Consider the following 144,179-nt stretch of genomic DNA (forward strand, 5'->3'; position numbering starts at 1 on the left):
TATTAATACAAGAGAGAAATAATCATTTCTCTCACTCTTTATCTCTTTTGTCCCAAGAATCCCTAGCATCATATGATGAGGGCAATATACAGAAAGAGTTCTAAATTTTGGATTGGGAGGACCTGACTTCAAATCATGGTACCTTTCTAATATGGACTAGCTATGGCACCACTGACAAGTCACTTAGCCTCTCTGTGCCTCAGTTTCCTTACCTGTAAAATGGGTATTAAAAATAGCATCTACTCCACAGTGCTGTTGTGAGAGGATCAAATGAGATGGAATACGTGAAATGCTTTGCATAATGTAAATGTCAGTTCTCATGATATAAGTGACATCTCCCAAATTTAGAGTTTTTCTGTCAGACTCATCTTCCAGGGGTGGAATGAGATCACCAGTAACAGGGCACTCTCTTACTTGAGTCCCTAAGACTAAGTGACAATGAGTTGGGGCTATTTTTTCAATAAACTGTTTACACTTCAGGGGAACCATAGCATAGCCTTATTTGTACCTCTTCCTAGCTCTTTCTTTCTATCTTGAAAATGTGTTTTTGGGCAGTGTTAAGTGATACTCCCTCCTTCTTTCCCTGTCCCCACTCCCACCACCATGGCTTGAACAAACTACTGTGCTGTTGGCAACTCTGGGCAAGAGAATTGGGCAGAGCCCACCTGCACCCTGTCCCCACCCACTGAACTAAAGGCCAGCATTCTGTCCTCTGCCAGCCAGACAATGAAACCCATTCCCTCTGTAACATTTCAGGGTTGGCAGGGGCTCTAATATTAGCCAATGGGCACATAGTCACCCGCTGGCTCTCTTCCCTATGCTATTCCATCTGCTAGGTCAGGGGCATTATAGAAAGAAAACCGCTAACTTACTACAAAGGTCATCTGGTTCTTGGTGGCTGGGTATAGGAAACAGTAGGAAGAAGATTGCTATTATTGTGGGTGAGAAGAAAAGGAAAACCCTCCTCCCTCAATCTCCTACTCTAGCTCTGAATTTCTTGAAAACAAGGTACACCAACTTCCTGGGTCCTCCTGCAGATTCAAGAAAGAAGGAGGAGAGGGAGAAGAAAGTAAAGAGAATATGTAAAGCACTTACTATGGGCCAGGCACTGTGTTAAATAAGGGGATACAAATACAAGGAAGCAAACCTATCCCTGCCCTCCAGGTGTTTACATTCAGCTACATTCTAGCTCACGAGTGGGAAACCTGTGGCCTTGAGGCCACATGTGACTTTCTAGATCCTTGGGTCCTGCCTTTTGACTGAGTTCAAGTTTTACAGACAACTCCTTTTATTAAGGGGATTTGTTCGGTGAAGTTTGGTTTCAGTCAAAGGGCCGCACTTGAGGATCTAGAGGGCCACCTGTGGCCTCGAGGCCACAGGTTCCCCACCGCAGGTTCTGCCTCTCATTGTAAAACCCTTTCCCTTGACTACCACTCCCCGAACTCTCATCCCTGTCTGGCTCAGCCCATCCCTCCTTAGACAAACCATTTCATAGCATCCTCAGGAGCTTATTCTTCTCTTTTCCTTCTCTATGGTCAAAAAGCTCCCCTTTTACCTAGGTCTCTTCATTATAATACTCCTGATTTCTGATGCTCATGGAAACCCCTGCAAGATCTTGTATTCCTGGGAACCCTGTCCTCTTTAGGTTCCTCCTTACATGTCTCCTGACTGGATCATACAGAAAGAACAAAAGAGTTTAAGAGTAGACATTTGCAACTGGAAGGGGTCCTAGAAGTCATCTAATCCAATCTCCTTTATTTGGAAGAAACTAAGGCCCAAGATTATTAAGTGACTTGCCCAAGGTCACACAAGAAGAAAAGTAGCAAAGATGAAATTTGAACCCAAGTCTTCTGATTTTTCAAATCCAGAAGCCTGGAGTCAACCCAACTTTTGTTCCCCACTGTGACTTCCAGACTCTTCCTCTGTCACCATCACTCTGAAACCTCTCCTCTGAGGTTCACTCCAAGATATCTAGATCCTTGTCAGTGTTATCATCTGCCAGTCCTTGAGTTTCTCTTTCTTCTCTCCAATAGAGTTTGGTATCAGACTCCCACTTATTTTTCTCCCATCCTTATCCCTGCCCTTTTAATTAGGAAATATATCTCTATCTAAATCTATCTATCTATAGAGATCTATGTATACATATAGATATATATGTATAATATATATTTTATATACTTATGTCTGTCTGTCTATTTATCTATCTATCTATCTATCTACTTTCAGGTATCTTGGCCTCCTAGTTCATTAAACTCCTCAACTTCCATCACCTATAATTTCACTATCCCAGCCTAGCCACCCACAAGGAAGGCTTAGATCCCCCCATCACTTTCTACTTTGAATAACTTGGTTCCTTTTTGGCTCATGGCCCATTAGCTTCCACCATCTACCTCCTCCGCTCATACTTCTATAATACCAAATGCTACTAGACATTGAACTCCATCAATTCATGCTACTCTGCTGACTTGGCCCATTACAAATGTATGTCGGATGATTTCACATGAGCCTTCACTGCTGCACAACAATCAATTCTTACATTATTCCATGATCAACTTTCACGCTCCCAGCAGCAGCTAATCCAAACCTTCCCCTCTCTCTTGAAGTGCCCAATGTCACATCTTCCACCCTCTTTCTCAAGAAAATCATAAGAATGAGAAATCATGAGAAAATCAAAGTTATCCATAATAAGTTCCCTTATTGGTTTTACTCAACATTTCAAATCCATAAACACTTTCGTCCTTTTCCTCCTTTGCTTAAGTTATGCACAAAGAGATAGCCCTTCTCTTAGATAAGGTCAACCTTTCTACTTATTTCCTTGATTCCATTTCCTTTGACCTCTCCCAGGAAGTTGACCAATTAGCTATTTCCTTCCCCTCTTTCATCTTCAGTCACTCCCTATTTACTGGCTCCTGATGCCTCCAAATATGTACAGTGCTTCTCTATCCTTAACAAACTTTTACTTGAACTTACCATTTCCTCATGCTATGTTCACATATCTTTTCTTCCTTTTATTGCCTTACCCATCATTTTTGCCCGTTGACATCCTACACAGTCTTTGAGACCCATCTGATAAGTTGAAGCAGAAGTTATCAAGGCACACACATTAGTCAGCAGGACATAGGTAGACAAAGTGATATATATGTCAAGTTCAGGTCAGGCAATGGCCAGAAGGCTGGAAAAACAGATAGCAAAATTAGATGACAATTAGGTATGGCAAGTGAATATACTTGGAACCATTAAGCATTTATTAGGCGCTTACTACATGCAAGGCACTACACTGGGTGTTGGGGATGAAAAGAAAAACAAGACATTTCTCATGCTCAGGACCTTAAATGCTACTGAACAGCTCTATTAGGGAGTAATTGTCTGATGGAGGTTGCTGGCTGACGGCTGGCTTTTATCCTCAAAGACCATTAGTTAGATGAGATTCTTAGGTGATACTGCTCACCCAATTATGGCAGGACTTTCCACAATGGGTGGTTGTTTTTTTAGGTTTTTGAGACTGAATATAAAGAAATAAGTTTTTCCCGCTTTTGTTCTTGTATCAGAATAATACATTACATGATATCAGAAGTTTCTCCTCTCTAATACACATTTTTGTTGTTTGGTGTTTTTCATTTGCGTCCAACTCTTTGAGACCCCTTTTGGGGGTTTTCATGGCAAAGGTACTGGAATGGTTTGTCATTTCCTTCTCCAGCTCATTTTACAGATGAGGAAACTGAAGCAAACAGGGTTAAGTGACTTGTCCAGGGTCACACAGCTAGTGAGTATTTGAACTCAGGAAGAGGAGTCTTCCTGACTCTAGGGCCAGCACTCTATGCATTATGCCATCTAGTTGTCCCCCTGATACACATACATATCCACTATTGAGGTAGTCCTGACTCAGATTAGTACACTGTAAATTGAGATTCAATATCAGGACGAAATAAGGCATGTGTAGTTCACTCAACAGTAGTCAACAAAAATACTCTAACATTTATCTTGGGTAGATTCTATTCCCCGCCTCTCACCCCCACATCACCCTTATCTCCACATGGAAACATATCTGGTCAGCAACAGAGGATAAGGTGAAAGGTCTTGGGACACTTGCCATGTCTGAAGAGCCCAAATCAACACGGGTTGGCAGTTCAAGATCCATGACTCTATGATTCCCGTGGTTCATATATTCTTACCGAAGGTAGGAGAGAAGACTATAATACAACATATATGAGATTTGAATTCAAACATATATCATTTGCATAATGAATTTTCCTTATGTTGAAGTAAAGTTTAGCTATGCTTGTGACCAAAAAATATAGAATGAAATAGAGTGGACAGGATGAAACAGTGGAGGATTATCAGAAAAAAGAGTAGGGGGAAAAAACCCAGACCTGGGTGTCTTTGATGGAGACACAGTCTCCCTTTTATTCCTGGGTAGTGATAACTTGGATTAAGAACTTAACCTAAAATCCATCCAACGAAAAGTCGAAGACTGTTGTGCTGTGATTATTCTAGGGCAAGTAGTCTCTATAGTGCCCATCACGCCAAAATGCAAGTTTGAACCCGAGCAAAATTTATCTATTACATATTTTTAACTGGAATTTCTGCAAGTTCAAACACAACTCACCTTTCCCCCTAGTTTGTGGATGATGGAAATTTATGATTCCCATCTCTCAGCTCTCAGCTCTCCACTTCCCCCCATGTTGATCCCAACAACCCATAATTCCATGTTGTTTTATTTGTCTGAGGTTCAAATCTTCAACCTCACAACTGGAGAGAAAGGATATGTTTTCCTTTATGGAGTGTGGTCTGGCACTTAGGGCTTGGCTTGGAGACCAATAAGTCCTGTGGGTTCTGAACTGTGGTCAGCTACTTAATTCTAAAACCTTATTTTAGTCAAGAGCTTTACCCTCTTCTACCACCATGAGTTGTTCCCACCCCCCCCCCATTTTTCAGTGCTGCCAGGAAAAAGGAAAGCGTAAGAATTGTACACTTGTCCATTTCCCTGATGCTCATCCTCTTTGTACTCCAGGGAGAGGGAGAGAGGTCTTTGTTCCACTTCTCATCTAGTTTTTTTTACTTCCTGAGGATTCTGATGAAATTAAAATCAGCTGAAACCTTTGCAAACAGTACAGATTCATTCTTCCTGGGACTTATGGTTGATCAATTAATTAAGCAAGCATCTATTATGTACTACTATGCTAAGTGCTAGGGATTCAAAGACTGAAATGAAATAGTCCTTGCCTTCAAGAAGTATGCATTCTGCTGGGAGACATACACATGTACACAAAATAAGTATAGCACTAGGAAAACTGAGGTAAGAGTAAGCATTCTCACCTTGGGAGAGGACAGTGAAATCAGAGAACACTTCAGAGGAGGTGATATCTGAGCAGAATGAATTCACCTTGAAGAAAGAAAAGGAGCCTAAATAGTAGAGATATGTTAAAAAAAAAATTCTCCTTCCTGAGCTATTTTGTGTTTATTTGTTTTATATTTATTCTGCATTTACTTACATGGAATGTCCTAAAACTCTCAGTGCATTTTCAATTTATTAAAGAGCTATTTAAACTATTAAAGATTAAAATTGCACTAAGACTAATCACTAAGTGTATTTACTTCTTTTCTGTTAGAATGTGAAGTTCTTGCAAGTAGGAATGTTTCGTTCATTGTATTTGTATCCCCAGTGCCTAATTATAGAATGTGTTCCAGGCAGGGAAAAATGGTTTATGTGAATGAACTCACGCTGACTTTGGAAAATGACTAATTGTCCACTTTATATGGAACATAAAACTCATGAAGGGAAGGGGTAGAAATCAGGCTGAAAGGTAGGTTAGAGTCAGGTGGTTAGGCTAAGGAATTGGCATTTTATCTTATATGCAATGTTAAATAGTGAAAGATTTTTAAGCAAACAAGTGACATGGTCATACCAATGCCTTACAAAGATTTTTTTGATAGTTGTATGAAGGATGGAGTCGGGGAGAGACTGGAAACAGGGAGGCCAATTAAGGGGATATTACAGAGGACCTGACAAGATATGATGAGGACCTCAACCTGGAAAGTGGTTCTAAGAAAGTAGGGGACAGACCTTAGAAAATGACCTCAGTCCAAATCATCCCCTTAAATCTTCCCAACTCTGCCAACACAGGATGCATTAACTGGATTAAAAAAATATACTGCCATCAAAGCATGCTATTTTCACTTTTTTTTCTTTCTCATAGTTTTTCCCCTTTGTTCTGATTCTTCTTTCACAACATGACTAATGGGGAAATGTGTTTAATATGGGGAGCAGAGGAGGGGAGGGAGGGAGAAAAAATTTGGAACAGAATCTTATAAAATCAAATGCTGAAAACTATCTTTACACGTAATTGGAAAAAAAATTAAATGCTATTAAGTGGGGAAAATATGGCCAACATGGAAATATGTTTGGATGATTTCACATGTATATGTGCTATCATATTTTTTACCTTCACAATGGGTGGGGGAGGGGTAGGAGAGGGGAAGAGAATTCAGAATTCAAATAAAAAAATGAATGCTAAAAAATAAATTTTATAAACTAAGTACTCAAAAAAAGAAAGAAATATATTGCCAAGAATCTGGGAAGAGTCTTAACTTAGGGGGATTAAACTCTCAGTTAAAGCATTATTAAGATATTACAATTGGCTTCCTCTCACCCATATTTCACTTAGAGGGACTAATATCCTTAGTTATATACTCTGTTAAAGACCAGAAAAAATAAACACTCAGTTTTTTTCCCCCAGACCTGGTCATTCTCTGATAAGCTTTCTCAGAACTGGCCACAGATGATCCTTCTCCTGTCTGTCACTCACATCCCCTTTTTCATAATCTTCCAGGGGCCTTTCATACTAGAAACTTCCATTTCCCATGCCACAATCCCAGTTGGCACCTCCCTGCCCAAGGTATTAGGAATGGGAAACAAATCAGACTTGCTTGAACAAGACCCCACCACTCCTTAAAATACCTGTCTCTCTTCAGTCTCCCCAAGCTCCCCAATGCACAGAGAAATAACAGGAGTAGCAAGAGTTTGTTGCCAGGATATGCCAAATCCTGGAGGCAACTGCTTATGAGATGCCCTCCTTCAGCTTTGGCCTGAAGGCCACCATTCCCGTGGCTCTCTGGATACAGTCCTGGGAGCGTCTCTGTCCGGCTTTGGAAGTATTAGCTGCTGCCTTGGTTTGATGGGTCAATTCTGACCTCATCTCCTTTTCTCATAATCCCTACTGTTGCTTCATGTGCCCATGTTAAACCATGTGACATATTCCCTTAAATATACTAATTTAGAAGTCTATCATTCTCAGCAAACAACTACTTGGAATAGTAGATAGAGAACCAAAATCTTGGAATTAGGAAGATTTGACTTCAAGTGCTGACTGACACATTTTGCCTATTTGACTCACAACTCTAAGACTATAAATTGTGGAAAAGTTGCTGATCCATTTTGTAGAGGGAGCACCTTGCCAGGAGCTACCCACATTGATGAAATTCCAGGTCTGATTAAAAAAAAAAGTTTCTGGTATTACTTGGCTCAGCTAATTCTTCAGAGGCGTCTTTTAAATCTATGGCCCATCTCACACTCAAATAAGGAGTTTATTACTTCTATAACATCAACTTCCCTCCCCTTTGTTTAGAGATACTGTTGCTATATCTTTAAGACACTTTGGGAATCTTGAACAGAAGCACTTTAATGGTAATTGAGGAGTCTGGTAGCTTATGCTTAAAACGTTGTTGTCGTGGCTGAAGACAGACTGTATGAGCTACAGGGAGAAAAAGAATGAAGGGAACTTCTTTACTGAGAGAACTGTTTTAACATTTTTCTTGTGAAGAAATTTTATTATAAAGGGAATTTTTGAAATATTGGCTGCTTTCCTGAAAATGCTGAATGGTGGGACTGGATTTCTGAAGAATTGTAGCAAAGTCATGGGTTAAAATGACAAGAGGTGATCTTTCTCATAGAAAATGATTATTTGTGCCTTTTAAAAAATTATTTGTTATACGGGGCAGCTAGGTAGCACAGTGGATAGAGCACTGGCCCTGGATTCAGGAGGACCTGAGTTCAAATTCTGCCTTAGACACATAACACTTAATAGCTGTGTGACCCTGGGCAAGTCACTTAACCCCGTTGCCTAGTCAAAAGAAGAAAAGAAAAAAAACAAAAAAAATATTTGTTATACTGTTAACAAATCATACAGCCAGTAGCTTTGTTTAGCTTAAGTCCAAGAAATTAGGGGTATGTGCATATTTATTTATTATATTATATTATATCATATTATATTATTTATATTATATTATATTATATTATTATATTATATTATATTATATTATATTATATTATATTATATTATATTATATTATATTATATTATATTATATTATATTATATTATATTATTGTACATTATATTATATTATATTATATTATATTATATTATATTATATTATATTATTATATTATATTATATTATATTATATTATATTATATTATATTATTTATATTATATTATTGTATATTATTGTATATTATATTATTGTATATTATTGTATATTATACTATATTATATTATTGTGTATTATACTATATTATACTATATTATATTATTGTATATTATAGTATGGTATAGCATAGTATATTATAGTATAGTATAGCATATTATAGTATAGTATAGTATATTTTATTTTATTATATCACATCTTAGCATGTTTATATGATATGATATATTATACAGAGAAACGTAACCTCTTATAGGAAAATAATCTTCTCTAGTTAATTAAATATTATTTAACATATTAGATTAATTAAATTAATGCATCAATAGATATATAAATTTCATGTGCTAATATCATATATTATAATGTAATAATATATAATAAAGGATAGTATGTAAATAATAAATTTAATGTAATAAGTAATTAGGTGGCATCGTGGATAGAGTACTAAGCCTGGAGTCAAGAAAACCTAAGTTCATATTTGGCCTCATCCACTTACACTTGACTCTGGGCAAATCACTTAACCTCTGTAAGCCTCAGTTTCCACAACTATAAAATGGACATAACAATAGCACCTATTTCCTAGAGTTGTTGTGAGGATCAATGAGATCCTCACAATGAGATCTGTAAAGTACTTAGCCTGGTGCCTAGTACTTAGAAGGTATTGAATAAATGTCCATTTCCTGCCTTCCTTTAAGTCAGACCTACACAACTTGGCAGTAGGTAGGGGCCAAAATTAAAATAGGCTAAACTTCATGCTGCAGATAGGTTTCTAGAGGCTCACTTTCCAAGTAAAAGTATAATTAATGATTAAACTATTTTGCACATAAACTATATTTTTAAAAAAAGGAAATTTCAATTAACAGTAATTAATTACACTTATTACTTAAGATTTTTATTTATCATGAAATCACATTAATGTTAAAAAAAATTACTTTGCTGAGTGGGACGTAATCCAGAAACTGCAATCAGCAAACACTTCTTTATGTAAAGTCACCTTTATAAAAGACTTCCCAGCAGCAGCAATTTCTTTAGAAATCTGAAAAATAACCTTAGTAGCTGCCTCATTCTCTGAGTTACTTTCTTGAAAAACTGTTGTCCCCCACTGAGATTTTTCAACAATTTGGATGTTTAATTTGTTTTTCATTGGTGTCCAATTTGCTTGAGTCAGAATGTTTTGATTCAAAATAGTGACGAAGACTGCATTCCTTCAGAATGGCTATTACTTTTTTACAAACAAGGAAGAATCTTTTAATTAATTAACTAATTTTTAGTTTTCAACACTAGCTTTTATAAGATTTTGAGTTCTAAATTTTTCCCCTCTTTCCCCTCCCCCCTTCCTAAGATAGCATGCAATCTGATATAGGCTATACATGTACAATCATCCTAAACATATTTCCACACTAATCATGTTGTAAAAAAAGATTCAGAACAAAAGGGAAAAACCATGAAAAAGAAAAAACAAAAAACAACAAAAGAAAGAGAAAATAGTATGCTTCGATCTGCATTCAGACTCCATAATTCTTTTTCTGAATATGGATAGTATGTTTTCATCATGAGTCTTTTGGAATTGTCTTAGATCATTGCACTGCTCAGAAGACCTAAGTCTAAGAAAGTCTGGCATTGCATAATGTCGCTGTTACTGTGTACAGTGTTCTTCTGGTTCTGTTAACTTCACTCAGCATCAGTCCATACAAGTCTTTTCAGGTTTTTCTGAAGTCCACCTACTCACCATTTCTTATGGAACAATAGTGTTCTATTACATTCATATACCACAACTTGTTCAACCATTCCCCAACTGATGGGTATCCTCTCCCATTTTTCCAATTTTCCCACATCTTCTCCAACATTTATCATTTTCCTGTTTTGTCATGTTAGCCAAACTGATAGGTGTGATGTGGTACCTCAGAGTTGTTTTAATTTGTCTTTCTCTAATCAGTAGTGATTTTGAATTGGAACACTAATGCATTGTTGGTGGAGTTGTGAATTGATCCAACCATTTTGGAGAGCAATTTGGAACTATGCCCAAAGGACTATGAAAATGTGCATACACTTTGACCCAGCAATAGCACCTCTAGGGCTGTATCCCAAAGAGATCATAAAAATGGGAAAGGGACCCACGTGTACAAAAATATTTATAGCAGCTCTTTCTGTGGTGACAAAGAATTGGAAACTGAGAGGATGCCCATCAATTGGGGAATGGCTGAACAAGCTGTGGTATATGAATGTAATGGAATACTATTGTGCTATAAAAAATGGTGAGCAGGCAGACTTCAGAAAAACCTGGAAAGATTTGTATGGACTGATGCTGAATGAAGTGAGCAGAACGTGGAGAACATTGTACACAGTAACAGCCACCTTGTGCAATGACTAACTTTGATAGACTTAGCTTTTCTCAGAATTGCAAAGATCTAAGACATCTCCAAAAGTCTCATGATGGAAAATGCTATACACATCCAGAGAAAGAACTATGGAGTTCGGATGCAGATCAAAGCATACTATTTGCTCTTTTTTTTCCTTCTGTTTTGTTTTGTTTCTTCTTTCTTGTGGTTCCTCCTATTGGTTCTAATTTTTCTTTACAACATAACTAATGTGAAAAGATGTTAAATAAGAATGTATATATACAGCCTATATCAAAGTGCATGCCATCTTGGGGAGGGAAGTGGGGAAAGAGGGGGAGAAAATTTAAAACTCAAAAACTTATGGAAGTGATTGTTGAAAACCAAACATAAATTAATTATAAAAAATTGTGATTTAGAGCATTTTTTCATATGACTATAGATAACTTTAGTTTCTTCAGCCAAAAACTGCCTGCTCATATCCTTTGACCATTTATCAAATGGAGAATGATATGTATTCTTATAGATTTGACTCAGTTCTCCATATATTTTAGAAATGAGGCCTTTATCAGAGACATTGGCTGTAAAAAATGTTTTCCAGCTTTCTTCTTCCCCTCTAATCTTGTTTGCATTGGCTCTGTTTGTGCAAAAACTTTTTAATTTAATGTAACAAAATCATCCATTTTGCATTTCATAATGTTCTCTATCTCTTATTTGGTTATAAATGCTTCCCTTCTCCATAGATCTTACAGGTAAGCTATTCCTTGCTGTCCTGATTTGCTTATAGTTTCTTCACCCTTTATGTCTAAATTATGTACCCATTTTGACTTTATCTTGATATAGGGTGTAAGATGTTGGTCTATGCCTAGTTTCTGCCATACTGTTTTCCAGTTTTCCCAGCAGTTTTTGTCAAATAGTGAGTTCTTATCCCAGAAGTGGGGGTCTTTGGGTTTATCAAACATTAGATTACTATAGTCATTGACTATTGTGTCTTATGTACTTAACCTATTCAGTGATCCACCACTCTATTTCTTAGCCAGTACCAAGTAGTTTTGATGATTGCTGCTTTATAATACAATTTAAGATCTGGGATAGCTAGGCCACCTTCCCTTGCATTTCTTTTCATCAATTCCCTTGATATTCTGGACCTTTTATTCTTCTGGATGAATTTTGTTATTATTTTTCCTAGCTCTATAAAATAATTATTTTGGTAGTTTGATTGTTATGGCAAGGCCCAATATTTTGTCTCTCATGTAAGTAAACAAGTATGTATTTGTCCACTCCAGATTAAACACTCTATGTTCTGATTCAATCTTCCATTTCTTTTTATCACCCATTTTACAAAGTCACCCCAAAAAATTAAATGTTAGAACAAAAAAATCTCCACAGCAACTGTTCACATACAAAGAAATACTGAACTGAGCGTCTGACTTTGGAGAGAGCACCAGACACTCATGTAACTTGAAGGGCGGCTGCACAGCGAGGGAGAGGAAGAAGCCCTCAAGCTGTTACCGTTTATCGCGTAGTGGGCATCAGCTGCGTTGGTGCATGGCTGCACTCACTTTGTCCCTGTTCAACCCCAGTAAAGATGGAAAACACAAGGAAAAAATACGAGTCTTGCTCCTTTCAGACTAGAGACAGACAGAGGATGGTTGGTTGCTGTGGATCACACGACAAACTGGAGAAAGTATACAGTGGCAACCCACCCACCAAGTTACATGACAGGCACAATAATGACTAGTGGAAGGTGGGTTAAGTGGGGCACGGACATAGCACTTGGTGCATCTTTACTTTCTTTTATATCCTCTACATTTTTCATGGACTGTCTGAAATCCTTTGGTGGGCCAGAAGTGGCCTGCAGGCCATATGTCATGCAGGCCTGCTTTAAATGAATACATTCAATATCTTATATTTCATTTGATAAATTGAGGTGGGGCTTCAGAGCTGATTGATTAATGAGAGACAGTGAGAGGGACTACAGTTTTATCAATTAATTAGGAAATATCCAAGCATACTTCTGGAACACCTTAGACCTAGCAATAATGAAAACAATATGATACTAAGTATAGTAGGTAGTAGAAAGAGGGCTGATCACTCTTTTTAGGCTACATGTCAGTGTGACTGACTGACCCTAAACTTCTGTTATATTTATAATAAGCCATGGAATTTATTGAACCACTACTTTGTACATTTAGTATATTCTTTTTACTGTTTGGTACTTGTGTTGAATTAAATGTTGTTGCTTTCCTTTTGAATTAATTTTACATTCTCCTACTCCTCTTTAGTGATTTATATATTTAAATCTAAATATCACAGAATCTTAGTGTTGAAAGAAATCTTGGAAATTGTCTGGTCCAATACTTGCCTGAACAATAATGCCCACTACAACATCACCAATAGTCATCTCTACCCTTTGGTTCAGACCCTGTGGTGAGAGGGAATCTGTTACTCCTTGAGACAGCGCATTCCACTTTGGATTAGTTCTCGTAGTTAGTAAGGTAGTAAGATTTTTTTTCTATTAAGCTGCGCTATACCTCCCAGTGAGATGCTTCTCATTCCGCCCTCTGGGATGAGGGGGAACAAGTCTAAACCCTCTTTCACATATTGGTCCTTCAAATGCTTGAATATGGAGACCATGTTCCCCTTTAGTCTTCACTTCTCCATAGAGGCCATCTCCAGTAGTCCTGATCCACATCTGGCCACAGGACCCAGATGCCTCTGGAAGAGAAAGTGAGGCTGGTGACCTTGCACAGCCTTCCCTCACTTAAATCCAGTTCACTTGCAAGTCATGGCATCACCTCCCTGACGTCATGGTCCTCTTCAAGAACGAAGGACACACCATAACACTTCTCCAGGTGAAACATCTCCAGTTCCTTCCACTGATCCTCACCTGGCATGACCACCAGGCTCCTCACCACCTTGTTCACCCTCTGGTGTGGCACCCAAAATGTATTTGATGGCTTAGAATAAGTGTAACCAGCAATTTTTTTCTGTTCTGGCCAGAAACTCTGAGGGTCTTCCCCTCCCCGATGGTAAATTGGGCCAGCTTTTGTCTCAATTCTTACCTAGCCCTTAGTCACTGAATGGGTGTGGCCTCAGATAAACTGAGACCTGGGAAAGACCTTAATTTAGAAAGGCCAAGGTCACCCATTGCATCCTGCATCATCCCCGGTCATCTTGACCATTGTCTTACCACTGGACTTCCAATGACTTTGAAGGAGAGAGTGAGGCTGATGACTTTGCACAGCTCTGCCTCATTTAAATCCAATCCACATCAAGTGAATACATCTCACCCTCATGATGTTATAGATACTTTCTGAAAATGAAAAATGAACAACCCAAAACTGAACACAATGCTTTGATGCAATCTGTCCAGGGCAGACAACGGAGTGGTAACATCCTCTGTCCTGGATGTAATATTTTGAGTAGAACAGCCATGTGCTGGGAAATGTTTGACAACTGACTCTCCAAAAAAAGCAGGACACTTAAATTTCATATGAGTTAATAAAATTTTGTCTATCACTTTCTTAAGTCTAGACAATCGACAAAACAATAAAGCAAATTCAAATTTATAACATTTGCTGATTTTTGAGATGTAAAAATGTAAAAAATGTAAAAATCAGCTCTCTCAGGTGATCTGAGCTGGCTCCAATGCATCCCTGATCCTAAGATCACATTAGCTGATTTTTGGCTGCCACGTTACACTATGACTCCTCTTGAGTTTGTAGGCCCAAAGATCCCCAGATCTTTGTCAAACGAACCACTCTTACAGCCACACTTCAAACATCTTATACTTACGAACATCAGACTCAAACACTTATGTCTACTAAATTTCATCTTTTTTCAGCTTAGCAATGTTGAGATCTCTTCTGGATCCTGTCTGCTCTCCAACATGACTATTGTGGCATTCAGCATGATCTACCTATTTGTAGTATCTTTTAATGCAGGGCCTTTAGAGACTTGTACATGATCTTTGACTTACTGCTGATGCAAAAAACTTCTCATCTCCTATTGAACTTCTTGTTTTTACCATAGAATTGTTGGTTTCTATGGTAAGTCTAGGGCATCCCGTAAGTGGATCTTTTGCGTCACAGATTCCTACTTGGTAACCACAAAGTTGTTGCTTAATTTGCTTCAATGTTATTAAACTTTTCTTTAGGCACACTAACATCCTTGTTCAGTTGCTTTCAGTTTCCACTTTAATTTTGCTTACAGAATGAATTAATTTATTGTGAACCCTGGTGTGCTTCCACAATTCATACTGGCTTTTTTTCTTTTTTGTCCACAAAATGCTCTATTGAGGAGTACAGAGTGCAGAGTGAGGTCTGTCTTGACCATACAAGGGACACAGATGCCTTGTGATTGGATCTTTGCATCATTCTTTACTCCCACAAGACAGATGACAGGACTAAAATAATACTCCTTTGTACAGACTTTGCATTTCTAAACACCAAACACAAATAGCAACGCTTCTTTTAATGAACTCTGACATATGGATTTGCCATACATCTCTGACCAAGCACGGAGACGCAACACCTGTGCTGCTAAGGATAGGAGAATGTTTCCATTTTCCCTTTTATGGAAGAGCACATCAGACACTAGGCATCAAAGGCGTCTGGTCAAACTACGCCTTAGAGAAAATAGGGTATTCTTACTTCATCACCTTTCAAAATGGATTCATTATAAAATCAAATTTCCATGCCCAGTTCAAGGGCTTTCTGCCAGTTAGCTCCTCTCTTCCTGCTAAACTAGACAGGACTTTATGTCAGAGATATCACACTCTCCTGGTTCTCCTATTTCTCTAACAACACTTTCTTTGAGTCCTCTTCTTTCTGATTTCATTATGTGAGTGCTCCTGAAATGCCCTCTCTCTAAGTCCTTTCTGCTGTTCATCTCCTTTACTCTCACAGTTTCAACTACAATCTCTATATAAATAATTTAACAATCTGTAACTTCAGCCCTGACTTTCCTCCTGAGCTCCAGATCTACATCTCCAATTGCCCAACACACGTCTCTTACCTGGGTGATCTGCAGGCATCTCAAACTCAATATAACCAAAACTGGAGGAAGCTTTGGTGCCTTGATAAAAGTGCTACATTTGGATCCAGAGGAACTGGGTTCAAATCCTGGCTCTACCTCTTAATACCTACCTGACCTTGACCAATCACTTAACCTCTCTGGGCCACAGAGGTCCATGGCAACCTCAAAGATCCCTCCCATTTCTAAGTCTGTGATCCTATGTATTCATCTCTACCAAAAATTCATTTCTCCTGACTTCACTATTTTTGATGGTTGTAACTCCCAGTCTTAAATGCTTGAACTCTTGATATTATCTGCCCTCTAGAAAGTGTACCCAACAGATAAGCTTTCTAGTGCAGCTGTCTTTCCTGGAGACTACAAAAGCCCCTTAGCCATTGAGGAGGTAGCAATAGCAGCACGTGTAGGGGGCAGAGCCTGCCCAGACATTATCCAAAACAGCAGTGTTCCAAGTTCTTCTCTGACTTCTAGGGCAGATTAAATCTACACATCCTCTGTTGGTTAAATCCTGCCAAGAAAAAATGTCCCACCAAACTAACTTCTGTTGCTCTGATTTCCATATTCCAATCATGCAGTTTTAATGTCTTGGGTACCAGTGGCATGCCCGTGCTACCTCATCTGAACCTCAATCCCTCTTCCAATCAGTCCTCCTCTCCAAACACACTTCTACCCAATTACACTGTTCCTAGACCATTGCTCAATGTTATATAGCTCTAGTCTCTGTTAAAGCAGAGAATCACCTTCTCTAGGAGGCTTTTTCTGATCCCACCCCCTCTCTAGCTGCTAGTGCCTTTCTCCCAAGTTTATCTTGTGTTCACTTATTTTTAAATATATTTCATATGAGCAGTGTGGTGTAGTGGATACAGAACTGACCTCAGAGCCAGGAAGACCAGGGTTCAAATCCCACCTGTGAGATATATGGCTGGTTGACGTTGGGTAAGTCAGTTAACCACTCAGTATTCTAGGCAACTCTTTAAGAAAGAAAGTAGCCACCTATATTGGTAGAGTTGCCGCCTCTGGAATTTCACTGTATTGATAAAATACCCTATTGCTTATCAATATTTTGTAGGGAGCCATCTCCAGTCATCCTGATCTACATCTTACCACCGGACCCAGATAGCTCTGGAGGAAAGAGTAAGGCTAATGCTTTGCCCAGCCCTCTCTCACTTATATCTAATTCACTTGTAAGTCCTGACGTCATCTTCCTGATGTCATGGTACTGTCTGGGAACAAAGGACAAACAACAACAACAACAACAACATTTTGTGTATATTTGTGTATGTACATGCTGTCCCTCCTGATAGAATGCAGTCCCCTTGAGGGTAGGGATTTCTTCTTCTTTTTTCGTCTTTGTATCCAAGTGCTTGACTCAGAGGCTCATACTTAATAAAAATTGTCAATTGAGTCTCAGAAAACTTTCCTGCAACCTCAAATATTCCTAACAGCATTCCTTCTACCTCCTTATTAACCTGAACTTGTCTCTCCCTTGAGGATCTCTTATCCCTTCCAAATTTCTCCACTAAAGGTTCATAGTTCTCCTACTCCCCTTGAATTATGGGACCAGTGAAAAATTAGGCATTCTTAACATTACCCACTGCTTCTTTTGGACTATTTTGGACTATTCCTCTGCCACTCTCCCTTAATTATCTTTTCCACTTTTGATGAATCTGTTTTTACCATCCTCTCCTCATCTTCGATGATATCAGCTGATGACCTCCAGGGAATTCTCTTAAATTTTAAAATTATTTAGTATCCATTGGTCTTTCACTCTCTCTATCTTGTCCTCAGAGATAAGTGTTGTCCTCAATACCCTAGCTGACAGCTCTAACAACTTGAATACCCTGTGAGAAATATTTCTCTCTTGTATTAATAACTAATTATTGAATTAAAAATAAGATTTGTCCCCCCTTTCTACTTTCTCATGAGAAAAGCAAGCAGTATGGGAAATCTTTCTAAAACACTTGCCCAGCCAGGATGTCTGAGATCTAATCAAAGACATTCTAAGTTTGGGCTAATGAGTGCATTCCTGTTCATTGTGTTTGCTCAAACAGGTCTGGGAAAATGTCAGTCTTCCCTTTCATCAGACAGGTGATATGGAAATTGATAAGTCTCTTGGATCAAGACCTGGGTGATCCAAGTCACATACCCCAAGACCCTCATATTAATATAGCCCACCCTCTCATTGTAATATTCTGTCTCTCATTAATTGCTAACCATTCAGAGTCTATTGCCCCCCCTTGGGGAAAACCCACTCTTCCAAGGGTATATAAACTGTGAGCCAATGGTCTAAAAGAAGAGATATCCCTTTATTAATAAACATGTTGGCCTTATTAATAAAATGATTAAATTACCTAGAAACCATGTTTCTCAGACATTTAAATGCCACACCCATTTCCTTAAAATCTTCTCTCTTGGGTTAGCACCACTTATAAGATCCAGAACTTTGAAACTTCATTCTCTGACCACAACCTCCTATCTTTTAACTTTTTCCCATCTCTCATTTACAGTAAATATATCCTACTCTGTTGTTTACTTGTGTGATCTTGGACAAGTCATTTAACCTCTTGGGGCCTCAGTTTACTCATCTGTAAAATGACAGGATTCAATTAAATGGCTTCTTAGGTCTCTTCCATTTCTAAATCTATGGTCCTCTGATCATCCCACTCTTTGCCCTTATTATGATCTCAGGTACCTTGAATCACTTCAATTTTTCCAGCACATATCCCCAATTTTGACTTCATGTCCATAACCAGACTTGAGTTAGTACTTAAATGTTTAAATAGCTACCATTTAAGAATCTTTTTCCCCTCTGATCATCCATTCCACTCCTGAATTGCCAGTCCTCAACCCTGGGTAATGTCACCATTTGGTTTCTCTGTTCTGCTCCACAGCTACTGAACAGCCCTGAAGAAAATAATGAAACCAAATTGATTTTCACCCACTACAAATTGACAATTGTCTTCAGCTGAGCCCTTGCTGCTGCTTGATAATCCTTCTGTTCTACCTTTATTGACTCCCTGTCTCATTCCCTACAACAAACGGTTCCAAACCTTTTATTCTCACCTTAATGAGAGTGCCCTCACCCCCACCCTCCTATTCCATGTGCCTAACTCTGGATGGCCTAGCCTCCTACCTTCCTGAAAAGATTGAGCCTAATCAATGTGAGCTCCTTCAATTCCTCTCCTCCATCCTTTTTCTCTCTCCCATTCAACAAACATTTATTGATCTGGATGCTATGTACCAGACACAGTGCCACATGAGTGTACAAAAATTGAGAAAGACACAATTCAGCCTTTAAGGAGCTTCCAATCAAGTAAGGAGACTAAAACCAACCCAAAGATGACAAGAACACAAGCCTGGGTGTGATAAGTACCACAAGAGAGACACAAGGACGTTAGCCTTCAGGGAAGGCAGCAATTACAGCAGGCCTGGGGAGCAGGAAGGGAGAATACATGTTTTCATGAAGAAGGTGGCAGTTGATCTGAAGTTGATGGTGGCAGAAAAGGGAGCTCTCTAGTTGGAGAGAATTTGGACTAACTGGAGGGCAAGGCCCAGCCACCCACACCTGAGTTTCCTTACCTTCTCTGTTCTTCAAAACTTCCCAGCATCATTACCCATTTCTACTTCCTTTCTTCTAGTTACTAAAGCAAAGGTATCCTTCTCATTAAAGCTAGTCCCTCTACTTATGCCCTTGACTCTCTTACCATCCCAGAAGATTCTCTTCTGGCTCCAGCATTTTCAGTTTCTCCCTCTCCAGCAGATCCATCCCTTCTCCTTCCAGTCATAACCAACTCCCCTCTATCCTAAAAAAAATAGTCTTATTTACCCTTTTGCTCCCATCCAAGTACCATCCCATCTCTTTCCTCCTGGTATAAGCTAAACTTCTTAAGAATGTGTCTATAACTGAAATCTTCTTTAGGGCAGCTAGGTGGCACAGTGCCTTGGAGTCAGAAGGACCTGAGTTATAAATCAACCTGGAGAAGGAAACCATTCCAGTATCTTTGCCAAGAAAATCCCAAATAGGGTCATGGAGAGTTGGACATGACTGAGACAGCTCAGTAACAACAAATTGAAATCTTTACTCCTCAACACCTGCTCTCTCCTCAACTCCTTGCAACTGGCAGAAGTATAGCCCTGTCACTGTATTTAAATTTTTCTCAAAGGTCATCTGTCACCTTTTAGTCACCAAGTTCTTAGTCCTTATCTTCTTTGACTTCTCCATAGCTTGTGCCATTGTTCATCACCCTTTCCTAAAGGAGGCTCTCTCTTCATGTGGCTTCAGAGATGCTGCATTCTTATTTCCCCTGATACCTCCACAACTACTCCTTCACTGACTCTTCCAATCCTTGAATGTTCATGTTCTCCAGAGTCTATCTACAATCCTTTCCCTTCTCTCAGCATTCTCTCCTTTATCTATCTCATTCAAAACCCTAGCTAATATTGCCACCAATTCCCAAATTTCTATCAACAGCTGACCTCTTGAGTTCTAGACCAGCCCCTTCAACTGCCTATAGGATATCACCAACTGAGGGCCTCCAACTCAACATGTCCAAAACTGAGCTTATTATTATCTTTTCCCCTAACCTGACTCTCCCTCTGACTTCATTATTTTTGGCCATTCACCACGCTCAAAAGCTCAGGGTTCTGTTTGGTTCTTTGATCTTGGTGTTTTTATTACCTAATCAGGTATCAACCCCTATCAACTCTTACCTCCATGATGCCACCCTAGTATAGGCCCTCCCTACCACTTAACTAGACTGTTACAATAGCCTCCAAACTAACCACGACCTGTGAGCACCTCAAAATCAATTCTCTCTTCTCTCTCTCAAATACATCCTGTATAAAACTATCAAGACAATTTTTTTTAATGCATGAATCTGATCACCTCACTCCTTTGCTAAAAAAATCTTCAGTGACTATTGTTTACTGAGGAAAGTAAAAGAAAAGCCAAATGTATTTAGAGTCAGAAACCTGGCCTAGAATTCCAGCTTTGTTGATTCTTAACTGTGTGGAAAACTCATTCTCTCTTATCCTCAGTTTCCTACCTATTAAGTGGAGTAAAGGATACTCACAATACTTACAGAGTGTTATGAGGAAAGCACTCTGTAAACCTTTAAGCCCTGAAACCTATGTACATGTATGTGTATGTATATATACACATATACATATACATACACATATACATACACATATACATACACATATACATATACATATACATATACATATACATATACATATACATATACATACACATATACATACACATATACATACACATACACATATACATATACATATACATATACATATACATATACATATACACATACATATACATATACACATACATATACATATACATATACATATACATATACATATACATATACATATACATATACATATATACATACATATACATATATACATACACACACACACACACACACACATATATTTGCTTTCTGTGTTCCAATCAAACTGGTCTATTGTCTCTGCCCCACACATTTTCTGTCTCTCCTGTCTCCTACTCCCTCTTCTAGATATTCTCTTTCCTCTTCAACTCAAAGGGTATTTCCTCTATAGAGTCAGAGTCCTAACTAAGAATCCCATTGACTGGGGCACATTTAGTATTTTTTTTTTTGAGGGGAATAGTCAGGGTGTGGAGGGAGTAGTGCAGAAGTACCAGGAGAATGAAAGGCTCATCCCTCAGAAAGATGGCCAAGGACACTTTATCCCCAGGCCTCCTCCAAAAAAAAAAAATAGTTCCAGGAGGAGATAGAAGGGGAGGAAGCAGCAGATGGGAATGCATCAGTCTGGAAAGTCAAGACCTTGGAGAGGTGGGAAGGTAGAACCCTTGGAAAGCAGGGGCCTAGGGTCAGAGATGAAAGCTCAAGGGTGGTAGTGCTACATGGTACAAAGCTGGCAGATGGTAGGGAGGCTTGGGGACAGCAGGTCAGTGGACTCCCACATGGAAGCTGTATGCCTGTGAATATCAGAGCACTTTGTCAAAACCCTGGTTGCATCAACCTAATGATAGCTTGTATAAAGACTTTCTTCATTTTCCATGTAGATAATGACTTTCCCATGGGGTAGCAATAGAACATATTGTTTTGGAACTCTCTGATGTGTTTATTGTACAAGGTTGTGTATTACAGTTATTTCTGTCTGTACATTATTCCCTTCACTAGACTGTAATTTCTGTGAGGTCAAAAACCATGAATTTTTAAAATTTGTAACTCAAATTCAACATATCCTAAACAGAATTCCAAGTAAGACTCAACCCTTCACTCTTTCACCTTATGGACTGCCAAGAATTAGATTCAATATCCAATATCTCTTGCATCTTTTGCAATTATGCCCTTTTTTCTATTAATGCAGCTACCTTTCTAGTTCAGAGCCTCTCTCCTGAGGGATTGCAACATCCTCCTGGAACTCTCTCCTTCTAGTTTCTCTCCTCTCCAATCTCTCCTCCACCTAGTTGCCAAAAGTAATCTTCCTAAAGAATGTCTCCGAATATATTCCTCTGCTGCTCAAGAAGCATCTGTAACTCTACTGCTGCTAGGATAAAGCATAAATTACAAACTCCTCAGCCAGGTGGTTAACACCCTTAGAAATCTGTACCTAGCTTTCCTTTCCAGATGTACCAGGGAGGACCAGCCAATGTCTCACTCCTGTAAGCATGCACAAGGCTGCTTGATGAGCCTCTGTCTGGAAGTTCTAATGCTGTGGAGCAGAGGGTCTCTCCACCTAGAGCATACATAGGTATTCTCTATTTCCCATCTACTTACTGCATAATGACTCAAAGGCCTTTTGGTTTGATGCTGAGTCAGAACTTTAAGGGAATATAAACAAACACCCACAATAGAGATATTTATTATTTTTTTCCCTTCTTGTTGGTCATATGGCGGAAAGACAGCTCCCTGACCTCAAAGGATGGACCAGTATTTGTGAAGGAGCTAGAGCACACTCTTCTCCCTACAACCTTGGTCACTGGGGAGAGCAGCCTCAAATTTAAAGCAGTTGCTACAAAGTATCAACCTCATCAACTCTGTTTCTGAATCTGGCATGGACAATGGAGGAAGGCAATGTCTTGCTTGCAGAAAATGTCTCATTGGCTGTCAGAATGAAGTACTGATAGGCTGGGTCACGCAGGTAGATCCTCAGGCCTGTGCTGGCACACTGGGTTTGGCTGCAGGCAAAGTCTCCTATGGATTCTTGTCACTGGACCTCTAATTCTCTGCCCTTACCAAGTTCACAAGGCACTATATATCAAATGAAAGAAAGAGCAGGTGCCTCCTGTTCAAGGCTTGTCTACGAGCCATGCACACAACTGCCTCCCTGGTATGTATATGGGGGGAGTGTAGGTAAGAACCTGCTCTCTCTGGCCTTCAGAGCTCAGAAAGTTGTCTTTATGCTTTATGGGCATCAGGAGGGAAAAGCAGTGAATTTCTCCACTGGGATTCTTTTGTACGCACTCAGTTCATGCTCAGCAAACAACCAAAAAGCCTTTTCTTCATCATACAGTAATCAGATAGGAAACAGAGAATACCTGCATAAATTTTGAAGTGGAGAGCTGGGCCCCTTCAATCCACATTCTCATGAACTTCTTCAAACACCCACATAGGTCCCTTGTGTATGCTCTCAGGATTGAACTCTGATTGGCCAGTTTCTCTCACCTCTCCCTGTCATATAGACATTTCATATTATTTCCTTCCACGTCTTCTATCTTCTACCCAATCTGGTCTATTTGTAGGTCCCAATTCAGCATTCCTGTCTCCTAAGCCTTGCACAGGTCATACTCTTCATGTCTGAAATATGCTCCCTCCTTCTCACCTCCACTTCTTAGAATCCTCAGCTTCCTTCAGATATCAGTTCAAGGGGCATATCCTTCAGAATGTCTTTCCTGATTCTTTATGGTCTTCACCTCCACCCTCAGTTGCTAGTATTCTCTTCCTCTTAAAATTATTTTGTATTTATTTATTTATTATGGTTTTCATGTTATATAATCTAGTAGATTGCAAAAACCTGGAGGTAGAAGCCATCCTCTTCTTCAGTTTTGTGCTTTGTATTCCCAACATTTGATAGGTAGCCTTCCACTGTGGATAGAGCCCTAGCCTTGAAGTCAGAATGTCCTGGTTCAAGGCTCACCTTGACTGACTGTGTGACCCTGGGTAAGTAGTTTAACCTCTCAGTGCTCCTAGCCAATTCTTAAATAGGGTTTCTTAACCTGGAGTCCAATAATTTTTTTTTTAATTGATAACTGTATTTCAATAAAAAGGCTGCTAAGTGGTGCAGTAAATACAGTTCCGGGCCTGGAGTCAAGAAGACCTCAGTTCAAATCCCGACCTCAGACACTTACTAGCTATGTGATCCTGAGCAAGTCACTTAACCTTGTTCGCCTCAGCTTCCTCATGAGCTAGAAAAGGAAATGGTAAACCACTCTTTACCAAGAAAACTTCAAATGAGTTCACGAAGAATTTGACATTACTGAAAAGACCGAACAACAACTTCAATAAAATCAGTTTCCTTTATAATCCTATAGATTCTTTTCTGCATTTAAAAACTTTATTTAGAGGGGTCCATGGGCTTCACCAGATTGCCAAAGGGGTCTATGACACCAAAAAAGTTAAGAATCCATGCTCTGCAGAACCAGGGGAACACTGTATACAGTAACAGCAATATTATACGGTGATCAACTGTGAATGACTTGGCTAGTCTCAGCAATGCAATGATCCAAGACAGTTCTGAAGGACTTACAATGAAAAGGACTTACACTTCTCTGGAGAAAGAAGTGATGGAGTCTGAATGCTGATCAAAGTATATTTTTTCCTTTATTTTTCTTGTGGGTTTTTTTTTTGTCTGTGTTTTCTTTCACAACATAGCTAACATGGAAATATGTTTTGCATGACTGCACATGTATAACCTATATCAAATTGCTTGCCTTCTCAATGAGGGGGGAAGGGAAGAAGGGAGAAAATCTGGAACTTTAATTTTTAAAAAATTAATGTTAATTGTTTTTACATGTAACTGGGGGAAAATAAAATATTAAATAAAAAAAAAGAATCCTTGATCTAGGATAATAAATTTCAGAGAAGGTGCAGATCTACATTGGTTGAGGGAGTTTACCACTGGGATTTCTCTATTTCAGTGAAATCACAAGTTGGATAAAATCCTCACTACCTAGTACTGAACCTTGCACTGTCCCTAGCTGATTGTTGATTGTTGCTTGTTGATTTGACTTGAATTGTTGGGAACTCGACATGTTCTCCCTTTAGGGCCTAAGTTAAGGAAGTGTTTTAGCTAAATTTTCCACCTCTCCCAGTGCTTGGCATAGTTCTTCCTCCTTGTTAAACAGAATTGAAGCTGCCTGGTATGATGGCAAGAGCACTGAATTTCAAATTCTGGCTGTGACATCAGCTGTGTGACCTTGGGCAAATCACTTTATCCTTGTAAAATGAGTGAATCCAAGTAGATAGCCCCTAAGATTCCTTCTGTATCTACTTGTACATGGCTTTGTTGTCTCCCCCAGTAGAACTTAATCTTCTTGTGAGTAGGGATTGTTTCATTCATCATATTTTTATCCCCAGGACCTAGTCCAGAGCCTGGCTCATAGCAGATGCTAATAAACGTTTGTTTGTCATTCAATTCCTTCCAGTTCTAAATCCGATGAAGAGAACTTTCTTTATAGTTCATAGCTTGTGTTTCTCCTGATTTTTTCAGTTTGTCCACCCAAAAGGATGTATAGAACAGGGCTTAGTAAACTTTTTCCACTTGCAACCCCTTTTCGTGGTATTGTTCAGCTGGCATGGCATGGCATGGCCTGAGGGCATTCGTGCCGTGCAAAGTACAAATGCTTTGTGTTCAGATCCAAGGCTGCAGTGAAGTTGTGCAATGCAACATGGTCAAGAGTGGCCAGAAACACCTCGAATTGCGTTTGATTTTTAATTAATTTTTGGTCGTTGTACTTTCAGAAACCTTTTACTGTTGCCAAGTTTTTCATGACCCCTATGGGGTCGCAAACCACAGTTTAAGAAGTGCTGGTATAGAGCAAGTATTTTGGAATTGCCTCCGATGACTTTAGAAATAAATGTATGTCTCATTAATAACTTTGAGATTTTGCAAGGCTCTTTACATATAATCTCACATGATCTTCACAACAGCCCTATGAGGCAGGTGATATTATTATCCCTCTTTTACAGATGAGGAAACTGAGGCTGAGAGGTTAAGTGACTTGCTCAGTCACACTGATTGTATGGGTTTGAGGGCAGGATTTACACTCAAACCTTTAATCTCAAGTCTAGCATCTCTATTCACTACATCGTTTAGGTGCCTCATTCCGTCTAGCAACACCCATGAATATATAACTGAGAGGTGATAATATTCGAGTTCATATTACTTGGGCCTCAGCATTTTTGCAGTATCTTGGCTCCTATATAGTTGGATCTAACAACGATGGTTTATTCAGATAATTAGTTTCCAAACAGCCTAAGGAACTCATTTTTATCTTCCCTAGTGTGACTGGAGGGCTTGTTCTTTATGGACCTTCAGACAGTCAGGAGATTATCAGTCACCAGGATAAATGAATGATTTGTCTCAGTCATATTGGCAGGGCAGAGGGGAATTCCAAAGGCTTTTCAGTTTAGGGAAAGTGTTGTCATGTTTTCATTCTAGGGAAGGGTAAATGAGATTACTTAAATTGCCTTTCTTTGATGCCATTTTATTCATGCCTGTGGCTTTTTTTCTCCCCCAGGCCTCTCTTCCTAATAAAGTGTTTGAGAAGGCCTTGGGAGATCAGAGACCTAACAAAAATATTGTGAACGGAGAGGGTGTGATGAAATTTGACAGATCCCATTCCACGCTAATGTACTTTTTCTGGCTTTACCAACATTTTTCTGACAAGGGCCCAAGAAAACTGCATTTCAAGTTGTTCCTATGTACTTTTGTACCCATCTCAGTCTGCATGCTCTTTTTCTTCCTTATCATGACCACTGGTTCTTAAGTATATTGGCACTGCCCATAAATGCCAGTCTGGGACTCCAGGGGATATGGTCCTCATGTGACTTTGTGAAATAGTCACTCACATTCACATTTTTGGGTTAACAAATGCTTTATTTCTAATAACTTTGTAAAGTAGGCAGTACAAATATCATTACACCCATTTTACAGATGAGGAAATGGAGGTATAGGTATTCAGTGACTTGCCTGGGGTGGGGATAAGGGGAAGGAGTGTATATTTTACAGCTAGTAAGAGAATTCCATGGCAGTAAGGTTGGAAAAATGCTAGACTTGAAGCCAGACCAGGATTCCAATCCCAGCCATACCATTTAAGGCCTGTTCTGGGTTAGGCCTTCCTCAGGCCAGTCTACTGGTAGTTTAGGTTTGATGTTAGGGAAAAAATTAGACATTTATACATCATTCTGCAGTTAACAAAAGGAGCTATACTTAGCCACAGCAAGAGGAGGATATTCAACAAGGGTGGACAAATTACCAGTGAAATTCCACCCTGAGTTAACCCACCACTAAGCATCAGAAAGGGTGCCAGGAGCTTCTCCAAGCTGTTTGTACTTAGTTACTAGGCGGAGAAGCCAACAGCCTGAGTCTTTAGTGCCCCCCTGAGCCAACCAACACTCCGTGATGGTCTTCCCTACATTTTGAGGAAAAGTTAACCTAACTCACATGGGAGCAAGGGTTAGGCTATTTACTGCGCCCGTGATGCTACCTCTGTTCATAGGATCACAGATTTAAAGTAGGAAGAGACCACAGAGGTCCTCTATGGAGTCCAGTCTCATTTTATAGGAGAGGAAACTGAGACTCAGAGAGGTCAAGTGATTTACTCTGGGTCACACAGTAAGGGTGAGAAGTGGGGCTTGAATTCAAGTCTTCCCGACTTCATCTTCTTGTCCATCATTATCCATTATAACAAGTTATAATCTTGAGTGAATCAATTAACCTGTGCGGGCTTCACTTTATCATCTGTGAAAGAAGTCTTTGGACTAAATGGCTCCTAAGGCTTCTCCCTGCTCTAAATCTGTGAACTATAAATGGAAGAAATAGTACTTGAGCCTAGGTGTTCAGACTCTGAATTCAAACCCAGAGTTGCTTTCTGGTAACAGGTCAAGTCTGCGCTACGGCGACGAGGCTAGAGGACAGAACATTTGGAAGAAACCTGGGACTCGTTTAAAGACTCCTCTAAAGCACCAACTATTATCAGAAAATGTTGTAACCTCTCTGGCCATCTTTCAAGGGCAAGAATAAATGCACTGAACTATCCATTAAAGCCTAATGACTAGGCTGCTGTGCTTGGCTTGGGCTGTTACTGTTTTCTAGGCTGACACTTGCTTAGTTCTTTCTCTTCTTTACTCTCAGGCTAATAATTAGATTTAAATCCCTGACAGGACTTTAACCAGCACCCCAGGGGGTTCTTGATATCTTTACCATTGCTTGTAAAGATTTTTATTAGAAAAAAAAACCTTTTGAAAGCCTGGGTAAGTTATAGTTGGGAAAGGTTTTCTTCCCCCCTCTATGATCTTGTTAATGCTTTTGAAGAATACACACTCATGTTTTTCTTCCTCTTCACCTTTTGATATCAACCCTTATTCATCCCCATTAAAGAGTAAAGTACCTAGGAGGGAACTAGGAAAGGGAGACTAACAAATTTCTGTTGTCATCAGCACTTGTATCCCTGGAAGATTAGGTTGGATGGGATCCAGGAATACTGATTGCCTTGACGGGGGAATTTTTTTTTTTACCTCAAAGAATGGTTTTCCCAAACACATTCTCATTCACCCTCATTCACACAGCATAAGCATGGTGGTTGTTTAGTCATTTTCAGTCATGTCTGACTCTTCGAGATCCAATTTCGCGGTTTTCTTGGCAGAGAAACTGAAGTGTCTTGCCATTTCCTTCTCCAGCTCATTTTACAGATGAGGAAACTGAGGCAAATGGGGTTAAGTGACTTGCCCAGGGTCACACAGCTAGTTAAGTGTCTGAAACCAGATATGAACTCAGTAAGATGAATCTTCCTGACTCCAGGCCAATGCTCTATCCACTGCCCCAATGAGCTGCCCTAGCACCAAGCATGCTGGCCTGAACACAGTTCATTGGTTCTGTTAAAAATATCTGAGGCAAAACTGTGGAAAAAGTGGATATCTTGTTTTATAGGAATTACAACGGAGAGAAAACAAACAAAAAAACACACTTGGCTTTGCCATTTACTTACCTGTGTGACCTTGGCCAAGGATCTTTCAGCCTCAGTTTCCATATCTGTCAAATGGGGAGGGGTGGGTCTTTCTTAGTTTTAAATCTGTTTTCACATTAACAGTTTGGTATAGTGAAAGCTCCTTGAGGGCAGGGACTGTCTTTTGACCTGTTTTGTATCCCCAGAGCTTAGCCCAGTGCCTGGCACATAACAGGTGATTAATAAACATTTACTGACTATTACTGACTACAGCAGAGAGCACTGGATTTGGAGACAGAAGAACTGAGTTCAAATCCCAGCTCTGCCATTAATTACCTGTTCTATCTTGGACAAGTCTCTTGTCCATTCTGGGCCTCAGTTTCCCACATCTGTAAAATGAGGGAAAGTTGTTCTAGAAAGTCCCTAAGGTAGCTTCCAACTCCAAATTTATGATCAAACAAAAAGAAAATTTCCAGTTCCAGAGAGTCACTTTTCTTCCTCCCTTCTCTTCTGAACACTGTTTCCAGAGTGTCTAAGCCACATCACCCGCAGGGTTTGATTATCATATATTTGCTGCACAACTGCTAACGGAAGTCAGTGGTAGGATATGGGGTACGTGTTTATCACTCTGTGCGGTAGCTGGCTGTACTGAAACTGTTGAAAGGAGGAATTGTGTGTGAGAGAGAGAATGTGTGCTTTCTGGAAGCAAAGATAACTATCCCAGGTGGGGAGTGAACCAGCAATGCTGGCCTCATTAGCACATGCTACAACTCAGCTGTTTTGGACTGTCCCTATTGTTTTGAAGTAGGAAGCAGAATGCCTGCGGTAGCTGTATTAAGTCTAATCTGAATTTAGGCTAAGCCAAGAAATGTTTCCACAGAAAGGCAGGTTCCAGGCCTAAAGATGCTCCTAGAAAGCACCCTGTATGAAGTTGGGGGCAGTTGCTTTTAGATTAGAGGACGTGTTGTTCACACCGTTTAATTGACTGCATTGGGGTTTATAAACATGATAAAGTCAGGATTAGAAAAATGAGTCCGTTTTTTTCTCAGATCTGTTTAAGTACAGGTCTCTTAACGTGTCTCTGTGTGTGTGTGTGTGTGTGTGTGTGTGTGAGAGAGAGAGAGAGAGAGAGAGAGAGAGATGGACCTCTTTGGCATTCTGGGGAAGCCTATGGACTTCTCATCAGAATAATGTTGTTATGTAAGACTGGGCCTCCCTATCTCTTCCAAACCAGAACTGAAGGGGGCTTCTTGGGGCCTGTTCTCACTCTGAAATGCACAGGTGCTTTGACCCGGGCTAGCTCTTCCTCTCTCTAGGCAACCAAGTGGCTCTCCACTTGTGGAGGGTCATGATATTAACGTCAAACGTCGTGCAGACAGCACATGTACTTAGTTCTATTGGCTTAGCCAGCTCAGAGCTCCCAAGCTCAAGACATCCATCAGACTCAGACTTCCCAGTAGTAGGGATTATGGATGTGTGCCCCCACAGAATGTTTCCTTTTTAGTACACAAAATAAAATATACAGGATTACAAAGAAAATGAATTACATTGAAACAGTTATCAAAATAGTATAAGTTCCAAGAGCACAGACCCCCTTGAAATCTATTCATGAACTCTTGGGGTCCTTGGGTGCCAGGTTAAGCACTATTTAAGTGGAGGTTGAAAGAAAAATGTGGGATTTTAGCAGAACTTCTTCAGATAATTAAGGGATTATTCAAGTTTTCCTAAAATTCATCTTATAGCTCACTAATGTGTTGGGTTTATTTGTTACCACTAATTTGAGAATCCAACCTATTTTTCTTTTTTTTTTTGGTGAGGCAATGGGGTGCAGTGACTTGCCCAGGGTCACCAGCTAGTAAGTGTCAAACTTCTGAGGTCACATTTGAACTCAGGTCTTCCCAAATCCAGAGCTGGTGCTCTATCCACTGCACATCTAGCCACCCCCAACCTATTTTTTAAAAGACTATTTTAATCTTATCTACACTGCAACTTGAGGAATAGGTACAATCCACCTAAAAATATCATTAAAGAGGCCTGGGCATCTCCTGACCCAAAATTTTTCTTAAATTCAAACATCTAAAATATACATCACATAATTTTAACCAATCGTAAAAAGAATCAAACACATGGCAAGATTGCATTGAAAAAAAAGTTAATACCTCTTTAGGAAACCAAATACAGACACTCCCCCATGTTAAATACTTGACTTGTGAATATTCCATACTACATAGCTAGCCTGGGTTTGGTTGTTTAAGACAATGTGGTATAAAGGAAAGACAGGTGGACTAGGCATCAGGAGAACAAATCACAACCTCTCTGGACCTCTCTTAACCTCTAAAACAAAAAGATTGGGAGAGTTCATCTTTAAGACTCCCTTCAGTTTTAAAATTCTATGGGTTTGGTTTTTTTTTTTTGCTGTTGTGAGGTGGGGAGGAGATAAGATATAGTCCCTCACACCTTCCTTCCTTCCTTTCTTGATGAGAGAGGGACAACTCCTTGCACAATGAAAAGGCAAGGTGGACAACATTCAAATAGGTTAGTAGTTGCTAGTAACATTGTTCAATGATCAACTATGATAGACTTAGCTATTCTCAGTAATACAATGATCTAAGACAATTCCAAAAGACTCATGATGGAAAATGCTATCCATATACAGAAAAAGAACTACGGAGTCTGAATGCAGATTGAAGCACACTATTTTCACTTTTTTTGGTTTCTTTTTTTGTTTTTTTCTCTTTTGTTCTGTTTCTTCTTTCACGACATGACTAATGTGGAAATATGTTTAACATGATTGCACATGTATAACCTGCTTGCTATCTTGGGGAGGGGTGAGAGGGAGAAAAATTTGGAACTCAAAAATCTTATAACAATGCATGTTGAAAACTATCTTTACAAGTAATTGGAAAAAATAAAATACTATTTACAAAAGAAAAGTAGTTGCTAGTGATATTTTGATGTTAATCTTGCTTGAGGGCCCTTATTCATCATTCATACAATCATCATTTATTAGGATCATAATTTTGGAGTTAGATGGTAGGTCCTCAGGTATTATCTAATCCCACACTCCTTTATTTTACAGATTGGGAACATGAAGCCCAGAGGTGAAGTGACTTCCCTGGGTCACAAAGGTATTAAGAAACAGCTGGGCATGGTGCAATGGTGCTATGACAGAAGTTGAAGCTGGTGTATCTGTAAGAGATTGGGAGTTCTGAGCTGCATCAGTTTAAGTTTATGGTTTCTGCAATAACTTCGTCATTAATATGGTGAGCTACTAGGAGTGTGAACCACCAGGTTGCTTACGGAGAGTGAATCTCAAAGCAGTCCAGGTTGGACACAGCACAGGTCAAAGTTCTGAATGGAGCAGGACTGGGCCTGTGAGTAGCCCTTGTAATGGAGAAGAAAGGAAAAAAGGGAAAGGGAACAGGAAAGGGGAAAGGGAAGGATAGGACAACGTGGGTTTGAATTTAGGTCTTCTTACTCAGCTCTACTGTTCTTTCTTCTACACTTCATCCATTGTAGGTGTTGTTAGAAGATGTAGAGTTTTGATAAAACAAGATCTCTACCCACATGGAACTTGGTTTAACAGGGGAGTAAGATACACATAGATTACTCTAATGCAACACTATTCAGTGATAAGTACATTAGAAAGTTGCACAACAAAGAGCTCTGTGAGGTCCAAAAGGAAAAATTGTTACTGGTTCGGGTGATCAGGGAAAGGCTCTGTGGCAGATAGATTACTCTAATGCAACACTATTCAGTGATAAGTACATTAGAAAGTTGCACAACAAAGAGCTCTGTGAGGTCCAAAAGGAAAAATTGTTACTGGTTCGGGTGATCAGGGAAAGGCTCTGTGGCAGAAAGTGACATTCGAATTGGGCTTTAAAGAGTGGGAATACAACAGGCAAACAGATGCATGGAAGATTTCCTATACATAAAGGACAGGATAAGCAAAGGCCTAAAGGTAGAAGAGCATGGAGGATATTGATAAATTGAAGGTAGTTCATCTTTAATGCATAAGTATGCTGAGGGGGAGGTGAGGGCGGAATAAGGATGGAAAGGTAGAGTGGTACCTGACTGAGGACCTGGAAAGTTAGATAAATTAGACTGTGAGCTCCATGACAGCAGGGACTTGTCTTTTCTTTTTAATACCCTTGGCTCTTAGGGATGTGCCTAGAATGCAGTAATTGTGCTTAATAGATGCTAATCAACTGAATGACAAATGAACCTGAACTTTAGATGGACACAAAAAGGAGCCATTTTTGAACAGGACTAATACCACAAAACTCGAATTGCTTCAACTATACCACTTCTATGTGGAAACAAACTCATTCCTATCAACCCACTTTCAAATGTACTTTTCAAACACAACTATTTGTTACAATGAAGTTGGCTTTTTGCTGAAAATTTAGAAGCTTTAATAACTAGCATCAGGTTACACCTTGAGGTGGTAGGCCAGGCTTTTCCAACTCTGAGATGAACTTCCAGCTACTCTTTATCTTGCATGGTCCTAGTTATTTTTATACTGTCTCTTGAGTTAGAACGTAAGCTTCTTGAGGGCAGGGACTGTTTTTTGCCTTTCCTTGAATCTCTTGTGCTCAGCAAAGTGTCTGGCAGAGTAAGGACTCCCTAAGTGCTCATTGACTATCAAAAGTGGGATGGGAGAACCTACAGCTATGAATGACAAACAAGCCTTTTGAACATCAGAAAGAAAACTTCCAACAGAAGATCCTACGACGTTTTTGTATTATCCCACGTCTGTCCAGAATGCCTAACTCCATTACAGTGTAATAGCACTTTTAAAAAAACAGGCTACAATAAGGGCCAATCTGCAGGGTTTTGGACAGAAAGAGAGCCATCAGACTTCATGTTTCAGGCCACCAATCATTTCTGGACAAATGCTAAGGCAAAAGGACTTTTTTGTTTGTTTTATTACCTAACAAGCAGATCTAGGTAGCTCCTGAACTCAGACTAACTCAACTGAGTTAAGTTGGATCATTTTCAATAAGGCAATCATTGATTGCCTTTTGATGTTGCTGAAAGTGAGTATTCAAAAGCTGTTGCCTTTAAGCCAAACAGCAGCAAAATGAGAGCTTCGATTATTAAGCAACGTGTTCTAATCATTAAGATGCCTTTCACTTCTATTCACCAGATATAGTTTGGAATTAGTCTTGAAAAGCAATCCCAGGAGACGCAGCTTGGTGTAGTGGAGAGAAAGCCAACCTTGTGCTCAGGAACACCTGGGTCAACATGTAAGGCCTTTGCCTAATTAAGCAAGTTCCTTAATCTTAGCGCCCCCACCCCCAACACTCCCCTAAAACTATAGTTAGCAGAAGTTCTAATCTATATGAGTGGAAGGAGTTGACTCACCTGGGAGCTGACAAGACCAATGAAATCATAGGTCTGCCCCACTCCTCTCCCAAAAAGAAATGATCAAAATAAACTTCTAAGTTGGAAATCATTTTTTTCCTGGCAGGAAAATGACAGGCTCTAAATGTTTTGCTGAGCAATGGGCTGATTATAGCATGAGCCTTACTTAAAACAAAACCTAGAGGCCAGAGTCCTAAACCACTTTCTTCTGACACTCAATCCATTTCCAATTTTGCTTAAATCTGTGGTTGAGTAATTCGTGAAATCATGTCCTACATGATCAGTATTATCACAATCTATTATTTTCTGAAGCTGTCATACTTGATACCTTGAGTCTGAAAGGTGCTGCCCAAAAATCCAATGCATTCAAAGAGACCTGCGCCCCAGTGGGTGTTCTAATCGTGTTGAGTACAGTTCTGTGCTACACATAGCAACTTTCAGGGCAGGAGGTAGACCATTAAATGCTTTCTGAGCTCCATTAGAGGCACCCCTGCTGATAGTGGAAAAAGTCCTCAGACACATAAAATTAAATCACCTACTAGGTAAGGAAAGATAGTAGTTTCTCTCCAAATATTCTTCTGTTGAAATAATCTAAAAAAAATAAACATACAGTACCAGGAATATAGGAAGTACATGACTTAGCAAGCTAAAATCAAGATTAAGAAATCACTGCCTTAAACCTTCATGACGTCTCTGCTAATGGCCTATAGTCATTAGCAGTTTACCTCACTTTTCCTTTAAAATGGAGACAAGAATTGTTAGAACTGAACAGAATCTTAGAGGTCAGTTAGTCCAACCTCTGCCTCTTATTTGGGGGGGGGAGAACTAAAGCCCATGGAATTTAAAAGACTTAGCCAAGGACTGGAGCCCACACCTTCTGACTCCCAGTACAAGGTGTTCCAAAAGTTTAAAAAGCCAGCTTGGCATTAATAATTTAAAAATGGCCCTAAGACTTTTGGGACACCCTGGAGAGCATCCCTTCCAATGTGCCACAGGAACAGAAGAGTAATGAAACTAGTCTCAAGAACACTTTTTTCCCTCTCTTAGTAACTGGTTACTTGCCCCACCCCATGCCCATCTATTTTCCAGCTTATTTATGAGGGTGAGTCAATAACTAAGATGAATTTGATCTTCAAAATATTTTATTTTAGGAACATGATCAAAAACATTGCCATTTTTATAATGCAGCAAATATAAGCATCACACATTCAACTATAATGAGGTAATGTAGTTATACATACATTATGTTTATGAAAAATTGAGATTCACCTTCGCTATTAACTCTCCCTCATACATTTTGAAATGATATCTAGAATTACCTCCCCACTCCAATCACTGTCTCATTCTCAGCATTTAAACCTCTGAAAATTCACATCCCTTCAAATTACACGATTGTATTTTTGTAGTCTACTACAGCGGCAATATAGGCAGCTCACCAAAACAGCTTAAAATGTTTTATTAAGTATATATAATATTACAGGGTAATATTTACAAAGTTATGTTTTTTTTAAATAAAAAAATACCTTGGCAAAGATTGCAGATTTTCAAAGCTTCAAACAGTGATAAATCAATTTAATACATAAAAAAAAAAACTCTGACAGTAACAACACAGCTGTAAAACAACTTTGGTTTTTAAATCACTGTAAGAATGGCTACTAACAAATAGCACACCTTTAATTGCTACCCAGAAAAGCCCCCAGAAGGGCCTTTGTACATAGCAAAACTGAAGTTTTCTTCATTTAGAATGGTTAATGGATATTTACAACACGTGGGATCCAATTTTTGACAATGGCTTTTTATAAATGATGCTCCATTTAATTAAAAATAAAAATCTGCTTCTCATCCTCATCAACCACTACCACAAGACTTTAAGGTTCCATTGCTGTTGCCTTACAAGGGAAGTCCATTAAAGGTGATTTTCTTTTGAAAAGTCTTAATTTGTGAGGAAAAAAAACCATTTTAAATGAAGTCAGAGTATATAACCACTACAATCAAGAGCTCAGGCACATGCTCCCCCAAATAAGGTGGGTACTAACATTTTAGCATCAGGGAAACTTCCTGCTCACTGCTGTCCCCTTCCATAGATTAACTGGATTATACTCACTGGCATATGAGAACAGCCAAACTCAGGATCCATATAGGCTTGGGAGCAGTAGATGATTGCTATTTGTGATTTTTCCCCACAATATGCACATAAATACACAGCAGACATTTCAAAAACAACAACAAAAAAGCCCAAACACTGAACAAAACACAAATAAAAATCATACAGAGCTGCCTTACAAATATTTTATTTTTTTCTGGTTTTCACAAAGAGATGAACGAATGGGTATATATGTAGTATTTTTTTTTCATAGAGACCACAAAAACTACCATTGCCTAACTCTTTTTTTAGTTAGAAATGTGAAGAGATTTGGAAAGAATGACAGGGGGACTCTACCACTACTCTCTCAGACCTCAAGGGGACTATTTAAGTGCTTTGAAATTGGCCACTTACTAAATGAAGAGTCATTTATTTTCTTCACACTGAAAAGAAAGCGCCTACATTTTTTAAAAGTTCAAACATTTTGAAATTTTTTTTCAGATTTGACCTAGACTTTCAGGTTAAAAAAAAAATCACCTTTTAAGTTTTCCTTAACACAAAATCTGTCAAAAGAGAAAACTCTTATTCACCTTAATAAGAGTACTAGGGGAAAAAAACCTAATTATAGCCAACTCTTGATTACCAACCCAAATTACTATGTACTGTGTGCAAAGCACTGAACTAGGCACTGTGAGGAGAAAGGGAGAAAAAGAACGTGTATTCTCCTGAAATATCTAGTGGGAGAGATAGGACAAAAAACTAAACGTGTGTGTATGTGTGTGTGTAATTTGACATGCAGCAGCTCTGCCTGTACCTAAAAGGTATGTCCACTGAATTATTCGGATTTCACCAAAAGGAACTTTCTATTTAAAGGAAACTTCTTGAAAGAGAGGAATAATTTCCATATTTACTTTATGAATTTTCACATACTGGATTTACTTAAAACAAGGTACACCTATTAAAAAGTTGTATAGACATATTACACATATGTAAGTAAATGGGGATTTTGTTAGTAAGGTAAAGAAAAGGGAATATCAGGGTAAATAGTCTGATTGAAACCTGAACAGATCTGTGAATCTGAAGAAGAAAGGAGGTGTGGCGGGGGGGGGGGGGGGGGGAAGAGAAGGTACTTCATAGGTAAAGGCTTAAATGCTAGAGAGGTCAGAAAAAGGAGTGAAGGGATTGTACCCAAGGATATAGTAAATGGGTGTTCGAGTACAGGTTGGATACAGAAAAAAGAAAATGCCTGATAGGTAAAGAGAGTGGGAGAAACCATTAGGTGCTCTGAAGCTTTAAGGTAATTGAGAATGGGTTTCTATTAACAACAATTTGATCAAAATGATGACTGAGGAAGATGATTCCTGTTGAGGTATACCGGATCAAATCAATGGATTAAAAGCTAAAGATAGCCAAAAAGACTGCCTGGGAAGGTAAGTAAAACTTAGCTGGAGCCAGGTAGACTATAAGAGTTGAAAGAAACCTCAGAAATCATTTCACCTACACCCCACCCCATTTTAGAGATGAGTAAATTGAGGCCCAGGGAAGTCCCTTTCTTATAGTCACACAGTGGCAGGCTAAACCTGAGGTCTCTGGATTCCCAGGTTCAGTCCTCTTTCCACTATGTGACTCCTCTATGGGGTAATGTGCTTAACAAAAACAATAGATACATGGTAGGTGCTTAGCATATTTTAGTAGTTGAGATGTCATGTAGTTAAGAAATAACCATATGGGAATGGAGAGACAGGAGAGGGAATCTGGAAAATATTATGGCAGCAGGAATAAAAAAGACTAAGTGATGAATGCAACATGGGAACTAAAGAAGACGACAGAAGTTAGGGTTTTTGTTTTTGTTTTTTTAATTAAATACAGGAATATAAAAAAAAACCCTCCTCTGGCTGGTGGTTTCAATATCCTCTCCCCAGTCAAACCTTTTCCAGAGCTGCTAGCAAATCAGTTTGCAAGCATTTATTAAGCACCAGTGTGCTAAACACTTCCACGTGCTTTGTGAAAATGACTGATTCATTTAGTTTCCTCTTCATAATCTTCCCCCTGCAATTTTCTGATGGAGTTGCTTTGGTGGCAGTGAAAAGCCCCAAAGGCAGGCAGAAATAGGAAGTATATAAAAGTAAGGATACTTCCTGCATAACTGTCCCTGAATTATTGAGAGTTCACTATATATTTTAAAAAAAGGGGGGGGAACGACAATGGCAGTTCAGTGAGGAATTCAATGGAAAAATCCTCATACCTGGCTAATTTCTTAAAAAATAGAGATTTGGACTTTCGCAATTTCATCTGCTTTAACTTTTTCAATTTTGTCGGTATGGATTCCCCCTTTATCCTCCCAGGGGCAGAAGGGGAGAAGAAGAGCAGCAGGAACTGATGGACTTCCTGTAATCCAGCTCCTCTATTTATGCCAATATTTTGAATAACACCACAAATGGTGGGAAGGAAAAAAGACAAAGTATAAAAGAAAAATAGAGCTGGCTTTGTAAAAAGTGTCTTGATTTTTTGTGAGGCATCAAAAGGTCATTACACTTTGGTTTGCCAAGGACAAACCACTTGGTCCCAACATGAAATATGAAAATTAAGTTGAGTAGTATTGAACTAGCATACAAAAGAGGCACATGGGAACATTCGGTGGACTAAGAAATAACTATCATCAGTGCAACCACAAATATGACCGCTGTATTATACAAACTGGAAAAAATGGCTGGTACTTAAGGGTATTGATGAGCACAAAGCTGGACAACTGACTGTTTTTTAATAACCAAATTACCTTAATGACCAATTCTACCTAAGAAACACCATTGTTTTAAATCTACTAAAAGTAGAAAAATCAATAGTTGCCTTCACCCCAATTGTCCACATGAAACAAGCATGTGCCTGTCAATCAAACACATGGACATACATACATACATACACACACACTCACTCACAGACACATGAACAAGGTAAAAACGAGTGCTAATAATCTAAAAGTACAGGCAGTCACAGCTGCCATAATGCTAAACTTCAAACCAGAGTAGGAAGGGTTTTGTGGTGGTTTTTTTTTTAAGTTTTTAGTTTTAGAGAAGGGAGAGGGCTGAGGTGGGAATACAAGAGGATGGTGGCAATGAGTTCTTTTTCCATGCAACATAGATATAACAGTAGTTAAAAAAAAGGCCCTCTGGAGGAGCTGGCCTGATGGTGATGCACTATACTGTACTGCCATGCAGGGGATCAAAGCTCAAATCTCAATCTTGGTTTTTCATGCCCCAGACCAAAAATATGTGAAATAACACTGGATGATACCCTCAGTTTAGGGGAAGGGAATGCTGATGTTATTTTTGCCAAAAAATTAAGACTGGAAAGCAGTGCTCTGGGAACAAGACCCATCCTTTTCAGGAACTAGACTGGAGTATGTCACAGGACCTGGTTCAAGGAAGAAGAAAGACTCAACATCTTTTAAGACAGAAGCAATTAACAGGAGGACAAGACAGGATTTAAAAGGTTGTGGGGACAAAGAAAAACAAAAACCAAACATCAAGAAAATCACAAGGTTAAGCTGCAGGGCCTTAATTAACAACCAGAATCTAGAGACGTTTTTGACTATTACATTTCAAGTTTAGCAAAGATGCAAGAGTGGTAACCCCTCCAGAATGAAGGCCTCTATCCACATAGGTAAGCATATGACAGACACTAGGTGGCAACACAAGATGCAAGGTACTTTGACCTGACTCTAAAAGATCTATTTCTCTTGACCCAGAAGTAGCAGAGATATTCTGTGGCCCAATAAACACTGACCGCCAAATGTGCTCCCTGGAATGCTATCCTTCAAAGTTAGATGGAAACCATTGATTTTTATGTCTCATAGACTTCTTGGAGCAGTCACCAAATGGTACAGGGTCAATTTCACCTTTAACCAATTTTTTAAAACCCAGAAAATTACAGGAAATAAAGACATGGGGTTTCATAAAGGTATCATTCTTGAACGGTACAAACTCTTACCTTTGTCCCTACTGAACAATAAACCAAAATGATTCCCCCAAAACTAGTTCTCAAATGGGCAACACAATATACATCTTCATAAATTTTTAATTAACTAAATTACAGCTGTTTTGAATATAAACTTAACTGTAGCAATCATTTAAGGGTGGTGGTGGGTCTCCCCTCCCCCAGATGCAAACCAGTGAATTTCCTCCTTTTCTTCTCTTCAGATAGTGAATTCAGGCCATGGTATCCTGAGCACAAATATATTCCATTCGCATCTACTTATCCTCCAAATCAGAGTCCATCATTTCTTTTCAATTACTCTACAGAATTAAAGAGCAAACACACAGTTAGTATTCAAGTACATTTTCATTCGGCAAGTTGATATATCTATTTCAGATTATTTAAATAGCAATTCAAGAGTCTTTACAATCAGGCACTATATGGTACATGAGGACCAGCACTCTGCTCACTCAGCAGCAACCTGCAGCCCCATTAGTTTCAACAGCAGAAGAATTAATGATATATACAATTTAAGAACCACTGAGCCATCAATCAAGATTTGCGGAAGATTCGTGCTGAAATTTTCTAAAGTATCAAAAATTCTAATCAGCTTTAAACTTAACAGAAATTATGTCCAGAAGAAATACCTAATTGTCATCGATTCCATTCATTACATTTCTCTAAAACTATTGGCTAAAAAGGCAATAAATCATTAAACAAAAGATGAAAGGTAGTATTGAGGACTCAAAGTTCTCATACTTGTCCTCTAATGTCTTAGTGTCTTTCCAAAACAGTTAGAAAATAAGATATAACAGGAAAAAAGATATAGATCACCAGAATGTAGGTACAGGTAAACAAGTCACTCCACATTACCACATTCCACAGAAACCAGTTCTCTTTTAAATAGCTTTCTCTTTATTCTTAAATTACAACTAAGTAAAAATTAATGGAACCTTCTCCATTCTTCTCCAAACAAATTAACAAGTGAAGCATGTTTGTAAAAAAGGCTGTGACATAAACCAATACTAGTAAAGAATTTTTTGTGATCCCTACTGCACTCAATCATTTTCAAAAGGCTTCATCAACACATAATAGATTTTTGAAAAGCTATATGTTGACAATACCAGAGAGAAATTAGCTGAACAAGAATCCAGGCTCTCTTAATTCAGTGTTGCTTTTTGTTTCTGGGATGATAAAAGGACAAAAAAAAAGTGATAAAACTTTGCAAAGCACTTGGCATGCATGATCTATTTCAGCCTCTTAAACATGAGATAGGTCCTAGACTTATTACTATCTCCATTTTATGGATGAGGAAATTGAGGCAAAGAGGGTAGTAAATGTCAAAAGCAGGATTTCAAAAACCAGATCTGCCTGAATCCAAGCCCACCAACCCTTCTTTTAAATCACAGCCTTTAAAGCAACATAGGAAAGACCAATGATCTACAACATTAACAGAAGCTATCCACTCTATAATCTCATACTCTTTCATGCAAAACCAAGGAAACACTGTAAATATTTATCATGTAAATCTTTTAAAAATATGGAAAATCATAAACACATAGGGAAAAGATGAATCCACAGGACATTAATATTTCAGAATTTGTATTTTCAGAAAGGAAAAACCAATAACATGCTTATGAAAATTTAAATAATGAAAAGGTATACTTGTAAACAATCAAAAAGTATTTACTAAGGGCTTATTTTGTGCCAAGCACTGTGTCAAGTGGCTGGGGATATAAAAATAGTCTCTGCCCTTAAACAGCTCATGTTCTAACAGAAGCAAAGTTAGGAAGGGCTTTACCTGTCAAAGAGACAACTTTCTAGCTGAACCTGGAAGTAATAAGGAGTCACTAGAGTTCACTGAATAAGGAAGTGACATAGGCAGACCTATTACTTTACGAAAAGGTGTGGGAGGGAATTAAATATCATTATATTGGGGATCTTTTTAAAAAATTCTCCTTCAAAAATTTTGAACAAAGTCTGCATGAAAGCATAGAGATATTAAGTCCTCAAAGATGACACAAGGATAAAAGAGATTCTGTCAAGATAAAGATAGACTCTAGATCAGAGGTATCAAACCACCCAGACTGCATATGTAGCCCATAATACGTCTGAGTATAAGCCTGAACCAAATTAAACTGTAATTGGAAGAGATTTAATAAAATAGATACAAATACAATGAAACATGGATAATGTCAGTTACATGGTTTTTAAAGTCAATATGGGCTACAGGGATCCTTATGCATGGTTTGGTGGCCCCCATTTCTATGTGAGTCTGACACTACTTGTCCAGATAATTTGTCTTACAAAAACAAGCAATATTTTTGACAAGTCGAAGTTTGGGGTTTTTTTTGTTTTTTTGTTTTTTTTGTTTTTTTTTTGCAGGGGGTAAGATGATCTGAAACCATGACTCCACAGAAAGGATGGTTTACAGCTTAAAAGATTTTGGCATCTTCATGACATGACAGCATCCCTTTTTTCACAGCAGTATTATTAACATCAATGCAAAAATATTAGTTTTTTTTTAATCCATAGACTGAAATAAGTCTAAAGTTGCAATTGAATTTAGTACTCACCATCATTCATCATTCCTTTTGACTCTTTAAATGCTAAGAATTAGTAACAAGCCAAGCAAGCAGTTAGAAATTTTATACAATTAGCAATTAGGGCCAAATAAAAAATTAGAAATATCATGCCAACTATCTAAATTCTATAGAATCTAATTAATTTCTAGGGCTACTTTCAAAATACTGAAAAACGTCAACCAGGTATGGTTGGGTTCTTTGAATCCCATACTTACTCCCTCTTCCCTCTCCACACCCCATCCCAGAGGGTCAATCTAAAGAAGTTACAGTTTAAAACATAAGCCCAGGCCTGGTCTAAGTTTTAACAAAGCCAGAGATCTGGCCTTGCCCCATGATGTAATCTTAAGGTTTTGCCACTAAAATCCAGAACCTAGAAAGTTCACTTTGAACCACTGTGGCAACTAGGAAGCACGAAGGTTTTCTGCTGCTGAGGCAAGTACAGTAGTGACAGAAGACACTACGTTATCTCAGAGTTGAGAGCATCACAATAGCAACACTCTGAACTCTTAATGACTTAAGAAAAGAAAGGTCAAGAAGAACCTCAGTTTTCCACAAGGTATGGTGGAAGCACTCTCTCTACACTACTGAGCCAGTCCAAGTTTAGGAACTGGTTTTGGGGGGGAAAAAAAAAGAATAAGCTGTTATAAACACCTACCATTAAGGGGTTCCTCTACAGCTTTCTGGAAAATATTCAAAATAAATTTACACAAAATTTTATTTCATGCCCTTTCATACTTAGGCTACTTTAAGCTAATATTTCATAATACAATGGATTCTAATATCTAAGCAATGCAAGAAAATAAAGATTATAAGCTACTAATACTAACTCAAGTTCATTAACTTGAATAATAAGTACACTCTTATTACTTATTTCCTATGAAGAGTTATTCTTTCTGGGAAGCAAGTGATTTCTTATTTAAAAAAATTAAAGCCACAAATAACAATAATCAAGAGACCAACAAAAACAACAACAAAAGCAGTTAAAATGTTATTTCTGTAAAGAATGGGAATGAATAGAATCACCTCAAAAATCAGTCAAACTGAACCATGAAATGTGGAAGGAAAATTTGTTAAGTTTTATGAGCCAACAGGTAACAGTCATCCCTAAATCATACACTTTAAAAAAATGATTACTACAGATCACAGAATTAGAGCTGGGAAGGACTACTGAGGTCATCTGGTCCAACCCATTCACTTTATAAAAGAAAAAACAGAGGCCCCAAGAGGCTGAGTAACATTAGCTTAGCACCTAATTCCAATACCTTCAGGAATAAGGAGGTACACAAAAATGGACTTTTGTAGCTTTTCGGGCATATACATTTTAAATAGTTTGTCTTTTTTAGACAAACATTTAAGAACGTGTCTTTAACCTACTATCACCAGCAGGTCTTGACTTGGATCATTTCTGGTGAAGTGAAAATGGTCAAGCACTGACTAAATCTCTATTACAATGAGCTGAATGATATAGCTTTTTTTCCAAGCAATGTCTCTTGGGCCTAGCACTACTTTTGGAATACCTGACTCAAAGTTTTCCCTTTTATTTTCTCTCCCCAGATCATCTCTGTACTCTTGACCAGTATTCTTAGAATATCTAAGATGTGGTAAAATTTGATGCAGTGAGGTCAGGAAGAAAAAGTTATTGAAATGGAAAAGAGAAATAATTTACAAGATATAGTTTAAAAATTAGTTTTATAACCACATCTTTTAAATTTTATTTTTAAACAAATTTTATATTTAAATTTTATTTTAACACCAAAAAAAGAAATGCTGCAAATAGTTTACATAATAATGAAACATTGTTTTTTGAATGTTTGATAGACCTGGCTAGCCCTAGGCTGTTTTTTCCCTTTGTGAGTTTATTATGGCTTGATTAATCTATTCTTTTCCCTAAGGTTAGGTTATTTAAGTTCTTTTTTTTTTTGTTCTGGTAACTTAGATTGTTTCATATTTATGTAAATATTTATCCATTTACACTGTCAATTCTTTTGGCATATAATGAGGTAAAATATTTTCTAATAATTTCCTTCATCTCTTCTTTATTAGCTGTGAATTCTTTTTTTGATTTTTGATGCTAGTGATTTGTTTTTTCTTTTTTAATCAAACTAGCTAATAAGTTTATTTTTTTTGTTGAAAAAACTAATTTTATTAAATCAACTCAATTAAGGCATTTTTGCTTTCTATTTTATTAATTTCTTTGATTTTCAGAATTTCTATATTGATGGATAGGAATTTTCCCCTAAGGACTGTTTTGAACACCTCCTAATTTTTTTTTAACATAGTCTCATTGTTGTCATTTTCTTGAATGAAATTAACTATTGTTTCTATAATTTGTTCCTTGACCTATCATTTAGGATTAGTTTAGTCCTTAATTAAATTTTTTTGGGGGAGGGGAGGGCCCTAGGCAATGAGATTAAGTGAGTTGCCCAGGGTCACATAGCTAGTATGTGTCAAGTGTCTGAGGCTGGATTTGAACTCAGGTCCTCCTGACTCCAGGGTTGGTGCTCTATTCACTTCACCACCCAGCTACCCCTCTTCAATTAATTTTTAATTCTTCCTTCCGACTCTTTATTGAGTGTAATTATTGTTGCACTGTGGTCAGTAAAGGATGTATTTAATATTTCTACTTTTCCATACTTGTTTATGAAGTTATTATATATCAAAAAAAGGCCAATTTTTACAAAACTGCTGTAAGACAGTTGAAAGATATTCCATTCTATTCTCATTATGTCATGGCCCAATATCTACCATATGTAACTTTTCCAAAATTCTATTCTGTTCTTTAACTTCTTCCTTATTTATCTTTTTGTTAGGTTTGCCTGAAGCAAGTCACATGATACCTTCCTGTATTTCTGTCTCACTCCTTAGCTGCTCGGTCACCTGTTTGCCCCAAGCCCTACAGATGAAGGTTATTGGTATCCCTGGCTTGTTCTTGCCCTGGTGCCCACAGAAAAAGGCTCCTACTTTTCCTGGAACATTCTTGCCCTAGGCTCACAAAGTCCCTGACTGGCCCATGGTTTGCTCTCTTTCCTACCTTATCAAGGTCTAAGAAAAAAACTGAAATTATATTTCTGTTTCTACAATTGGTCATGGTAGGAACTGTATATTAGTCTTAGCTACTGTCACAAGTATACAGTTAACAAGCAATATTCGTAAAAGCAGACTTCCCAGTCTGGGTAAGAAATGCCAGTATGATTTTTAATGTCCATTCAATCCATTCCTTTGCTACTAAAACTACTAATACTATGTTCACGTACAGAATTGTGCCTACTCATTAAGAAATACAAAACTAGAAAACTGGGTAACATCAACTCCAATGGAGTGTCATCAACTTACTACCACTTGGTAAAACTCTCAGTAGAAAATAAAAGGCTCAATATACACCATTAGCGATTCCTTCATTCATCAGAAGCTTGTAACTCATTATCTAAATAGAAACTTACCCTAGATGGTGGTATAGTCTTCTGATTGGAAGCTGAAATCATTAAAATATCAAAAAAGAGAGGATCAGAATTTCACAAAAAAGCTTAAGACAAATGGTATTTGATTTTATTAAGTTCAAAACAGTTCAGTTCCAAAACTAAAGATGTCAGATACTACCCAAAAAAGCATTCTAGCCTTGTTCATCTATTAAAAATTGAATGCATCATTCAGCATTTGTATTGATGGGAGAAAGAAGTGACGAAATAATCTACCAAAATCACCTAAATACATGTAGTCTGTCACTTATACCAGTGGAGCTATTCAATGCATGCATACATAAGCGGTCATTTGCACCTCTCTCCTGTCTCTACACACACACACACACACACACACACACACACACACACACACACACACACTCCAATTTGGACAGTGTGTGGTGGGAAGGGAGAACAGAGTCTGTTCTTCTTCATCCTATATCCTTGAGTTTACTCCTTTAATTCTCTAGATCTACTTATAACCTCCCTACTCTTCCTTAGAGTGTTCCAGAATCCTAACAAACAAAAGAAAATACAATGAACTGGAAAATGATTTTTAAAATATTAACTATGCTAGGATGCCCTGAAAATCCCCCAAAGATGATGATTCAAAGAATTATTAGCCATTCCCAGCAGGTCCCATCCATGATAAATTTCTTTAGAGATTTCTCTTTTTAGTCTTTTGCTAAACTTTTCACTAGTTTAGAATCAACTAAGTCTAACTGGTTAAAGGAAGAGGAGAGACAGGTGTGAGTAGGACAGTGAAATGCAGAAAGGAAGGGGAGTTGAATGGAAAGAGAAAGAACAACTTTGACCTAAAACACCAAGAGAGGAGGAAGACACCAGAGTGGTTGAAGCCATTTCTAGAGCAAGCAGTCAGAATTGCAATCCTGAGAATAACTTGGCAGTAAACAGATTACTTATTATTATTATCACTACACTTTAAGTAATTCACAGTCAAATCAACTGGTAGTTAATTGAGAATAAACTATTGTAATTTTTGGACTGGAGTTGTTTCATTTCTGTAGAAATTTTGCTTCTAAGTATATTCCAAGAAAAAATTCACCCTGAGCGTGGTGGTCTGTTTTTTTTGGTTTATTTTTCTTACGGTAAGTAGTCTTTTGTCTTCCTCCTATACTTTGTACAGTTGACTTCTGTGTCAAAGCCATATGACAGCTCAGGAATGGAAACTACAGATACAGTTGTCTCCTGGGGAAGCTACCACGTGCAGAGCCCTTTCTTGAGAGTTGACACAGTTAAGACTACCTCAAGGGTATAGGTTAACTCATGTTGGGGAAATCTGACTTACTTGGAAAGCTGAACAAGGTTAAGAACTCTGTCTAAAAAGGGGAGGAGAGTAATGAGGTGGTAAGCTCAAATACTGTTTGTTTTCTTGTCAACAAATAAGAATTACAGAAATTTATGAGACATTTACACTTCCATGAAACCTTATGTTGACAGCACGTACTTCAGTCAAATCCTCCTCTTGCAGGGCCCATTCTCAACATGTGCACAATGCAATTTAGAAGCGAAATGAGGATTCTATCTGAAATTTTTGATGGGGGTACAAAATTTATTCTTAAACCACTGAGTTGCATTTCTTAGCAGGATTGTGTTTTTGTGTAGGCACAACACCTACTTTTTCCTCCAAAATGACATTTAAAGAGAGCATTTTCATTTGTGTTCCCATCTCCTAGGTATCTGATTCCTAATTATTTTTAGGGAGTTACTTGTAAGGCAATCTTGCTTGGGCACACTGAAGAAACACATCTACAAACAATAGTAACCACAAAAATATGAAATTTATGTGACACAACCATATGTTGACCAAATCACATCCCTGACTGAACAAATCTAAGTACATAAAAGCCAGATGTTATTAGATGTTGTTTCTACTTTAATCCCAATTAATAAGGTTATTGTAAGAAACGTGTTTGGTAAACCTCCGTGCTCTATGTAAATGAAAAAAATTATTAATCCTTCCTAATAGGTTGTATCAGAATTAAAAAGCCAAGGCCATAATATTGAGTATCAAGTTCTTCTTAACCATAAATTAAATCCTTATCCATACAGACAGAGCCATATTTCCAATGCATCTCTGTACAGTGACCCTAGAACTTCTCTTCTGCCCTTCAACAAACCTTACAATTTACTTCCTAGTTTCAAAATAATCAGTAAAACCTTTGCTTGGCTCTGCCAGTGTCCTCTCTTTCCTTCACAATCTAGAAGTGAATCTGATGATAAAGTGGCTTATATCAACGTAGATTTCCTTATATAAGAATCTGATTGTATTAGACAAGTAGAAGTGGCTTTTTTTTAAAAAGTAGGGACACTGTCCAAGTGATATATAGAAACCCTAAGAAAGAAGCAAGCCTTACCTCAGTGATTCTAATTAGCCCCCTTTAATCTTCTTTCTTATTCTATCCCATTAAGTTTTTATTCTCATCTCTGTCTCCTTTCGTCAATATCAAAACACCTCCCATTTTTAAAAAAATGCATTCAGTTAAAAAAATAAACTCCAGGAAGTGAATGACAAAACTCTATGATAATGTTACAATTAAGGCTACAAATATAAATACTTAATGAAGAAAAATGCACAATTTTAAATTCTCATAAGAACAATAACTCACCACACAGGAGACAGTACAGAGTTTGAGAATTAAGTAGTTTAATGCTTAGTAGGTAATATATGAACAAGGCTATTCTAAAGCAGAACATGGGTAACAGTGAGAAATGATGGAAACATTTAATTTTTGTTTCCGGATCACTACATTGAAATTTGCAACCTTAATGTTACATTATGTATATGAACAAGGAAGATACATAAAAGCTCAATTCTACAGCACTACCACCTAAACAGAAACTCCTCTGTACCTTTTCTCTTCTTGCTCTTCAATTGACCGAGGGTGTGCCTCTCAACTCTGGCATCAAACAAGTTTGTTTGAAAAGTTAATTTAATATACTTTCAATAATATGTAAGACTATATTCTTAACATATATTATAGTAAGTCCAAAATTGTGTAAAGTTTAAAAAATCACTCTAGGTGCTTGTCAGAAATTTGCAATCAGGAGAATGCAAGTTCCTTGAGGGCAGGGGTGTTTTGTTATAGTGTTTTTTGTCTTTGTGTTAACAGTGGCTTACACATGGTAATATATGTTAAATTGGTAATATGAAAAATTATGGCTTTTTTCCAAAGTTGAAATTTGTAATTGCCCAGATCCTGCTTTCTAGGTCACCTTATTCTCATTGTGGGCAAACAAAGAAACGTGGGGAAAAAGTTACTAAATTCACAATTATTGTAAGTGTCAGGTTAGCACTATAGCATACAAAACTATAGTAATAGAGGCTAAAGAAATGCTCTCCTCACTAATGGAAGTATTTCTGAGTCCAGTGGCAATTATCTTATAAGCCAGAGGTAACAAACTCATTGGCAGCTTGCAAAACTCCCCAGTGCTACCAGGAACAAGATTAAAATATAATTGGGAAATATTTAACAAAATAAACAAAAATAAAACACAACATAGATAATGTTAATCTGAGGTTTTCTAATATGCTGCTACAGGGATCTGTTTATAAACCAACGGCTATGACAGACAGAGATTAGAAGCATAAGGCCATCACCTTCTAGGGAGTAATAAAAGGGAGGAAGAGAAATATAACTGGTAACACACCACAGGGGAGGTTAGATAGGCTATCAGCGAAGAAAAGAAAAATGGCTCTTCCAGATAGAGACAGCTCATACTATTTGATCACAGCAGTATAGACATTCTAGGTTATGAAACTGTTCTCAAGTACATTTGCTAAATCATCAGTGTCACTTTTTAAGTTTCAAGAACCATATACATGATGATTATTCTCAATCCACATAAGATGGATTCATAAAAACAGAATCTGCATCAACCCTTTGTATATGTCTAAAACTACCAAAGAAGTTGATATTGCCTTGAGATTATTTGTCATACTTTTCAGAGAAAGAAAAGTTTAAAAAAACTTGAGAGTGAAAATGCTCACTGAAATTACAAATTAGATGAATCAGAGTAAAACTAGTTATACAGGGGTTTCCTTTAAATAGTGAGCTCTGTGTGTGTGTGTGTGTGTGTGTGTGTGTGTGTGTGTGAGAGAGAGAGAGAGAGAGAGAGAGAGAGAAAGAGAGAGAGAGAGATTTGTATGTCATTAATTATATGGGTGAAAACCCAGAATGGACAACATAGAAACTTAGTGGGATTCACTGACAGCTGCCAATTCAGAAAGGAAGGTAACATTTTGAAATGATATGTCACTTAAAAACTGACCTGGCTTACAAAAAAATTCATCTATATAACTTTAAATGAAATACAGCTACCGAATAAAGTGAATTTCGGTATACTAAAACAATCTAGATAGAAGTTGGTTTGGGGTTGTTATTATTGCTTTTTTTTTCAATCTGCTTTCAGCTATGGAAAAGATGTTGATCAAGCAAATAAGTAATGTAAACCAGATGAGGGGCAGAGGGGATGTTAAATCCATTTAAAAGAACAAATTCTTTCCAAATCCTCTTGAAAAGCTGTTACATGGAAAAGTAAATTTTTCTCCTTAGTTTGTGAGGGTATAACCAGGAGCAATTAATAGAGTGGAGGCAGTTTTTAGTTTAATATAAGGAAAAGCCTCTTAACAATTAGAACAATGTAAAAATGAATTTAGATTGTGATACCAGACATCTTCAAGCAGAGACCACATGATCAACTTTGATGATCTTATAAAGGAAAAGCTTATTTGGGTGAAGGCAAGTATGTCTGGCACATAGTAGGCACTTAATAATTGTTTACTGACTAGCTGACTGACTAGATGCCTCTGAGGTGCTGTTCTATAAGGCTCTACCATTTTATCACTTCGAAGTACCCATATATAACCTAAAAGTCATTTGCAGAAATCAGGTTTTCTACAAATTGGTAAATAAGATTTGGCTCAAGTGCCAAGTTTACAAGCAATAATTTAAAGACAAAACAATTTAAAACCCTACAAAGTTTTAATTCTAAAACATTTAAGGTGAAAAATAATAAGTATTTTAGAGCAGAATATAATTTCATATTTAAATTAATTTTAAAAGCTTTTAAAACATACTTTAGAATTCTTTTTAGAATTTTTAGAACTCACTTTTTAAAATGAATGAAAATAGATTTTGTTGTTAGTATTTTTAAAGGGTTTTAAAGTTTTGCATTATTTAAAGTATATATCATTCTCTGCGCATGAGAAGCCATCAGATCTACCAGTTCAAGGGTAGGTTGATCAGCAAATGGCTAGGATTCTGCAAGAATACTTTAACATACACACAAATTAATACTCTGATTCAAAATTATTCTTTTCTGTTCATTAAAACAGGTATTGAACCATCTCTAACTTGAATTTAACTAAGTGGACATTTCTTTAAAGGTAGACTATGATACAAGCTTCCTATTAACTCTGTCTCCTCTCTCTAAATGGTCTGAAATAACTGAACTAGGTTGCTGTGAAAAGCACTCCAACCCCAAAGAATTATTCTCTTTAAAACCTTATTTTTAAACTAAAAGCTTCTCATAATCCTTTCTACCCCTCAAATGAATAAATTAGGCAAAATTTTTAAATTCCATAATTCAAGTTTTCAGAATAAAGTGACAGAAAGCAAATTCTACTTACCTACAAATTTCATGTAAACTAGACCAAGCAATTCGGCAAGGGCAATGATACCCAAGCCTGAAATCATGAGAGGGCCCTGCATAGGGGAACACTCTGCCAAAAAATAAATATTATTTTGCGTTAGAAACTTACATGTAACAATTTCACCCATTCCATATAGATATATAATAAAAGTAATAGCAAGGTAGTACAGTGGATAGAGTGTTGGACTTGGAGTCAGGAAGATCTGAATTTAAAATCCTACATGACCCTGAATAAATCATTTACCCTCTCTCAGCCTCAGGTTTCTTAGATGTAAAAATGGAGGTGATAACACCTACCTTGAAAAATTTTGAGAATCAAATGAAATGATATAGATAAAGTGCTTTGCAAACCATAAAGTAGTATACAAATGCTAGCTGTTGTTACTATTATTGTTATTATTACTAGCAGAATGAACAGCACCTCATTCTATGACTATCCTCAGTTATCAAGAAAAAAGAATGACCTACTTGATCTTATTTAAGCGCAAATGCTAAAAACGCCATGAAAACTTGGTTAAATGTCAATTTTATCTTTGTTTTATAACTTTAAGAAAGTTATACACAGCTGAATATTATAACATAAGTGCCTGGGTTCCTGGAGTCAGTTATTTCAATAAAATCAGTTGCAATGATTAAATCCGTTATTTTAGATAGAAATTCAATATCAAATGTTCTTATTTCCCCTATGTGTAATAGACAAGTTTTTCAAGGCAACTTCATTCTTGTCCTTAAATTTAATAGGATCCATTAGAGGGATGTTCAGTAGAATTCAATACACCAAGATCTTAGCAATAAAGTAAGAAGATTTAGACTACTGTGCTAGAAAACATTATTATTCATTATTGGTGCAACATCCATCTTCAGCAATCATGGAAATAAGTACTTGCTTACTCTTGATATACCTATCTAAAAATAGGGCCTAGGCGGGGTGCTAAGTGCTTGACAAGGCAGGGGTAGGACTCTTGTTAAGTTTACTGTAACCACTTTCGACCTGTGAAGAAATTCCCAGAATAGGCACTGCACTTCTAACAATGGAAAATGTACCTGTTCTCATACACACATGGCATAACCATCAATTTTGAGGGAGAAGGTAACGCTTAAAGACCTCAAAGATGGCTCCAGCAGAAACAGGCTGACCTTAGAAAAGGCTGAGTAGAATCTGAGGAGGAATATTCAATTGATGTTTGAGCAACAGTTTCTCCACTTTCAGAAAATAAAGATACCAGTTCTGCATTTTCTCTCAGAACTGGAGCTTTGGACTCTGAGTTCATGAGACCTCATCGAAAACCTACCACTGAGACAGTGGATGATTTTAAAATTATGAATTTGAGTAATACTGGCATCTAATGAATTAGATTTAAGGGAACTCAGAAACGAAATTATCTACAATTGTCATTAGAGGTATCATAAAAGCCTAAGATTTTGAGAGATGACACAAACCATATCAGGGTCAGAAAAGAAGTGGGGACTAAAAGAAGATGGTCACATAAATAAAATGTTCATCGGGCTTTGCAATCCCTAAAAGTTTCACTGTTATAACATAAAACCAATCAAAGCAAGTCACGTGTTTGAGCTTCTCATCCTAGAGCTACATACAAATATCTCTGGGCCTTTAAGTCTGCAAAATGGATAGTCTTATTTTTTAAACTGATGTTGAATTACATCTCAGAAGACCATTATGAGGCATCTAAAATGGGTAACTTAAATGAGGAGCAGGTGAGCTCACTGATTACCCTGTTACAAATTCACTTTCAAAATTTGAGAGGACAATGCCATTTCATATACCTATGATTATTAGCCTCCAAGCTCCATGAGGGCAGCAACTATCATATAAAAACCTGTGTTGTACCTAGGATCCAACACAATGCTCTGCTTATAGAAGCCTCTATTAAAATACCTGTCAAACGAATGAACTGAGTAATGTGTTTTGTTTTGTCTATTCCCATTGGTCTGCTTTTTCATGCAAGAAGGAAAATTACTGGAGAATAAGGGGCACTTGAATTTTTATAAGCTGCATGACAGGCCTAGCTAACTATGATTGCTTAAGTGCTAAATAACAGGAATACTGCTAAATGTTATACAGACTTTAAAAGATGAAAAGAATCTGTGCTTGATGGATTTGTAATACTTATAAACTAGCATCCTAGGAATGGCATAAAAATGTGAGACAACATTGTTACAACACTCTTAGCTCCTTTAATGAAATGGTGAGAAAATGTTTTAAGAAAAAATACCTTGGCTAGATAACAAATGTCCCATTACACCAAGAAGAAAATAACACTGCTCCTATTTGGCTTCAACAGAAACCACTGTTGGTTTTTGTTTGTTTGTTTGTTTTAGCAGTCTTCCTAGGTAGGTACTAACTACAACTTTGTGCTCAAACCAATGATCAGGCAAGCCACTTACAGTAAATATTTTCATAGCAAAGGAGAAAGAAATTGTTCTAGTTGGGTGGAAATGAGTTTAAAAAAATTTTTTTTAAAAGCCCACTTAGGACAAGAGAAATTGTTTCAATGTTACAGCACTATTAGTGTAAATGAAATGAAATTTAACTATTCCATATATAAAAATGTGTTTCTTACTTGTGATGCACAGGCTTAGTCCAATTACAGCAAGTATGTAACCCAGTAACTGCAGAATCAATATACCAATGGCAAAGAGGGTCATCCCAAAAGCTGAAAAAAAAAATTATTACAAAGACTACTAAAGACAAACCTTAAAAGCTCTTATTTCTCTTTGGGTGTTTTAAGATCAAAGAACTGAATGCTAATTCTTTGGTTCCTTATTTTGGGAAACCACAGGCAAAAGTCATTAGAAAAATAATAGGAAGTTTACATTTCCTGCAGAAATCTAATAGTCTGTAGAAGTATTAAACCTAAGTACCAGTCCTCTGTTCTACATTCATTCCAAAGATTAACAATTTATTCCAACAGATAGGAGTCTAAGCCCAACATTTTTAAAAACATGTAATATCTTAAAGAATGACACTTTTATAATTTCCATGTATTTTATATATTTCTTTCCATATGGCTTCTTCATGCTCACACAAAACTGCTCTGGTGAAGAATTTCATTATGCAAATGTGTTCGTTCTTACAAACATTGCAATGTCTACCAAATTACCTGGTCACCTAATGAGGTTTTTGAACTCATAACAAATGAACCCCCCCATTCTCAAAATGCACTAGACTCCATTTATATGACCAAAAGACTAACAGATACCAGAAAGATTAGAATGTTTATTAATAAAAAATATCTTGGTAATTTATCACCAAGGGAAAATAAATCAGCTAAGATGACATTTTATTACAGTGTTTTCATGTAGCACATTTAAATAAAAAATGGAAACACTAAAGATTGATGTACATGCAGCCTATTCATCTCACTCCCCGTTAAATTATAAAGTTCAAAGTTTACTAATAAAAGACCAAAGGACATTTTCTGCTTTATTAATTAAAACACCATTTTGTAGAACTCTTTCTTTTAAATAATGCAAATAATGAAGAAAGAAGTAGGAAAGGGATTAGCTTAGCGTATCTATCACAACTTTTTTTTGAAAGGCCGTTAGAAATTGTGTGTTGACCACATTATTTTTATTTCTTATAAATCTAAGATGTAGAAATCCTTTGTAGAAAAGGTTTCACTTTGCTTTTTTCCTTTATGATGACAAAACTGTGATAAGAATAAAAAGAAACATCAAGCCATTACACAGCATGATTTCAAATCCACTGACTGACATCAAACATATATGAAAACAGTTCATGAAATAAAACTATCTTTTACAAAGTTCTGAATGCCTCCAAAACCTAAAGCAGCTTTAAAATTATATTATAGTTTAAAGCTTATAATGCCAAGAATAACTTGACAAATATTCGAAGTTATTTCTGTTTAAAATTTTAAAAAATTTCCAGCAAAGATGAAAAATAAACAAATAATTAATTAAATAAATGGCAGATGGGAGAATCCTATTATAAAAAGAAATTAATCCTTACCCGTCATAAATACACAATACTGGAGTAGCACTAATGTCACAGTAGGGATTACAATTAAACCAAGTCCAGAAGCATTCTTTACTGAATATTCACCTGTTAATAGCAAAAATAATTTTAATTTTTTGGTATATTAAATTAAACCTACATTAAAGATAAAACATTTTATAGCTTTTAAAAATATGTAATACTTTCTAAACTATTTTAGTGACTAGACCAGATATTATTATTCACATGTGAAGAAAGTTAGGAAACTTAAGTCTTGTAAAGTAGCAAGATCAGTAATTAAGCCTCAACCAAAAACCAATTCACTTCAGATTAAGCTCTTCTAAAACTGAACTCAACATCCTGCCTGCCCCTAAAACTGATTTTCTACTTCCAACCACTAAATTTCTACCTGTCACTTGAATTCTTCCATTACTCTTCTCTTAATTCTCTCTATCTCATTCATCCCTAAGTTCTGTCATGTCTTCATTCATAGTAGATTCAGTCTCTCATATTCACCCTTTCTTCAACATTCCCACTGTTACTATGCTAAATCCAAGTCCCTTATCACCTTATGCCTAGATGCCAATCTGTTCTCTAAAATTCCAATCTCTCCATCATTTAATCCAATCTGCATGCTGCTACAAGATTAATTTCTCCTAATATTTTCAAATATTCCTCAATTCAAGAGCCTGTGATTATTTCCTACTGCCCATCATGTCTCCAAAATTTTATGGCTAGTTTTCAAAGTTCTCCATGATTTATCCCCACACTAATACTTTCCAAACATGTAAAATGCTTCAGGTTTGTCTCTATGGCGAACATGTTCAGAATTTCACTTAAAAAACAAAACAAAACACACAATCATTGAACTTGATAGGACCTCCAAAATTGCCATTGCGACTAATCCACACACCAAAGGAATCCTTGATATAATATACTCACCAAGTGATCATTCAGCCTCCACCAGAAAACACCCCAGGAGGGAGAATGCACTACTCTCAAAGCAGCCCATTCCTCTTCTGGACTGCTCTGATTATAAGGAGATTTTCGTGACATCAAGCTGCCTGACAATTAAGTTACTGCCACTTTGCAACTTTCACCCATTGTCTTCAGGGGCCAAACAGAACAAATCTATCTTTCCTCCACACACAGCCCCTCAAATACTTGAAGGCAATTGTCATACTTGCCCTAAGCCTTCTATTTTCCAAGCTAAACATGACCAATTCCTTCTACCAATCTTCAAATACTCCAGCCTTTTTAAACCACTGCAACAGAACTGAACACAATGATCCAGAAGAGGCAGAGCACAACAGAACTGTGACCTTGTTATTCCTGGAAGTTATATACCTCTTAATGCGGCCCAAGATCATGGTAGATTTGGGGGGGGGGAGCTAACTTAAAAAAAAAGAAGACTCATACTGAATTTACAATCCACTAAAACCTCTTTAATGCAAAGCCTTCCCTTGAACTGTCAACTCCTATCAGTTACCATCCCATAACTCTTCCTGGACAGCTTTCTCTTTAACCAATATCTCATCACTGTCGTTAATCTCTTGAAATCTGGCTTCCACCACTCTACTAAAACTGCTTTCTCAAATGTCAATAATGACTTCCACGGACAAATCTGGAAAGTTTTCCAGTTTTCATCCTCCTTACCTCTTTACAGCACTGACATGACCGACTCAACCCCTTCCTTCTGCAGTTCTCTCTTCTCCCTTGGCTGACTGTGTTCCTTCTATGGCTCACTGCCCTCTTCCCAATGATTTAAGGTAGGTCTTCTCCAGGCCTCTCAGTCCTTGACCCCCTTCCTTCTTCTACACTTGATCCCTGGGCAATTTCATTTACTCTTACAGCTTCACCTATTATCTTCTGCAGAGGAGGCTCCCAAATCTCTACCCAGCCTGTCTTTTCCTTGACTTTCATGCAAGTTCTACAGATACTTCAAACTCAGTATGTCCCTAAACTGATCTTGCTGTCTTTCTCCAAAAACATGACCCTCTTTCAGACTTCCCTATTTTTGTCTGTGGCACCACCATTTACCCAGCCTCTTACTTTTGAAACGTTATGTTGTTAGTTTAGCTCTCCCGTGTTTTTGTATCCAGTTACCAACTATAGATTCTAGCTCTGAAATGTGGTCATCAGCATTCTCTTCCTCTCCATTTGCCACCACCCCAGTACAGTCTTATTGCCACCTGCCAGGACTATTGCAGCAACCTCCTCAACAAATCTTTCCACCTCTCCCCTTCCAAACCACTCTTCACACTTTTGTCAGGTTAATCGTTATTAAGAAATTTGGTCATGTTACTCTTTTGCTCAAAACCCTGGAATGGCTTCCTAATTATGATTAAGTAAAGTTCAAACTCAGCCTTGCATTGAACATCTGCTATAATCTGCCATCAGTCTATTTTTCAAGCATTATATTTCATAGTATTCCCCTCCACTCTTTACATTTCAGTAAAACTCAACTATACACCACTCCCCATCAAGTTCTGAATTTTCTATCACACAGCTACCTACCCATCCCTAGAATATCTTCCCATTGCCCTTTTACATGTTCAATTCTTACTAATATTTTGAATCTTAACTTATACCACCTTATCCATGGAAGCTTCTCTTGGATTCCCTATTTAGTATAGATGTTTTCACCTCCTATCAATAAACATTTATTAAGCACGATCTCTCATGGCCCTTTGCTTTCATCTCTGTGCATTTTTGTTTTATAAAACTCACATATGTCATGTACCTGCCTCTCTAAAACATAAGTTTTCAAGAAGCTTACAATTTAGATAAGAGAGAATCTTATCTAAACTTTTTATCCCCCCCCCAAATTACTAATATAGCATTCTGCTGGCAGTATGTATTTAGTGTTGGGTTAAAGAGATGTCACCTGCCCACTCCTTTGTTCAACGAGTTTTCCCTGACAAGAATAACTCCCTCCCTATCCAAATCTTATCCCCCCAGTTCTTCAAAGTTCAAATCAAGCCCCACCTTTCACCAGAAGCTACCGAACCACATCAGCTCCTACTGATTTCTCCCTTCTGCTAATCTTACAAAGATATCAGTTTATTTAGTCCTTTACAAGGAAACACAATACAATTCTGTGTGTATATATGATTAATAATTCTGTGCATACAAAATATATGCATTGTGTACATGTATATATGCATGGTAAACATGTGTGTACATGTGTGTAGTGTGTGCAGTGCAAGCACATATGCATACATAGAGATGATTTGTAAGTACACTTATGTGTACACATATCCATATAAATATACATGTGCATACATGTAAATAGGTAATACTTATATACCTATGTGTGTGTATATCCACATACATACCCCTGCCTTTTATTTATCTAAAACAAGGTTCTTATAATAAGAAAATAAGCAGGCAGTAGATCTTATCATATTTTCTCTTCCCACACAACACCCAGCATACTTCTGGGAATATAGTAGGTACTCAGTATTTATTGATAGACTAATTCAACTTAAAATTGAGCCTCATGTGGTCAGTATATTCCAGGGCCCAGAGGTACCTTAGGGGGTGCCACTTTATAACAACACACTGTACTGAATTAGTGCAATAAGGATAATTAGTTGTAACTATACTCTGTGATGCTGCTTTGTTACCTGGTGTTACTTGGTATAACTTACCTGGTACAAAAAGAACGGCCCCAACAATAACCACCACGGTAAGGACTATTCCAGCAATAAGTAATCCAACAGTTTTCTCACTGGTACAGTTGGATTTATATTTAAGCGCTTAAAAGAAAAAAAGAGAATTACTGCAACTCAACCACAACAAAGGAGCATTTTGCTTCCACAACTTCTTGTATCTAAATGCAATGACAGTAACTAACTGTCCAATTGAACTACAATGTCTTATCACTGTCAATAAAGCTATGCCACTTACTTGGGCAGCTTCATTCCCTCAGATTTTTAATTCAGATAGAAAATTATAGTTAAAAAGCTGACCCTTTGAGGCCACGAAGGATCTCTGATCTCTTTGGTCTGGCCATCCTGCCATACCTTCTAGGCTAGCTTATCCCATGAATCCTCCACAGAATTTGTGGGTGACTCCCAAACTAACAGAACTGACAATGAGTAAAAAGAATGGAACCATACAAATTCTAGAAAAGCAGGCTCACATCAAATTAAATGATCAAGTAAACCACAAATTTTTATAAAAAACAGGAGATAAAATGTACACAATTGGAGTTTTCATACTCAAAATTAAAGGAAACATTTTTTATTCCACATTCATTTCTATTCACTATTCATTCATTCCACATCACTTCTACAATAACAATACAAAACCTATGGAAAGACAAGTTAGCATCAGCTTTTTTCTGACTGGCTAAACTGTCAAGATAGCAAATGTTATGGATGATATTTTAAAAACTTAACTAAAGATTTACCTTTCTAATTATGTTTTGGTTTGGCTGTTACAATTACTTTATGAGAGGCAGCACAGCAGATGGAGGTTCACCCTGGAGTCCTGAACACCTAGGTTCAAGCCCTGCCTCTACTGTACTGGTAATTCTGGGTCAAGTGACCCCAGCTAATGGAGGACTGGACATTTTATTTTTTCAAACCTTTGTGAACTCTCAAAAACTTCCCAAAACAGGAATCATGTGTAAGAGGTAAAACAATCGCAATCATCTCCACAGCCCAAGATACCAAGAAGCCGGCAAGATTGGGACCTGATGCACTGAGAGCACAGACAGCTAGGATCACTCAGCAGCCCTGCCCCCACCCCCAACCTACCTCACTCACTTATGCTCCAGGATCCTCTTGGCATTCCCTTCCTGCTGCTTCCATCTCTGCCAGTACACCATTTCCCTATTCTCACCCAACCATTCTGTGGCAAAAATCAGCAGACACCAAATTTCTGTCCACCCCCTTGGGGAGGAAAAGGAGACCTACAAAAGTGGAAACTGTATACCCTGGGGCAGTAGAACACTGAAGCAGTGGTAAGTCAGAGAACCAAAGGACACAGGAAAATGGAGCAGGATGGCAGCATGTGGGGAAGGGGGAAAAGGAAAGAACTGCATGAGGCCTTAAGGAAAAGTGCCCGGAATCCAGCTAGGCCCAGTTTTGCAACCACAACCCCAGAACATACTTGGGAATGAAATTGGTGAAAATGAAATTTCCCAATGTGGGAGGAAGCTGACAAAGCTGCAACACTCAATCTCAACAGGATCTGCCATGAAAGGGGGATAGAGTCAGAAAGTATGCAACAAGGGAATGCAAGAGGGGGAAGGAATGACTAAAACTACCAAAGATTTTAGGAGGAAGAAATTCGGCTAAAAACTTAGAGCACAAGACAATCAGCAGGGAAAATTAAAACAGAAGGGAAAGTGACCACCAAGACATCTAAATGAGTTAAAACTTTCTAAATAAATACTGCAAGACAAAGGAAACTGAACCAGTACCTGATGGGACAAAGGACCCTGTGCATTCCCTACAGAATACACAGCAGAAATAATTCACTGAATAGGAAAATTTGAATCCACGGTGGTAAAGTTTTTCTACAGAAGCAAAAGAAAGAACAAGTGACTGGGAATAATAGCTACTAGAGCTAGCATTTATTTAACATTTTGAAGTTTGCAAAGTGCTGCACATTTATTATCATTTAATCCTCACAACAACCCTGTGTGGTAGATATTGTTATTATCCCCATTTTACAGATGAGGAAATGAGACTGAGAGAAGTCAGATTACTTGCCTGAGATCACATTGCTAGCAAGTGTCAGAGGACAGGATTTGAACTCAGTTCTTCCTGATTCCAAGTCTAGGACTCTTAGCTACTGTAACACCAATCTATCTAAATATAAATGTATTTAAGTGAATGATAATTGAGAATAAGAGAAGAAAAATACAAAAAAGTTAAAAAAACACATTATATCCACATAAACAAAACATACTGATCTCAAAGACAGGATGCATAGAGACAATTTAAGGATCATGTCTTCTTGAAGGATCTAAGTTTTTAAAAAATACTTGAACATCATAATGTAAGAAATAGTTACAAGAAAGCTGACAGAACTTCTAAAACAGAAAACAAAATGCCAATCAAAAGAATCACAGATTGTCTCCAGGCGAAAAACAAAAACAAAAAAACCTACGCTACAAACCCTAAGACCCATGGTGGTTAAATTTAACAATTCCAACAATAAACAAGAAATTCTGCAGATGACCAGGAGAAAAAGATCTTCAAATATAAAATAAAAGAAACTTGGATAACATGAGACTATTCTGCACGAAGGAGGCTACAGGATGATATATTCCCAAAAACAAAGGCTCAAGATGAAACCCAAAATGACATACTCTGAAACCTGAACCTAATCATCAATGAAAAAAGATGGACACTATTTAATATAGGAGAAGGGATGTGAAGTATTGTTAACAAAATAAAGACAAAAAGTAGCAGACCACTTGATTTACAACACAAACCTAAGTAGAGGTAAATACTACTAGGAAAAGTACAACTAATGAAATAAGTTAACCATCTTTAGAAATTTTATAAGAAGTGGGAAAAAACTAGAAAGACACCCAGTAACAATTGAACCCAAATGTCAACGACAACAAAATAAAAAGAGAGGTACCATTAAGAATTTTTTTCCTAAAAATACACAAGGGGATAACAATCAAACTGTAACTTAAATAGGAGCAATGTTGGTAGAGGAGAAGACGAGAATGCCTATGGACTAAACTTTACACCAACACCCTCAAAAAAAAAAATCAAAGTTCTTTTTTTGTTTGGTTTTGGTGGAAGTAATGGTTGTTGTTTGTTGTTGTTTTTCTTCTAGAAGAGGGCCAATGACATCAGGAAGGTGATGTTCTGACTTGCAAGTGAATTGGATTTAAGTGAGGAAGAGCTGTGCAAAGTCACCAGCCTCAGTCTCTCCTCCAGAGCCATCTGGAAGTAAACTACAGAATGGGAGGCTAAATAAAAGGAAAAAAGAGAGGAAGAAGATAGAAGAACATGCGTAATATTTCCCAAACTAACCGGGTCAATAGAAACAAAAGGAAAAGAATTCCTCTGAAGAAGGGCTATAGGTGAGTTGTCAAATGGAAGGAATGAAATGGAGAAATCTGAATTAGTGGTAAAAAGGGACTCCCCACTGAAAAAAACATTCCCATGGTGTGTAGCTGGGGAAAATGGGTAGGGAGATATTATATAATGGAAGACAGAGACCTTAAAATGCTTATAATCTGAAGGGATCTGGGACTCAGAGACCACAACCTCTGAGGGAGTATTATGCCTCCATGGACAGCACCCTACCGCAGGAAAAAGGGAATAAGACCAGACCTCACGGGGGCAACCTGAATCTAGAAGACCCACAGGTCATATGTGAAAGAAAACCACCACAGAGATAACAAGGGGTAGAAATGAACTGCATGATCAAGGATACAGGGAAACTTAAATTTCTACCATGAGGTAATACTTCAACTTTCTCTGTTTCCCACAAGAATTGATACTTCTAAGAATGAGGCACAACTGAAAAAAAGGGGAAAGGGGAAATGAGGCAATAACAGAGAAACTATTTAGAAGAGGGAACTCAAAATAGGTACTTGAGAAACTGAGAATAAGCAAGTATAAAGACTATGAATCAAAAAATAAAAACGAAGAATAGAAAGAGAAGAGCATTAATGAAGAAGATGTCAAAACAAAATTCTTTTTAGGAAAAGGTGCAAAACTAAAAAAAAAAAACCTAAACAACAAAAGAAGTTGAAAGGGAGAAGAGGGTGGAGCAGATTTTATTTAAATATTTAAATACCTAACAGAGATGTTTTAAAAAGAGGAAAAGAAAAAAAAGGATAAAAGGAAGAAAAATGAATCAATATGAATAAAATTATAAAACTAGGGAACAAGTGAGAAATAAAAGGAAGTAGGACTTGAGGGTGACAGGAAGAAGGTGACAGAAAGAGAGGTGACAGAAAGAGAACCTAAAGGAAGAGGGCTGCATCAGGTAGATTAAGCAAAAATAACTGTAAAAAGAAAGGAGAAGAGTTGGTCAAGGGATTTAGGAAGTGTTCTCTCTCTGCTCAAAATATTTTATAGCACTTTGGATTCTACCTTTGCCTCTATCACACTTTGGTCTTGGATACCAAGATCTTGTCATATCCTCTCTAGTCAACAAGACTCTAGAAAGGAGGAGCTATTGTTTTTCCATCATCTTTATCCTCCCAGTACTTAGTAGCATCTGGCACAAAGGTTGCACTTAATAAATGTTCCTTGAATTGAATGTGGAAAATTTTCATAGCCTTTCTCCTTACTGCTCTGCCTACACTCCCTTGGAACTTGTGTGGTTATTCCCAACAATTTTTTTTCCTTTTTTTTTTTTTGCCAGGAAAGATACCTCAAGAAGAAATCTCACAACTCCTGTTTTCCTAGGATTGCCAACATCATCTAGAGGGGAACTAAGTGGAAGGGACCCAAAAGCAAAGAAAATACAGGGAAGTATACAACATACTTCTAAAACAATTTTCTTTCTGAGTGTATTATGTAAACAGAGCCTATATAAATCAAAGCCTATCACTGATTCTCTTAACCTATGAATGAGCCATAAAACCTTTTTCAGACTTTAAAGATCAAACAAGGAAAAACATACTTAAGACTATTTCAAGTGTAAGTGGCCATTCTTAATGCAATAAAAATTTTTTAATTTATTTGAAATTCAGCTTCTCCCGACTTAGAAAAAATGTGGGGGGAAAGGAGGGGAGGAGAATAAGCATTTATCAAACACCTACTATGTGTCAGGCATGGTTATAAGCGCTTTAAAAATATTACCTTGTTAGGGGCAGCTAGGTGGTGGTGCAGTGGATAGAGCTCTGGCCTTGGAATCAGGAGGATCTGAGTTCAAATGTGACCTCAGACACATGACACTTGCTAGCTGTGTGGCCCTGGGCAAGTCATTTAACCCTGACTGCCTCACCACCCCCGGCCCCAAAAAATACAACCTTGTTTGATCTTTACAACAACCCTGCAAAGGTAGGTGCTATCCTTATCCCTATTTTACAGGTGAGGAAAGTGAAACATATAGAGGTTAAGTGATTTGGCAGGTCACACAACTAGGAAGTTTCTAAAGTTGGACTTGAACTCAGGTTTTCCTGATTCTAGCCCAGAGCTTTAACTACTGTGCCATCTAGCTGCCTCTAAAAAACTAATTCATGGACTATAATTCTCCATATAATAGTATCCAACATGTTGGTCAGTAGCTATAGTTACAGCTACGTTTCTAATACAAAATCTTTGCTTCTAAGACTAATTATCATATTCTTGCTCAAATCAAACAAAAATCTCTAACTTATACATCAGCATGATATGTCTGATGCTGTAACAATCTATCTCTGAAATACAAGTTCAAATTTTTTTTTTGTCAGTTCACCTCACAGAAATTTCCTTGGTCAACCTCGCACAAAATCGCTGTGCTTTTTTAAATATGTTCTATGGCAATTATGTGGTGTTCTATTAGCTAGCCTGTTCATAAATTCTGACAGTGTAGAAGGTGTAAAAAATGTAGTTTTGATAAGCAGTAAAACCCCTAGGGTCTTTTTATCTGTGATCTCTTCCTATGTTAGATAAGCGAACCTAACTGATAAAAAGTGGTGTAGGTGGCAAACTGTAACAAATGTAAGTAACCTCCAAACATCTAGGACTCAAGCAAAACTTAAGAGCTTGAACATAGAGCTTACGGATGAGACTGGCACACCAAACACTATCTAATTTGTTGGTGCTACATTCTATCTGCTTGATGGCAGAATCTATTTCTCAATTTTAAAAACTGCTGCTTTTAAAAGATGACTTCAGAGTCAAAGTGTAGAAAAATCAGTACATTAAAGTCATTTTAGAAAACAATAGCTATAACTTGTTTTGAATTTTATATTGCTCCAGTACTATTTTATTTGAGAAGACAAAAAACAGCCAACAAGCATTTGTTAAACATTTACTACGTACTAGGCACTATGCTGAATATTGGCAGTACAAAGAAAAGCAAAAACACTGTCCCTGCTATGCTGAACAAGCCTGACAATCAGATGGAAAAGACAATATACAAATCATTATGTATATACAAAATATCTATTGAATAGATGGAAAGAAATCACATAGGGGAATATACTGGGGGAGGGGACGGGAAGGAGGAAGAAAAAGGGAGTCTAGGAAATCGACTTAGGGTCTTGAAGGAAGCCAAGGGAAGCTAAGAGGCAAAGATGAGGGGGAGAGTTTTCTAGATACATAGGACAAAGAATACAATGCAACAAAGTTGGAAGATGGAGTGCTGTTTGAGAGGAAGAACAAGTAGGCCACTGTTAACAGATTTTTGAGAGCATGGAGGAAGAAGAGTCAAGTTATGAGAGGTGAAGAAGAACCATGGCTGCAAAGGGCTTTAAAGACCAAACAGGGTTTTAGATTTGATTCTAGAGTTAACAGAAAGGTATGGGAGTTTGCTGAGTAGGGAGTGTAACATGGCTGACTTGCACTGTACTTTAATGAAATAAATGTAAATAAAATAAATTTCATTTATATAAGTAAAATATAAATGAAATGTTACTTCACTTTATGACAACAATGCTTGGAAAGAAAGTGATATTATTACTCCCATTATTCGAAAGTGGCTTGCCCAGGTGAAGGAGGGTGAGGGGGGGAGACTTGAACTCAGGTCTTCCTGTCTCCAGGTCCAACACTCTATCAAGTGTACCACCCAGCTGCTTTGTTGGATCGTCTAATCCTGTCTCAGACATTTAATACTAAGTGACTTTTGGCAAGTCACCTCTCTCAACCTGTTTCTTCATCATAAAATGGAGAAAATAACACTTACTTCACAAGGTTGTGGTGAGGATCAAATGAGTTAACCTATGCCCATGCGCTTTGCAAACCTTAAAGAGGTATATAAGTGGTAACTATTAAATCTACCAGCTGCCTGCAAAGGAATGAAATAAGCAAATTATGGATTTCACCCTTTTGTCACTAAAGTTAATCACAAAGAGGGAGCGCTTTTCTAATTTCTTCATTAAAAGAAGGAGGCCTAGAAAACCCTTTCATGAATAACTTATTTCCAGAATCACATAGTTTGAGTTGGAAGGGACCTCAATGGATGTCCACTCTAATCTACATGAGACACGAATCTTCACCAGAACATGTTTAACAAGTCTCTGCTGTAAGACACCCAAAGGGGGAAGAACTCACCACTACTTGAGGCAGCCCATTCCACTGCTGTACAGCTGTAATTGTTAGTAAGTTTTTCCTAATGTCAAGTTTACATCTGACTCTATGCAATCTCAGAATAATGGAAAAGAAAAGTAATGAAAGACATTTAATGTCTGCCACTAAGGAGAGAGAAAAGGAGACACAAAGACTGACTCCTAGAAAAAGGACAATGATTTTTATTTGGATTTGGGAGAACGAAAGAGACACAAAGGAGACTTGAGAAGGGAAGGTGGAAGAATAAAATATCATTGCTTCAGATAAGTTCTTGTTAACTTCTGAATGTCTTAATCACTATCTGTTCATTCAAAAGTACACCTGAGGGCAGTTAGGTGGTGTAGTGGATAGAGCACTGGCCCTGGAGTCAGGAGGACCTGAGTTCAAATTCAGCCTCAGGCACATGATACTCACTAGCTGTGTGACCCTGGGCAAGTCACTTAACCCCAGTTGCCTGGCCAAAAATAAATAAATAAAAACAAAGAAGCAAAAGTTTACCTGGACCCACATTCATAGCATCATAGAGCTAGAGGTGGAAAGGATCTCATAGGTCATCTAATTTAACTCCCTAATTTTAGAGATGAGGAAACAGAGCAAAGGAAGGTTAAGTAACTTGCTCCAGGTCACACAGGTACTATCAGGAATGGGATTTAGGTCCTCTAACTTTAGTCACTGCTTTTTTTTCTCCTTCCACTATGCTGTTTCCCTACTTTGGATTACTTAAACAGTTAACAGTTACCATCCACCCACAACTTTCTGCTATATGTTATATAACCAGTGTATTTAAAAAAAAAACACACACAGAACAACACAAAAAAGCCCCAAACACTGTGACAGTACTGGGGAAACCCCATGGTCACAAACATATAAAACTGGGTGGAAAAAAACTGCAAGTTTTTCTCTGTCCAAACACAGGATCCAAGATTCTTCCACAGAAGTTATAATATTAAAAATAGCTATCAAATTCTATCATATTGATAGGAGATGACTCACTTCTACATTAACTGATATATTTGCCCTCAGTTTCTCTATCTATAAAAATGAGCAGGTAGGATTGGATAACCAATAAGATCTCCCCTAGCTCCAATATTTGATAATTCTAAAATGAGTATACTGTGGCTTCATAAGGATAGTAACTCAGACACTAGAATGACAAAATTCAGAAAAGGATCTGAATTCCATAAAAGCAATATGCTATTACAGAAAGAATTAGGAGTCCAAAGACCCTGCTTCTAGACTTCACTGTCACTAACATTTTAAGTGACCTTGAGTAAGTCACTTCCATTTCCCTAGGCCTCAGCTTCCTTAACGCTAAAGTGAAGGGGTTAGACCAAGCAACACCCCTCTAAGGTCCTTTCTGGCTGTACAATTTTATGATTTTATGACTGGATAATTGAAAGCAATGATCTAGCTAAGGAAAAAAAATAGATAGGTCAAACCTGAGGTTAGCAAATAGATTGGCAATAGTAATTACAATAATGATGATGTGGAGATGGTGTTCTTGGTAGATTATCAGCAGGGCATGCCCTGGGAGTACTCTCTTGGTTGTTGTGATGGATTTGCATTACTCCAGCCTTACGCTCTTACCTCCTTGCAACTGTTAAATGTTTGGGAGACAACAGGCAAAGTCTGGGATGAAAACTAGGGGATGACTCAAATCTAAGTGGTCAGCAGGGAGATCAAACATATGACCTTGGTCTAACACAGTTGTCTAAACAATTGAACTATGAAGACATAGCAATATTTACATGACTTCTTCAAAGTCTATATTTAGCAGGCTTAGAATCTAATGATGAACAGTAGTACATGCTAAAAAAAGGTAAGAAGTTAAAATAATTCAGTGTTTGAAAAGAATGCAAGGTGAGTTCAAGGGAAAACATACCTAGATGATTAGATGATCTTTAAGGTCCTTTCCATGACTAATGAATACACAGAGAAAGTTCTATGAACATGGTAAGGAGGAATTTAATTTGGTGACAAAACTTAAGGGGACATATTATTTTATTTTTATTTACTGATACTGATTTCTGATTTTAGAACTACCTTGTGATAGTTGAGAGAGAAGAGATGGTTAAGAAATATTCTGGTTTTCTGACTGATTACTTTTTTTGTATTATGCTTTTATACAGAATAAACTTAAATGAAATGGATGAATATTTATAAAAATACAAATACCAAGACTAGCAGAACAATAGAGAATTTAAATACCCCAATCACAGAAAAAGAAACTGAACAAGTCATAAATGAACTCCTAAAAGGTTTAAAAAACTACATGACCAGATGGTATTAGAAGTGAATTCTACCAATATTCAAAGAACAATTAATTCTAATATTGTACAAAGTGTTTTCAAAAACAGCAAAAGCCAAATTCCTTCTATGACACAAATATGGTCTTAATAACAAAACCAGGGAGAGTCAAAACATAAAAAGAAAATATATCAATAACCCCAGTTATCACTGAGGCAAACATTTTAAATATTAGCAATGAGGCTATAATAACATATCACAAAGATTATATAATATAACCAGATTAAATTTATGCCATAAATGCAGAGTTGGTTTAATATTGGAAAAATTACCAACATAACTGATCATATATTATGACAGGAACAACAAAAATCATTCTATCATATCAACAGATACAGATAAAACTTTCAAAAAATGTATTATATATTCATGTTAAAAGCAAAACTAGAAAACACAAAACTATAAAACTTTCAAAAAATGTATTATATATTCATGTTAAAAGCAAAACTAGAAAACAAAACTAAGTGGACCCTTTCTTAACAAAATAAATAGCACATATCTGAAACCAAGGGCCAGTATTACATGTAATGCCAACAAACTAGAGTCTTTTTCAGTATGATCAGGGGTGCAGCACACAGGGACGTCCACTGTCAAAATTATCTGATGTAGTGTTAGAAATGCCAGCTGGAACAGTAAAGGAAGAAAAAGAAATTAAAGTAATAAGCATAAAGAAGAAACCAAATTATTGCTTTTTGCAGATGGTGTGATGTATTCTTAGAAAATCTCATAGTCAACTAAGAATTGACACAATAACTTCAGCAAAGTTACATAATCCAAACAAAATCACATATAAAACATAGAAAAGGAAATTCCATTTAAAATAACCATAGACAAGTATAAAGTACTTCAGAGTGTACCTATCAAGATAAACATAAGAACTATGAATACAACTACAAAAATACTGTTTAAGGGAAATAAAGACATACTTAAATAACTGAAGAACATTAATTGCTCATGGGTAGGCCAAGTCAATATAATAAAAATGACAAAACCATCTAAATTAATTTACTTACTATGTGCCATATCAAGCTACCAAAGAATTACACTACAGAATTAGAAAAAAGAAGGAAATTTGCAAAAATAAAAGGTCAAGAATCTCAAGGAGAATGATAGGGGGGGAAAGCGGAAAAGAAGGAGGCCCAACAATACCAGATCCTAAGCTATACTGCAAAGCGGTAATCATCAAAACAATTTGGCACTGGTTAAAAAAACAGAAAAGTCAATCAGTTGAACAGATTAAGTGTATGGCATACTGAAGCAAAGGAATCTAACAGCCTAGTATCTGACAAACCCAATCCAGCTACTTAAGTAAGAATTCACTATTTGACAAAAACTATGGGGAAAACTGGGCAAGAATTTAGCAGGAACCTAGACCAACACCTCACACCATATGCCTCCAAATGGATACACGACCAATACATAAACCATATATATATATATATATATATATATATATATATATATATATATATATATATATATATATATATATATATATATATATATATATATATATATTTCATAAACAAATCAGAGAAACAGGGTAGAAATTACCTTTTAAATGTATGGATAGGGGAAGAGTTCATGATCAAACAAGGCACAGAGAGGCTCAAAGAAGACAAAACTGGACAATTCTAATTACAAAAAAATTAAAGTTTGTGCATAAACAAATCTGATGTAACTAAAATTAAAAGATAAGCAGTTTAATGGGAAAAAAAAGTAGCAAGTATCTCCGACAAGTCTCATTTCTAAGACATAAAAAGAATCTGTTCAAACGTGTAAGAATAAGAACCATTCCCCAATTAATAAATTTTCAAAGGACATGAACAAGCAAAGTTTTAATCAAAGAAATCCAAGCTATCTACAGCCATATGAAAAATGCTCCAAATCATTTAAAATTAGAAAAAATCAAATCAAAGCAACTTTGAGGTTCTATTTTACACATACAATATTGGCAAAATTGACAAAAAAGGAAAATGACATATTATAAGGACTGTGGGAATGTGCCTATTGGCACACTGATGCATTACTGGTAGAGTTATGATTTGGTCTAACTATTCTAAAAAGCAATTTGGAACTATTCCCAATAAGTTATTAAACTGTACATACCCTTTGAACCAAAAATACTACTATTAGAATCATAACCCAAGGAGAATAAAATAAAAAGGGACATGCCTTATGTGTACCAAAATATATGTTATCTCTTTTTTGTCATGTCAAAGAACTGGCAGTTAAACAGGTACCTGAGAGTTGGGGAGTTACTGAACAAAGTGTGATATATGAATGTCATAGAATTAACAGAATCTGAATTTATCTATGTTCTTGTGAATACTATTATATAGGAAATGAAAAAAAGAGACAGTTTCAGAAAAACCTGGGAACACTTGCATGTAATGATGCAGAGTGAAATGAGCAGAACCAGGAGAACAACTTATACTATCATATCAACATTGTAAAAATAAACAATTTTTAAAGGCCCTCAAGTGCTGAGGGATCCAAAGGAGGCTATATTTGGGCAGTAGACTAATCATAAAGGAAATTAAGAAATTAAAATTCAAGGACATTAGGCTAGGGGGAAAATACATTAGAAAAGTGCTGTGCTAAATCATCTTTTCCCCATTTTAAATAATTCTGAAGTTTAAAACGAGTTCTTCCATATTACAGTAGAATAGAAAGGTGAATATATGAAACTGAGAATCTTCATTTACATACTAAGTCTTAAAAAGCAAGTGTCACCCCTTCAGCTCCAACATCCTTAACAATATACTCGACAGCTCAAATGTTCTAGTCATCCCAACAAGGAGGGACTGGCTCGAATCAATAAAGGAAAATGCTCCAAAGCACCACATATTAAGAAGACAACTTTCCATCACGAAAAGGTGGGATACCTTTGGGTTCAGAATTGTAGTCCCCAACTGGTCATGTAGACAGGATTAAGGGAAGCAAATTTCTATGGATTAACTATGTCAAAAGTTTCATATCCACAAGTGATTTCTTCCTCTCTGAACTTGCAATAGGAGGCTATGTTATCTTTGGAGTTGAGCTGAAGAGTAGCCATGGAGACATGACTGGGAATATATGATCTGATCTGACATAACGCTTCAAGACACAAGTTTCTAAAGGACTTTCTTCTTATTTCTTTCTGCTAAGCAACAAGAGAACAATCCTCACGTTCTACACTGACATTTTCTTTTTTTTTTCCCTTCCATGTTACCATGAAAAAGTAGTTAAAGTCTGACCTCCCTCTCTCACGGCCATATTCTCACCTGGAGCTGAACCAAGGAGTGGAAGCTAGGTGTTAACAATCATATTCTCTCCTTTTTTTTTCTTTGCTAGGAACTGGAAACTGTGTGGTCTTGTGTTTAGGTACAGAACCTGGGCCTACAAGAAATAATCTAAGGCCACTCTCTTTCCAGGATAATTGTGTACCTTAAACTTTTGTGATTACTGTTAAAGAACCTATTTTTTAATGTAAAAAATCATTTTCAAATAGTCCACATAGTGATCAAAAGTTCCCATTAACTCTGCCTAAAGAAAAACTGTGTTTCTTTTGTTCAGTTCTCCTTTGCTAGGGGTCTATGTCCAAAGCCTAAAAATTCCATTTTTAGAGCCGTTATCCCTAATAGACTTGGAGTACAGAAGACTTAGCAACACGTGTAAAAGCCAAAGGGCACACAGTAAGCACTTAATAAATACTGGTTAACTTGTTGAAAAGGGATTTAAAATTGAAAAGAAAGGAGAGAAAACTACCTCTAGGGATGTTCAGATAAGAGATATACACCAAACCAAAGAGCACAGAGAAGAGCTACAATGAAAGAAGAATATATTAGTTAGACACCTAGAAGTAACAGAAAACAAAATCTAAGAAAGGAACCAAGAAAAACAAACAAACATAAAAACCCATCACCTCGAAGAGCTATAAAATGCACAAAGGAGGGAGCACAAGCAAGAAAGTGTAATACAAGGAGGCATATTTGACCTCATAATTATCACTGAGATCTAAGGATGAGTTTGTACCTCTGCATCTTCTAATTCATGGCTCCTGATTCTGACCTGTGGAGCCAAAGAGAATAAATCTAATCACTCCCCCATGACGTCCTTCAGATACTTGAAGGGTTATCATTGAATCAAAAATATAATAAGTAGATTTTATGCAGCATTTAGATAGTGAGGAAGTTAAAGATGAAAGAGGTTGTGACTTGCTCAGAGTCACAAATCACCCTGTAGAGGTGAGATTTGAAATAAGTTCTTAGGGGGCAGTGAGGTGGCGCAGTGGATAGAGCACCAGCCCTGAAGTTAGGAGGACCTGAGTTCAAATCCCACCTGAGACCAAACACTTGACACTTACTAGCTGTGTGACCCTAGGCAAGTCATTTAACCCCAACTGCCTTAAAAAAAAAAATAAGTTCTTTGTACTCCAAGTCCAGCACTCTGTCTACTCTGCCAAATGATTTAGAGGTGAAAGGGACCTCAGAGACCATTTAATCCAACCCCCATATCTTATAGATAAGAAATCCAAGGTCCAGAGAGGTGAAGTGATTTGCCTCCAGTCACAGACAAGAAGCATCAGGGGTGGCGTATGAACCCACTGGCCCACACTCTCTTGAATTTTCTCTTTTTTAGGCTAAACACCACCAACTTTTTCAATCCTCATGTGACATGGATTCAAGGCTCCTCGGCTCCTCACCACCCCAGATGCTCTCTTCTGGATGCTCTCCAACATGCCAAAATTCTCCCTAAACTATGATACTTTATGTCCTCTCTTAGTACAGCCTAAAATTGCATCAGCCTTTTTAGCTGCCACATCTCACTGCAGACTCAACCAGAGCTAAAAGTCGACTAAAAATCCCAGATCTTTTTCAAATAAGTTGCAGCCTAAGCACGTCTTCTCCATCTTGTACTTACAAAGTTGATTTTTTTGAACCCAAAAGTAAAACTGTCCATTTATTCCTACTGAACATCACTTATTAGATTCAGCCTGTCAATATCCTTTTGGATGCTATCATCCTGTACTAGTTTTCTACCCCAGCTCTAGGTCTTCTGTAAAGTAGACAGACATATCATTTGTGCCTTTATTCAAATGATTAATAAAAAATAAATAAAACAATGAACTGCATGGAGTCAAAGGCAAATTCCTGGGGTACTCCACTGAAGACAAATGCTCAAACTCTCTCTTTGCCAAAAGCAGAGCATCTGGTAATCTCCTAAACTGCCATAATAATAATTTAATCCTTCTAAAGACAGAAGAACCAACTAGGGAAAATTAGATTCTGGACCTGACTCTTCCTACAGGTAGAATCTGGCTGATGAGGTTAAAATGTTGCTGACCTGGGGAGAAATGACCATTCTACCTTGTACTTTGGGACAGAGATGAAAGCTGACTACAATCTAACATGCATTCTTGACTTTGGGAGAGGGGAATTCAGAGGGCTCAACTGAAAAGATAGTTAGGTTCTGATGGATCAATACGGTACAGGAGAATTCAGCCAACAATGGATGGGTACCTAAAGAATGAAATTTTGAAGACAGGAAGAGAAATAATTCTGATGAAAAGGAATAAATGTAATGCATAGAGAACTCACCAACCAACTTATATCTGAAAAAAAAATAGACATAAGCAGGGAACAGAAATGAGAGCAGGTCACTGAGAAACAATGCAAAAGCTTGGCAAGAAGAGTGTCAGGATGTTTACCATGAGCTGAGACCCATGAGCGCTGGTGAACAAAAGTAAAGATAACAGAAAGTGATTTTTTAAAAGCCATATTGGGGAAAATAGGAAGGTCAGAGAACGGACAGGACCATTATTTTGGATAAACAGGATAATAACCGACTTCAGAAAGAAGATAGCACTGCTTGATTCATTCTTTTTTTTTTTTTTTGCTTCGGAAAAGCAGATGGATTAGAACAGCTGTACACAGCAAAGATCAGTGCCAGAGATGACACAAGTGTAAGGGCACTGAGGAATCATTTTACAAGGTATCTGAAGGAAGCAAAGATACCAAAGATCTGAAATCTTTATTCATCTCAATGAGTGGCAACTTAATATCTAATAAGTGCAAATACATATAGCATATATTTTTTTAAATTGACCCTATCAATACTTCCAGACATGTCTGTATAAAAGACTTGTTACTACAACTTCAGAAATTCTCATTTCCATCACTAATATGTAAAAACTAAATTCACAGAATTATCTTAAAAAATAATCATGCAAGAATAGAGAAATTTTCCCTATACTCCAACAAAATTCAACAAAATATTCAACACATAAGATCTCACTAAGTGCAAGGCACCAGGACGGACACTAGAGATATAAAGACAAAAACAAAAACCATAAGGAAGCTAACATGCAGAATACCTACTTTACCCACAGTAAAAGTGACTAATAATAGTGCTAAATGTGATGCAACTAAAGGTCAGTACTCAGTACTAACGGTCATATGACTGAATTTAATCAAATAATGAAAGAAAATTAGTATTTTCCCCTGTGGCTGCTAAGGATACAGCAGAAACAAACAATATGTCACTAATCAATGACCTCTGATTTGGTCAGCATAGAAACTTCCCCTGGGGGAACTGCTTTCTCTAATACACACCAAACCTCACCTACAAATAACAGTCTTTAGAGTGTTGTCTGATGCTCACAGAAATTAAATGACTTTTCTTATTACACATCTTGCAAGTGTCAGAACTGGGACTTGAACCCAGGTGTTTCCTGCCTCCAAGCAAAGGTTCTATTCAGTATAGTACACTGCTTCTCAGCAGTGAGAACAAGCATTCCTAATATTGTATTTTCTGAAGGTTCATTTGTTTATGTTGGGAAGTTTAACTATGGGAAAATAGTTCATTAGACCCCAAAGTATAATTTTAGTATCAACATTATTGTGATCCAAGGACCTGCCATTAAAATTCATGGTGTCGTCTCTTTATCCTTAAAAAGATGGAGGAAAATACAGACCCTCACCCTTAGAACTTGAGAGTGAGCTAGGGAAGGAGTGGCCTACTGAAAAGATTAAGTAAAGCACAAACAATTGCATATAACTACAAAACATTTTTAAACATCATATCGGTACTGTTTTAGAACCACCTATCATTAGCAAAATGGTTTCATGGAATATTTATCTACCATTGTCTCAAAAGAACTAAGCAATTTTACTACTAAAATGTACATAAATTTTTAAAAAGTATTGACTTATTTTGGTACTTACTCACAATACCGAATTGACCCCAGGAAAGCAGTATAGCCAAAATTGGGAAGATAACGATGAGAATGTTTTCTTTTGGATAAAACCATGAAACTTTGAAGAAAAAAGAGAAACATACATTATTAAGTCTCATACTCAATTTAAGCACTTTTAATTAAATACAACCAAATTTTAGTGTGGTAAAGAAGAAATTACTGAAGACCCTTATTGTGAATATGCAAAACACGTAAGCTTAGAAAATTGTGGTATAGTTCATTTACAACTAGTTATGTAACTTTAGGTAGACTACTTAGTTTCACAGGATTATAGCTCAGGGTCTAATCTGTTTCCTTATCTATAAGACGATTTAAAAAGTCCCTCACAGCTCTAACATTCTGATTCTATAAAAATGTCTTAATTTCTAAAAACACATTTCAGTATACTTTTCATAATTTGTGCTTGAAGAATTATTAGCTCTCAATCATTTGCATTAAAGAAAAATAAACAAAGCCAGACAAGACAGGCATCTACGCTTGACTACGAAATACTTTTATCTTTGCTTTTGCATATTTTATTTATAAAAATGTTTTCATATTTGCTTTTACAGAGCCTTACAGATATGGCTAATGTTGCAATAAGTCAAAAGTAATCAAACTACAATATAAAAATATGACCCGGGAAGAGCTAGGGAACAAGACAGTTTCCTCTTCTTCCACTAAGCGTAACTCCTTCCTGCAACTCACTCCATGCTAGGAATAGATTAATCTATTGCAAAATTATGCTAGGAATATGGATATAGAGATTTTCTACAGCTAAAGTATATGGAGGGAGTAGGAACGTCAAAGTTGAAATGAAGCACATTAGGTATACGAATGAATATTTTCTTCCATCTTTCTAAATGAAGCACAAATCAAAAATGCAAATGGAGAAATATTTCAATACACTAGAAATAACTTGCATAGAATTTTTTAAGACACTAAAAATTAATTTGAATGGCATCTGGTAAACTCTATACTTCATTAAATCTGCCTATCACAAAATAAATTCCTCCAGCAGAAGAGCACAATAATAACCACAACAAAAACTGATTTTTACATGAGTTATGGTTTTATGGTAACATTATGTGTTATATCATTTGAGCTTCACAAGAGACGACAGAAGTGCTATCATCCCCATTTTATAAATGTAGACACTGAGGCTCAGAGAAGTTATATCTTGCCTATGGTCAAGCAGCTGGTAAAAGTCTGAGAAGGTATTCAAACCCAGGTCTTCCTATTCCACATCCATACTACTAACACTATCCATGATGTCCTCCCAAACTCTAATATTTCCACTTGGAAGCATCTGGTACTTTCCAACACCACCTCTAGAAAACACTAATACCTCACTGAAATTCACTCTGCTTCCTCTACTACCTCATTATCCTCCATTATCAACATGTGCCAGTAAAAATTCCAAACCTACAAGTGGAAAGTTAAACAAATAATCTCATGGCTTTTAAACAACATGATAAACCTTATCTTTTAACAGTAAGGTTACAAAATTAAACATCAGTGAAATGCTCATATTAATCACTAAATAGTAAATATGCTACCATTAGAAATTCCAATTCAGAAAGTGCTTGGTTACTTTTTTTTTGTTAAGCCGAAGAAGGTGCTCAATAAGTGTTTGTGATGTTGGTTATGAGTACTGTCCAATAACAGTTTAATGACTAAAAAGAAAATAATGTTGAAAAATTATCTGACCTTACGCCGAATACACTGAGAAAAATATTCTAGGGTACTAGAACTGTTTAATGCCTTTACTTTCTCCATTATTCCATTTTATATAACTGAGGTGAAAGCTTAACATTTTTTCCCCAGTTAAAGTTTTACCTGGAAAGAATAATAAGGAAATCTAGGAATTATGCTTCTATTTATATTTGTCTTCCCATAGGTAAACTGATTTTTAAAAGCCTCCTTGATTATTGCACTTAATAGAAATATTAACTATTCCAGGGTGTTAAATTAAGAATGAAAGTGATTTGTTATGCTCTAATACCTAGCGATATATTTTCACTGACTCGTAGACAAAACTGAGCTAGGAAGCAAAATAATAAAGCTTTGTCCCAAACTACTACTTTCAAAAAGATTATAAGTAATAAAATAAAAATGATAATTTTAACTTTTTGTATCTTGATGGGATAAGATACAGGACCAAAGTGGGTAAGGATTAGACCCAGGCAAATAGGAGGGAAAAGTCAGGGACTCAAGAACTCTGAGTTAGGGTCAGGGTCTCAATGGGGATGGGAAAGAAAAATGGTTCTAAACCTGAAAGATCCATTTGCAAAGTAAATAGGTAAAGAGATGGGGAAGGCTATCCCAGTTTAGAAACCCTGTCTTCTTTGATTATCTTGTCTATAATTAGTCAGCGGGTAAGCATTATTAAATGCCAAATATGCACTAGGTATTGTGCTAAGTTCTGGGGATATAAAGAAAGGAGAAAAAAAAAACCAACAGTCCTTGCTCTGAAACAGCTCACAGTCTAATGGTAGAAACAACATTCAAACAATTATGTACCAACAAGCTATAAACTATAAATGAAAGATATTGTCAGAGTAGGCACTAAAGAGAACTGAGAAAGCCTTCATGCAGAAGAGACTTTAGCTGAATCTTGAAGTGGAAGTCAAGAAGTGGAGATGAAGAAGATAGTTCTAGGCATGTGGACAGCATGTGAACCAGCCCTGGAGTCAGGAGGACCCGAGTTCAAATCCAGCCCCAGACATATAACACTTACTAGCTGTGTGACTCTGGGCAAGTGTCACTTAACCACAATTGCCTTGCCTAAAAAAAAAAAAATTCTTTGAGTTTTATTTTCTGAGAGAACATAGCATGCAAGGAAAAACAAAGAGGCCGGCTTCCCTAGATCAGAGAGTATTTAGGGGGAGGTAAGGTTTAAGAAGAGCCAGGTTATAAAAGGCTAACAGAAGATTTTATATTTTATCCTACAGGTTAGGGAGCCACTCAAGGTTACTGAGTAAGTGGGGAGACATGCTTAAGGAAGATCACTCTGACAGCTGAGTGGACAACTGACTGGAGAGGAGAAATATTTGATTCAGGGAAACCAATCAGCAGACTATTCTAATAGTCCAAGCATGAGGTGATAAGGGCCTAGACCAGGGTAGTATCAGTGACAAAGAAGAGAAGAGGTTTTATGTGAGAGATGTTATAAAGGTAGGATTGACAGCACTCCATTACTAATTGGATATGGTAGTTGGTAAGGTGAGAGAAAAAAGTTGAGGGTAACATCTAGCATGTGAACCTGGGTGATGGGAAGATGGTGGTGCCCTCCACAATAATAGGAAAGTAAGAAGAGGAGAAAGTTTGAGGCAGAAAGAAAATAAGTATGGTTTTGGTAATGTTGAGTTTAAGATGTCTCCAAGACAGCTAATGTCTTGTCCAACAGGCAACTGGGGATGCAAGATTGGAAATCAAATAAGAGTTCTGGGCTGGACAAACATCTTCATAGAGAACTGAATCTGTGGAAGCTGATGAGATCATCAAGCACAGTATCATACAGGGAAAAAAGACCCAAAACTGAGCTTTGCTGACACCCATAGTTAGTGAGCATGACCAAGATGACAATTCAGCAAAAGAAACTAAGAAGGATCAAGTCAGACAGGCAGGAGGAAAAACAGAAGAAAATAGTGTCACAAAAACTTAGGAGAAGGATGGTGACAGTGTCAAAGGATGCAGAGGGGTCAAGAAGAAGGAGGACTGAGAAAAGGTCATTATATTTGGCAAATAAGTGATCACTGGTGATTTTGCAGAGAGTAGTTTCAGTTAAATAATGAGGCTGGAAGCTAGACTGTACAAAGTTTTAAGAAGTGAATGAAAAGAAAGAAAGTGGAAGCACCAATTACAGACAGACTTTTCAAGGAGTTCAGCAACAAAAGGGAGGAGAGATATGGGACAATAGCTAGTGGGGAGAGGAAGGAGGAAATGTGGGCATGTGTGTAGTCAGTAGTGAAGTAGCCAGGGAAAGACTGAAGATTAGTGAGAGAAGGTATGACAGATGGTTCACTCTGATGGAGAAGACAGGATGAAAGGAATCATTTGTGCTTGTAGAGGGGATTGCTTTAGTAAGGAGAAGGGAAACCTTTTCATGTGAGATGGGTAAAGGAGGAGAGAGTGGCAGAAAGTATTTGAGTGATACGATGTGAGGAGGAAGGAAGAAGAGGGAGCACTTAGCAAACAGTCTTATTCTTTTCAGTGAAATATGACGCAAAGTACTCAGTTGAAAGGATGGGGAGATGAAGGGTGATGGGAAGGTTAAAGAAGGATAAAAAGATCTGGAAAAATCACTATGATGAGTGGGATATTGAACAATTAGGGAAGTTTAAACGTATTGCCATACTGCAGTGAGGGCCCAGTTGAGACTATGTAACAAATATTTGTAGTGAACCTAGTCAGCATGGTTTTGTGATTTTTCTCCAGCTTTCAACAGCATGAAGTAGGAGCAAAGGCACTGCAGGAATAATCCAAAGCTAAGGTTTGGCAAGGCAAGATCTTCAATAGGATAAAAAGCCAAGGGACATGAGAAAAGAGGGCAGAGCAGAGTTGAACTGGTTCACCAAGAAGCAAAGATGGGAAAAGGAAGAGAGTGTAGACAGTGTAGGTGTGATAATCCAGGAAAAAACTCAAGGCTGGAGTGACTGGAGGTCCCAGTGAAGATGAACTAGGTTTGGAGTTACCAGGCAGAAGGAGAGGTGGAATGGTGACAGATTATGATCAAATAAAAGCATTTCAGAGTTCATGAACATGGAAGTGGGACATTTGTGGGTGATAGTAAGATCATAGGTATAACCATCTCAGTGTATAGTTGCAGTGCGGTGGAAGAAAAAGACACAGGAAATTAGAACCTTAAGGAATTAGGAAGTTAGGGTATTTGAGGGAATATCATTATTTATGCTCAAGTCTGCTAATACCAGGGAAGGAGTTGGAGAGGTGAGAATAACTGTGAGCCAGGCACTGAACTCACTGAGAAAAGAAGGGGGGTGTCCTAGAGGTCCACAGGCAACAACTACCAGAATTTTTATGTGGGTGATAAATACTGATTGAGTGACCGTCAAAGGAGAAGAGGTTACTGAGTGACGGTGTTAGGAGTGCCTGGAAATTGCAGTGGGTAGCAAGAAGGATTCCCATTTACCTACTAGCACCAGTGAGTTGAAGGGTATGAGTATTTTCAGCGCTGGAAAGTGTAGCTAAAGAAGCTGTGTCCTCAGAAAGGAGCCAGGTCTCAGTGAGTATAAGGAGTGAGCAAGAAAGTAAACGGTTTAAGATGAAAGCTAGTTGGTGACCTATGGAGCAGGCATTCTAGAGAGCACAGTGAAAAGGGTGAGTTAACATCAGAATGGGGACGTTATTGAGGGGAGGGGCATGGTTTACTGGGGATAGGAATAAGGAGGGAATAAGTGAAGGATGGAGAACTGATTCTGAACAATGGCAGATAGGGGTTCAAAATCACTGGGAAGGGGAGGGTCTGACAAGGTAGGATTAAATTCATCACTGAAGAATACCTTTAAGCATGTAACAATCACTGTCCCTAAGGGTTCAACCTTGGAGTACAGTTGTCCCGGGTGATAGGCAGCTGCATGTAGCAGGAAAGGGGCCAAGGAGGGAGGTGTCCCAGAGATGTATGTAAGACTGGAGAGGGTATGTGTATGTTTTATACACACACACACACACACACACACACACACAGAGTTCCTCAACACAACATCTTTAAAGCAGCAAAGCAAAACCAGCCTGTGCAAGTGCTTTGGTCTGAATTTGAATATCACTGGAAACTAGAAAATGAACCAGGAAGTGAGGCAAGCGATAAAGGAAACATCTCTATGAATCAGTGTCAAACGAGCAAAGCAGAAAAAACATGATGCACAGAAAAATGGCTACCGCCTATAAGTGTATTTGTGTGTGCAGACAAGTGCAAGGTGCAACTAAGCCTAATGATGATAGTCAGGAGATAAGTCTTCAACCAGAGATGAATTCAGCCTCATTACTTTAGTTACAGCACCAGAATTTCAGAACTAGAAGAGACCTTAAGCCTATGAAATCTAAACCCCGGCTTTTAACTGTAAAGATGAGAAAACTGAGGTCCTGAGGCATGAAATACTTTGCACGAGGTCACACAGACAATTAGTGGAAAAGCTAAAACTAGAAGCCAGGTCTCACGGCTCCTAATCCAGTATTCATTTTTCTTAACTGTATTGCCTCTCTTTATAATCTACAAAAGTGCGCTCAGATATCTAAAATGAATCAATGACAGTAATAAACTGTGAAGTTTACTAAACAGCTATCCTTTTGTCTCATAAAAATTTTTAAGCTTGACCATGTAATAGCCACTTAAAAGGAAATTTATCCCACACACCCCACCCAAAACAAACCCTACTGCATCACATTTGTGTGAGAAATATAAAAAACCAATGCTGGGTCAAGATGGCGGAGTGAAAGCAGTGACCCCCCCAAACCCCTCCAAATACTTGTAAAAGATGGCGCTGGACAAATTCTAAAGCAGCAGAACCCACAAAAAGACAGCGCGAAACAAATTTCCAGCCCAAAACAACCTGGATGGTTGATTGCAAAGGTCTATTGCGCCAGGCTGGGAAAGGAACACAGTTCAGTGTGAGCTAGCAGGAAAAGACCAGGCCTCAGCAAACCTGGAGCAGGTCTCAGAGGACTGAACCACGGGCAGCTGTGGCAGTTTCCAGACTTCTCAACCCATGAACACCAAAGACAACTTAGACAGTCAGTAGGAAAAGTCTGTGACTGCAATGAGAGAGAAGCTCGATCTCAGCCCCACTCCTTGAGAGTGGCCCCAGGGCAGCAGGTGCTTCTGGAGCTTCTGGCCCACAGACTGAGGGGAAATCAAGTGGCTGATCAGAGGGGGATTGCAGGGATCTCTTTGCTGGTACTGAGGCAGGATTCTCTTGCTTTGCCCTGCTTGAATCTGGGTCACGGTTCTTCGTGCTGGTCCTAGGGCTAGGAGGAGTGCTAGCATGGTAGAGCTTGTAGTAGTGGTGCAGAGATAATCCTCCTCCCAGTTCCAAGGCACAAAAGAGTGCTTGTAGTCAGTAACAGACCACAGCACAGGCCAGGAAAGGAGTAAACACCTTGTCCCTTATTATACCACCTTGGAAGAACTGAAAATTTAGAGGTCCCTAGAAGTATCTCTGAAAACAGCTGCACAAAACCCTGAAGAGTGGGACAGTACATTCTCCACAGTAGAAGCAGACCCCTACCTTAACAAGGAGTTTATAACTCAAGTAATTGACTGGGACCATGAGCAAACCTCGCAAGAAGTGTCAGACCATAGAATCTTTCTTTGATGACAAAGAAGATCAAAACATACAATCAGAAGACAACAAAGTCAAAACGCCTACATCCCAAGCCTTCAAGAAATATACGAATCAGTCCCAGAGCATGGAAGAGCTCAAAGATTTTGAGAAGCAAGTAAGAGAAGTAGAGGAAAAACTGGGAAGAGAAATGAGAGTGATGCAAGAAAATCACGAAAAACAAGTCAAAAGCTTGCTAAAAGGAGACCCAAAAAAATACTGAAGAAAATAACACCTTAAAAAATAGACTAACCCAAATGGCAAAAGAGGTCCAAAAAGCCAATGAGGAGAAGAATACCTTCAAAAGCAAAACTGGTCAAATGGAAAAGCAAGTCCAAAAGCTTACTGAAGAAAATACTTCCTTAAAAATTAGAATGGAGCCATTGGAAGCTAGTGACTTTACGAGAAATCAAGACACTAAAACACGGGAAAAATAACCTGGAAAATAGATCCAGGAGAGATAATTTAAAAATTAATGGAGAAACATAAAAAAACCTTATTTATAAAGTACATGTTAAAATAATTTAATGTTAAAAACAAACACAAAGTTGAATAGTTACATATTTTAATATTAAGTTAAATGTATTAATTCTACACCTAATGAATTTTTAATTAGCAAATGCTTTAAATTTAGACGTTTCTTTTTTTGAAGTTCTTTCTTAAACTTTAAAAAGTGCTTAATGATGCTACATTAATACAACTGAAGCAGTTATTAAATTGTACAGAGATAATCATCATTATTGTCAATATCATCATTTATATAGCACCCCAAGATCTGCAGTGCTATACATACAGTATCTAATTTGATCCTCACAGCATATGTGGGAGGTGTTTTATTATTCCCATTTTGCAGATGAGGAAACCAAGGCTGAAGGAGGTTAAGTGACTTGTCTAGTGTTACAAAGTTAATGTTTGAGGCAGGATTTGAACTCAAATCTTTCTGATTTCAATTTCAACACTCTTACCCACTCTGTGCCACTTCGCTGCCTTACGAAGGGAGCAATAAAAGTTGTACTTAGACTTTGAGCTAGGGCTAGAAATACTTTGGCAGAACAAAACAAAAAGAATCCATAGACTGCCATACTTTTATTGGTAAGGACAACGTGCCACTGTAGACTGAGCACAGGACTTGAAGCCAGTAAGAATGTGTTCCACTCCAGTCCTTGGCACTGGTCAGTAACCTTAATTTCTGTATGTCTGTTTTGGGGGAGACAGGTATTACTGCGAAAAGAGCAGTATGAGAATGAAGGTTCATATCCTGCCTATAATGCTTACTACCGTGCAATTCTGAACAAGTCTCTTAAATGACCTGAGACTCAATTCTCTAATTTGAAAACTGAGAGGACTGGATAAGACGGCTGCTGAAGTTCCTGTAGCCCTAGGTCAATCATCAATGGTCTACTAAACCAGACAGCAGTTGTGAACTGCACTGCTAGATTCAATTCCCCAAGATGATAGTTGGAATCACAGACGATCTGCTGCTCTATCAGGGCAATGCCACGCTGTTCACTTTGGGTACAGCAAAGTCCATGACAAAATTTTTCATGATATCCTTGTGGATAAGATGGCCAAATATGGGTAAGCAGAGTTAATTAACAACTTACAACTATACCTAAAGAATATTGATTAGCACATAGATAAACAAATCCTGAGTACCAGGTTACCATGGCACTTATTTTTAACAATAATTATCTGATAGTATTACAAGAACACAAGGTACCAGCTTCAATATTAAACCATGAGCAACCAAATTCTTGTTAAATAGTTGAGGCATTAAACAGGAATCAACTCTTTCAGGTACAGAAGGAAGTATCCCATAGTCAGAGGTGATGTTTGGCTGCCCCTTAATCTTGCTTCTACAGAAGATGAGAAGTGATGCCATCCAATTTTGCCTACTCTGGGACCATTAAGTCTGGGTGAAAATTCCATTGGAGCAAAAGTTGTATCTGAGAGCCTGGATGAATTCTCACTACGTTATCATTTCACTGAGGCCCATTTCAAGTCACATCTTGTTCTATCTTCTATCTCTATCACATCTTGCACATCTTCATCTCTCTTCAAAAAACACTTTCCTCATCAAAAAAATCTACATACCTTTAAAATAGGTGCCACTTCCAACCATCCCTCATCCTCTAGACCTTTTAGTTGATCAGAACTGCTAGTTACTGTGTTTTGTACTTTGGAGAAAGAAGGGAAATCTACCCCAGGGAGAGGAAATTCCACTATGCTGACAGTTGTAGAACAGCCTAGCAGCCTCTTGCTCCTCCCAACAAATTTCTAGGGGATGGGAGGGGAAACGAGATCAAAATACTTTTGATCACTTGAACACATATTTAAGGGTAATTTACTGAATATATTTCACACCTAAAGTTTCAGTCAGCCACACAGATTTGAAGCAAATTTGTCAAGACCTACAGTGGATTGATGTCAACCTGGGGGCAGGTCTCTGATGTCCTGCTAGAGTTCTGCCCTTGGCCCTGTCTCTCTCTCTCTCTCTCTCTCTCTCTCTCTCTCTCACACACACACACACACACACACACACACACACACACACACAGAGTATCATATATATTGTATGTATGTATATATATAATGTATATATGCACATATGGTATCATTATACATATATATACACATTATACATATATACACATATAGTATACATATATAGTATATATAGTATACATGACATAATATAATATATATCAAATATGACATTAATTACATATAAAATGTATCAATACATGTCATGTAATATAATATATATCATTATATCATTATATATTATATATATACATATGTGTACATATATGTCATTCGTATACATACACACTTTTTAAATATTGGATTTTTATAACTAGAACAACACACTGAGTGTGGATTGAAAGAGATCTAGGTAGACTAGGAAAAATAGTATGAAACCAGCTAAACAAAACACAATATAAATAAATATAAAGTCATGTAGTCAGGTTCAAAAAATCATTTGTGTTTGTAAAGGACAACATGACTTGGCAGCATTTCACATGAAAATTCTTAAGGGATGAAGTGGAACATAAACACAATAAACCAAAATTTTCAGTTAAAGGCTTCCAAAACAGCTAACTCAAGAGTAGTCATATTATGCTTGAAGCATAACATCCATCTTTTTTAACAGTAGGAATTCAGTCATGCTGTATGTCTAAGTCATGGAATATCAGTCTCCAAAAAATTTAATGTGAAGGATTATCACAAGGCAATGGAGAGGTACATGGTGGATAGATATAATGTGCATCAGATCACCAATACAGAGACACACAGGAAAAGTGGCATCAAGGATGTTATCCTGAGAGATGGCTTTTTTTTTTTGTCATTGCCATTTGGTCCAAACATTGGTTTTTATCAGTGTAGGAACTCCAGATGTGGAAATTCCTTCCAACAACACAAACAGCAACCCATCTATACCTGATAGATCATCTTAGAGAGTGGCCTGGGGTTTTCAGAGGTTAAGAATCTTGACCATGGTTACACGGCTAGTTATCAGAGGCAGGACCTGAATCCTGACTCCAAGATTAGCCTTCCGGCCTCTATACCACACTTCCTTCTCCAGAGATACATGACAGAAGGAAAAGATAGATTGGTCAAACAGTGAGGTTTAAACAACAAATACCTTGCGTAAGTATTGGTATTCTTACAATTTCTTTAGAAAGAAAGGCCTTGAGCACATAGAGCAGACCTCCAAGGGAAGAATTATTTGAGGGCATGAGTAAGAGACAAACAAAGTAGGCAAATATGGAAGAGTTGTGATGTGCTTCACTGGAGGAAATGCCCAGAAAAATGCAATCACAGATCTCTCGAAGTACTTATAAAATGAGGTGAGGATCCCATAGTCTGTACTGGTCATGCTACATCTGGAATATTGTGTTTAATTAGATTACTTTATTTGCAGTAAATTTCTCTGATAAAGGCCTCATTTCTCAAATACAAAGAGAACAGAGCTAAATGTATTAAAACAGGAGCCATTCCCTGATTAATACATGGTCAAAGACTATTAACAGGCAATTTTCTGAGGAAGAAGCCAAAGCTATCAGTAGTTACACGAAAAAAATGATCTAAACCATTATTTTGTTGTTTTTCAGTTGTGTCCAACTCTTTGTAATCCTGTGAATTATAGCACGCCAATAGTGTCCATGGGTTTTTCTTGGCAAGGATTCTAGAGTGATTTGCCATGTCCTTCTACAATGGATTAAGGCAAACACAGGTTAAGTGACTTGTCCAGGGTCACACTAGCTAGTAAATGTCTGAGACCACATTTGAACTCAGATCTTCCTGACTCCAGGCTCATGACTCTATACACTACGCCACCTAGCTGCCTCCATTAATAATTAGAAAAAGTTAATTAAAACAATTCTCAGGTACCATCTCACACCCATCAGATTGGCTAAATGACAGAAAATGAAAGTGACAAATGCTGGAGCAGATTACAGGAAAATAGGTACTCTAATGCACTATGAGCTGTGAACTGGTCCAACTATTCTGGAGAATAATTTGGAACTATGCTCAAAGGGCTATAAAATTGTGTATATCCTTTGAACCAGAAATACTGCCTAATAGAGCTATAGCCCAAGGAGATCAAAGAAAAGGAAAGGGACATATACGTACAAAAATATTTATAGCAGCTCTTTTTTGTGGTGGCACAGAAGTAGAAACTGAAGGAATGCCCATAAATTGGAGAAAGCCTGGAAAGTTATGGTATATGGATTATATTGTAAAAAATGATGAGGGGATGGAATCAGAAAAACCTGGGAAACTTATATGAACTAATGCAAAGTGAAGTGAGAAGAATCAGGAGAACAAGGTACAAAATAACAGCAATACTGCAAAGCTAATCAAGTGTGAAAGACTTGGTAATTCTAATCAATAAAGTGATCCACCAAAACTCCAAAGGACTCATGATGCACAATGCTATCACCTTCAAAGAGAGAACTGATGGGCTAGAGTATAGCTTGATGTGTCTTTTTTTCTTTTTCTGAAACATGGCTAATGCAGAAAAGTGTTTTACATGACTTCAAACGTATGACGGGTATTGTATTTCTCACTTTCTCAATGGTTGAGGGAAAGGTGGAGAGAGGGTGGAGAATTTGGAATGGAAAAGAAAACAAAAGAGAAAAAGAGAAAGAAAAAGAATATTATAATTTATGAGGTACTTAACAAAACCACGGTGTTTCCAGGAGATGCTGACCAACATGGTGCAAAGTCTGGAATTCATTATATGAAGAATGACTGAATAAACTGATGATACCTAATTTCAAGAAAAAGACTTAAGAGAATGGCTAGCAAGTAGAAAATGAAAGAGATAGTCTATATACCACATTTCCAGAGGATAGAGCTAGGAATAATGGGTTAAAGTTATATATTGGCCAGTTTGGATGCAACATAAAGAAATACTTTCTGGCAATTTTATCTGTGCACCAGGCAGATAATACATACACAATGACAAAACTGTCATTCTGGGAAGGCTGTTAAGCTTTCAGACTCCTCAGAAAACGACAGTTAAAGCTTTACTGTCTAAGATTCCATTGTCATCTTGGCTACTGAAGCTGGTGTTACAAATGTAAACAGAAAGAACAATAAATCAAACTAAATGCTATTTAATTATACAGAGCAAGCTTGGCCCTGGAGAAGAGTTGAGAAAATGTACCTCCCCTCCATCTTTGCAGAGGTGGTGGACTATGTATGTGGAATACTGTACATATTGTTAAACAAAATCAAAGTATTAGTTGGTTTTATCAGACTGATTTTTTTCTTCTCTTTTAAAAAAATCTTCGGCATAGGGTTTTAATCACTGGGTAGGGCCAGGGGAAAGGTTATATTAGAAATAAAGGCAATGTAAATGAAATAAGACCAAAATTATATCTGTTCAATAAAGCAATGGGATACTTCATTAAGTAATGAGCTCCTCATTAAAGAAATTATTTCTTTAGAGGCTAGGTGAACATCTGTTAGGGAGGTAGAGCGGCACGGAAGGTTGAACTAAATGATGTCTAGGATTACTTCTAAGATTCTATAATTCTAGGTAGAGAAACAACCTAGAATGCATTAGGTACATTTTAAGGAGTTCTGAAAATGTCATTTTGAGACAGATTACTACTCAAAGTAAATGCTGAATCAGTAATTTTTTTTCTATTCCCAAGCTCATCTATTACATAAATAAACCATGTTCTACTTAAGATTCTTATTGTTATCCATCTTTTCTGCCCCTTCCCAGTTCGTCCCATAACCTCTAACCCTGGACTCTTATCTTTCAACAACCCTAGAATAGCAACCTGACAGGCATGACTAAAGCTGCTAATTCCAATCTAAAGGAAGAGTACCACTGTCACAATATTGGGGGAAATGCAAGGGGAAGCAGGTTGTCACTTTGTTTTACCAGCCTTGGTAGACTGATAAAGCTAAAGCAAGATTAGAGGTCACTAGCCCAACTCCCTCACTTCAGAGATGGGGAAAATAAGACCCACAGAGACTAAATGCCTTGCCCAATGTCATAATGACAATGATTAAAACTCAGGGTCACCAATTCTAGTGAAATTTTCCATCACACACTAGACAGCCAGCCTACACAGAAAGCTAGAATGTCTTCTGGGGAAACAGTGCAGAGGGGAGGCTGGGGACCTTAGTACCCTACTCCTATCCTCTGATAAGAACATCCTAATCCTTTTGAGAGATGTTAAACTCTACAAAACAATAGAATGGGAAAAACACCAGATCTCTTCAAGAAAATTAGAGACATCAAGGGAAAGTTTCATGCACAACTAGGCATGATAAAAGACAAAAATGATAGGGATTTAACAGAAGCAGAAGAGATTAAGAAGAAGTGCCAAGAATACACAAAAGAACTATACAAGAAAGATCTTAACATCACCAATAATCACGATGGTGTGGTTAATGACCCAGAGCCAGACATCTTAGAGAATGAAGTCAAGTGGGCCATTGCTAACAATAAGGCTAGAAGAGGTGATGGAATTCCAGAGGAGCTATTTAAAACCCTAAAAGATGATGCTAACTCTAAAACCCTAAAAAAGTGCTACACTCAATATGCCAGTAAATTTGGAAAACTGACCACTGTATTGGAAAAGATCAGTTTATTTCCCAATCCTAAAGTAGGGCATTTAAAGAAATGTTCAAATTACTGAACAATTGTGGTCATTTCACACGCCAGCAAAGTTATGTTTAAGATTCTACAAGCAAGCCTCCTACAACATGTGAACTGAGAACTACCAGAAGAGCAGGTTGGGTTTCAAAAAGGCAGAGGAACTTGAGACCAGATTGCCAGCATTCACTGGATTATCAAGAAAGTAATGGAGTTCCAGAAAAACATCTATTTCTGCTTCACTGACTACACTAAAGCCTTTGATTGGGTGGATCACAACAAAATGTGGCAAGTCCTCAAAGAGATGGGAGTAATTGAATCATCTTACTTATCTCCTAAGGAACCTGTATGTGGGCCAAGAAGCAACAACTAGACCTGAACACAGAACTGAATGGTTTAAGATTGGAAAAGGAGTACAATAATACATTGTCACCTTATTTAACTTACATGCAGAGTACAACATGTGAAAATGACAAGATGGAGGAATCAAAAGCTAGAATTAAGGTTGCTGGGAGAAATATCAACAATCTGAGATATACAGATGATACCACTTTGATGGCTGAAAGTTAAGAGGAATTAGGGAGCCACTTGATGAGGGTGAAAGAGAAAAGTATAAAAGCTGGCTTGAAGCTTAACATAAAAAAAAGAAACTAAGATGCTGGCAACTACTCACATCACTTCCTGGCAAACAGATGGAGAAGAAATGGAAGCATCAGATTTTATATTCTTAGGCTCAAAGATCAGGACAAATGTCAACTTTAGCCACGAAATTAAAAGATGCTTGCTCCTTGGGAGGAAAGCTATGGCAAATCTGGACAGTAGACTAAAAAGCAGAGACAACATCTTGCCGATAAAGGTCCATATAGTAAAAGTTATGATTTTTCCAGGAGCAATGTATGGCTTTGAGAGCTGGATTATAAAGAAAGGTGAGCACTGCAGAATCGATGCTTTCAAATACCGGTGTTGTATAAGACTTTTGAGAGTCCTTTGGACAGCAAGGAGGTCAGTCAATACAATAATTCAAAAGAAATTAACTTAGGCTAATCACTGGAAGGATAAATACTGAAGCTGAAGCTTAAATACTGTGGCCACATAATGAGGAGCTGGGACTCACTAGAAAAGACCCTGATATTGAGAAAGACTGAAGGCAAAAGGAAAAGGTGATGGCAGAGGATGAGATGGATAGAGAGTGTCATGGAAACAATGAACATGAACTAAGATATCAAGAGATAGTGGAGGATAGAATGGCCTGGCTATGTGGTCACAAGCAGTCAGACAAGACTGAACAACAGCAACAGAACTCCCCAACTCTAATCAGCAAGTTCTCCAAACGGCTGCTTGGCTGTTCATATCTAAGAACAGTTCAGTCAGTCTCCTATCTCTTCAATCAATCTTTCTGTCTCCCCTTCTCTCTCTTATACCAAATAGGTAGGGATTCCCAAGACTGTCATTCCTTTTCTCTCTCTCTCTCTCTCTCTGTCTTCTCTCTCTCTCTCTCTCTCAGCAATCTCTTCCACTTTATGACTGCAGCTATCACTTGAAATGTCTATCTCTAACTATGATCTCTTTTCAGAGCTCCACATCTTCATCTCCAGTTGCCTGTGGAGGAGTCCAAATGGATTTCTGTGTCCTCTACAATACATTTTTGGATAACCAAGCTTAGCACCAAAGAAGACATGACAAAATGTGATATCCCAGTACCTCCCTCCCTTTTTTAGAGGCAGAAGACTATGGTGTAGAACACTGACTTGGGTAATGTTTTGTTTAGTTTTTCTAAACTCCTTTTGTTTATTTCTTTCCTTTTTTCCTTCTTTCTTTTGTTGCAAGAGACAGTTCACCTGGAAAAGGCAAGGGATTTTTTTTTAAAATGATGGTTATATGAAAATAAAAACAACAAATATTTTTAAAGATAAAATTGCATTTTCAGAGACTGTTTCATGAGTCAGCATACCCCTATTTGTAGGAATCCACCCAGCCACTTCTTGGAATCACTCTTTTCCAGTGCTTTTATTTCCTATCTAGCCCAGATAAGACTTGTCCTCCCCACCAACACCAAGTGGGTACCACTTAATATAAGGTCTGCCTGTGAGTGACTATAATTCTGTAATTTACTTGACTAATAACTTGGTAAGATGACTGGCTTATCTGTAACAAAACTGCAAGTAGACACCCTTAATTAAGACCTCACTAAAAAATTCTGCAGAATTTGTGTAGGATGACTATGCTCTACAATGCTAGAAGGCTTTATACTGTTATACTAAAAGCTGATTGGTTCAAGACAGTTACTGATTCTTGCTAGAAAAAAACTTTATAAAAATCTGGTCCTTCAGCTAGCCATTCTGTCCCCTAAACTTGGAGAGTGGGGCTCCTAAGTATTATATAATAAGGTCAGAGAAAAAAGTCCAATAATGGTGACCAGACCAAGAAACACCATCTGTACCTCTTCCTAGAACTAGACCATCACTGTTACCAAGATCCAAGGGGCCAGAGGTGACAAAAAGGTGACACACATCCTGTTGGAGTATCCTTGCCAATAAACAGCCAATCTTGATCAAGCAAGTGGTGAGCCCAGATTCAAGCCTGAACCTAGCATAAAAGTATGACTTGATAAGCATAATTAGCACTTTGTGATCTGACTGGCTGGGATACACACCTCAATTTAAGATGTCCAAAGCTGACTTATCTTTCCAACAAAATCTGTCCTTTTCTTGATTTCCCTATTTACTATTAATTGAGAGAGATTCAGAGTTGCTGTAAGGAAAATTTCTCAAATAATGTCCAACAGTTGAACTGTCTTGGAAAGTAGTGGGTATCTCCTCTTGACCTCTCCAAACAAGGGCTGACTATCAAGTTGTGGGGAGTTTTCATCTTCATTTTCAGGTACAGGTCGAACTAGGTGGCCTCTGAAGTTCTCACCAATGCTGAGATGCTGTGACTCTGAGAAATGATTTTTGGCTCCAGATACCTATGCTCAAATCTCAGGGTCATCTCTGATTCCGCCCCATCCTCAAGGCCTGAATATAATCATACCAGTTCTGTAAAAGTCTCCAGCATCCATTTGTTCCTTTCCACTAATATTGTTGCTACCCTCATCTAACACCTTATGATAATTTTACCTGAAATCCTTGTAAGAATCTCCCGACTTCATCTCTCTTCCCACAATTCAACATTTATTAAGTACCTACTCTGTGGAAGGCATTTGTAGGCCTTATATCCCATCCTATTCAAAATTAATATTTCTCATGTATAAATCTCACCACACAGCTAAACTACTTAAAAACCTTCTATGACTGTCACCACCAACAACAATAAAACCAAATTTCTCAAGGACTTCTACAACCTGGCTCCAAACCACTTTTCCTTGGCATTTCTTTTCTTCTAACTAGATGTTCTAGCAAAATTATTCTTAGGACTATTCAAAGAATGTCACTTGCCTTTTGTACACTCCTATTGCCATGTTCTCTATACAACCTCCCTTAATTTCTTCTCCACTCCTGACCCTCAGCCAGAAGTCATGATCTCTCCTACCTCATTACTATAATACAGTATATCACTCTTATGTGTTCATATTCTATATTGAAGAATGTTATCTCAAAGTTTATCACAGACTTCTAGAAGGGACTCTCTTGAGAGAATATATCTTCTTTTCTTTGTGCATCCTTTGGGTCTGGCACGGTGTTTTGCATATAGTGGGCACTTGCATGTCAAAATGATTCCTGATCCTGTGGAGGAAGGCCTGTGTATCCCAATACCAAGACCTCACTCCAATTCAAGATATGTGTAAATATGACTACCACTACCTCTCTATTTCTGATAAATGGGGACTAGGTGTTAAGAAGAAAAAGTTATTATAAGTAAGAAGGGCAAAGAGTTGGCTTTGAAGGGTAGGGGCTGTGGAAGAGAGGTTTTATAAATTATTTCTGTGCCTAGGCATCAGTATAACTTGGCATAATAATTATCTACTACATCCTTAACTACTATCATCCCTCAGACTCTGATGGAAATAGCCCAGGATCCTAAATAAAGGCCCTGGGAATAACAATATCTCCCTCCAGCCCAACAGTGGAAGCCATCATTAATGAGAGAAATCATCATGGTAAAAGGGCACCCCTCCCTCCTCACCACCAACAACAATGGCTAACCAACTGCCACCAATAGGTAGATAAGAACAGGAACTCTGGGAGTAGGAGCACTACTCAGATCACAAGTTCTGCTTCTAGCCTAGCCTCATAGGCATTATCAGGGACAATACCTGTAGAGAAGGGGCCAGTCATCCCCACCAACTGTGGCACACAGGGCAGGCAAGCTGGTCTAGCTGAAGCCATAAGGGACCATGAGAGAGTCGAGAGGCAACATGTACTAGGCAATTCAAACTACTACCACCACTTTAACTACCACCTCCCTTCAGATCCTGATGGAGATGGCGCAGGACCATGGTTTCAAGAGCCTTGAGAACAGCAATGCTCCCAGTGCAGAAACTCAGCCATTATCCTGGAATAGAACCTCTGAAAAATGTAGCCTGACAACCGCAGGTGCTGCCACCACATCTACTGAAGCCCTAGGGAAACAAAAATTCTTTTCCCGCAAGTCTCTGACTCTGCCAAATGGTTCAATATAAGAAGTGACAGGATTTTATCAGTGGAAATGACATTTTTTAAAATATAAATTTATTTTAAGCTTTCAACATTTACTTCCACAAGTTTTTGAGTTCCAAATTCTCACCCCATCTCCCCCCTTCCCCCACCCCAAGATGGCATGCATTCTGAATATCCCTTCCCCTAGTCTGTCCTCTCTTCCATCTCCCTCCCCTTCTCTTATCCCCTTCCCCCTCTATTTTCCTGTTGGGCAGGACAGACTTCTGTACCCCATGGAAATGACATTAAAGAAGAGTCATTACCATCTGCTTTGCCATTGAACCCCCTAGAGCACGGGACATTTCTATCTGCCTTGCAGCTAAAAACTTCCATATGTGTTGTCTCACCTATTACAACATGATGTCTTTGAACACAGGGATTTTCTTAATTTTCTTTCTGTATCACCAGCATTTACACAGTGCTTTGCATATAAGTACTTAATAAACATTTCATTCATTCATTCACATTAATTTTATCCAGAATAGATGAGATATGGGTTTATCTGATTAAAAATTCTTATTACAAACGCTCAAATTATCAATTTCAAACAATGAGAACACAATAAAAACATACATCTCAAAAATTCCATTCAACATAATTCAGTTTGATGATTCAGAAAGCACCTTATACTCATAAAAAACAATTATTACATAGTTATGTATATATGTATGTAAACATATATGTACATATAGAAGGTAAATCTTTCATGAAAGAAAATAATATAAAAACAACTTTTTTAAAGCTACTTTAGATTTTTTTAGCTTTGAAATTTTCGTATTTTAGAGAAAAACAATTCACAGTACACGCTCCATTTAGTCACTACACTAACATAAATAATAAAAATAACTAAACATAATGCATTATATTTTCTACATTTCATTTTTTATATTTTTTATATTTATTGTCTCAGTTGGGAGAGGTGAAGAAGGACAGTGGATTACAGATAAAGTAGTCAAGAAAAAGTTTTTAAAAGATAGAAAAAGAAAGGAAGGGAAAAAGCATTTGAGTGTTTTTAAATGGATAGAAGAGAACAGAAAGAATAAGAGATAAGCAGTACAGCTTTGAAAGTTAGTTGTTAGATTTATTACATATTTTAAAAGAAAAACAAGCTACACGTATTAGATGTGTAATTTCATGTACAATTTCTATTTTTTGTTCTACTACATATATGGAAATGTCAATTTTTATTTGGCATTTACGTTTGGAATTTTTAAAAAATCTTAAAAAAAAAAACACCTCCCAAACAAAATACAATGTCAGGATATTCTCATACCTGGTTAAGTTAGCCAGATAATAAAGAAAGGAATGAGAAAGCATGAGGGCAGGGCCTTCTGCTTCTTTTTTTATCTGCACTTAGCATAGTGCCCTGTATGTAGTAGGTGCTTAATAAATGCTTGTTGAGTAAATGATTTAACTGCTAGAAAGTCACTAATCACAGCAGACCACTATAGGTACCATTAGCAGTGTGGCTATAGTCAGTCTCAGTTCTGGAAGTAGGACACATATCTTGGCTAACACTTGTAAGAGCTAGCATGCAGGCAGCATGAGTGGAGAGAAAGCAGAAAGAAAGGAAGTATATGGAGTGTTGACAAGGTTATCCGTCCCAACATTTGGTTCCTATGTTCAAATCCTACACTCCACTGAGGGTCCATACCCTTGGTACCACCTTTCCTCCATCAAAATGCAAAATTTGAAATAGTCAGGCAACTGGAAGTAGAATGTGGGTCCAAAGAGAACTATAATTTTGGGGTTTGTTTTTTTTTAGTAGTGACAAACAGAAGTAGGTAAAGTAGATGGACTTTTCTACCTTGATGAAGTAATTCTGACCAAAAAGTTTGAGGGTCATTTGTCCAAAGAACACAGTCTTCACAATTTAAATTTCATTTAAAAAGAACAAAAACCAAAACCAGTCAAGAGAAAAGTGTCAGTGTGAAATGCCTAACAGGAAATAAAGCAAGACTCCCAACTCTTAAAGCTGTAAAACATCACATCAACATATATTATTAATAGCCCTCTTTGATTTCAAGGAGTTTTCTTTCAGATTCATTTAATACTTGTCCTTATTCTACGAGGCTTGATTTGCTGCAACATGAATAAAGAAGAAGCTTTTACACAACTTACCCACATGATATCTTAGCTCCACTGTTGTTTCTCCTTCTCTGCTCGATTCTGTGACTTCACAAGTATAATTCCCAGGGACAGCATCACTCTTTTTCATTAGCAAAGAGGCATTTCCTTCTACTAACAGTGAAAGCGCAATTGTTGCACTTTTAAAATTATCACTGGCATTGGGCTTATTTTGATCTCCATCAAATGTAAAAATTTCTTTTCCTTTGTGTTTCCATTTTACATACATGACTTTGATGTTCTTTATCTCTAGATTATTAACAATGCAGGGAAGTATAACAGTTTCATTGCAAATAGTTTCTTCTACAAATCTGGTTGAATTAAATGTCAGCTGTGCAGAACCTAGAAAGGAAAAAAAGCAATCATTTTATTTAACTTCTAGAACTGCGCAGTGTATAATGCTGAATATGCTAGGAATGCTTATGATTAATGTTTTAATTGTTGACAAAACTAAGCAATGAGATAATGCAGTATGAGACAAGACAAGCATAAACCAATTATTTTTTTTGAACAGCAGCACACACTGTTGATATTTCAAAGCATCAGTTTTTCCATATTCTCTCCCAGTAACAGAAAGTCTACCAAATACATTTGTGGTGGGGTGGGGTGGGGTGGGGTGGGGTAGGAGTCACAGAAGAGAATCAACTATTGTGCTAGGTCATGAACATTTAGTATATGACTTTGAAAGCCATGGAGCAATGTGTGCTGATGCAGGCTGATGACACGTTAAGTGTCATGTCCTCACTATGAACAAATTCTGAACAGAAAAGCAGGCCAAGTATTATATTCAGCCTCAACTTCTATACACTTTCTCTAAATAGAACCTGCTAAACTGACACGAAGTTTATCTCTACCCTTATGCTACATTTCCAGGAAAGTGGCTGATCCTACTTTAATATACAAAATAAATCGGATGAATCACATCACATCTTTCCACTAGGTTGGAAAGTCCTAGAATGCTAACAAGAAAAACTGATTCTATGTGGCTGTTTTTCACACTGCTAAATACAGACTGCAGTAGACATTTTGCATGCAAAGGGTTATATACAACTGAATGGCATTTTCCACCCCCACACTTCACTGAAAACTGTTCAGCAAAGGATTTCCAAAATCACTGTTTTATAGGTATTCCTTCCTCCAAGACACAAATTAAAAAAACAAAAATTAGACCAAGAGCCATTCACTTTAATGTGTGAGATATATGGTATCCAAAATTCCATTCTGACAAATTGCCAATTGACTCCTTCCAATAGAAGATGGGAAGGAAAATAATAATCAGCCACTAGCTAGCCAAGTTATGCAACTATTGTGAACAGAGGTGGCAAGAGTCCGCCAAATTCCTCATGTTTTAAAAAGCCATTAGTCTAGTCCAATATTTCTCAAACCTTTGGGTTTCAGAACCCCTTTATACTATTAAAAATTATTGAAGACCTCAAAGAGAGAAGATTTAAGTGAGTAATGTTTACTGTATTAGAAATTAAAATGTCTTAGTATTATTATAACAATTCTGACCTCACAGATCCCCTGAAAGGATCTCTAAGAATCACAGGGGTCCTCAGATCACACTTTAAGAACCAACAGTCTAGATTATTTATAACAGATGAAGAATTATGTACCGTTAAGTGAAAAACAAAGCCTTAATGTAATTATTCACACTAATATAACACATTTTTCTTATAGCTCCCTTGGAAAAGAGTATCCCCATTTTACAGGTGAAAAAAAAACCAAGTTCCTGAGCAATTAAATGACTTGACTAAGGTTGCATAGCTAGTAGGCAGAACCTGAAGTTATGTCATCTGACTCAAAATCTGGTACTCTTTTTCTTGCTGAAAAAGTGGACCAGTTCTCAAGAGTATATAATTGTTTCATTGCTAGTATCATAGTAAGTACTTGCTGAATTGCTGGATCATAGATTTACAGCTGTAAATTACCTTAAAGGTAAACTTTTTTTTGGAGGGGGGTAGAGCTGGGGGGGGGGACCTGAGGAGAGGGAAGAGGAGGGAGAGGGAGAGACACACACTCTCTCTCTCTCTCTAGTTCTTGCCCAGGCTAGAAGGCAACAGGTACTACTGATCAGCACAGTCTGACCTGCTCCATTTCGCCCCTTCTTACACAGCCGGATGGCACCACCTCCCCCTTCCTGGGGGCTCATCATACTGCTGGCAGACTTAGTGTGGACACCCAATACGATTTTGTCCACTGCAACTCAACTCCCAAGCTCAACTGATCCTCAGCTGATCTTCAGTCTCCTGAGGCAGCAGGGATGTCAGGCCCGTGACACCATTTGTGGCTAACTTTTTCATTCTACAGATGAGGAAACTGAAGCCCAGACAGGTTAAATACTTTGAGAAAAAACACACAAGTAGTAACAGAGCAGGGAGCCAAACCTGAGTCCTCTGGCTCCAAATCCAGTAGTGTTTCCACTGCTATTTTCTGCTGCCCTTCTAGTGACCACAGATAGACATGAGCTAAATACTTGTTAGAGAAGCATAAAGGGACATGAGGCATAGATGATGGGACTGGCCCCTGCCACTGTAAGTAACTAACCACAATGATGCTAGACATAAAAGGAGGTACCGAAGGATGATTGAGGGAGCTGGCCACTACTTGTCTTTCACTTCAAGGTCTGTTCTCTTATGTTGTCTCATGCTCCCTGTTTAATTTTTCTTTCATAAGACTACTTATCCTATGTTCTTCTCTTATTTCTCCATTGCTAATGGTATCTGTGTGTTCAGATTTCTAAAGTCTAGATTGTCTCTGTATTTTTCTTAAACTTATATATTAAGTTGGATCTCTTGGTCTTAATACTCACTTTGGAATCATTTTTCTGGTTTTCTTATTAATTCAGAATTTTGTTTCCTAGTCAAGCATTTATAAAATTATAACAAGGACTGGGAATCTTAAGACTTAGGTTCTATCCTCAACTTTACCAACTGCTAGCAATTTGACCCTGGCCAAGTTATTTAACGTAAGCCTCAGTTTGCTCTCTATGAAAAAATAGGGAAAGGCCTGCCTTGAATTCCTCACAGGATATTGGGAAAACCAAGAGAGAATGCATATAGAAGCTGTGAATCTTAACAATGAATTACTTGAAGGGTCTTCTTTGACTTACAGGCCTAAGTTGTAGCTCTGGGGCTTTTGGCCCCATAAGTCTCCATGGTTCACGTCTTTCTTAGCTCTGAATTACCAGGTGTTCCTTCAAGCATATGTACATGCCTAAGGTCCTGGACCTCTACATCTACAGTCCTTCTTTAATTTCAGTTTTCCTGGCCTGGCTACTTCCCCTGAGCAACAGGGTTTGACAGAGAGGTTGCAATGGTTCATTCATTCAAAAAACACTTAAGTACCTACTATGTGACATAAGCATAAGGCTAGACACCAGGCATGAAACAATTACAAATCAGGCAGGTCCAGTACATGAGAAGACAAAAGAAAAAGAAAGTAACTAGGATACTGGAGAAATGAAGACCACAACTTGTCCCTCAAAAGTTTAACTTTCCTGATACATAAGTAAACAAGAAATGGTCTGCCAGCATCACAGAAATCTAGTGTTTTTCTCTTTAACTGATTTACAGGGGGTAAGAGAAAACTGTTTTAATTATATTGGATTATTTATTATAATCACATAATTTATTATAACTGAAGCAATTAAGCAGAACAAATGTCAATAAATTGAAAGCAAGACTGACCTGGGTAAATCATTTGGATAATCCACCCACTAATAACCTGAATCTCACTATTAACTTTTAGTTTCTGCCTTCTCTACTACCAAGCAATATGTCCTGAACACAGTAAGCACTTTATAAATTTGTTTGCTGAATTAATTTCATCAGTGCTCTAGCTGAGTTATTAAGTAGCCAAAGGACCTGATTTGGCTTTCCTGTCCTATGCCTTCTTTATTCCATTCCATCTTCAGATACAGAAGCATTAAAAGAGAAAAAAGACAGACATCATGGGGGGAAGAAGTCAAAGGAGACATGGATAATCACCAAATTATTTAACTAGTTTCTGCATATTCAAGATTTGGCAGCAGCAGTCAAAATCAGCATCACCTAATCAGGCAGAAGTATACAAGTGTAACTAACGATGTCAGAATGGCACAGGAGTATTCAGATGAGCTAGGAAACAATTGTTAGAGACAACTAATAAGCATATTGGGTCCCACGACCTCTGTGAAGGTCCAAGTATGCACCCTTGGAACTACTTAAACCTCTCCCTACCATTGCAAGCCTAAAATTTACCCTGGAGTGTCAAAGGAAGCTCAGTGAGTTAGGCTTACAGTTGACAGACTTTGTTTATAGTTTCCATTCCTTACTCCTTATCTTAAGATCAAATGTAGTAATATCTACAGAGTCATTACTATTATTATTGACAGAGATGATTGTTGGCTCTAGTCTCCTCAAACCTTATGGATTAAAATCCACTTGTCAGGAATCAACCAAAAAGGGCTTTTGGTAAGCCTTGATCAAGATGTCTTTCTCTACTACTCCTATCAAAGTCCTTAAATTAAAAACATCTCTGAGGAATTATATAACAAATGGACAAATCTTTACGGTTTGGAAATCCAAAGATGACTCAGCCATATTTAATTGCAATAGTACAAGTGCTCATGAAGGCCAGACTGCCACAGCACTGTAACTGAGTTAAATGTTTACTGTAAAAGTATGGGAGGGGTTCATAGAGGTTCCTGATTCCTACTCCACCCTAGTTCTCTCTCTGCCCTCTCCCCATCTTCTGACAATTTAATGAATGTGTCAGTGATACAGAACTCAAAATTCATATAGTCCCCTAATTAGTTCTGATGTGGAATAGATTCATGTAGTTGGAAAGATTTTCCAGAGAGGACTAGCCCTGTGCTGATAATGCCAGTAGTAGAACGTCACCTCCCACTTAAGAGAAACAGATGGAGAGCCAAAGGCAGATCAGAGATGAATTCTATGGTTTTTCCTAATAATTTTTAGCCACTATCTTCTTGGGAATCAGGATAAAGAGGCCTAGGATTGGCAGAGAGTGACATCTTCCATTTCCTTTTTGTTTTGAAAACTTAAGTGCTTCCTACTCATTCTTTAAAAAGCCTAACTTAAATGCCATCTTCTTCATGATGCATTTCCTCCCCTGCCGCTACCAGTAATTACTTTTGTTTTTTTTTTTTTTGGGGGGGGGCTCCAGGCAACTGGAGTTAAGTGACTTGCCCAGAGTCAAGTGTTATGTGTCTGAGGCTAGATTTGAACTCAGCTCCTCCTGACTCCAGGGCTGGTGCTCTATCCACTGCACCACCTAGCTACCCCCAGTAATTGCATCTTCAGACCACTACAGCACTTTGAATGCACATCTCATCCATCATGGATGATTCAGCATTATGATTAGTTGTATATGGGTCATAGCTTTTACTAGACTGTAAGCTCCATGAAGACAGGGCTCTTTTCTTAATCTAAACATCTCTTCACACAGGCTTCAATGAACACTTCACAATTTTAATTTGTTGAATAAATCTAATCAAAAGTTAAGATGTACACAAATAATCATAAGTTAGGATGTGATGAAGACATAGAAGATGCATCATCACCACCATCATCATTGCTAGTATTTACATAGTGTTTTAAGGTTTGCAAAGCATTTTGCAAGTATTATCTCATTTGATCCTCACAACAACTGTGGGAGGTAAGTGCTATTATTATAACCCATTTTACAGATGAGGAAACAGAAAGGATTTGAAGATTGGGATGGGAGGAATTATTTACAAAGGAGAGATGTTAAAGAAGGCTTCAAAGGAGAATAGAAAGCACATAAACAGGACTTAAGTGGCGATTTTCATTAATGTTTCTATCAGATCGTTAAGATGTCTGCTTTCTATAAAACAATTACGATGCAGTGGTAAAAGCATTACATTTATAAACAGAAGACCTGGATCAGAATCTCATCTCTTCTATTTACTCTATATGCGACCTTGGGCAAGTCATTTTCCAGCTATGGGTTTCAGTTTCTTCATCACCAAAATAAGGGAGTGTGACTATTAAAGTCCTTAACTCTAAATCCTGTGACCTTATGAACTTATAAATTGAAGTGGCACAATAACACAGCTGTAGAATGAAATAATTGTCAATATTTATCCAACATTCAAAACAAAAGTCCCAACATCTGTACCACTGTCTAAGTTTCTAGGCATTAATGACTTCAAATTATTCTCTGGCCCTCACTATGTCTTGCAATATGCTGAGTACACAGTAGGAACTCATTAAATGTTTGTTGACTGATGACTGAAATGGAAAAAAGAATGAGACACAATCCAACGCAGATTAAAACCTTGCTTTTCTTTCCTACTCCCACCATCCCCCCCCACCAAAAAAAAAAGATATCACTATATTCAAGAATGAACAATGGTCCCCTTTCCAAATAACTTTTGTGCTTGTCTAAAATTTCTGAGATTGCTGATGGAGTTCTAAGGCCTTAATAATACGTTTTGTTGCACTTTACAAAAATCCTCTTTTTTACACAGATCCTCACAACTCTATGAGTTAAGCAGTATCCCCATTTTACCAACAAGGAAATCGACGCTCAGGAAAGCTAAGTGACTTGTCCAAGGTCATATAGTTACTAAGTGAGATAGTAAGGACTTGAACCCAGGTCCCTTAATTCCATGTGCAATGCTTATTTCTCTACACCATTACTACCTTTCATTTCATCATGTTGCCAAGAAGCCAGAACGTTTCATTTTCTTTACTTCCCTAACACTAAAGCCCACTTAAAAGACGCAACATGAAATAATGGGTAGATTTTTTTTTGGAGTCAGGAATACCTGGGTTTAAGACTTGTCCCTAATCTAATTTACCTCCCAGTCCCTACCTAAGACTCTAAGTTGAGGAGAAGTTGCACATATGGACTTAGTAGAGGCAGTTTCATGAGCACAAGGTGTCCAAGGCAATGAAAACACAGACCTTAACCAAAACAAAATCCCACCTGCCATAAACCTATAAAAAAAATATCCAGGTCATGTTATTATAGGGAATAAATGCTTCTCTACATGAAATAAATTTTTTTTTACTCATTTTACAAGGTTATTAGGAGGCTCAAATTAGATAATATATATAAAGCACTTTGCCAACTTTAAAAGACTACTTACCAAGTCTAATTATAAACTTGTTCTCTGCAAAAATTAAATTGCTAAACCAGTCAGCTCTAACATTATTCTTGTTTCTAACAACACAGAAGAAATGTCTTCAATAACACATGAAGTGTTAAATATCCATTACATTACAATATGAAAAATGCTTACATCAATATTCCATGGATCTGTGATTTCATTGGTATGGGCATAGTCTTCACCAACACAGATCACCAATCCTCTAGATATAGTAAATGGTCTTAGAGAGTTACTATGGCTGAAAAATTCATCACCCTGAGGCCAAGCTCAGAATTAACTAGGCTGGTCCTCGGGAGACAGGTCTCATCATACTCAAAACCTTTCCATTAAGGTAGGTCTTGCCAGAGCCTATGCTCTACTGACACAGCTTTTGAAAACTTATAGTCAACTCCACATCACGATAAGACGTTACTGGAGGACAAGAGAAACGAAGTGAAAATAATATGGAAAATTTAGCTTTAGGTAATTTCAGAGGAAGGAAGATACTAAGAAGACTTAGAAAACACTTAGAACTATTATCACTAAAATAATTTATAATAAAGTCTTAGTACTGCAGTAGCAACGCTAACACTGAGGAACTAGAATTGATGTTTTGTTGTGTGAATGATTTTGAAAGTCTATAGATTACTTATCAATTTGAGGGGAAATATCCATCTCTCATAACCTGTCCTCTCAAATCTCCATTTCCAACTCAGTGGCAAAGATAAAACACCTGCCAAAACACAGTTGACAGCATGACTGAGTGTTCTAATGGCAAGCATGAACCATAATCCTTTAACACTACCTCCATACACTAGGCCATCCTCAGAAATATACTTTTAAGCAAGCATTTACTTTTTCAAAATGGCAACTCATGTTTAAAAATAATACATATTTCTTAGAGAAAAAAGCCATTTGTTTTGAACACACCAAATTACCATTTTGCCCAGGCAGTAAAATTTTTTGTCATATATAACCCCAATTTTAAAAGCTCACAACAAAGAAAACTCCCGAACATGCAGTTTATATACCTGTCATCAACTATTTGAGGTTTGTTGGGTTTATTTATCAATTTTGAATTAAATAAATGCTTGACAACAAGAGAAATGATGCCCTTTTAAAGGAAGTGCAATAGATCATGGGTAGGCACAGAAATAAGTAAGAATAAAAACACATTTGTTCAGAGAAAATAACTCATTATCAGATGGTGTATCTTGTAATGAAATGCCACAAGGTATAAAGCAGCTCTATTGTACTTAGATTGAAGGAATTTTTAAGATCAAAATATGCCTTGCTATGGAAGACACAGATATTGTAGAAAAGTTGCTACACTACAGGAAAAAAAAATACCTACCCATAAGAAATGAAACTGAAAGCAAGCATATCGAAGTGTTCAACATGGGATTTTACTCTGAATCAATGTATGTCCTATTATATATTTGAACCAAATTTTATAGGCGCATTGTCTACAAAAACTCAACTTAAAACTTTCCATGATAATTGTTGTCCCTCCTCCACATATTCTTATTAAACTACATAATAAATGCAAATACACACACACACACACACACACGAATGTGGCTAATTACAAATGAATCTTATCTATTCATTAAAGCAGGTCCACAAGGGCCTCTACCTGGGAGCTACTTTTACAGTACTTGTTTCTAACAACACGCTTGGAAGTACATTTTTAAAATGTTCTTTAATTCAACCCTTTACTAACTCAGACTAGACTTGACTGAATTAAGTTTGAATTAACAATTAGTCTGAAATGTTGATACTTTATATTACATCATAATCACTTTATTTTAAATGAAAATTCAAAAGCACCGTTTTTTGAAATTATACCAGTTTAGAATTACTATAGGTATGATGATTTTTAAAATCAGTATCTGTTGTGATATTTCTAAAATGAAGTATTTGGCTCTTAGGACTCTGGATAACTTAATTACTCCACACTGCAGGATGTTCATGAAAAAGAAAATGAAACATATCTAGTGGAATCTTACTAACAGTCTATAAAGTCATATACACATTATCAGGACTTGAAGGGCAGTACTCAGAGTCAAATTACTTTAGCTCTTCATAAATGAACTTCATTGTTCCTATGCTACTCAGAACAGAAACGTATTATTACAGTGAGTTTACAAAAAGCTTAACATAAAGAATTAAAGCAGACCCTGGATGTTAAACGTTCACAGGAACTATATAACCGAAGACATTTTCCAAAGCGTGGCAAATCCCCAAGCTCTGGGTCCAGAAAGTCTAAAAAACGGGCCGGTCTGGAACTGTATCCCCAACCCCACGCAACTGATTTTTTTTTTACTACTGGATATTGTTTCGTATTTGGAGCATATGATGTGGGTAGTTTATTATTAAAGAATTTTCCAAATAAAGTAATGTGGCTTGAGAGCTGAAGACGGTATTATAAAGTGGTTAATGGGGGGGGGGGTAATCTGGGCCTCTTCATACCTCAAAAAGGCAGCCAGGGAAAGGTTTCTCCCCTAAGGTTGGCCAGGGGAATGAAACTTGGCTGTGTCCTTTCTGTCCTCTCCCTACTAAGAGCTGGGCGAGGGGAAGCTCACAGCCCTGGTTAGAATGCGTACTCCTCCGGGAGAAAGGCCCATGTTTTTCTACTCTTCCCCCCAAATACATCTAAAGCAGAGACCTGGGCGGGGGGGAAGGGGAGAAGGGGAGAAGGGGAGAAGAGTGGAGGAGGGGGAGCGCAATTATCCCCGCCCCCATCTCATTTTTGGCGGGGGAGGTGTGGGAAACGAATGTTTTGACGTCTCCGGGGTGTCTGCATTTTGGAGGTGGAAGGGGGAGTGAAGACCTGCGTCTGCACTGGGAGCCGGGGGGTAGAATGGAAACGGGGTAAGGGGATCCCTCAGAAGACGTGGCGAAGCAGGGGGTGGGGAGGAGATGGTGGCTCCCACGTTCACATCTTGGATGTGAAAGTGAAGGGGACGAGTGTGTGTGTGTTTGTACAGGACACAGACGCCCGCCCGCCTCGCTGCCTCCTCCGGCCACGGCCACGGCCACCGCCAGCACAGGGCGGACACAGCCGCCGCCCAGCAGCCGCCCTCGGGGGCGCATTTCCCCAGGGGCCGCCGGCAAAAGGAGAGGGGGTCGGGGAGTGGGAGGACGCGGGGTCCCGGGGAGCCGGAGGGACACTTACCGCCGCACACGGTGCCAAGCAGCAGCGCTGCCACCAAGGGCCACATCTCCGCGCACAGCCGCGACCGCCGCAGCCTCCCCGGCGCCTCCCGCCTCTCCTACTGCTGCTCCTCCTCCTCCTCAGGTGTCTGGACAAACCCGCCGCCGCCCGTCCCCGGCAGGACCCGCGCCGCCCGCCGCCCCGCCGCCCTGCCTCCGCCGCCGGAGCTGCTGCCGCCGCGCGCGCGCCTTCCCTCTCCCTCTCCGCTTCCCTCCCGCAGTTGGAGCCCTCGCGGCGCGCACGCGCTGCCCCCCTCCCCCGCCCCCGCCCCCGCCCCCTTCCTCAGCCCGGCCGCGGCTGTCGCTGCTGACGCGGCGTACTCTGCTGCTCCCACCTCCTTCCCTCCCTGCTTCCTCTCCGCGGAGCCCCGCGCCGCCTCCTCGCGCCTTCCTTGGCCCCCGGGGGTACGGAGTGCGCGCGGCTGCTGCGGCGGCGAGGCCGGCTGGAGGATGCAGACGCAGCAGTTTGGGGGTCCGCTGAGCTGGCGGAGACGCTCGTGTTCCCACCTCCCGCCTCTCCCAACTCTGCCCCTAACCCCCTGAATGAAACAAACCGGCAAAAACCAAAGCAAAACAAAAATGTCACACCACCCTACTGCAACTGTAGTCTCTACACTTTCCACCCCCTTGGGGCATTGTGCGTATGTGTGTTCACATGGCTGCTTTTGCACTTGTGTCTTATTTTCCTTCAGCTTACGAAACCTTTTGCTCTCTTGCTTTTCTTCATCCGGTCTGCTAACCGTACCTCCCCCCCATTGTCTCGTGACTCCACCTATGCTCAAACACCCGACACCTCCCCTCCTACCCCACTCCACCCCTCGCTCTTTCCTCCTTCTGAGTCGTGCTTCCACAGCACCCGCTACATTCGCTGCCTGCGCTAGCTGTCCGTCCTTCCTCCTTATTTGTATTAAACCATCTGCTTCCTCACCTTGACCCTAGTCCCGTTATGGTTTCCCTCACTCTGGATTCTTCCTTTTCCCCTTTCTGCACCCTCGCACACAGGTCTTCTCCCAGATAACCCTTAGAACACATACTCGCTCTCTCCTTCCAGTCTCCCCTGTCCTTTTTCTTTTCTTTTCCCCTACAAGAAGCCTTTTACGATACCGCCTAATGCTGGTGCCTTCCCTCTGCTAATTATCTCCCATCTATCTTGTATATATCATGTTTGTACATAGTTATTTGCTTGTTGTCTGGCCTAGACTACTCTGCTCTGAGATCAGGAATTGTCTTTTACTTTTCTCTATAAGCAATTAATAAATGCATGTTGACTGACTGTCAGCCCTAGAATCCTCTCTCTATCTTCTGCCTTTCTTTTTTTGCTTTTCTTTATTCCATCCCTGACACTGTTCCCTTGGCTTTATCCACCTTTCCTAGACTGTTTCTTCAGCACCCTTATTTTTCTGAAGAGGGTCCATCAGGAAAGTTCTTTCCACTATGTTAACTGGATTTTTCCAATGTGATTAAAACTGACAGTGCAGTGGAGACTAAGCCTTGTCACAAACAAATGTGTTAGCAAAAGTATAGTGGAAACTCATTCCCTCAAGCACTGTTATTGAACATAGTTTATGACTGTGCTGTATTTGGGTTTAGCCATGATTGAAAAATGGGTTTAAATATGGCTCCAAGCCGCAATGTGAACAAGGTCTTTGAATGTGTCATTGAATCATATGGTACAAAATCAGTCATCCTAAAGCAAATACCCTTTAAAGGTACCTTTAAAGTTTATCCAAAAAATGATGAACTCTCTTCTCAGTGAAGCGAGGTTTGGTCGGTTATGATAATAGCATCCATATGATTTTGTTCACTAGCTTGATTATATTTCTCTTTCCCACCTGCTTATCAGAAAGAGACTAATGCCCCCTTTTGTTCACCTCTTTTCCCTCAACCTCGACTTCACCATGATAAAAAATCCACACTACAAAACTTATCATAGTAGCTACTGTCACTTCATTTACTGTTGGTACTCCTGATACTTTTTACTATACTATGAATGATTTAACAATTTATTATACATTATATTTGTAAGTCCATTTCATCACTGACTCCCCACCCTTGATACTATATTTTCTTTAAGGGCAGAGACAATATCATACAGAATCATACCTAGACTTTGGGAAGTGGTAGGGATGTGCCCTATCCCCCATCCCCAATCCCTACCAGTTTCAGATGAGAAAACTGGAGCCACAAAATATAGACTTGCTCATAGTCAAAGAGTTAGTGACAAAGCCAGGACTAGACGTCAAGGTCTTTTACTACCCTACTGCATTTCCACAGTAGCCTTCACAGGCTAGCACAGTTTTAGGGACATAGTAATGCTGAATAGACCATTATTGACAATTCTAATGCATTGAAAAGAATGTTGGATCCAAAGTCAGAGGTCCTTGATTTGAATCCTTGTTCTGCTGCTTAATGCCTATGGGACCCTGAGCTAATCTCATGTAAACTGGAGGAGAATGTGGAGAGTGAGTTGATAGCATCTGAGGTCCCTTCTAGCTGTAATTATATGATCCAAATGAAGACTGATTTCAATCAATCAGTACTCAATAAACATTTATTAAATGCCTTTAGCATTTTGCTAAGTGCTGGGATTACAAAAAAGGACAAAAAGTCCCTGATTTCAAGGAACTCATAAACTAATGATCTAGTTTCCTTTAAAGAGCAAAAAAGAATTAGTGTTCTTAATAGTCTGTTGGAAATCTCTCTCTCTCTCACACACACACACACACACACACACACATGCACACAATTAGTAAAACAGAGTGCCACTGATTCATCACTGTGCCCCCTTCCCCAACATACAGAGGCAGGTGTCACATGGGTTAAAATCAGCAAAGGGGGTTCCAAAAGACTTAGAGTGAGGTATTTGAGTCAACCACCAGGTGGCACTCTGATTGAACTTTCTTCACCAAGACAACTAGCATTTCGCCTTTTCTTTTGGGGGGGGGCGTTGAAAGGTAGGGGGATCATAGAGGGCTGAAAGTAACTTCTTTCTTACCCCTACAGTGTAGCTTCCCAAAATTGAGTCTAGTAATGATTATTAGTATTCATTAACATTAAAATGGTAATTGCTTTAATTATATTGGCTCAGCCCCCAGTCCTTGGAATAATTCTCTCAATTTCTTTTCCTTGTACCCAACAAATTCTGGCAAGCAACATATAAGCTACTGTAGTTTAATAATAGTGAAAGTAAAATTGACACACTTTCTTAAACCCATCCAGCCACTTCCCCCACCACTCCCTATTTGTTCTGTGCCAGGAATTTCCACACCCTTCTGGGATTTCCACACACTCCTAGGCCTTCATGGCTTATGGGGAAAGGGTAGGGTGGAGGCAGCTTTTCCCAAAAACAAAAAAGGGTGGAAGAGCAGAGCCCCAGGAAGATCCTAACATATTGCTGGGTAAAATTTTTGCAGTTCTGGGTTTCCAGCATGCTCTGGGCTATGGCTAATTAGCTTTTTTCTTGAGTCCAACTTACCCTGTCCTGGTCGCACCAGTGTCACTTCTCCTCCCTACCATTCTGTTGTCAGCTTGCCCTGTCCAGGAAGTATTGATAGTTCAGATAGTCCCAATAGGTGCAAATCACTTCCATCCTTTTTGTATAATGTTCTTTGGCAGATTGGGGATGGGAAAAATATATTAGCATGATTTCCAGGGCAGTTCTTTAAAGTAGAAATATTCCAGAATCCATTTTGCTATTTCCCTCTCTGAATTTTCAGAGGTCCTTGGGAGATCCAGAGAGACAGAAAGTAAGACAAAACTGCCCCAGTTACAAAAGTAATAGTGATAATGTGAATGGTAGCCATGACTCCAAAAAGCTACCAAGAAATTTCATTAATTCTATTCCAACTATAGTTTATTTGCATACAACAGAGTGTTCCAGAGACTTTTGTGTACCTCCTACATTGGATAACTCTACCAGTTGGTTGCCTTAAAAAAATCCTTTCCATAAGACCCACTCCAAAGTGGGAGTATGAAAGTCAAGAAGTGACCACGTGATAGAACTAATATCTACTGCTTTCTCCGCAACATAGATTAGGCACATCCTTCTTTCTTCCCACTTGTGACAAGACTTCTTTTGTTCCTACAAGGAGGCAGAGTAGTTCCAAGCAGGACCTGGTTGGCCTCTTTCCCTGATTCAGCTTTTTTTGTTTTTGCCTCACCCACAATATGGGTGGGCTCGAGCTCCTTCCCTTCCCTCTTTCAAGAGGAATTGGTTTTCTCTGAAATAAGACAAAGCTGTCACAGGGTATAACTTCTTGGTCACCTAAAGTGATAAAAAGTCTGAAGACCACATGAGTCACCACGCTTTTGCTACATTCTTCCCTGATGACTAGACTGATTTCCATTTGGACATGATGGTAGCCCATTCAGAGAAGTTAAGTACCATGATATCTTTGCTGCATATTCTTTCTTTGTTAGAGCAAAGTAAACTCCATTTTGTTTGATGACATACAAGTTCCTCATTTTATCCCAACATTGAACCTAAACTAAGAGAGTACTGATACTAGGCCTGCCTGCAATAGCCTTCAACCTTAAGAGGAAGAGATTGGGATTGAGAGCAATAAAGGGCCTTCTGGGTCATTCTGTGGTTAATTTGAATATATTAAATGGGGAGCAGGAGGGAGTACATCTGTTCTAATCCAGGCAATTGGCAATCCATCCTGTATTTCCATAATTTCCTCTGGAGCCCCATTGAGCTATGTTATTCCTGGTTCTAACAAAATAACAATATTGGGCAAATAGGTGGCACAGTGGATGGAGCTCCAGACTTGGAGTCAGAAAGACTTGAGTTCAAAATCTGACCTCAGATACTTCCTAGCCATGTGGCCCTGGGCAAATCACTTAACCCTATTTGCCTCAGTTTCCCCATCTACAAAATGAGCTGGAGAGGGAAATGGCAAACCACTCCAGTATCTTTGCCAAGAAAACCCCAAATAAGGTCATGAAGAGAGGGATACAACTGAACAATGACAAAAAATATTTTCCATTTGTAAGATACTTTAAAAAAACAATTTCTTCAAGGCTATTTCATCTATATCTGTGAATTTATCCTCACAACAACTAGGTAAGGGAGGCAAGGTAGTGGCAAATGAATCAGCAACAAAGCTATTTTGAGACTCAGGTTTGCAAAATGATTCCCAGCAACAGGCTCTTTCCATTTCTGTATATTGCCTCCGATTATACTGTCCCTGATCACTAAAACTTTGCCACATATTAGGAATGCCTGCCCCACTGTACTCATAGCTGTTTCTCATTATTCAAGTTGGTCTGAAAGTCTATCTTCCTTCAAAAGCCTTCCCAGTTTGATTAGATGAGAGTTGATGGCCTCTGGCTGAATAGTTTATCCCTACCCTCATATTCTACCCCAATAATAGAATCATTGCTGACCAACTCAAATTGCTTCTAGTCCTGATGTGTATTTGCAGTGAATATGTATTGCCTAGTCTACTTATGTATTCGGCTATTACTTTTATTTTGTCATATTTACATTCTTATTTGCCTGGTATTCTGTTTTCTTAGATTGTAAGAAGACTGGTTATGCTGTGGCCCAACAAAACTGTGCCTATATAATTCCCTTTGTGTAATACTTAATATAACACCATGCCCAATTAGGTGTCAATGGTTGAATTTTGATTATTGTTTTCATGAAAACTAAAATGAAAGACTCTCATAGTGGAGCAGAATCCCCCAAAAGTAACTCTACAACTATCAGAAGTTTGAGGGACCCTGTGAATGAACGGATGGATGAATGAAGGCATTTAAGTGTTTACTATGCACCAGGCACTATTCTAAATGCTGGAGATACAAATACAGAAATAAGACCTTCCCTCATCTTAAGAAGCTTACATTCTAAATGGGAAAGACAACACATATAGGAGAATAGTGACTAGGATTAGTCTGAGAAGTCCGTGAGCTGATAAGTAGAACAATAGGGCAGTTTGAAATGCACTTGCTAGAAGTAACAGAAGCATTGATTTGATTATAGTTCCTGGAGTAAGAGATAGAAGGCCAGCATGTGTGTTGGGGGGGGGGGTCACATATACCACATGTATGGATATCATATATGCTAGACTGCAGATGACTAGAGTGAAGAACCATAATCCTAGAATGGGTGTTGGAAAAAAGGAAGGAAGGAAGGAAAGAAAGAGGGAAGGAAGGAAGGAAGGAAGGAAGGAAGGAAGGAAGGAAGGAAGGAAGGAAGGAAGGAAGGAAGGAAGGAAAAGAAAAAAAAGAAACAGGGAGAGGAAAAGGGAAGAATGAAGAAAAGAGATATTTATTAAATGCCTAATATGTGCCAAGTATTATACTAAGTACTTTACAGATATTTCATTTGATCAACATAACAATCCTGGAAGGTAAGTGCTACTATTACCCCCATTTTTTAGTTGAGGAAACTTAGGCAATTAAGAGGCAGCTTGATGACACAAGGGCCTGGAATCAGGAAGACTTGTCTGAATGAGTTCAAATCTGGCTTCAGATATTTACTAGCTGTGTGATCCTGGGCAAGTCTCTTAACCCTGTTTGCCTCAGTTTCCCCATTTATAAAATGAGCTGGAAAAGAATATGGCGAACCACCTCCATTTCTTTGCCAAGAAAACCTCAGATGAGGTCACAAACAGTCAGAAACCACTAAAAGGATGGAACAACTTGTGCAATTAGAGGTTAAGTGACTTTCCAAGGGTCACATAGCTAGTAAATGTCTGAGGTAAGATTTGAATTCAAGTCTTCCTGACTCCAGTTCCAGCAATCTACCCTGTCTTTCTGCTATGTCATCTAGTTAAGTGACTTAGCTCTTCCAAAGCACAGTGTCTGGAAGTCTGGTTAGTGTGGCACAGTAAGGAAAAGATGAGCCTTGCAATCTGGAATGCCTGGGTTCAGGTCTTTTCTTCTATTATGCAACTAAGGGCAAGTCACTTAACCTCACAGTGCCTGTAAGTCGATTTTTAAGAGTATGTTAGAGAGGAGTCTGATCTGCTTTAGTGAAGGAAGTCTCAATACCAGAAGTTCCCTACCCAAGTGAAATTACAGCTCTGTTCCCCCAGAACTTCCCAATGTGTTCTAGGCTCAGTGGTCTTTTATTGACACAGCAGGTAAACCTGTTATAATTATGATCTTTTTAATTGTTTATATACAACTTTGATTACTGTTTTAAGATAAGAAGATAAGAATAATAATATAAGAAAAATAGGGAAAAAAAAGCCTTCTATTGGTTATCCTGGTAGCCATGAACACACACACACAGTAATGATATACATGTGCTATGATATTATATGCATACAGGTTTATATATAATATTAGATGCTCCTCGATCCGCTTCCTGCCAAGCACATTTTTAACCGTTCTGAAAAGTGAATCTGTGTGATGTGACATTGGACAAGTCACTTTACCTACCCCTTGTAGGTCTCAACATCTTCATCTGAAAAGTGAGGGGGTTGGCTGGATTAAGTGATTTCTAAAGTCCCTTATAGCTTTAATTTTTTATCATTTAATGAAGAACCCAGACTCCAGCCACTTGACTAGAGGATTAGGATGCCCGAGGGAATTTCCCCCCAAGCCTCTGCAGTATGAGAGCCTCTAGTTTCAAATTTTATTTAGCAATGAGTGACAGATAATGCTGCCTGGGATGAAGGATATGTCTGGGCTGTGATCAATGGAGAGATGGATTTGCGCAACAGAAATAAACAAAAAAGGAAGGCTTGGGTGAGAGAAGAGGTCTATCTACCCAGCTTAAGTCAAGGCTGAGTATGAGAACAGACAGTCTCAGAGGCAGACAGTTTGTGAGCCTGAGAATTTACATGGTCAATATTCTTCTATAGAGAAGTGAATTCTGATTTATATTGAGATCATAGAGATAGAGCTAGAAGAAGAAACCTCAGAGATCGACTAGCCCAACCTGTTCATCTTTCCAACAAGGAAACAGAGCCAGAAAAGTTGTGATTTACCAATGTCTCATAGCGTCTAAGTGTCAGATTAAAGATTCAAACCTAGGTCCATATACTCCAGATCTAGAACACTTTCTACCAATCACATGAACTGCCTCTGATTCCCTTCCCAAGTGTTAATGCAAACACAAGTCTTGGTGTGCAGCTGGGAATCTTAGCACCTAAGCCTAAGTTGCCTAAGTGCCAAGGTGGCATTATTTCCTGCTGCTTCTGGGGGCTGTTTATACAGGACACCCACATCCTGTGATGCTTTGCTAGAGAGCATCAGAAAAAAAAAGCTTTTCTTTTGGATAACAAGAAATTGCAGGAGGCCTATTTTCTGTAACAGCAAACAGTATGCGTGAGTCTCAGAGCGGCAGCTTGGTACCTGGCCTAACCCTCTGTTCTGTGGGAGAGAATAGTGCCAGCCAACATGGAATTTTTGTGTCACTTATGACTCTCACTGCTACCACTGTGCTTGGAGATGCTTCAGAATAATTTACAGTGTCATAGCCAAGCCCTTCAGGGCCCCAAAGATCTCCAAAAAGAGGCAACTTTCTATTTCAATGGAACAACTTTCCTCTTTGTTTTATTAATTTTTATAAATATATTATATATTATTAATAATAACATATTTACATAATGGCCTACCATTCCCATGAGCAGCACTAACTGTACGTAAGCACTAACTGGCACGTAAGCCCAAGAGCCCTGGAAATAGCAGAGCCCCCCCAGACCACATGCTCTGCTTCACACCCACACCCACACACTACCACCCCCATACACACAGATCACTACTACCATCACTACCCAAGCTACTATCCAGGACAGCAACTCTTATGGAGATGGGACCTAGTAACTGCCTCTGTAGGCACTGCAGCCCCCACCACCCCAGTGGCCGCAGGTGCTAAAGACTCAGAAAATAAGGTCTTTGCCTCTAAATTTGCCTCTAAATTTGTTAAAGTTTCAACATCAGAAACAGATTTGATTTTATTAATGGAAATGACAGCAAAAAGGAGGCATTACTACCTGTTTTGCCACGGTACTCTTAGGACAATAGTACCTTTTCATCTGACTCGGAGCTAAAACCTCCTATAGTGTGTCATCTCTTATTAGAAGTATCTTGAGAATATGCACTGACTTGTTTTAAAATCTGTACCCCTAGTGCTTAGCCTAAATGCTTAACAAATACTTTTTAAATCATTTAAATCATCACTTTAGAGTTTATAAGTGCTGTCTTCACAACAACTCTGACAGGTAAGTACAACAAATGAATGGAAGGTCAAACAAATTTAAGGGATCTGCCCATGCCTACACAGTGTCAGGGAGTCTAGGTGGCACAGTAGAAAGTGTTGAACCTGGAGTCAGGAAGACTCTTCTTCCTGAGTTCAAACCTGGCCTCAGACACTTACTACCTGTGTGACCCTGGCCAAGTCATGTAACCCTGTTGGCCTCACTTTCCTCATCTGTAAAATGAGCTGGAAAAGGAAATGGCAAGCCACCTCAATATCTTTGCCAAGAAAACCCCAAATGGGGTCACAAAGGGTCAGACACGAGTGAAAAGCAACTGACCAACAACACATGGTCAGGGCTGAATCTAGGTCTTTCCAGAGTGCTTTCCACTAACACTACCCTGCCTTTCATTTGTAGCAGATGACTCCTTTCGCTCTGGCCTTTAAAAATACTCTTGGATATCCATATTACTCAAACGCACATCTGGATAGCTTACATGGACAACTCCAAATGGGATGCTGACTCATGCATGGGAGTTGACGCATGGGGAGAGAGACATATTTCAAAAAACTATGCCGCTCCAGAAAAGAGGGACTTGGGGAGAAAAGTAACTTAGAGCTCGTTGGCAATTCACCAGGGTGTTCATCAGGCAAAGTGGGCTCACTGACTACAGCAGAGTACCTAATCCTCCTCCTCTCAGTCTGGCTGTCCTGCCTTAGTCACTAGACTCAGAAAAGCAGCCTTAGCTGCTTCTCCCACCCCAAGGAAGCAGCCACAGAGCTGCTAATTTCCTTTGCTCTCTGTTATGATTAAGAATTCGGGTTCAGTATGGTTGTCTCTCTTCAGTAAGGACGTTGCAGGTAAATCAGAAGCACCTTGTCTATTGCCATGAGAACTCTGGATCTGTGTGGGTGTCTCTAAAATTTACCTGATTCCAAGTGGTCCCCAAACTACTCTTAGAGACTGACTGGCTAGGGATTATTTTACATGCCCATTTGAATGGATAAAAACATGATTCACACTAGCCCTATTTCAATTTAACCTCGACTTCTCCTGGAGTAATAGTAGGGCCCAAACAGGATAATTCCTAACTCACCAATATTCAATTTACAAATGACCCAGGCAACTACACAATTATACAAGCAGTCTATACAACTCTTTGTTCCTGCTTCTTTCAGTTGGATTTCTCACCACTATTACTAATGGAGTTCTAGTAAAGTGGAAAAATGGATCTTTTAGGGAATCTGTGAGTATGGAAGTGGAGGAGGGGAACATATAAAGGGTAATAACTGCTACGGGCAGAGGAACCTAGAAACTCGATCTTGCCTGTGACTTGTTTCCTGACCAAACATTATCTTGTTCCACACTGAAATTTTTCTTACTTTTTTTTTTGTTACATTGCCTAACATTCTACCAATCAGAGACTTATCTGAGTGAATAAACTCCTTGGAAAAAGCAAAAACCTCTGGAAGAATTAAGGGGCTATTAGTCGGTCACACACTGTTATAAATTGTTCCCCTAAAACCTGGGTGAGCTTACACTACCCTGAAGTAATGGGAGTTTTGATTGGGGGATATAGCAAATTTAGTTGGAATGCTGCAGTGGAGGGCTTAATGGGGGTAAACAATGCCCCTAGGAAGAGGGAGAGTGCAAAAGATAAACAGCCTGTTTCAAAATCTTCTCTGGGTCAGATCCCCACCTCCACCTAGAACTCAGGTTATTGCTATATAGCCCACATTAATAAAAACCTTTAAAGTTTTCACAGCACTTTGCATAAATTATTTCTTGATCATCACAACAACCCTGGGAGACAGGTATATTACTATCCACATTTTACACATTAGGAAAATTAAGGCTCAGAGAGATTAAGTGACTCTCCTAGAATCACAGAGCTAGTATTTTAGGAGAGATTAAAACCCAGCACATCCTAACTTCAAGTACAGCACTTTCTCCACTAGGCTAGCTCAGCTCCATCATAAATTTAAAAGTTTTGTGATCTAGTTTGGAAGCCTGTATAAATTACAACATTGATTCCAAGAAAAAATGTTATTTCAAGTTGCAAAACAGCTGGCTAGCAAATGTAGATAGGGAGGGTAAGAAACTGTATTGGGAAACTCCCATGGTTGTCTCATCGACTGCAGATAATTTATTTATTTAGTCTCTGAGTTGTGATGTTATACCCTAAGTCATCATGTCAAATCAACAAGCATTCATTTTTTTAAAAAATAATGTTTTATTTTCCAATTACACATAAAAACAAATTTTAACTTTTGGTTGTTTTTTTTTTAAGTTTTGAGTTCCAAATTCTATTCCTCTCTTACCCCTTGCTGAGATGATAAACAATCTGATATAGGTTATAAATGTACAATCATGTAAAATATTTCCATATGAGTCATTTTCAATAAGAAGTTATTAAACACTACTATGTGCCAGTACTGTACTAAGATCTGGAGCCTTTGAAGGCTGATAAGCCATTTTCTCTATAGTAGAAAGCCAAAATGATTTTTGCTTTCGTTTTTGGCTTTTTTTTTCTCTTAAGTTTAAAGGAAATCTTTCTTAACACCTTCTTCCTCTTGTTGCACCACTCTCTTATTGCCCTTTTGGAATCTTATGTTTTTAACTAATCATTTTTAGTGAGTTTAGAGGTGGTATAAGGAACTAGTTGAATATAGTTTGTTGCTATCAAAATTTCATGCTTGAAATATGTTTTTAAATATGTTTTGAGATTCCACATATAGAGGGACCTTCTGATGAGCTAGGCTTCTTTGTCGAGAAACTAAATTAAATGAAAATTATGAGAATTCCCCTCTTTTTTTCTCCTTGGAAGTGTGACTGTACAAAAATTGAACATCAATTTTAGTAGTCTGAAAATTTTGGGGAACCTATGCTGTAATATTCTACATACAGGCCATATGCTAGCATAACCCAAAACAAATTGAATTATTCCAGTCTATGAAGGACTAAGGCATAGTGAATTGTTTTTGTTTTTGTTCTGTTTTCCTGAGCTAATCTTCCTTATTTCTGTGCCATGTTGAAGAATCTCCTTGAGACAAAACAAGGACCCTTGTCAATGATTTAGAGGCATGGATCCGTTCTAGAAGAATCACAAGAAGGAGCAATGGTTGAAATCAGTTGGCCTGGCCGATAACTTTGTTGTTTTCTGAATTGATCAGATGACTTTTCTATGACAGTACCTCGTTTACTTGGAAGATTCCAGCTATTTCCAAGAGAAAAACAAAATGTTTCAGGGCTCCCCAACAAGGAATGCTCATCTCCTTTGTCAGTGACAAGCAGAACGGTAGTTCAGCCTTCTTTCTCTTCTCCACACTCAGAACTGCCACACATTAAAATAACTCTGCCCTCCACAGTGACATTGGCAGTTAGACACTCACTGCCTTGTGATGATATGTACAACTCTGGGAGTCTGTGGCACACAGACCCTGAGTTTTGTCATTAGTTTCTTCAGTTAATTTTCTCTTCCTTTCATCTTCCTAGACTAGACTATGAACGCTTTTTATATTTGGCTTTTCTCCTCCACCCAAGAAGTAGCTTTGTGCCAGGGAGATCGGCATGCTATGTGATGAGCCTTCAAAGCACTGAGGGAATGAGTTGATAGTGGAATACATAAGATGGGAATGTTTATTGTAATCAGGTGGTTCACTTTCATGGAAGAAGAAATTTCCAAACCCAATGCCTCCCTTCCAGACATCTGCAAGCATGCATTCCTACCCTCACCCCTACTCTAGTTTTTTGGGTACAGAGCTGGCCTTACCCAGAGGCAGAGTAGGCAGATGCCTATGTATTGTGATTTCAGGGGCACAAGAAACTCCTCTTCTTCCCCTCATCCCCTCTACCACCCTCAATGGCCTAGATACAGTGCCTAGAAATTCCCCATTACTCATTTATTTTGCTGAATCATTGAAGGCTGCTGTTAAAATGCAGATGTTTTCTGAGAGGAGTAATACCCTTAAGTCCCTTTCCTCTTTGACTTCTTGCCATTTTTCTTCTGCTAATCTCACACTGGGTAATTTCCAGTATCTACCTGGTCTGCTTCTATTCCCCTAATAAGTAATTAGCCAAATGCTACTGGAAGAAAACAAGAAACTAGGATAAGTGGGTCCCCAAGTCATAATTAAGACTTTACCCTAGGGTATCAATATTTATGGGGTACAAAATTTTTAAATAATTATTGTTTAAAGATTTTTCAGATTAAAATATGATGCATATACATTTTGACAGCACTTTTATTCATTTTGTAATGTGGAAACTAGTTAGTAAGAATAAATAGTTTAACTAAGAAGCAGGCTTCCTTCCGGCCAGGGGCCAAATGCTAATTGAGTCTCTCCCAGAATAACAGGCTCCTCATAAGTGGCCTAGAGGTGTCCAGGGGTGTCTTTTATTGCACTTATATCAATCTATTCCTGTCTGCTATTCCACATAGTTGATTTAAAGAATCTTTCCATGATCGATGTCATGGGTGCCAAATTGCTGGTTATGACTTTCCTGGGTCCATTACAAAGTTATCTAATTTCAACTGAACTCCCTCTAATAATTTTTTTTTATTCCTCTCCTGTTGACTCTTACATGCCCTAGGGCATTCCTTATGATATCTGTCCCACACCTTCTCTTCTTTCAGCAAGCACCTAATTCTATCTCCTATACTTTCACTTTAAGCTGATGAATTGGCCTCCTCTTTCACAGTTAGCACTTTACTTAAAAAGTCAAACCTTAACCCCCTCCTCAGTGCTCCTAAACCAAACCTCTTTCCTCTTCATTGCCAAAATTCTTACAAGAAGTCACTCTTTGCTTTCACTTCATCCCTCTCACTTACTTCTTATCTCCTTGCAATTTGGCTTTCATCCTCACCACTGTACTGAAACTGTTATTCCCATGGTTGCTAATGACTTCCTTGTCACCAAATTCAACAGCCTCATTCTCCTTAGCCTTTCAGCAGCACCTGATACCAATAGCCATCTGCTCTTTCCTTAAAAAAAAAAAAGCATTTTTTATTTATTTTTAACATTCTTTTCTTTTTAAATTTAGGGTTCCAAATTCTCTCCCTCCCACCCTTCCCCCTCTCACTGAGAAGGCAAGCAATACGATACCAATTATACATATGAAACCACACAAAACATACATCTGCTCTTTCTTAATAAACTATCCTCTGTTGGTTCATTTTACTTGGTTTATTTTACCCTCTTCTTGCCCTTTAAATATGGGTGTTTCTCAAGGATCTAACCTCGATATTTTTCTCTTCTCTGCATATATTAATATCATCCACTCCCATAGCTTTAATAATCATCAAACTACTCAAATATATATTTTCCTTCCCTCTCTCTCCCTCAAGATCCAATTTCTCTTTTCTGACTACCTGGTGAATAATTCCTCCTAGAAGGTATTCAGACTTCTCACAGTCAACATACCCAGAACTAACCCACCATATTTCCTATCCCCACCCTCAATTCTATCTCCGTTTATTTCTTTATCCCTTTTGATGGCTTCACCATCCTACCAGGCCCCAAACCTCAATCTCTGAAGTACTCTCTCTTACATTACCCATCTGTTCAATGTATCTTAGTGGTTCCACAACTGTAATATCTATCTCTTGCATTCTCTCCTTTCCATGCCCTAATTATAACAGTTACCCCAATTGAGTCCTTTATCACAGCCTTTATCACAAATAACCCACAGCCTGGGTTATTTGTTATAACCTCCTCACCAGCCTTCTTGCCTTCAGTGTTTTGATTCTCTAATCCCCGGGTCTTACTGCTGGCCAAAGAAACTTACTAAAGCAATGTTCTAACTATGCACATTTTTGTTAAAGTCACTTCTAGTTTTTTGGTGTGTTATTCTTTCACTTACATTGTTGTGATTACTGTGTATATTGTTTTTTTAGGTCAGCTTACTTCATATGTATCAGTTCACATAGATCTTTCCATGATTCTCTGTATCCATCACGTATTTTATGTCTTATAGCACTGTAATATTCCATGTACATTCATGTACCACAATTTGCTTAGCCATTCCCCAGTTGACAGGTAATGGAAAAGCACCTTAACCAAGACTTGCTCTTGGTACTCTCTATACACACCCATGAATTACCTACCTCAATAACAGCTGACATCTGCATCACATTTTAGAGTTTCAAAATGCTTCACATAAATTATCTCCTTTGGTCCTCAGAACCCTGGAAAGTTGGTGCCATTATTATCCAAATCTGAAGCTCATAGAGGTTAAGAAAGTAACCCAGTATCAAGTAGTTAATAAGTATTAGAGGCAGGATTCTAACCCAGGTTTTCCTAACTCCAAGTTTAGCATTCTATCCACTATATCATACTGCCTCTTTGTAATCAGTATGTAATCCTTTCCACCCTCATATCATACAAACAGATGGATTTCATGTAGCTTATCCTATAGAATGTTAGACTACCATTAAAAATATCACCCCCATCAAATTCAGCCTCACACACTTTATACTTACTAGCTGTGTGACCTGGGCAAGTCACTTAACCCCGATTGCCTGCCCAAAATGAAAAGAAAAAGAAAAAAAAGAGAAAAATACCACCCCAAAGTTGAAAAAGATGCTATTTCTTCACATAATCACAGGGCAGAATGTGAGCTTTGGGTATGCAAAAACAGGTCACCCCCCCACACACACACCTTTGCTGAGTTAGCCAGTCAGGAGGCTTGTCTGTAATACAGGAGGCTTCTCTCCCAACACATAATCACTCAGCTCCCTCTCTCTGCTGCACAAGCTCCTACCTAGCCTCATCCCTTTATATTGGCCCCCAGGGCAGTTATTGTTGTTCAGTCGTGTCTAACTCTTTGTGACCCCATTTGGGGTTTTCCTGGCAAAGATACTTTGCCGTTTTCTTCTCCAGTTCATTTTACAGATGAGGAAGTGAGGTAAGCAGGGTTAAGTGACTTGCCCAGGGTCACACAGCTAATAAATGTCTGAGTCCAGATTTGAATACATAAGGATGACCCTTCCTGATTCCAAGCTCAGTGCTCTATCCACTCCACCACCTGGATGCCCCACGGCAGTTATAGTCTAAAGCTATAAACTACCACTGTAGCTGGGAAGGTGTCAGTGGGAAAATTCCATCCCCACCCTCTGCTTCCCAGGCAGAGGCCCTTGGGGGAAGGGCTTTGTGAATGGGGTCAAAGAGCAAGAGCCCTGCTTTCGCCTTTTCATTTTGGTGGAACAGACTGGATCACACCCGGATGAGCATTCATGGATTGGTCCTGACAGCATCATTGATCTCATTACATCATATTCCCCCTCAAAAACACCAGACTCCCCTCTTAGGGTCAAGGATGCCAGGATCCTTCTACTCATCCAGGTTTTCACAACCTTGGTGTCATCTTTGACACATCACCCCATATCCATGTATCTAGGCTGCTGACAAATCTTGCTGGTTCTTACCTCCATGCCTCTCACACCTGTCCCCTTTCCACTCACACAGCCACCACCCTGATTAAAGCCTTCATCTCCCTCTTTTCTGGACTACTGCAATTAGTCTCTCTGCCTTAAATCTTTTGCTACTCTAACCATCCACATAGCAACTAAGAGATTAATTTTTTTTTCTTTTTTTTAAAGGAAAGATCTATTACTTTCTCTTACTCAATAAACTTCCTACTGACTCTAGAATAAAATAGTATTTTACCCTTATCTCATTCCTTTAAAATTAATATTTTTATATAAATAATGTAATTGTTAATTCAGTAATACAAGTATATAATTTACAATGAGTAAATAATATACACATATAAATGAGTAAACAATAGGCACAGGATGCATGCTCTTTTTTTTTTTTACTGTTTGAAGTATATTGTCAAAAAAGTATAGAGTATTTTAGAGATCATCTAGACCATCCCCTTCATTTTACAGACCCAGAGAATCTGAATAAATACTATCTGGGTAGTATGTGATAGAGTTGGAATTTGAAACCAGGTCCTTCAATTCGAAAGTCGGCCTTTTTTCCACTACACCATAATGCCTCCCATATGTTGAGGAAGTGAGTTGGGGAAGCACTGAAGATGAACATTGCCTCCTTAACCATTTTGTCTAGTAGCAGATGCTAATGTGTGAATTCATAGGTCAGTTTTACTAGGGGTGCTTGATGCTCCCCATTATTTGCTAATTTAATGACACTCTTCATCATCTGCTATTGCCTCTGACCCTTCAGTATTGAATTTCTCAAGGAGAAAGGGATTGGACAAGAATAATTTCTAAGGTCCTTTCCATTTCAGATTTAATGTTCTATGTCACTGTGACTGTGAAAGAATAGCCATGCATGGGAACACACCAGTTATTTTGGCTTATGCTGTGATGTTTGGTAGGGAGACTTCTCTCAGAGCATTGATCTATCTTTCCCAAATGCAATTGGAAAGGAGCACTGAAAGGGAAGCCAGCTGCCAGCTGAACCTAGCAGGGAAACTTGGAGGAGTGGCATAGATAGTATGTGTGCCTGAAGGGCCTTTGAGGGCTAGAGGCAGATTCCTATGTATTTCAGTTTCCTAGAGGTTCCTCATTATAGAATGTTGTCAGGCTACTAGGTTTGGAATGCTCATCTCCTTTTTCAGTGAAAGCAAAACAATCTCTCAGCCTTCTCCTCTTCTCCTCAAAAATGCCTCATATTAAGTTAGCTCTGGCCTCTATAGTAATACACACAGTGTTACACTACCTTGTGATGTGTACAGCCCCAGGAGGCCTATGGCACACAGTTCACGATTTTTGCCATTAGATCCTTCAGGCAATTTTCTCTTCCTTCCCTTCCCACTGGGCTCTGAGTCCTTTATACGTCTGGCTTCCATCCTCCACCCAAGGACTGGCTCTGTGCCAGCAGGGTTGCATGCTGTGTGAAGAGCCATCAAAGCACCAGGGGGATGAATCGATAGTAATATACGTAAAACTTGAATGTTTATCATAAGCGGCAGATGGAGGCAGCAGAGTTGAGCTCACAGCACTGTGGGCTGTGAATGTTTCAGTCAAGTGTAAAGCATGCACCATCCAGACCCAGCTGATGCCAGTGCATCAAGCCAAGGAAGAATAAGAAGTGACCTTTACCCAGCAGGTGAAAATTTCCTCTGAGTCTTAAGCTATTCAAAGGTCTACTTTGTAGGAAAGAGGAAGGGTGGAGAGGGTGAGAGGCAGAAAACGGAGAATCAGACGTGTATTAGGAAGTTAGAGGGGCACAATGGAGACAGTCCAAATGAATTTGACTTCAGAGGACCTGAGTCTGAGTCTTCACTTTGCCACAACTTGTATGGTCTTGATAAGTCACAATCTCTCTAGGCCTCAGCCTGTGTAAAATGAGAAGGTTAGCCTAGATGATCTCTGAGTTATCTCCCAGCTTTACTTCCTGTGGCTTCTTTTCCCAACACTTTAACTCTCTTAAAACTTAGTGACTGAAGTGAGAATTGCGAAACCAGGGTTCGTGTCCTATCTCATATGCTAACTAGCTGTGTGGTGACTTGGCAAGTCATGTGAGCTTTCTTTGTCTCATTTTCTTCATCTGTAAAATGAGGGATTTGGACCATGTGTCCTTAAAGATCCCAACCAGCTCTTGATCTGATTCTATGGACTGAGTTAATTAAATTCTATCAGTTTAATAGCACATCTATCAAAGCTCTGGTTTTGCTTTAGTTATTCTATTCCTCAAGCACAAACTGAAGATTTCCAGGGGCAGAGCCCAGGTGGTAGAATAGAGAAGCACTCAGCTAAGCTCTCCAACATTCCCCTCCAAACAACTTTAAAATAACACCCCCAATCGAATTGGAGTGGCAGTGCAAACAAAAGGTCAGAGTGAGACATTCTTCCAGCCCAAGACACCTTAGGAGGTCAGAAAGAGAGATCTGTGACATAGGGGTGGAGGCTGGCCCAGAGTCCACATGGATGATGAACACTAATGATGGCATTAGGTGGTAGTGACAGAAGCATCAGCAGGTTCAGCAGCTCTCAAGCCAGAGACAACAAGGGGACCTGGCAACTGGTCAAAAATACTTTATAGGGGACCCCTGTGTTAGCACTGGACAGAGGACCAGACTGCTGTTTGGCAGCTCCATTGCCTAGTGCCACTTCTGGGTCAGAGTTCAAGGGCAGGGAAAAACATTTTCAGTCAAGAGGGAGTGGAGGTGCTAAAGGGCAGTATCACTTCCTGTCCAAGGGATCAGGGACCCTAAGGAGCAGTATCATTTCTGATCCCAAGGGTAGAGGGGCCCTGAGAAGCAGTTTCCATTGCAATCCCAAAGGATCAGGGGCCGTAGCTGGGGAAAGACCCTAGTGGAAACCAAGAGGGCGGTAACCACATCTCTCTCCAGATCACACTATGTGGGTAGCATTGAAACTTTCAAACCCCCAGACCTAACTCTGATAACCGCAGTACAAAAAAGCCTGAATCTTGAGACAGTGCCCCTCCCCTCCGCTCCCCTCCCTACACCAGGAACAGAGCCCAACATTAACATACAGTGCTAAATCAAGAAATAGGGTAGAAAAACAAGTAAACAACAACAACAACAACAAAAAGAACCTGATTGTAAGAAATTACTGTGGTAAGATCAAGACACAAACTCAGAAGAAGACAATGAAGTCAAAGCAGCTACAAGCAAAACCTCAAAGAAAAAAATGTGAATTGGACACAAGCCCGACAAAAATTCCTAGAAGAACTAAAAAATTATTTTCACTACTGTGCTATACGAAATCATGAGCAGGTCGACTTCAGAAAAACCTGGAAAGACTCATGTGAACTTATGCTGAGTGAAGTGAGCAGAGCCAGAAGAATATTGTGCACAGTGACAGCCACACTGTGCAATGACTGACTTTGATGGACTTAACTCTTCTCAGAAATGCAAGGATCTAAGACAACTCCAAAAGACTCACGATGGAAAAAGCTATCTGCATCCAGAGAAAGAACTTTGGAATCTGAATGCAGATGGAAGCATACTATTTGCTCTCCTTTTCTCTTGTTGTTTTGTTTTGATTCTTCTTTCTCATAGTTCCTCCCATTGGTTCTAATTCTTCTTTGCATCATGACGAAGGTGAAAATATGCTTAATATGAACATATAAGTACAGCCTATATCAGATTGCATGCTGTCTTGGGGAGGGAGTAAAAGAAAGAGGGGGAGAAAATTTGAAACTCAAAATTTTATGGAAGTGAATGTTGAAAACTAAAAATAATAAATAAATTGTTTAATAAAAATTATTTTCAAAATCAAATAGGAGTGGTAGAGGAAAAATTAGATAAAGAAAGGAAGGAAATTATGGAGACAATTGTCATTTGTCCTTCATTCTTGAAGAGGACCATGACATCGGGAAGGTGATGCCATGACTTGCAAATGAATTGGATTTAAGTGAGGAAAGGCTATGCAAAGTCACCAGCCTCACTTTCTCCTCCAAAGCCATCTGGGTCCAGGATGACTGGAGATGGCCCCAGATGCAGTGGGAGAACTTGGCCTTTTTAAGCTAAGGTCTTTCCCAGATTGCCACCTTGGTAAAAGAGGCACACTAAAAAAAAAAAAGAAAAAAGACAGAAAAAGACAGAAAGAAAGAAGGAAAGAAAGGAAGGAAGAAAGAAAAAAGAAAGAAAAACATCATTTCAAAAAACAGCATTGGCCAAATGGAAAAAAGAAAATAATTGAAGAAAATAATTCCTTAAAAATTAGAATTGGAGAACAGCTAGGTGGCATAGTGGATAGAGCACTGGCCCTGGAGTCAGGAGGACCTGAGTTCAAATCTGGTCTCAGACACTTGACACTTACTAGCTGTGTGACCCTGAGCAAGTCACTTAACCCCAATTGTCTCACAAAAAAACAATAATAATTTTTTAAAAAGAAAAAAATATAGAATTGGGCATGCAGAATTTAATGACTCCATGAGACATCAAGAAATAATAAAACAAAGTCAAAAGAATGAAAAAAAATAGAAGAAAATGCAAAATATCTCGTTGGAACAACAACTGACCTGGAAAATAAATTGAGGAGAGATAATTTAAGAATTATTAGATTATCTGAAAGCTATGGTCAAAGAAAGAGCCTAGACATTATATTTCAAGAAACTATCAAGGAAAAACGCCTGCTATTCTAGAATCAGAGGATAAAAGAGAAATTGAAAAATTCCACTAATTACCACCTGAAAGAGATCCCAAAATGAAAAGTCCTAGAAACATTATGGCAAATTCCAAAGCTTCCAAATTGCAACGATAAAATACTTCAAGCACCAAAGAAGAAACGTTTAAATACCAAGGAGCCATAGCCAGGATCACACAAGATTTAGCAGCTACCACACAAAAGGAGCAGAAGGCTTAGAATATCATGTTCTAGAAGGCAAAAGAGCTAGGATTACAACCAAGAATAACCTACCCAGGAAAACAGAGTATAATCCTTCAAATATTCAATGAATATTTAATGAAATAAAGGACTTTCTAGCATTTCTGATGAACAGACCAGAGCTGAATAGAATGTTTGACTTTAAAATACAAGACTCAAGAGAAACATAAAAGGTAAACATCAAAGAGAAATCATAAGGGACTAAAGGTTAAACTGCTTACCTTTCTATATCGGAAGATGATACATGTACCTTCTAAGAACTTTATCATTATTAGAAGTTAGAAATATTCTACATAGAAAGAGGATGTAGGAGTGAATTGATTATGTTGGAATGATGTAAAAAATGAATAAATGAGAAAGAGGAATGCCCTGGGAAAAGAAGGAAGGGAGAGGAAGAATGGGGGAAATTATCTCATGTGAAAGAAGTGCAGAAGAAAGAACTTTTACAGTGAAGAGGAAAATGTTGGGAGTGGGTTGGGCAACACTTGAACTTCACTCACATTTAATTGGTTCCAAAAGGGAAAATATATACATACTCTGTTGGAAATAGAAACTTATCTCATCCAATAGGGAAGTAGGAGGTGAAGGGAATAACAGAAAAGGTGGCATTGTAATAGATATAGGGAGAATCGATGGGAGAATAGATAAAAGAAGGCAGTGGTCACAAGCAAAACAGACTTTAGAGGAAGGACAGGATAGAAGGAGAGAAGGATTAACAAGAAAATAGGATGGAGGGAAATGAACAGTTAGTAATCATAACTGTGAATGTGAATGAGATGAACTCACCCATAAAAGAGAAGTGGATAGCAGAATGGATCAGAAACCAAAATCCGGCAATATGTTGTTGGCAAGAAACACACTTGAAACATAGAGACACACACAAAGTTAAAATGAGGGGCTGGAGCAGAATCTATTGTGCTTCAGCTGGTGTAAAAAAGGACAGAGGTAGCAATCATTATCTCAGACAAAGCAAAAGTAAAAATAGATCTAATTAAAAGGGATAAGTAGGGAAACTACACTTTGCTCAAAGGACCCACAGACAATGACGTTCATATCAATACTAAACACGTAAGCACCAAATGGCACAGCAACCAAATTCTTAAAGGAAAAGTTAAATGAATTAGAGGAAGAAATAGTAAATTATACTGGTAGGGGACCTCAACTTTCTCCTTCCAAAGCTAATAAATGGTACCATAAAATAAGTAAAAAAGAAGTCAGGAGATGACTAAATTCTTGGGAAAATTAGATATGATAGACCTTTGGAGGAAGCTGAATGAGAACAGGAAGGAGTATATCTTTTTTTCTCAGCTGTACATGGCACCTTCACAAAAATTGACCATGCATTAGAGCATAAAAACCTCACAACCAAATATAGAAAAGCAGTGACCCTGGGAAAGTCACTTAACCTCAATTGCCTCACATAAAAAGAAAAAAACATAGAAAAGCAGAAATACTAAGTGCACTCTTTTCAGACCATAATGAAATAAAAATTCCATTTAATAAAAGTTATTGGAAACATAAATTAAAAGTGAATTGGAAACTACATAAGCTAATCCTAAAGAATAAGTGGATCAAAGAACCAATTATAAAAACAATCAGAAAAAAAAAGTGGGGGAGCAGCTAGGTGGCACAGTGGATAGAGCACCAGCCCTGGATTCAGGAGGACCTGAGTTCAAATTCCACCTCAGACACATAACACTTACTAGCTGTATAACCCCATTGCCTAGCAAAAACAAAACAAAAAACAAACAAACAAACAAAAAAGAAAAATCAGTAATTTTATTAGACAGAATGACAACAATGAGACAACATTCCAAAATTTGTGGGATTTAGCCAAAGCAGGAATTAGGGGAAATTTTCTCTCCCTAAAAGAGAAAAAGAGAAATCAATAAATTGGACCTGCAACTAAAAAAATTATCAGTATCAAAAAAGGGTGAATTAATTGCCAATGAAGATGAAATTAAAGCAATGAGTTATTTCGCCCAATTATATGCCATAAAACTGACAATCTAAGTGAAATGGACAAACATTTACAAAAATATAAATTGCCCAGGTTAACAGAAGAGGAAATAGAACATTTAAATAACTCCATCCTAGAAAAAGAAATTGAGTAAGCCATTAATCAGCTCCTTAAGAAAAAATCCCTAGGACCAGGTGAATTTACAAATGAATTCTAGCAAACCTTTAAAAAAAAAACAATTCCAATAGTATATAAACTATTTGGGAAAACAGGCAAAGAAGCAGTCCTACCTAATTCTGTCTATGACACAAATATAGTTTTGATACCTAAACTGCAGAGAGCAAAAACAGGGAAAGAAAACTATAGACCAATATCCTTAATGAATATTGATGCAAAAAATTTAAATAAAACACTAGGAAGGTAATTACAGCAACATATCACAAAGATCACACACTATGACTGAGTGGAATTCATACTAGCAATTTCAGGGTGGCTCAATATAAGGAAAACTATCAGCATAATTGACCACATCAATTACAACACCAACAAAATCATATGATTATCTCAATACGTGCAAAAAAAAAGCTTTTGACAAAATATAGCTCTCATTCCTTGTTTAAAAGAACAGCAATGACAACAACAACCAGAAAGCATAGGAACTGATGCAGCCTTTCTTAAGATGAAAAGTGGCATCTACCTAAAACCATTAGCAAACATTATCTGAAATTGGCACAAACTTAAAGCTTTTCCAATAAGATCAGGAGTGAAGTGAGATGTCCATTATTAGTACTATTGTTCAATGCTATACTAGAAATGCTAGTGATAGCAATAAAAAAAGAAAAAGAAATTAAAGGAATTAGAATAGGCAATGAGGAAACAAAACTATCACTCATTGCAGATGATATGATGGTATACTTAGAGAATTCTAGAGAATCAACTAAAAAACTAATTGAAGCAATTAATTTCAACAAAGTTACAGGATACAGAATAAACCCACATAAATCATCAGTATTTCTATATACTACCAACAAAACCCAGCAGGAAGAGATAGAAAGAGAATTTCTACTAAAAATTACTGCATATAATATAAAATACTTGGGAGTCTAGCTGCCAAGACAAATCCAGGGATTACATGCATACAATTTTAAAAAAAAATCACTTCACAAAAATAGAGACCTAAACAATTGGAGAAATAGTAATTGTGCATGAATGAGACCATGCCAATATAGTAAAAATGACAATTCTACCTAAGTTAATTTACTTATTCAGTGCCATACCAATCAAACTACCAAAGAATTATTTTATAAATCTAGATAAAATGGTAACAAAATTCATCTAAAAAGCAAAAGGTCAAGAATATCAAAGAAATCAATGACAAAAATGTTTTTAAAAAAGGCAGCCCAGCAGTTCCAGATTTCAAATTATTTTACAAAGTAGTAATCATCAAAATAATCTGGGACTGGCTAAAAAATAGAGTGGTAGATCAGTGGAATAGATTAGGTACATAATACACAGTAGTAAAAGGCTATTTCAATCTAGTGTTTGATAAACCCAAAGATCCAAGCTTTTAGCTTAAGAACTCAACAATTAGCAAAAAGTGCTGGAAAAACTGGAAAACAATTTGGTAGAAACTAGGCCTAGACCAACATCTCATGCCATGTATCAAGAGAAGGTCAAAATGGATAAATAGTTTAAACATAAACGGTGATATCCTTAGTAAAATTAGGATAGCATAGAAAATTTTGCCTGTCAGATCTATGAATAGTATTCCTATGAATAAAGGAAGAGCTTATGATCAAACAAGAGATAGAAGGGATAGCAGGGAGTAAAATAGATAATTTTGATTACATGAAAGTAAAAAGCTTTTGCACAAACAGAACCAGTACAGCCAAAATTATAAGGAAAACAGGAAACTGAGAGAAAAAAATTTTGCAGCAAGTTTCTCCGATAAAGGTCTTATTTCTCAAATATATTGGGACTTGAGTCAAATTCATAAAAATAAGAGCCATTCCTCAACTGATAAAAGGTCAAAGGATATGACTATACAGTTTTTCAGAAGAAATTTAAACTATCAATAACCACATGCAAAAATGCTCTAAATCACTATAATTGGAGAAATGAAAATTAGAACAACACTGGGATACCATCCCATAACTAATAGATTGGCTAACATGACAGAAAAGGAAAATGACAAATGCTGGAAAGGATATGGAAAAAATAGGACACTAACGCACTTTTGGTGGAGTCCAACCATTCTGGAGAAAGATTTGGAACTGTGCCCAAAGGGCTATAAAACTGTGCATACCCTTTGACCCAGCAATATCACCATTAGGTTGGTATCCCAAAGAGATCAAAGAAAAGAGGAAAAGACCCATTTGTACAAAAATATTTATAGCGCTTCTTTTTGTGATGGCAACAAATTGGAAATTGAATGGATGCCCTTAATTGGAGAACAGCTAAACAAGTTGTAATATATGATTGTTGTGGAATACCATCTATTATACAGCTATAATAATATCTATATAAGAAATGCTTATAGAAATAAGAAATGACAAGTGGAATGAATTTAGAAAAACCTGGGAAGACTTACATCAACTGACACAAAATGAAGTGAGCAGAAACCAGGAGAACATTGTACACAGTAACAGCAATAGTGCAAGGATCATTAACTGTGAAAGACTTAGCTACTCTTAGACAATGATTGAAGACAATCCCAAAAGACCCATGATGAAAAAATGCCATCCATCATCAGAGAACTGATGAACTCTAAATGCAGATTGAAGCATACTTTTTTAAAACTTTAATGTTTTATTTTGTTTCTGTTTTCTTTTGCAACATGGCTAATATAGAAATATGTTTTGCATGACCTCATATGTATAATCAAAATCAAATTGCCTTCTCAAGGGGAGTGAAAGGATGGGAGAGAAGGAGAATTTTTTAAAAAAATTATTGTTAAAAAATATTTCCACAAAAATGTTTACATGTAATTGGGAAATATTTAATAAATTAAATTAAAATAATTTTTCAAACTTTAAAAAAATTAAAAAAGAAAACAAATACAAGTAAGCCATCTCATTTACCTCTTGAATTCAAGATATGGATGTGTATTCCACATGGGTCATTTTGCTCAAGGCACATATACCAAATTCATAAAAAACCTTCATTTCAATATATAACGCAATTGTCACAGCCTCAAATTGCCTCTCTGAAAAAGCAATAAGCTAAAGATTCCTTTGCTTTAGAGAAAAGTCAGTTTTAGTAAATCCTCTGAAAGTCAGTGTCAAAGTGGGTAGGAGAGTGGAGCAGTAGGTAATGTCCATAACAAGGATCTGTTCTGCAAAATATCTCTCCTCTAGTTTCTTTATTACAGACTTTGGGAGCTAGTGGCAGTGAATAAGCTCTCTAATTCATGTGTCTGCTTTTTAGGGAAAGTAGGTCTCCACCCATTTCAACATTTCAAACGTATATTTTTGAAGTACACAGGAAAGGAAGCTTATAAAGACTACATTTGGGCTAACATGATAGGCACTGCAAGTGTGCAAAGATATTAATAGCTGCCATTTATATGGTGGTTTTATGTTTGCAAAGCACTTCACAAATATTATCTTGTTTTATCCTTACAACAACCCTGGGCGCTATGCAAATGGTAGCTATTGTTATTTTTGCACACTTGCAAACATGACTTGTGTCATGTTATCCCAAACATACATTCTTTATAGGCTGCTTTTTCTGTGCAGTTAGTTCAAAACCATAGTTTGAAAGATCTAAATGGATGCAGCACTACTTTCCTTAAAGAGCAGAGAAAGGTTAAAGGACTTCCCCAGGATTGTACAGCTAGTAAGTATCTGAGACTAGATTTGAATGCAAGTATTCTTAACTCCAGGTACAGCATTCTATTCACTCTGCCATTTAGATGTCTCTGCTTAAATGTTAGCTATTATGTTAAAATGTACTCCAATTTTTTAATGTTATATATTAATTTAGCTAATAGTAAACAAAAAAGGGGACAGAGAGAAAGAAGAGAGAGAAAGAGAGAAAGAGAGAGAGAGAGAGAGAGAGAGAGAGAGAGAGAGAGAGAGAGAAGAGAGAGAGAGAGAGAGAGAGAGAGAGAGAGAAATTTAGCTCTGGTTTCTCAATATCTTTAATACATATTTTAGACTAATGATTAATGTTATTATACTCTTTTGGGGAAGGAGGTTCAACTTTGAAATATCCTACTCCCTAAAACAGTATTGTGAGGGCTCTATTTGTTTTTCAAATAAAAATGAATTAAAATTTTGTTTTGAGAATGTTTAGAATCAAATGCCAGGGAAACCAGCCACAGCAATGGTTTCCTAATATTATGTTATGTCAAGGGGAAGTGGCACACAGGACATGGATAGGATAGATGTGGTGCCCAGCTTACCTAGATTAGGAGATGAATTGGGAAGAGTGTGGAAAGGATTCATATATTTACCATAACTATTGAGAAGCATGTGGAATGTCATCCATGCTGTAATATTGGGATCGGTAACTTTTTTGATTCTAAGAAGTTTGACTTCATAATTGGCTTCATGGATTAGAGGTGAGGTACAATGTCTTATCCTATACTCTCCACAAATGTAGACATAGGGAGGTTTTCCCCACTGCCCCTCTCAGTCATTTCTCTATATGGCGATGAGCCAGGAGTAATCAAAGCCAAGCTGTAGTCTGGCATGCTACTCTCTCACTTATGTAAAGATTTCTGATTCCTCAATTCCATAAATTCCATGAAAATAGAAACCATATCTAATCTAATTTTTTTTTTGTAACTATACACCCAAATGGACTGAGTAAATCTTTCTGATGGCAATAGAATCCAAAAAGTATGAGCCTGTTTATGTAGGTGATTAGATATTAGTAGACTTTGGCTTCAGACCTAACCTGACAAGTTCTGTCCTTCTTAAGATAAACAAGTAAGTATTTGAGACCAATCCAAGTTTTTAAGAAGACTTTAAATAGTGAAGTGAGTCAAGGATGAATACACATGTCCTGTAGCCATAAAAGGACAGGAGGTCCAAAACAGCCATTAGATTACATGGGTGGAATTCAAAAATAGAAGTAATAGCAGGGCAGTTTTCCTTAACAATTTCTTGAAGATGATGTCTAGGCTCTTTTTTTGATCATGGCTTTCAGGTAGTCTAATAATTTTAAAGTTATTTCTCCTGGATCTATTTTCCAGTTCAGTTGTTTTTCCAATGAGATATTTCACATTGTCTTCTATTTTTTCATTCTTTAGATTTTGTTTTATAACATCTTGATTTTTTAGAGTCATTAGCTTCCATTTGCTGTATTTTAATTTTTAAGGAATTGTTTTCCTCACTGAGCTTTTGGACTTCCTTTTCCATTTGGCCAATTCTGCTTTTTAAAGCATCCTCCTCATTGGCTTTTTGGACCTCTTTTGCCATTTGGGTTAGCCTATTTTTTTAAGGTGTTATTTTCTTCAGTATTTTTGGGGTCTCCTTTAGCAAGCTGTTGACTTGTTTTTCATGATTTTCTTGCATCACTCTTATTTCTCTTCTCAGTTTTTCTCTACTTCTCTTACTTGCTTCTCAAAATCCTTTTTGGGCTCTTCCATGGCCTGAGACCAGTTCATATTTTTCTTGGAGGCTTTGGATGTAGGAGCTTTGACTTTGTTGTTTTCTTCTGGTTATATGTTTTGATCTTCTTTGTCACCAAAGTAAGATTCTATAGTCTGATTTTTTTGTACTGTTTGCTCATGTTCCCAGCCAATTACTTGGCTTTTAAACTCTTTGTTAAGATAGGGGTCTGCTTCTAGTGTGGAGAATGTACTGTCCCAAGCTTTAGGGTTTTGTGTAGCTGTTTTCAGAGATACTTGTAGGGACCTGTAAATTTTCAGTTCTTCCAAGGTGGTATGATCAAGGGCGAGGTGTTTACTCCTTTCCTGGCCTGTGTTCTGGTCTATGAATGACCACAAGCACTCTTTTCTGCCTTGGAACTATGAGGAGGATTCTCTGTCCATCACCACCACAAGCTCTACCACACCAGCACTCCTCCTTGCCCTAGGACTGCCACCCAGGACTGTAATCTATATCCAAGCAGGGGCAAAGCAAAAGTATCCTTCCTTAGGTCCAGCAAAGAGATCCCTGCAACCCCCCTCTGATCAGCCACTTGATGCCTCCACTGTCTGGGGGCTGAGAGCTGCAGAAACAGCCACTGCCCCAGGGCTGTGCCAGCACTAGGGCCTGACCATGCTCCTCTCTCACTGTGGTCCCATGGAGCTTTCCTGCTGATCTTCTAAGTTGTCTGGAAAACTCTCAAGAATATTATAGCCAAATTCCAGAGCTCCCAGGTCAAAACGAAAATATTGCAAACAGCCAGAAAGAAACAATTCAAGTACTGTGGAAATACAATCAGGATAACACAAGATTTAGCAGCTTCTACATTAAGGGGTCAAAGGGCTTGGAATATGATATTCCAGAGGTCAAAGGAGCTAGGGTTAAAACCAAGAATCACCTACCCAGTGTAATGAATGTGGGAAAAAAATTGATATTCAATGACGTAGAGGAATTTAATGCATTCTTGAGAAGCCAGAGCTAAATAGAAAAATTGACTTTCAAATACAAGACTTAAGAGAAGCATGAAAAAGTAAACAGGAAAGAAAAATCATAAGGGACTTACTAAAATTGAACTGTTCATATACCTACATGGAAAGATGATATTTGTAACTCATGAGACATTTCTCATTATTAGGGGAGTAGGAGGGAATATACATACATACATACATACATACAAACATACATATATTATATATAGACAGAGGGCACAGGGTGAGTTGAATATGAAGGGATGATATCTAAAAAAGAAAATTAAGGGGGTGAGAGAGGAATATACTGGGAGAAAGAGAAAGGGAGAGAGAGAATGGGGTAAATTATCTCATAAAAAAGACAAGAAAAGGTTTTTATAGGGGAGGGGAAATGGGAGAAGGTGAGAGGGAATGAGTGAATCTCATTCTCATTGGATTTGACTTAAGGAGGGAATACCATGCATACTCAGTTGGGTATGGAAAGCTATCTTACCTGACAGGAAAATAGGGGAGAAGGGGATAAGAGAGGGATCTATCAAAGGGAGGGCAGATTAAGGGAGGGGGTAATCAGAAGCACTTTTGAGGAGTGACAGGGTCAAAGAAGAGAATGAAATAAATGGGGGGCAGGATAGGAGGAAGGGAAATATAGTTAGTTTTTCACAACATGACTATTATGGAAGTGTTTTGCATGACTACACATGTATAACCTATATTGAGTTGCTTGCCTGCTCAATGAGGATGGGTGTGGGGGAGGAAAAGAGAGAATTTGGAACCCAAGGTTTTTTTTTTAACCTAAAGTTTTAAAAACAAATATTAAAAATTATTTTTACATGCAACTAGGAAATAAGATACAGACAATGGGGCATAGAAATCTATTCTGCCCTACAGGAAAATAGAAGGGAAAGGGGATAAGATAAGGCAGGGCAGATTGGGGGAAGGGGTATTCAGAATGTATTCCATCTCGGGGTGGGAGAAGAGGAGAGATGGGGAGAAAATTTGGAACTCAAAATCTTGTGGAAGTGAATGTTGAAAACTAAAAATAAATTAATTTTTAAAAATTAGATACTAAAAAAAAAATAGAAGTAAGATGAAACCCCATGAGGCAGGAACTCCTGTAGCCTCTGCTCCTAATCGTCTGGGTTCCTACTTCTTCGTGTTTCTAGTCCTAATACCCCTGATGGGCCTATGTGTATTGATATCTTTCAGTTAACGTTGGGACAACCAAAGGAACAACACTAGTATACCTAGGATTGTATACGTATATGTTTCTAGGTTCTTTTCAAAGTCAAAATACAGAAAAACTCTGTGAGGGAGAGAAGGTGACTGAATGAAGAGAGTACTGGACTTGGAGTAGAACAATGTGGGTTACACTGTGACCCTAACTTTGTAACCTTGAGCCAGTCACTTAATTCAGATTCTTCTGTCAAATGAGAATGATAGTATTTGCACTCTCCATTCCAAACTGAATGTCCCATAGGCATCTCAAATTCAACATATTCAAAACAGAATCCATTATCTTCCCTGCAAAAAACCTTTCCCTTCTTCTAAATTGTCCTGTTACTCTCAATACTGCTTTCTTTGCAAATCACCCAGGCTTATAACCTCAATGCCACACTTGTTCTACACATCCAATCTATTGTCGAGTCATGTTAGATAGTCAACTAGCATGTATTAAGCACCTACTGAGTATTGGGTTCTGTTCTAAGTGCAGGCTGGGACCAGGTTGTTAACAGCTTAGAAACCAGACGATATTGTTGGGTTCAAATGAATTAATGTATGGCAAGTACTTTGTGACATATAATTTGTGAATTATTATTATTAAGATACCAAGTAGGTATGTGTGTGTGTATGTATGTCTGTTTAATATTTAACATTTTTTGAGAGGTTGCCATTGAGCCTCACCAGAAAAATATTTTGAATAGTGCTTCAATCCAGACCTGAAAAAAATCCCTCATACTAAGTGAAACAACTCTGAGAATTAACCTCACACCTATAAAATCAACAGAAATGATAGAAGGTAAAAATTGTCAGTATTACAGGAGCTGGGGAAAACAGGTCCAATAATACACTTGGTGGAGCAATGAACTGTTACACAGCTCTGAGAAACAAAACACATTTGTACTCATTTGCAAAAGGTCACTTCTTTCTATATCCTTTTAACTAGTACTATCAATGAGATACTGAGTATATGTCTCCAGGAAGTAAAAAAAATAGAAAGAGTCCGGACATAACAAAATATTCACAGCGACACGTTTTGTGGTGGCAAAAAACTAGAAACCAGTAGGCGCTCATGGACTAGGGAATGTGTGTTATTCGTATGTAATGGAATATGATTGTAATATAATAAATGACAAACGTGAGGAATTCATAGAAGCATGGGAAGACTTGTGTGAACTCATATAATATTTATTAAGCACTTATAGTGTATCAGGCATTCTGCTACACTCTGGGCATGCAAAGAAAGGCAAACACAGGGCCCCTGCCCTGAAGGAGTTCACATTCTAATGGGGGAGACCACATACAAATGACTACATGTATATGAGCTATAGAGAGAGTCAATAGAAAGTAATCTCAGAGAGAAAGCACCAGTACAGGTACATACAGTTTAAGATATCCCTAAAGACAGTTGATGATGGGAGACTGGAGCTCAAGAGAAAGGTTAGGGCTAAATATATAGATCTAGGTTAAATATATAGATCTAGGCATCATCTAGGTAGAGATGATATTTGAACCCATGAGAGCTGATAGGATCACCAGATAAAATAATATAGAGGGAGACGAGAACCCTTTACAAACCTTTTGAGGACCCATGTTGGTGAGTGTGTCCTGAAATAAGATCCCACAAAAGAGACTGAGAAGGAGCAGTCACACAGGTAAGAGGAGAACCAGTGTAGGAGAGTCTCACTCGAACCTAGTGAGAAGAGAGTTTCCAGGAGAAAAGAATGATGAACAATGTCAAAGGCTGTGGAAAGGTCAGGAAGAATGAAGATGGAGAAAAGGCCACTCAAGGGATGATCAAGGGATCATTTGGAGAGCAAGAGAGCAGTTTCAGTTCAATGACTAGATCAGGAGCCAGCTTGACAAGTGTCTAGAATTGAGTGAAAGAAGTAGAGACATTGATACAGAATGAGGGTAAACAGAACCAGGAGAAAAATACACACAATGACTATAATAAGTAAACAAAAAGGACATTAAAAGGAAGTTGGACTCAGATTATTTGCAATGGGCAATCTTGGTTCCAAAGAAGAGGTGATGAAACATACTTTCCTTTTATTAATAAAGAGAGGGGAAACTACTGGGAAAAAATGGACAAGGTTGAATGTACAGTTAAATAAGCTTACTTAGTTTTGCTTAACTGCTTCTCTTCATTATAAGGGAAAATTCAGTGACAGGGATGGGGTGGAGGGAAAGCATATTAGGAAATGACAGTAATATTGCCTTTAAAGAATCAATACAAACATAAGGAAAAAAGCAATCATACCTTCTAGGTTGTGTTTCCTAGGGCCTTTTGTTTTTTTCTTTAGTGAGATGATAACAGGCTTTATAGCTGGAAGGGACCTTGAAAATCATCTGGTTCAATGAGGGTCAACCTCCCACTTCCAATCCAACAAAATGGAGCACTGGAGTTTAAATCTGAGAGAAAAAGGAAGTACATTTTGTTTTTCTTTCCTGCATAGTGAAACAGACAAATTTGGAGAAGTTTAGAGCACAGTATAATGTCAAATAATAATATTTAACCTGTATGCAACTTGCTGTATTTTCAGCCCGCTCTTTTAACTATTATGAAATTAAAATCTTCATGAGTTTCCTAGATCAAGATAACTGTCGCCATGGAGGAACTAGGTGACTCATGAAAAATATTCATAGGAAAAACAGGCAAAAGAAGTTTGGGGATTCCTTTCCTTCCATTTAATAACCAAACTTTTAGGTCACACAGTCATTTATTAGCTGGTGTTTTCATTGGCAGCATAAGATATCCTTTCCATTTCTGATGTTCCTTTACAGCCCAGCAGAAAAAAAAGGGCAAGCGATTCCTTTTGCATTCTCATCGCCTTTTTTGTAGTTCATTTATACCATTTTTTGGTTAAAGTTTATCCTTAAAAGGATTTTTTAAAAAAACAAACAAAAAGATAATTTTCAAAGGCTAAACCAGTCTTTCACTTGAGCTACTGATTTCTCCTCCTGATCAAACATGGTAGATGCAGTGGCTTTTCTGTCAAATATCTAACAAGCTGCTAATTAGCATGCTACACTGGCTTTGCTATGCTACCCTTTGAAGGGAGATGGCTGCAGCAGGGGCCTGGTCAAGATTCCACCAATATGGAATCAGGATACCTGGGTTTCTGCCACTGAAGCATCATGGGGTGCAACTAAGCCATTTCAAGTCTTTGTCCCATCTGCTAAGCAGGTAAAATAGAACTGATCCTCCCCTTCCCTTTCCAGCACTATTGCAAGAATGAATTCTCTTTATGAAGCCCTTTGAAACCATTGGATAAAAGGCATTGTAGAAATAAGTGCCAGGGATGATTATGACCAGTGCCAGCAACATGTCATGTAGCAACAGCTTAAAAATCAGAAGCAAAGGAAGTTTTCTCTTATATAAATGACAACGAGAAAATCATCTGGCCAGAAGGCCATACCTTCTGTTGAACTCATAAAAACTTCTGCTTTTATGAAAGAGGTTCGACTTTTACATCTTTGCCAACCCCAAACACCTTTATTATTATCATTGTTCCTTTACCTTCTTGGGCAAGGCACTGATTCAGAACAAAGATGGATACTGTTGAAGAAGAATACTTGAAAAGATTACTTGTAATCATGGTGACCACCTCTTTCTCTGACTTTCAATGGTACTATAGAGCTGAACTGTGTTGCAGAGTGAGACTTAGTGAATGACTTGGTGTGGAGCTCCATGTCTTGAACATTGGCGGGTCTGGGTGGAAGGGGTGGGGTGGGGACAGGGTCTGGATCTGCAATTTCATCAGGGTAAGGAACTCCTGGTGTGAAAATTTCCTCCACTATTCTACGTAGACAGCCCATCTGTAACTCAGATAATTGTTTGGGGACACTGAAAGTTTGGGTGACTGTGCCTTGGCAGCATAGCTATTGTGTATCAGTCAGGACTTGAACCCAAGGTTCTTAAGCACAAGGTCATCCCTCTATCCTCCATACCATGTTGCTTCTCTCTCTGAATGTAGCTAGTGCTTAATAGATATTTATTGAAATGAATACTCAAAATAGGTCTGCTTCAATGGAAATGGAAAGGCTGCTCTTCTGAACCAGGCCACTGCTAGACCCTTATCAATCCTAAGCTCCTACCCTCAATAATGTATAAATTAGAAGGCAAAGATTTAAAACTCACAGAGCATTTATGGAATCGCCTTTAATATATTCAGAATCAGAAATAAGGTAAGTCATACTTATTAACATTAAGGTTGATTTAAAAAAATGACCTGATCATAATTTAGGTTATCATATTTTGTTCCTGTCTCCAGTGCAATGGTCTCACAGTTCCTAAGCAGAATCATGATGGAATGTAATCACCTTTACTTACAAATTAGATGGGCTATAGAGACACTTCCATACCAGAAACAAGATATTTCTAACATAAGCTTGCCTCCTGAAACTACATTTGCAGGATTTAGAGGAAGAGATTTGAGTTATTTTGCAACATTTTACCTACCTCCTGCATTTTAATTCCATGGTTTTTAAAAAGTCAATAC

At 38.0% G+C, this 144,179-nt stretch overlaps 1 protein-coding gene across 5 annotated transcripts; it reads right to left on the bottom strand.

The window, feature by feature from the left end:
* Positions 1–35,844: 35,844 nt before the first annotated feature.
* On the bottom strand, positions 35,845–108,610 carry CD47 (CD47 molecule). 5 transcript variants are annotated; one of them, XM_020999870.2, is made up of 11 exons: positions 108,411–108,610; positions 98,107–98,454; positions 76,878–76,967; positions 59,809–59,916; positions 56,171–56,263; positions 54,762–54,854; positions 52,157–52,249; positions 46,486–46,517; positions 43,701–43,725; positions 43,037–43,069; positions 35,845–40,780 (listed from the first exon to the last, which is right to left on the bottom strand). In XM_020999870.2, exons 1-11 carry the CDS (start codon positions 108,454–108,456, stop codon positions 40,776–40,778), a joined length of 966 nt encoding a protein of 321 aa, XP_020855529.1. In that variant the 5' UTR covers positions 108,457–108,610; the 3' UTR covers positions 35,845–40,775. The 5 variants fall into 5 exon arrangements, 3 of the variants coding, with proteins under 3 accessions (XP_020855529.1, XP_020855530.1, XP_020855531.1); XR_013482941.1 differs by lacking the exon at positions 35,845–40,780 and adding an exon at positions 49,378–49,424; XR_002327052.2 differs by lacking the exons at positions 43,037–43,069; positions 43,701–43,725 and adding an exon at positions 49,378–49,424.
* Between the last annotated feature and the right edge of the window lie 35,569 nt (positions 108,611–144,179).

This window comes from Phascolarctos cinereus, unplaced genomic scaffold (assembly GCF_003287225.1).
Source record: "Phascolarctos cinereus isolate Bilbo 61053 unplaced genomic scaffold, phaCin_HiC Scaffold_726;HRSCAF=1367, whole genome shotgun sequence".
In the NCBI taxonomy this organism is placed as follows: domain Eukaryota; kingdom Metazoa; phylum Chordata; class Mammalia; order Diprotodontia; family Phascolarctidae; genus Phascolarctos; species Phascolarctos cinereus.

What these genes read in the sequence shown, in the direction of transcription:
- CD47 (XM_020999870.2), bottom strand. Translation starts at nt 108,456, where the DNA reads ATGTGGCCCTTGGTGGCAGCGCTGCTGCTTGGCACCGTGTGCGGCG. An exon ending in GGCCGTTCTTTTTGTACCAG is followed by an intron (nt 56,264 to 59,808) that starts GTAAGTTATACC and finishes TGCTATTAACAG; the next exon opens with GTGAATATTCAGTAAAGAAT. An exon ending in AGACTATACCACCATCTAGG is followed by an intron (nt 43,726 to 46,485) that starts GTAAGTTTCTAT and finishes AATATTTTCCAG; the next exon opens with AAAGCTGTAGAGGAACCCCT.